Source organism: Schistocerca americana, chromosome 4, assembly GCF_021461395.2.
Source record: "Schistocerca americana isolate TAMUIC-IGC-003095 chromosome 4, iqSchAmer2.1, whole genome shotgun sequence".
NCBI classification, from domain to species: Eukaryota; Metazoa; Arthropoda; class Insecta; order Orthoptera; family Acrididae; genus Schistocerca; species Schistocerca americana.
This window is the reverse complement of record NC_060122.1, coordinates 839,528,009-839,639,510: the sequence shown is the minus strand read 5'-3', so window position 1 is coordinate 839,639,510 and position 111,502 is coordinate 839,528,009. Positions and strand designations below refer to the sequence as shown.

The 111,502-nt window shown below is 43.6% G+C and overlaps 1 protein-coding gene across 1 annotated transcript; it reads left to right on the top strand.

Annotated features, from left to right (window-relative positions):
• Positions 1 to 22,618: 22,618 nt before the first annotated feature.
• LOC124613850 (CLIP domain-containing serine protease 14D-like) lies at positions 22,619 to 48,896 on the top strand. Its single transcript, XM_047142575.1, has 7 exons — positions 22,619 to 22,712; positions 29,609 to 29,893; positions 36,609 to 36,697; positions 39,328 to 39,443; positions 43,874 to 44,127; positions 48,249 to 48,400; positions 48,586 to 48,896. Exons 1-7 carry the CDS (start codon positions 22,619 to 22,621, stop codon positions 48,742 to 48,744), a joined length of 1,149 nt encoding a protein of 382 aa, XP_046998531.1. The 3' UTR covers positions 48,745 to 48,896.
• The last annotated feature ends 62,606 nt before the right edge of the window (positions 48,897 to 111,502 follow it).

The following is a 111,502-nucleotide window of genomic DNA, read 5'->3' as shown; positions in this document are numbered from 1 at the left end:
TTATGTGTTCAGATGTGCTAACAAAACTAACGGGGTTCCATTTAAAAAAACGTAGGTTTGTGTTAAAAACATACTTCCATGCATTTTTTTATGGTTTGTATTAACCAATTACACTAGCCCCTCTCCTCACGTTCGGTCTGTGGAATCGATTCGTCAGTATTTGATGTGATTTACGAAATATATCCAGCGGTAACGTTAGGTGACTCACCCTGTATAAAGCCGTGGTGTGGACGGCTAAGGGAACGGTTGATCAAATTCGCTCTCCCGACTAGCCACTGGGCTAGTAATGCACCACTTTAAGTTATTGAATAAATCCTTGCTGCCTTTGCTGATGGCCGATGAAGCTCTCAATTTAAATGTGCAATCAGCACACAGGTAAGTAATCATAATAAAAGTATCACGTGGCTAAGTCAAATATTTTGGGCGAGAGAATTAATTTAATTACACAGCACGCAGTAGACGAGCTCTGAACTTGCTCTTTGGAGATACGCTATAGCTATAGTTTAATATTTGTTCTGTTAAAACTTCTCACATCTTTATGATTACAGCGGATCTCCCTTCTACTTAAATTTAAACATCCTAGCTTTATTTATTCGCCTACTTAATCTATCTTGCTTCCTTAATTTGTAAGACAAAACCAGAAAATCATGAATTTCAACTAAAATTTTAATTTGTGAGATCCGGAATACTGATTCTACTAAATTATTATGAAAAAGGAATCTAAATATAAATTTTTAAGTTTCTAGCTCTTTTCTGTTGCGCCAATGATGTTTACAGAAAAACGTCCAAATTTCGAAAATGGTTAAAGTTATTGAACTGATATTCAACACATATTGATTTAGTATTACTCCTGATATGCTAGAAACGTTTCAGGTTATTCACTTGATTTTTAAAGTATTGTGCAACATTTATGACGTCAGAGCTAGTTACAGCGGACTAGGTTGGCACACAATGGAAAGGCTGATGTGAATTTTATAAGGCGTGAGTGTGCTGCTTCCCTACACTGTGACTGCAGCTCAGCTTGGTACGTACTAAATTTTACTATTGTTAATTGTTCAGAATCATTTAATTCAAGTTCAAAGTTAAATCTCTTATTTCTAAATTGCGTAGATTCAAGTAGCTTTTAAAATGACTGTTGAGGTAGCCCAAGACTAACCTTATTATTGAATTTCGTAGTGCTTCAGAAACAAAGTTCACTATTAATTTCAGTCACTAAATTAACTTTCAGTTTTCTGGTTTTATTAATTCTTTTGCTAAATTAAGTCAGAGTGCAGCGAAATTTATTACTTCTGACAAACATTCAGTTTTCGCACAACACGTGTCAACCTTCAGTTGCCACTCTTTTAGTGCTAATTATATGTGTATTAATCTTTCATTTTCAGTTATTATAGTAGTTGTCCATGGGACTGGCGACCGTAATTTTCCCCAAATCTCAAATATCTAATTAACGCCAATTAATTGTTAATGTAGCGACCGCACATTTACTTTCTTTATTAATTTTACTCTTTTCTTAAAATTAATTTCCACCAATTTCATTTGCATTTTTCCTTTCATTTAGATGTAACCCTTTCCTCCCTCTTTACCTACAAATTAATTTCGGTGACGATTGTTTTTCCCAAATTTCCATTAGGTTCACGCGGTTTAATTTTTCACTGTCATTAAGGTCGATAAGTGAGGGGGAGGTTACACGTTACTTGTTTGGTGTGAACGTTTTAGTTCCCGTACGTTTGCCTCGTTTTTGTCACTGTTAAAATGCTAACCATTGAAGAACGTGTGTTTTTATTCGAACAATTGTTCAAAGCTGGCAGTAAATGTACAGTTTCAGTTCGTCAAACATTTAATTCAGTTTTCCCGGAGACAACACTCCAGCATCAGGATACTGTGCTAGATTTGATTAACAAATTTCGAAGTGCGGGTTCAGTGACAGATGTACCGAAAAGTGGACGTCCTAGCCTTTTGTCTGAGGATAAACTACTCGATATTTCCGATAAAATGTCCATGAGTCCGAACAAGTTAGTAAGAAAACTCGCCCAGGAAATCGATGTTAGTGTCGGAACGGCCCACACAGCTGTAAGGAAAAAGTTAGAACTTCTCCCATACAAAGTGACAGTCGTGCACGAACTGAAAAATACTGATCACGGCAAGAGACTGCATTATTGTCAATGGTTCAAAAATTTCGCTCAACAAAATGGAAAGGATATTCTTAATGAAGCGTTTTTCACTGATGAGGCGTGGTTTCATTTATCCGGGTACGTGAACTCGCAAAATTCCCGTAGGTGGAGTAATGCAAATCCATTGTGTATTCATGAGGAACCACTCCATTCTGTGAAAATAGGAGTTTGGATTGCAATTTCTAGACGTCAGATTGTGGGTCCCATATTTTTCAACGATACAATAAACGCACAACGATACTGCAGTGATATTCTGTACCCATTCATAGGAGAACTTGTGTTAAGAGAAATACTGAACGGTTGTTTTCAACAAGATGGTGCAACCGCGCATACTGCTCGCCTTTAAATGTCACTGCTTGCTGATGTTTTTGGTGATCGCATCATTTCACGGGGACTTTGGCCCCCACGATCGCCTGACCTAACACCACCTGACTTTTTCTTGTGGGGTGCAGCGAAGCAACTGTATCTAAAAAACCGTCCAAAATCCATCGATGAATTGAAAACTGCAATATCCACTTTCACTGCTTCTGTTACAGATGAAAAGTTGCAGCTTGTGTTTGGAAACATGATTAGACGAATTGAATTGTGTATTCAACAACAGGGGGGACACTTTCAACATTTAATGTGAAAATTTGTAAGTAAAAATGATTATTCAATAGACTAATAACTTGTATTTCATTGAGTTTCATTTCGGTACATTCACTGCGGCACACGGCACGGGCGGCAAACAAACATACGGCACCGCGGAGAGACTTTTTGAACTCCCCGCACTTACATTGACGACGCAACAGGAACGTTACGCCAGACCTTGCAGCATATACAGGGTATCCTAAGAGGAACGACCAGTATTCACAGTTATGAGAGGAACGAATCAAGAAAAGTCTATTAACCGTGGGCTCCAAAATGCTTAGCTTAAGAGCTGTCAGCACTTGCTGCCCTTGGCTACTGTGAAAAACATCACCTACTGAACAAGGGCTCATAGCTCATAAGGTATACATTTTAGAGCCTACGGTTACCAGAAAATTTTTCTTGGCAGGATCCATATTACCTCCACCTAAAATATGGAAAGCAATGACTTGCGGGACAAGAGAATTGTTTCACAGTAACGAAGATGAAGTGCTCATGGCTCTTAAGGTATACATTTGAGAGCCGTCTTCACCATTGTTGCTGTGAATGATCTATCCTATTATATCCCCGAATGTACCATTCTTCCTGGAACACTCTTTATATACGACAGCGGGTAGATTATTTTTGCCTATGAGTGCATCTTATCTGGTTCTGAGAGACACAACATTATATAGACCTGCGACACTGCAACTTATATCGAGGTGACAACAGTGGTGGGGCAGTGATATGCATCTACACAGATAGCTGCAGTATCGCTACGTAGTGTATAAAACGCCACTGCGTTGGCAGAACTGTGACTTGTACCCAAGTGATTCGTGTGAAAAAGTTTCCGAGGTGATTACAGGGCCACGACGGAGATTAACAGGCTTTGAATGCGGAACGGTACTTGGAGACAGACATACGTGACATTCAGTTTTGGAAATCGTTATGGAATTCAATATTCCGAGGTTCAGAGTATAAAGAGTGTGGCGTGAATAACAAACTTAAGGCATCACCTCTGACAGCGGACAGTGCAGTGGTCAACGACCTTCACTTCACGACCGAAAGCAGCGGCATTTGCGTAGAGTTGTCAGTGCTAACAGACAAGCAACACTGCATGAAATAACCGCAGAAATGAATGTGCGGCTTACGTAGAAGGCATTTGTTAGGGCTGTGTGGAGAAATTTGTCGATAATGAGCTATCACAGCGGACGAACGATGCAACTGCCTTTGCCGAAATCACGACGTCCATAGGTTGGACCACAGACAACTCGAAAACCGCGACCTGGTCAGATGAGTCTCCATTTCAGTTGACAAGAGCTCGTGCCAGGGTTCGGGTGTGGCACAGACCTCACGTAGCCGTGGAACCGAGACGTCAACAAGTCACTGTACACGATCCATAATGGTGTGGGCCTTGTTTACATGGAATGTACAGGATTCTCTGGTCCAGCTGAACCGATTGTTTAGCGGAGAGGTTATGTTCGGCTCCTGGGAGACCATTTTCAGTCATTCGTGGACTTCATGCTCTCAAAAAATTATGGATTTTTTATGGATGACAAAGCGCCATGTCACAGGGCCACAATTGTTTGAGTTTGGTTTGAAAAACATTTTGACCAGTTCGAGCGTAGGATCTGGCCACCCGGATCATCCGACATTAATCCCGTCATACATTTGTGGGAGATCACCGAGAGGTGAGTTCGTGCACAAAATGCTGCACCGGAAACACCTTCGCAAACTACTGATGGCTGTAGGAGCAGTATTGCTCAATATTTCTGCCGAGGACTTCTGACCACGTGAGTCAGTGCCACGTCAAGTTGCTGTATCACATCACGATATTAGAAGGTATCCAATGACTTTTCACACCTCAATCTGCCGGCCGGTGTGGCTGAGCGGTTCTAGGCGCTTCAGTCCGTAACCGCGCGACTGCTACGGTCACAGGTTCGAATCCTGCCTCGGGCATGGATGTGTGTGATGTCCTTAGGTTAGTTTAAGAAGTTCTAAGTTCTAGGGGACTGATGACCTCAGATGTTAAGTCCCATAGTACTCAGAGCCATTTTTGGACACCTGAATCTACAGACACGCCACAATTCACATTCGGCATTAATACGATGGAACAAAATAATATTGTAAAACCTGTAAAATCTCGTAATCTTGTGGTTGGATTAAATGATCTGAATTACGTTTTTCCAGCTGGCGTCCCCATTTTGTAAAGTACTTACGTTTTAACACATCCCAATATAATACTTGTGATGCACTGTGTCTTTCATTATGTATATCTTATAGCCATTTGCTCGTTCTACTAGTTCACCAAGTTTGGGTAGCCCTTGGGGGAACCTGCAAAATGCATACGCTATGAATTTTTTACTATTTTTAATATAAAAACTTTCAAAACCATATTTCTGCAAGAAGAGATAGCATCTAATCTTTGATGAATCAGATTACAAGCCATCAGAAAACTCGAAGTCTTGTGATCACAGAAAATTTTTATATAATGGTCATAGATGTAATGACTCAATTTATGAAACGACCACACAGCAGCATTTGTCTCTAATTCTGTTGCCGAGTCAGCTCTTTCACACTCACACAACACTCTCCTCGTAAGGTTAATGTTACGTATTTCAGTATTCCCTTCATTTTTGCTTATTTGAAAGAGGCATAAACTGAGTCCTGAGCAGCATGCACCTGACGCAGTACAAAGATTCTTGACCATGACTGGAAGACACTAACTCTTTCTTTACGTTATCAAAAGCTTCTTGGTATTTTCTGACCATAGCCAATGAGAATTTTGTTCAGTAAATTTACTAGTTCCTAATTGTTCATCAGATGATTAGGAACATATTTCCTGTAAATGACATGAGACTGTACGATCCATTTAATTTTCTTTTTGTAGTAGGAGTAGGAAAGATTTTTACCGCACTTACTTTGTCCTGGTCAGGTGCAATACTGGTAGAACACATGACATAGTCTAAAAATTTTATTTGTTCTTTGGTAAAGTTTGATTTGCCAAGGTTGGTAGTGGCACCTAATTCTCAAAATTTCACAAATACTCTATTCAACAAAAAATATGCTCTTCCCGTGTTGGCGTTGCAATCAATAAATCGTCAATATATACTGCGTCTAACAAATCAGAGCCTAAAACAGTCTCAAGGACTGAAATACACCAGAACTAATGTTTAATCCAAAAGGTAGTACTTCGAACTGATACAAACGTCCGGAAAAATAAACGTTATATACCTTCATATTTCTTACGATAACGCAGCCTGCGGAAACGACAATTTCAGATCAATCGTGGGTAAATATTTTACTTCTTGGAATCTCTTAAGTTGTTCTCCGAGCTCTTCTGGTCTGGTACTAATTGTTATTATGATCTTATTTATGTTGCGAGTGTCCAGAACCAAACATAAACATCCAGGTGTTTTAGTGACTGCTAACAATGGACTGCTGGACGGTGATATCCGAGTGTCTATGTTCCAAACTATTATTTTACATATTTCCTGTTTGACTGCCTCTTTCGTCACCCAAGGAATGGAATACGTCTGTCGAGTACAAGTCTCATGGCGAACGACATTCGTAATGTATATATTACCTTAGATGATTAGGAAAATATATTTACAAATAACAATAATAATTCAGATAATTCAGTTTTGCGCTATTGGCTTGGATATTAAGATTCTTGTTCCTGAGCTTACGTCAGCTGACACGAGCTGCCATTTCCATACTCGAAAATGCCACTGTGTCCACAGCACCTTCCTGGTTGTTATTTTTAATTTCAGATACTGGCAAAATTTGCCTTCGTGTGCCTTAGTGCATATAAAACTCAAAATGATTTCTTTCCCACCAACAACTAAATGAGACATTCCACTCCGAAGGTCGACTTCTGCATTCCTCCTTCTTCGATGCTGCATACAGAGTATACAGAACGCAGACAAGTCCTTAACTATGGCGAAGGTGTATTCTGTAGCTCCACTTTGAAACAATACCTCAATCTGTGAATGAGTGCTAACTCTTCGTGTTCGTGCAGCGGTGGCTCCTTAGACAACACAGTTTAGCACAAGCAAAGTTGGAATCTCCTTTATTTCACATTTCTTACTGAAAAAATGTGAGAGAAGAGCATTTAATTTCGCCCCTGTGTCAACAGCTACGGTGGTTGGTATACCTGCTTCCTCAGATAAGTCGCCTGCATTCGCGACGCCACATTATGATACTTCAGTACCGGAATCTGCCATTTCTTTAGTCGGCTCGGCTGTACAGTCGCCATCGACTACAATTTGCTTTCGTGTGTAGGTACCGATCTCCATTTTTTCCGGTTTCCCCAGTTTGTCATGTTATTAAAAATTTCTCACTGAATTTCAGTATTATTTTCGAACTTAAAACAGACTAATCAATGAATCCAGGACACAGTTAAAAGTAAATGTGCCGCAACAATATTCCGTAATCTAATACGACACCAGGGTGACTCATTTAAATACAGAAGAATGGTTGGCGGCCCATCTTGATGACGAGCAGCTTTACAGCGGCCACGATGGACAACTTAATTTTAACAATGCTTTGTGTAAGTTAGTATTACTTTAACTTCAAAAAATCAGCCACACAGTGTCTACTCGAATTTTGAGAAGCTGTCTAACTTCCTTAGGCGGGCTAGCTGCACCGGCTTTCCCAAACCTTTTCTTTGCAGTTCGTTGTCGTGTTGGCAGTAAATTTCCGTTTCAGCCACGTGTCCATCTGACATCCGGATTCACATCTGGACAACAACATCTCTACATCAGATTTGTGATCTCGCAGCGTGGATACATCAAAATGAAAATGCAACATAATTATACACGCAAATGTTGCACCGCGCCCCACGAGGTTTTACCATTTACCAGCCGTAGTAATTTAACGCCACCACCAATTTTGTGGGGCCTGTATCCGACAGATCATACGTAATTTGCGCTTGTTCAGAATAATGGCGAGTCACTGTTAAATGATCCACAAACAATCTCATGTATGCGCTTTGTTTATAGCAGAATGAAATCAATCAATGGCTAAACGCAACTGCATTCGGCACGTTGTGCCTCTTTGCCATGATCTGCTGCGCTCGCGGTTCTATCTAGCTTTTCTGAAACAAATATTACAAAATCGTTATTCATGCACAACTAAATAACCGCGGAGAGAACTTGGAACTATAAGTGATAACAAGAGCGCAAATCGTTTTTCACATATTTTTTTAGATTTAAAATTTGTATGTACCACAGAGACACCTACACAAAATACGTCTGCTTAGTTCGATGGAAACGAGAGAAGTGGGGAGATTCAGTTCGCTGAAAGGAGTTCTGCCCTTCTCTTATTCTAAAAGATATGAAAGTACCGTTCTTCCGATTCGTTTCAGCTACGTGCTATATTCTCTGATATCGTTGATCTGAATTGACAGTTCATACATGTTTTATTGCATTTTTATAGGCAACTTGAAATGTTTCTTTAATAAAAGAGCGCACATTGCGCAAGCAAAATACTTTGAAATAATTCGTTTATAAAAAGAGAAGACATTCTTCAACTAATGCTTCAGTATTTAAAAACCCGTGCCTATTTTTCAATGTAAACACCGAAAACAGCAACCACTGAATTTTGAAAGACTTGTTTATTCCATAAATCGGTTTTCGAAACTTTTCAGGCTCATTTTCGGATGGTGCACTGCAGGATACGTGACTACTTCAATGCGTAATGCTGGGCGCTGACTCTGTGACAAGAAGATGGGACAAAGTGGTTCAAATGGCTCTGAGCACTATGGGACTTAACTGCGGTGGTCATCAGTCGTCTAGACCTTAGAACTAATTAAACCTAACTAACCTAAAGACATCACACACATCCATGACCGAGGCAGGATTCGAACCTGCGGCCGTAGCGGTCGCGCGGTTCCACTCTGAAGCGCCTAGAACCGCTCGGCCACATCGGCCGGCCAAGATGGGACATGCTTTAATTTATCGCCATATGACATTTACTCATGGCGATGCATTAAAGTATACTCCATCTTCTTGTCACAGAGTCAACATCCAGCATTACGCATTGAAGTAGTCACATATCCTGCTGTGCACCATCCGAAAATGAGCCTGAAAAGTTTCGAAAACCGATTTATGGAATAAACAAGTCTTTCAAAATTCAGTGGTTGCTGTTTTCTGTATTTGTATTAGACAATAAACTGTTCTTAATGCAGGAGTGGATGATAAAAATGAATACATACCGCAATGTACTGAATGTATGTTCCTAGATCCCGTAAACTGACTTCCAGATTAAGAAAAAGCAGAGGTCTAAGCGTATGTGACGCCGGACGCATACAACTCACTATAAATCCTGCACGCTGAATGACTATAAAATGATTGTGGGAATATGTACACCACGCGATTGAATTGACCTGTATATTGCCTGATGACCACCCTGGAAAAGCAATTGGAAAGACCTCACCCAGAATTTTCAACGCTGCAGACGAGCAGAGCGCCTCGCACGGATGCCACGACTCGGGATGCAACTCAGGATGGCCGCTCGGACCGACAGGTCCAGACAGCAGACAGCAGACAGCAGACAGCGCGCCTCGTTGGCTGGCGGCCCCAGCAGGGCGCCAGAGGTGCAGACACGCTGCTGCAGTGGCGCCACGAAGAGGTAACCCGGACTTGGCACGACTAATCAAAGCTGACGATTTGATATTTTACTGATTATTGCAGACATTATTTCGCTGTTTTAAATAGTAAGAAAATTCGGCGCAAACGAGAAAGCGCATAGAGGTATGTTCTGCCTGTGCGACTAAATGAAAGCCAGCTTGTTTATTGCCATACGCGTTTCTCTTCTTTTATTTGTGAAGCATCCTCAGTGTCCTGTAAGACATATTTCCTTCTATTCGTGTAATAAAGGTGGCATACCTTACCTTGAAACTAAGGGAGGTAGTGAGCTTGGAGTATATATATATATATTATAAATGTATACATTTATGTGTCTGTACTCTGTATTAAAAATAATTGTTCAGACTTTGTTCTCAGAGGGAAAGTACATGAACACAACAACATAGCAAAGGATAATTTAGACACGCCACGCCACAGATTAGCAAGAACTGGAAACTTCCATAAAGAAAAAACACTCAAAATGTTCAATAAACAGTCAGTTCATGTTCAGTCTATCGATATAATTTTTTTTTAAATTCAGTGGTACAGCTGGCTGTCAGCTCAACCATTTTATGACATTAAAGAATTCTTTGATATGCCTGAGGAGGGTATTAGCATTTAAATTTTTTCTATAGTTAAACATTTTATTGTGTGCTGTGGTTACGTCGTGTGTAATTACATAGTGTACACAATACACTACGTACAGGGTATACTATACTATACTATATTATATTATAGTATAGTATAGGTTACTGCATTAACTTTTAAAAACTATCCTGGTGTAATTTGGTACACTGCCATGCTTAAAACGTATACTATAATGTACTGACTTTATTTTATTATTATTTATGTACTTGTACATCCTGTATGACGAAGCCAATATCATTGTAAAATGACCCATGCTGAATAAAATTACTGATTCTTGATTCTATGTAGTGGCTGTATTATGTTGTACTTACAATATCTTACTTTCTCATATTTTTCCCTTGTTTTTCAGATTACACTCAACTTTTGTAGCGCAAATTTCATTAGATGAAATTATCATTTCTTACGATTTCCAGTGTTGTTCACCGGAAATCGGCCATCTGGAGCATGGGGACTAATGAACACATCTCCAGGACTGCACACATGGGTAAAGAGCACTAGAAATCGTAAGTAATACCAACGATAATTTCGCCTCACGAAATTTGTGGTACAAAGTTGAGTCTAATCTGAAAAACAAGACACATGACAAAATGTAACATAGTAACATGTTCTAACTACTACATATACGCTTATTATATGTGTAGGAAGAGACGTGTATTCAGTGCCACTGAAGATGCTTCACGAATAAACGAATCGGAAAGCGTATGGTAATAAACAAACTGTCTTTTATTTAGTTGCACCGAAGGAACATGCGTCAATGCATTTTGAAGCAACTAAGGAACGACGGAAAACAGAAAAAATGACGATGATAAAGAAAGTGCAATTTGACAACTTGAGTGTGCACAGAACTGATACCCTATGTAAAGATGAACGATAAATTAAATGTGAAACTCACTACAAGTGGAAGTACCTAATGCTTAAAGTAGTCGGTGATGATGATCCACTGAGACGACATACTGTAAACAAATGGAAGTATAAAACGATATTTCTCGCTTTACACAGTGTTCGTTGGCGTGCGGGTGCGAGATCGTATACGCCGCGGTGGGGAAATGGCTTCGTGGAAGAGAAAGATAAATTCACTGATTTCCGGAGAAATCCGGCACGAGGGGAAGGAAGTCGCCCGGCGTCACGTGCGAGGCGCCGCCGCCTCACGTGTACGTGTGTGCAGCAGCGGGGGGAAGCCCTGAGCACTGCCCTCTCTCCGGCTTCTGGGCCAACGCAGCGCAGTTTGCGACACCTAAACTGCTCACCGCGGCCGCAGCGGACGGCGGGCCCTCGAGTGTGAAACAGCCACGAGCGCTCCAAAACACTCACTCTTCCGCTGATGCATTGCGGAACTACGCACGAAGTACAACCAAGCAACACAAAACTTAAAAATCCCCTTCATGTCGCGGTCATCGGAAACGGCTCATTATAAAGGTAGCAATGAGACTCTTGTCGTGTCTACTGTAGCAGATAAGAACGAGAAAAGTCCTAAATCATTCGGAGGAATCGAAACTTCGCACAACTCAGCAACTAACTGTAACATGGTAGTAATTTCCCAATTGCGTGAAGAATTTAGAGACAGTATTTCCGATTATACTGCAGTGAAAAATTCATTTCACTACCAGTCAATGATAATTACTCGCATAGGACAGGGCGGAAGCATCTGATTTGTTAAGCAGGGCCGGCCGGGGTGGCCGAGCGGTTCTAGGCGCTACAGTCTGGAACCGCGCGACCGCTGCGGTCACAGGTTCGAATCCTGCCTCGGGCATGGATGTGTGTGATGTCCTTAGGTTAGTTAGGTTTAAGTAGTTCTAAGTTCTAGGGGACTGATGACCTTAGAAGTTAAGTCCGATAGTGCTCAGAGCCTTTTGAACCATTTTTCTGTTAAGCAGGTTTACGTTTAATCCAATATGTGTTCCCAAACCTATTCAATGACACACACACTCCAACAGTCACCTCTCAAATAATAATAGCAAATGTACTGCCGAAAAATGTGGAATGCAAAATAGTTCAGGCAGTAACTCCGCCTCTCTTACAAGGGAACCTCCCCATCGCACCCCCCTCAAATTTAGTTATAAGTTGGCACAGTGGATAGGCCTTGAGAAACTGAACACAGATCAATCGAGAAAACAGGAAGAAGCTGTGTGGAAATATGAAAAAAATAAGCAAAATATACAAACTGAGTAGTCCATGTGCAAGATATGTAACATCAAGTATAATCTGAGGTCAGGAGCGCCGTGGTCCCGTGGTTAGCGTGAACAGCTGCGGAGCAAGAGGTCCTTGGTTCAAGTCTTCCTTCGAGTGAAAAGTTTACTTTTTTTATTTTCGCAAAGTTATGATCTGTCCGTTCGTTCATTGATGTCTCTGTTCACTGTAAAAAGTTTAATGTCTGTGTTTTGCGACCGCTCCGCAAAACCGTGTGATTAGTAGATGAAAGGACGTGCCTCTCCAATGGGAACCTAAAACATATTGCCCACGAAATACATCTCACGTATTTAATGCACTCTCGTCCAAAGTAGCGAACAGTCAACTGCCAGCCAGGGAGCCTCGTTAGCAAGAATACTCTCTCTTCCGTGCGCTGTAGTCGACTGACGTCTAGTGTTTCGATGTTCGTTAAAGTGTAGCGTCCCCATACTACGGCGCAGTTACCTCGCATCGGACGGACGGACAGATAATAATTGTCTGAAAATAAAAAATTAAAATTTTTCCCTCGAAGGAAGGTTTGAACCGAGAACCTCTCGTTTCGCAGCTGTTCATGCTAACCACGGGACCACGGCGCTCCTCAACTCACAAGGGGAGGCCGCCAATTGTAAAATTCAGATTCGATTCGTACTGCGCATAATAAAAGCTCATGGCCAGAGTTGTAATGTGGCAAAGCACCAAGATGCACTTCTCAGCCGTTGTCGAGAAAATCGACAGTTAAAAGAAATCGTTGCGGTGAAATACTCTCTACGATTAAAAGTTTTCTACAGCGTCGTGGCGCAGCGGTAAGCGCTCGGGTTCGTTATCCGAAGGTCGCCGGATCGAATCTCGCGCCATGCAACATTTTTTTATTGTTAGTTTTTTGTAATTCAAATATATATAAACTATTAATGAATTGCTTATGCATGTTGGTGAAGGCGGATCGCTCTGCAATTGTACCGCCTCCATTTTTGCGTTTGTTTAACAGGGTGTACCAAAGCTCTCACGCCCACACTGATTTTCGACGATGTTATAAGTTGCGCTAGGGACCACATCTACCTTCTTTCGAAGTTAGCAGGCAACTACGCTGTTATGCGGCGGCTCGTTTCGGCCCATTCAACATCTGTCCTTCAAGTGTAACGAGCGAGTAACGGAGTTTATATTTCATACCTGCCACAGCAAATTTGTGTTCGTGGGGTTTCTATTCTAATTCGAACGTTTGACTTACGCTATACGTATTCGTTTCGGAATATCGTTTCTACGTCTTCCGTTAACTATACGTGGTTAACATTATGAAGACAATTAATAACATTTGTGAAATACAACTTTGTTTGCGGAAAACATAATGATGTTCGAAGTCGACAGTTTTTCCACGACAAACGACTTTCAACAACTTATTATATGCATAATTGTTGCAACTGATTACCGGGAATTTATATATATATATATATATTTGAACTACAAAAAACAAATACTAAAAAAAAAAATTTAAAGAAATCTTGTACGGCGCGAGATTCGATCCGGCGACCTTCGGATTACGAACCCGAGCGCTTACCGCTGCGCCACGACGCTGTAGAAAATTATAACTCGTAGAGAGTATTTCACCGCAACGGTTTCTTTTAACAGTCGATTTTCTCGACAACGGCTGAGAAGTGCATCTTGGTGCTTTGCCACATTACAACTCTGGTCATGAGCTTTTATTATGCGCAGTATGAATTGAATCTGAATTTCACAATTGGCGGCCTTCCCTGTCAGTTTATACTTGTTGTTGCTTATCTTACACATGGACTACTCACTGTACATTTTGCTTGTTATTTTCATAGTTCCACACAACTTCTTCCTGTTTTCTCGATTGATCTGTGTTCAGTTTTTCAAGGCCTATCCACTGTGCCAACTTATAACTAAATCTGAGGGGGGTGCGATGGGGAGGTTCCCTTGTTAGTAAGGCAGCTCGAAATGATTGTAGGTTATTTTAATTAAAAATTTAGCTTTTATGATGTGCGGTACTTCGTGAAAACTGCAGTTTCGCAAGAAAACTGTACGTAGCAAAAGAGAAAGAAAGTAATTAAAAAGTAACTCATTGTTTCCGTCTAGCTGGGTACGTAAAGAAATCCACCACTGATGACAAACAGTTGGAGAAAGCGTCTGCCGTAAAATATCTAGGCGTAACTATCCAGAGCGATCTTAAGTGGAATGATCACGTAAAACATATAGTAGGGAAAGCAGATACCAGACTCAAATTGATCGGAGGAATCTTAAGGAAATGTAACTCATCCACGAAAGAAGTTGCTTATAAGGCTATTGTTTGCCAGATTCTTGAGTATTGTTCATCTATCTGGGATCCCTATCAGGTAGGACTGATAGAGGAAATACAGAAGATCCAAAAAAAGAGCGTTGCATTTCGTCACGGGATCTTTTAGCTTAAGGAGATGTTAAACAAACTCCACTGGCCGACGTTACAGGAGAGGCGTTGCGCGTCACGGAGAGATTTACTATTGAAATTTCGAGAGAGCACTTTTCTGGAGGAGTCGGACAATATATTACTTCCCCCCAGATACATCTTCCATATTGACCACGAGGAGAAAATTCGAGAAATCAGAGCCAATACAGAGGCTTACCGACAATCATTTTTCCCACGAACTATTTGCGAGTGGAGCAGGCTTGGAGGGATCAGATAGTGGTACCGAAAGTACCCTCATCCACACACCATTAGGTAGCTTGCGGAGTCTGATTTAGATGTAGATGTGAACAAGCCACGGAATCAGCTGAAAAAATGCGCTATTGCGCAACGCAGGTTGCTCCAGGTTCTGTGCAGATGTGGCGCAACCATAATGTGATGCAGGGCAATGGCAACACACCTACACAATGTGAAGCTTCTGTAGAATCCGTAGCATATTTATGGAATATGCTAAGTGCCGTATCTCATTTGAATACTTAACAAACACAGAGTACTGATCCCCTGCTAGCTCGTAGCTACTTCCTGCTTTTCGGATATTACACGTCCCTTGCATTCCTTCCTGCAGAAGGAAAGAAATTAACTTTCAGATTTTCTATTGTTTATTTCTGAAGGTAAACTGGATAAAAAGTACATTATACAGATTTATCATAATGGCAGTAACCATAACTGGAAGAAAGTGTCCTGCCGTGAAGATGCGAAAGCCAAGACGGCCACAGGCGGCATCCCCTCTGTAATGTTCTTGGCTCACATGGTTCGATGTTTGACTTTTCTAACCGTTCAAGTAATGTTATGTAACACACAGATTCGAAGGACTTTGTATGTTAGTTATTACGACACTTTGACTCTCATTGCTTGGTGTTCGTATACTCCTGTCACGTCGCTTTGGCCGCCTGTGATTAGAGATTTCGCGAAACATGAATGCAGATAACGTCTTCACTTTCTCAAACGCAAAATAATTACTTCTCATGCACATTACTCATTTTTTGTCAGTTACGATCATAATTCTAAAGCACAAGAATTCTAGGAAATAATTCTGCATTATTTGTAAAGCATATAAAGTTTGTGTGGCATACTTTGCAGAAATTAGCCGCGCGGTCTAGGCGCTGCAGTCATGGACTGTGCGGCTGATCCTGGCGGAGGTTCGAGTCCTCCCTCGGGCATGGGTGTGTGTGTTTGTCCTTAGGATAATTTAGGTTAAGTAGTGTGTAAGCTTAGGGACTGATGACCTTAGCAGTTAAGTCCCATAAGATTTCACACACATTTGAACAACATTTGAACTTTGCAGAATGAAATATGCGAGAATGCATTTGTGCTTGACGCGAGCATTGATCGGTAAGAGTGAGAAGACTAACCCGATGCCGACGGTACTCTTTCGGCCCTGAAACAGCCGGCCGGAGTGCCCGAGTGGTTCTAGGCGCTTCAGTCTGGAACCGCGCAACAGCTACGGTCGCAGGTTCGAATCCTGCCTCGGGCATGGATGTGTGTGGTGTCCTTACGTTAGTTAGGTTTAAGTAGTTCTAAGTTCTAGGGGACTGATGACCTCAGATGTTAAGTCGCATAGTGCTCACAGCGATTTTGGCCCTGAAACAAGGAAATGAAGTAAGAGCCAGGCACTTACCGCTATAGAGGAAGATGTGGAATGACGACAGCATTGGACATTACGACTGAAATGCTAATGCCCTGTTGAGACACGCGGTATCTGCATTAAAGAGTTTTACCTTGTGAGGGAAGCGTTACTTGCACCGTTTTCTATGAACAGTAGTGTCGTCCTTTGAATTCAGAGGACGCTAATAAGTTACACTATTTAAACTTTCTTTGTTTTTGGTGCCTTCAGTGGCTCTTTCGGAAGTTGTGTTACAATATATCTGTAGGAAATTGCGTAAGTACCAGCCGTGTGCTTTTAAAATACGAATTATGGTTCAAATGGTTCAAATGGCTCTGAGCACTATGGGACTTAACATCTGTGGTCATCAGTCCCCTAGAACTTAGAACTACTTAAACCTAACTAACCTAAGGACATCACACACATCCATGCCCGAGGCAGGATTCGAACCTGCGACCGTAGCAGTCGCGCGGTTCCGGACTGAGCGCCTAGAACTACGAATTATGAACACCTGTTAAATAAGACGGAGCGTTGTCTACTGCAGTCACCACACTACTTTATTTCAGTTATATGTAAGGTCAGATGCGTACTACGTCGACGTCAGTCAGAAAAATGATTTCATATCACATAGTGTAGGGCAGAAACAGAATAGGTACTGGCAAGTATCGAGTTGCCTATAGTCCGGTCTAATATCGTTCTGAATGCTTGTTTTTCATCTGCTTAGACCATGTGATTTTACTGTTTATCAGGTCAACATAACGCTTGCTCACAGGCGTTTTAATATATCAGTGGGTGTTTTCTCCATCATTTATACTTTCCGCGCTTTCTCCGAATCGTTGACAGCGAACGCTGGGGTAGTGCATTGCACAGCTCCACAGCCGATTTCTTGCCACACTCTCATTCCCCACGTATGGTGCTCTGTGTGTAACAACATATACGTTAACGAACCATCACAACATAACTGAACCTCTTGGCTGTTGTTGGACAAGCAGGGAAGTGTTAGTCGTGGACTTATTCAAATAATGGCAGCAGGGGCAGTAAGCGAATTTGAAAGGCCACGGAAAATCTGTCAGCGTTCATTTATCGCAAGGGTAGTTTTTGAAAGTTCATTGTGATATATGTGGACCATACTATAGAGATATGCCTGAAATGTATAAACGGAGAAAACAGCCAAGATAATATTACATAACAGCTATGTGATTCCGTCACAGCAATGTAACAGAGAAAACTGAGAAATGTATTTGACGTACTGATTTAATGAACTGTATATTATAGCATCTTCTTCTGCTTTCCTAATAGGAATGTAATATTGACTTCCAAAACAGTAACATTATACTGGGTGCTTCCGTAAGAGCGTGCAAAAATTTAACAGGACATATAGGATGGTCCAATGAACAATTTGAGGTAGGGAACCTGGGTCGGAGAAGCCAGCTTAAGCAGATAATAGAAATAAAATCAAGTTACTGCGTACGTCTTTTTGCATTAGTTAACTGCAAATACCATCCTCGACACAATGAACGTACTATTTGCACTGCATCCACATCTACATCTACATCTACATGACTACTCTGCAATTCACATTTAAGTGCTTGGCAGAGGGTTCGTCGAACCACAATCATACTATCTCTCTACCATTCCACTCCCGAACAGCGCGCGGGAAAAACGAACACCTAAACCTTTCTGTTCGAGCTCTGATTTCTCTTATTTTATTTTGATGATCATTCCTACCTATGTAGGTTGGGCTCAACAAAATATTTTCGCATTCGGAAGAGAAAGTTGGTGACTGAAATTTCGTAAATAGATCTCGCCGCGACGAGAAACGTCTTTGTTGTAATGACTTCCATCCCAATTCACGTATCATATCTGCCACACTCTCTCCTCTACTACGTGATAATACAAAACGAGCTGCCCTTTTTTGCACCCTTTCGATGTACTCCGTCAATCCCACCTGGTAAGGATCCCACACCGCGCAGCAATATTCTAACAGAGGACGAACGAGTGTAGTGCAAGCTGTCTCTTTAGTGGACTTGTTGCATCTTCTAAGTGTCCTGCAACCTTTGGCTCGGTTTCCCCACAATATTATCTATGTGGTCTTTCCAACTGAAATTGTTCGTAAATTTAACACCCAGGTACTTAGTTGAATTGACAGCCTTGAGAATTGTACTATTTATCGAGTAATCGAATTCCAACGGATTTCTTTTGGAACTCATGTGGATCACCTCACACTTTTCGTTATTTAGCGTCAACTGCCACCTGCCACACCATACAGCAATCTTTTCTAAATCGCTTTGCAACTGCTACTGGTGTTCGGATGACCTGACTAGACGGTAAATTACAGCATTATCTGCGAACAACCTAAGAGAACTGCTCAGATTGTCACCCAGGTCATTTATATAGATCAGGAACAGCAGAGGTCCCAGGACGCTTCCCTGGGGAACACCTGATATCAGTTCAGTTTTACTCGATGATTTGCCGTCTATTACTACGAACTGCGACCTTCCTGACAGGAAATCACGAATCCAGTCGCACAACTGAGACGATACCCCATAGGCCCGCAGCTTGATTAGAAGTCGCTTGTGAGGAACGGTGTCAAAAGCTTTCCGGAAATCTAGAAATACGAAATCAACTTGAGATCCCCTGTCGATAGCGGCCATTACTTCGTGCGTGGCACAAGAACGATGTTTTCTGAAACCATGCTGATTACGTATCAACAGATCGTTCCCTTCGAGGTGATTCATAATGTTTGAATACAGTATATGCTCCAAAACCCTACTGCAAACCGACGTCAATGATATAGGTCTGTAGTTAGATGGATTACTCCTACTACCCTTCTTAAACACTGGTGCGACCTGCGCAATTTTCCAATCTGTAGGTACAGATCTATCGGTGAGCGAGCGGTTGTATATGAGTGCTAAGTAGGGAGCTATTGTATCAGAGTAATCTGATAGGAACCTAATCGGTATACAATCTGGACCTGAAGACTTGCCCGTATCAAGCGATTTGAGTTGCTTCGCAACCCCTAAGGTATCCACTTCTAAGAAACTCATGCTAGCAGCTGTTCGTGTTTCAAATTCTGGAATATTCCATTCATCTTCCCTGGTGAAGAAATTTCGGAAAACTGCGTTCAATAACTCCGCTTTAGCGGCACAGTCGTCGGTAACAGTACCATCGGCACTGCGCAGCGAAGGTATTGACTCCGTCTTGCCGCTTGTATACTTTACATACGACCAGAATTTCTTCGGATTTCCTACCAAATTTCGAGACAATGTTTCGTTGTGGAACCTATTAAAGGCATCTTGCATTGAAGTCCGTGCCAAATTTCGCGCGTCTGTAAATTTTAGCCAATCTTCGGGATTTCGCGTTCTTCTGAACCTCGCATGCTTTTTCCGTTGCCTCTGCAACAGCGTTCGGACCTATTTTGTGTACCATGGGGGATCAGTTCCATCTCTTACCAATTTATGAGGTATGAATCTCTCAATTGCTGTTGCTACTATATCTTTGAATTTGAGCCACACATCGTGTACATTTGCATAGTCAGTTCGGAAGGAATGGAGATTGTCTCTTAGGAAGGCTTCTAGTGACACTTTATCCGCTTTTTTAAATAAAATTATTTTGCGTTTGTTTCTGGTGGATTTGGAAGAAACGGTATTGAGCCTAGCTACAACGACCTTGTGATCACTAATCCCTGTATCGGTGATGATGCTCTCTATCAGCTCTGGATTGTTTGTGGCTAAGAGGTCAAGTGTGTTTTCGCAACCATTTACAATTCGCGTGGGTTCGTGGACTAACTGCTCGAAATAATTTTCAGAGAAAGCATTTAGGACAATCTCGGAAGATGTTTTCTGCCTACCACCGGTTTTGAACAAGTATTTTTGCCAACATATCGAGGGAAGGTTGAAGTCCCCACCAACTATAACCGTATGAGTGGGGTATTTATTTGTTACGAGACTCAAATTTTCTCTGAAACTGTTCCGCAGCTATATCATCGGAGTCTGGGGGTCGGTAGAAGGAGCCAATTATTAACTTAGTTCGGCTGTTAAGTATAACCTCCACCCATACCAATTCGCACGGAGTATCTACTTCGACTTCACTACAAGATAAACCACTACTGACAGACACAAACACTCCACCACCAATTCTGCCCAATCTATCTTTCCTGAACACCGTCTGAGACTTCGTAAAAATTTCTGCAGAACTTATTTCAGGCTTTAGCCAGCTTTCTGTACCTATAACGATTTCAGCTTCTGTGCTTTCTATTAGCGCTTGAAGCTCAGGGACTTTCCCAGATCAGGCGACCTCGCAGGCCATGGAATAGGACGAGGAAATACTGTACCGTTCCTGCTCCACCGTATTCTGTGAATAGTACTGAGCAATGAATGGGTCTGTCATCGACTCATACCACGTTCCCTCATGTGACAGTGTGAATACTACACAGTAGAGCCACTTTATGGACAAGTAAAGCGAACACAACCTGCATCATAACTTCCTGGTAAGCAGCGTCGTCGCCGGCCGGTATGGCCGAGCAGTTCTAGGCGCTTCAGTCTGGACCGCTACGGTCGCAGGTTCGAATCCTGCCTCGGGCATGGATGTGTGTGATGTCCTTAGGTTAGTTAGGTTTAAGTAGTTCTAAGTTCTAGGGGACTGATGACCTCAGATGTTAAGTCCCATAGCGCTCAGAGCCATTTTTTGAATCAGCCTCGTCCTCCTTCTTTCGTTGCTGGAAATGAAGAATGTTCACGTAAATAAACAGTACAATACCTGTAAACTTGTACCCATGTTAGTTGTAAATAAGCTGGAAAACAATAATGCTAGACAAAGCGGTAGACAAGTTTACTTCCACATCTCCTAAGCTGGCTTCTCCGTCCCCAGGTTCTCTATCTCAAATTGTTCAGTGGACCATCCTATATGTGCTGTTACATTTTTGCACGCTCTTGCGAAAACACCCCGTACCTAGCGCCTCAAAATCTGTTAGTAGATAGCAACATCGTAAAGTGGTCTACAGAACCGCGGATAGAATTAAGGGGGGTAGGACGTCAAACGGGCCGAGTTGGAGCAGTAGAGGCACCACAGGACATTTTAATTTGCACTGTCTATACTTTTACAAGTAAATTCATAAAACTTTGTCAGCATGACCAGGAAGGATTCAGCATTCACACTTGTAGCAGTGGAAGTTCAAAAACATAACAAAATAATTTTTTTTACATGTGAAATTTCATAATTTTTTCACTTACTTTTGGCTGCATTTGTTGCTATAGGTACACTTTTCTTCATAAGTAAGAGACTGTTCGATGAATTTTGCACAGCATACCAACCATACTTACAGGTGTCCGAAACTCTAGAATCTATTTAATTTATGAAAATATGAATGAGCTGCTACATTTTAAACTTTATATTTAGAAAAAAATCAAATTTTGCAGTTAATTATCTCAATTTTTACCACAGTTTTTAGTAGATTTGGAAAATTCTAGAGTTTCATACACCTGTAAGTATGGTTTGTATTCTGTGCAAAATTCATCATAGAATCTCTCTTACTTGTGAAGAGAAATGTACCTTTAGCAACAAATGCAACCAATAGTAAGCGAAAAAATGATGAAATTTCACATGTAAAAAAATTTGTTTTGTTATGTATTTGAACTTCCAATGCTATGAGTGTGAATCCCGAATCCTTCCTGGTCATGCTGACAAAGTTTTATGAATTTACTTGTAAAAGTATAGACAGTAGAAAATAAATAGTCCTGTGGCTCCTCTCCTGCTCCAAGTTGGCCCGCTTGACGTCCTACCCCCACCTTAAATAATTAAATTAGAACTGTGGACATTTGGCTCAGGTCATTCTGCATTTCAGTCTTAATTGCTCGATAAGAAAGTCGGTTGGACACGGGAGATTTGTCTACGGTGTTTAGCATCGATTTCTTATGGTCCATAGATAGACGTCACCTTCAGGTGCGAGACACGTCCTACGAAGTACAAAAAATTCCACTGTGCATAACCTGGACACGGTTCCAGCGTCTTAATCAGTGTGCCAGGGGTACATCACGTGTTCTTTTCTTTTTTCCGTTTATTGGTTTCCTACAGGAAGACCAATGTAATTCCTGAGAGGCGACAACGACCTGTTGGGAAAGGAAACCGCAAGGTGGTCGGTCGTCTCGAGGGGAGCCACCGGCGCGGCGTCAGCCCGCCAGGGACCCACTGCGCGGTCCCCCCCTCCCCCCCGCCAAGCTGCCGCCGCCGTCTTTCCGCCTTCCTGGTAGTCGCGGCCGCCACCGCAGGCAGGCAGCAGCGTCGGCCGCTATATAAGCGGTCCCCGGCCGCTGACTGCTGACTGCACGGACCCACACACAGGATGGCGTCCGACGGAGCTTCTGCCACGGCCGCCCGCTGTCTGCTGCTGCTGCTGCTCCTGGGCTTCGCATCAGCTTCTCCGTTCCTGCTCAAAGGTGAGTCCATGGTTTCCATTCTGGCCAGCTGATGGTACGACCGGGACGCACTCGCGCTACAAGTGAATGCTTGTCAATTACCTGCAATTCGTAGCGTGACACGTGACAACAGCAGCTATTTTCAGTCCGAGGCTGTCTTTCGTTGAAAGCAATGACATCTCTTCTGCTGCTCTGTTATGCCTAACGCTCTGAGGAATTTCTTTGAGGGTTTACTCCCTTAGCTTTTAACGATCCCTCTTGCCCACAGCACGCTGGTTGCTCTCTTCACTAGACCTTAGAAAAGAGAGGCTGCCACCTCCGCCAACAGTGCCGTGCTAGAGGTATTCCTCACGCCGAAACTACCGTTAAAGGGGCCTGATTTTGGTGCATGGAAGGTATTTTATTTCCATCCAACCCTCCAGACAAGTTCGGCCCGCCACCTGAGACGCGACCGATAGGACACCAACCATGCATGCCCCCCCCCCCCCCCCCCCTCGCACCAGCCACCTCGAGAGAAATCCTGACGATGATGATGATGATGCGTAACATCAGCAGCTTTCTGATCTCTAATATGCTGTTGGAGAATACTGCATCATATACAGGTGTTACAAAAAGGTACGGCCAAACTTTCAGGCAACATTCCTCACACACAAATAAAGAAAAGATGTTATGTGGACATGTGTCCGGAAACGCTTAATTTCCATGTTAGAGCTCATTTTAGTTTCGTTCTTCCACCTAAGCTCAATGGAGCACGTTATCATGATTTCATACGGGATACTCTACCTGTGCTGCTAGAGTACGACACAACATGTGGATCATGCACGATGGAGCTCCTGCACATTTCAGTTGAAGTGTTCGTATGCTTCTCAACAACAGATTCGGTGACCGATGGATTGGTAGAGGCGGACCAATTCCATGGCCTCCACGTTCTCCTGACCTCAACCCTCTTGACTTTCATTTATGGGGGCATTTGAAAGCTCTTGTCTACGCAACCCCGGTACCAAATGTAGAGACTCTTCGTGCTCGTATTGTGGACGGCTCTGATACAATACGCCATTCTCCAGAGGTGCATCAGCGCATCAGGGATTCCACGCGACGGAGGGTGGATGCATGTATCCTCGCTAACGGAGGACATTTTGAACATTTCCTGTAACAAAGTGTTTTAAGTCACGCTGGTACGTTCTGTTACTGTGTGTTTCCATTCCGTGATTAATGCGATTTGAAGAGAAGTAATAAAATGGGCTCTGACATGGAAAGTAAGCGTTTCCGGACACGTGTCCACATAACATATTTTCTTTCTTTGTGTGTGAGGAATGTTTCCTGAAAGTTTGGCCGTACCTTTTTGTAACACCCTGTATAAGTGACTTACAAACTTGTTACTCTTATGACAATGATGACGAACGGAAGTTATTTGGCGACAACGTTAAGTTTTGCCAACAACTATGGGTTCAAATCAATGTCCAAATACTTCAAGACAGCAAAAACTTCGTCAGGCTTTTCTGCCCACCCATGAATACTCTCACACCCCTCTCCTCTCCTCTCCTCTCCTCTCCTCTCCTCTCCTCTCCTCTCCTCTCCTCTCCTCCCTCCTCCCACCTATTTAACGTATGCAGACAAAATAATACACAAATAATAAGGACCGTAGAACTTTGGACAATCGGTCCCTTAGAGATTACGGCATTGTGTTAATCCAGACTCAGTAAGTAAAATTTTTCTGTGTTAATATGTAAAACTACTACGTTTCGATCACTGTTGCAAGTGACATTCTGCAGGGTGTTTATGTTTACTCGTGAATTAGAAACCTTTGGCTCTTATATACCTGTAGACGTGGCTGTTATCTAATTCTGATAGGCTGTTAAGGATGCAACTTGTAACATCCCTCTTCTCCATCCTTAACGGTCTATCAGAATTAGGTAACAACCACGTCTGCAGGTATATAAGAAGCAGTGAACAAAAGGCTCTGAAGAAGGTCATTTGCAACAGTGGCCGAGACGTCGGTAGTTTTGCATACTGACAATGCCGTCACAAATCCAGGAAAATTTTATTGACTGTGACAAAGGCTGCGGAATCCTACGTTTATATTTACCCAGACTAGTTTTTCATGTAATGAAATAGATCCTCTATTGTGTAGTAAGACACCACTGACCATACAGATATAGTTTCTTCGTCTCCGATATACTTGAGTCTACTGCTACATCATCTCAGAAAACACTTAGTACGATAAATTACTGAAATAAGCAACGTCTCAGCCGTGTTGCAGTAGCCTTTCTCAGGGCACAGAGTAATTAGCCTCTGTCCCAAGGAAAGTCTCCGCAGCACGGCTGAGACGTTGCTTATTTCAGTGATTCCGCGTACTAATTGTTTTATGAGGTGACACGGCTGTACACTCGGGTTGATTTTAATGCGACTGGCAACAGACGCGGAAATCAACGTATCTGTACAGTCTGTTTACATTTGTGTTACTATACAGTGTGATGGAAAACAGGTTGCTAATAACGTCAGGATAGGGCGCGTCTAGTAGAGCAAACTTTTACGAATAAGCTCTGTTCAGAAGTCCAGCGTGGTGGAGCTGCGGCCATAAGAAACGGCGAATAGCGGTGATCGCTCGGCACTTTTTCCAAGGTAAGCGGGGTGTGTCCGGACGTGTCCCAGCGGTGAGGTTTTGTCCGACGGAGCTGCCAGCGAGCTATGTTGCGACATCTGCCAGCGAGCTATGTTGCGACATCGGGGTGCTTTCAACGTAGCTGCCTTAATAGTCCAGCGTCTGCTCAGTTGGAATCACAGGCTTCAGTAGAGTAATCGGTAGTGCGCTCTTTCGTACAGCAGGTATCAGCTGAAGAGATCGGCATTAAACGCACACACTTTCTGACTCTGGTCAATGCTTCGCTGCCATTTTGTGATCGTAGCTCCGTAATGGTTCACTCCTGACTTTGGGTCCTCTCGGCTCCAGGCCCCTGGCCTTGTTACCAGGTTGTTGCGCTTTACCTAGTTTCGTGTGTGTGTACGCGCACGTGTGTGTGTGTGTGTGTGTGTGTGTGTGTGTGTGTGTGTGTGGATACGGGAAGATTTCAGATAGATTACAACATGGTCAGACAGAGATTTCGAAATCAGACCCAGGAGCAGATACAGAGATCACAATGTAGTAGTGACGAAGAGTTGGCTGAAGTTCAAGACATTAGTCAGGAAGAATCAATACGCAAAGAATTGGGATACGGAAGTATTAAGAAATGACGAGATACGGTTGAAGTTCTCGAAGGCTGTAGATACAGCAATAAAGAATCGTCCAGTTGGCAGTACAGTTGAAGAGGAATGGATATTTCTAAAACGGGCAATCACAGAAGTTTGAAAGAAAAACATAGGTACACAGAAGGTAACTGCAAAAAAAGCCTTGGGTGACAGAAGAAATGCCGTGCGGGACTAGCCGAGCGGTCTAGGGCGCTGCAGTCATGGACTGTGCAGCTGGTCCCGGCGGAGGTTCGAATCGTCCCTCGCGCATGGGTGTGTGTGTTTGTCCTTAGGATAATTTAGGTTAAGTAGTGTGTAAGCTTAGGGACTGATGACCTTAGCAGTTAAGTCACATAAGATTTAACACACATTTGAACATTTTTTTTTGAACAGAAGAAATACTTTAGCCGATCGACGAAAGAAGGAACTAAAAAAACGTTCAGGGAAATTCAGGAATACAAAAATACAAGTTACAGAGAAATGAAATAAATGGAAAGTGAAACTAAGACGAAATGGCTGCATGAAAAATGTGAAGAAATCGAAAAAGAAATGATTCTCGGAAGGGCGGAATCAGCATTCAGAAAAGTCAAAACAACCTTCGGTGAAATTAAAAGCAAGATTGGTAGCATTAACAGTGAAACAGAAGTTCCGTTGTTAAATGAAGAGGAGAGAGCGCATAGATGGAAAGAGTACATTGAAGGACTCTTTGAGGGGAAAGATTTGTCTTATGTGATAGAAGAAGAAACAGAAGCCGATTTAGAAGAGAAGGGGATCCAGTATTGGAATCAGAATTTAAGAGACCTTTGGAGGACTTAAGATCAAATAAGGCAGAAGGGATCGACAACACTCCATTAGAATTTCTAAAATTATTGGGGGACGTGGAAACAAAACGACTGTTCAAATTGGTGTCCAGAATGTATGAAGGCAATATACCGCCTCACTTTCGGAAGTATATCATCCACGCAATTCCGAAGACTGAAAGAGCTGATAAGTACGAGAATTATCGCAGAATCAGCTTAACAGTTCATGCATCAAAGTTGCTGACAACAATAATATACAGAAGAATGGAAAAGAAAATTGAGGATGTGCTAGATCATAATCAGTTTGGCTCTATAAAAGATAAAGGCACCAGAGAGACAATTCTGACGTTGCGGTTGATAATCAAAGTAAGACTAAAGAAGAATCAAGACACGTTCATAGGATTTTTTCGACCTAGAAAAAGCGTTCGACAAAGTAAGGTGGTGCAAGATGTTCGAAATTCTGAGAAAAACAGGGGTTAGCTATAGGGAGAGACCAGTAATATACAATATGAACAAGAACCAAGAGGGAATAATAAGAACGAAGTGCTCGGATTAAAAATGGTGTAAGATTGGGATATAGTCTTTCGCCCCTACTGTTCAATTTGTACAACGAAGAAGCAATAACGGAAATAAAAGAAAGGTTCAGGAGTGGAAATAAAATTCAAGGTTAAAGGGTATCAATGATACGATTTACTGATGTCATTCTATACTGAGTGAAAGTGAAGAAGAATTACATGATACGCTGAATGGAACGGACAGTGTAATGAGTACAGAATATGGATTGAGAGTAAATCGAAGAAAGACGAAAGTAATGAGAATTGGCAGAAATGAGAACAGCGAGAAAGCTAGCATCAGGATTGATGGTCATGAAGTAGATGAAGTTAAGGAATTCTGCTACCTAGGCAGCAAAATAACCAATACAGACGGGGCAAGGAGATCATCAAAAGCAGAGTAGCGCTGGAAAAATGGGCATTTCTGGCCGAGAGAAGTCTACTAGTATCAAACTGGTGGAGTGATAAGGTAAGGAATGAGGAGGTTCTGGGCAGAATTGGAAAAGAAAGGAATATGTGGAAAACACTGACAAGGAGAAGGGACAGGATGATAGGACATCTGTTAAGACATCAGGGACTGACTTGCATGGTACTAGAGGGAGCTGTAGAGGGCAAAAACTGTAGAGGAAGACACAGATTGGAATACATCCAGCATATTATTGATGACGTAGGTTGCAAGTGCTACTCTGAGATGAAGAGGCTGGCAAAGGAGAGAAATTCGTGGTGGGCCGCATCAAACCAGTCAGAAGACTGATGACTCAGAAAAAAAAAGAACTACGTAATCGGGTAGGGGGGGGGGGGGGGGGGGAAGGCTGGTAGCCCATAGCTCTACTAAAGGTGTTGGGTTTTGTTGGAACAAGATACTGGGGGGGGGGGAGGGGGGAGAGGGGGCGGTGATTGGAGGAGGGATCCGTACTCGATGCCAACGTTGTAGAGCGATAGAGGCAGCATGTCCCAGGAGTCGGGTTGTGGGCCTGCATTCGTAAGTAATGTGATCGGAGATGCGTGAGATGTTCAGTTCGGCGTGAAAGTCGGCATTCAGCTCCCATCTTGGAGCTCCAAAGAAGAGGGGAGGGCAACTGATTTGAATGACTTGGAGTGGCCGAAGATTGGCTGGGCTGGTAGTTCGCCACGTGGAGCAGCCATACAGAATTGTAGATAAAACTGTCGCTCTGCATAGCCAAAGCTTCGAACTGGGAACTGCTCAACAACGGGTACAATTGGTGTAGGAAGTATAATAATTGAATTCTCTTGTTGAGGATGTGACGTTTGAAAGTGAGTTTGCTATCCGACGTCACCCCCAAGAATTTTACTTCGTTCAGCCATGCCTGTTCTTGATGGCGAAGAGTGGTCCTGTCCGGCATGTCGGGGCGTTTGGGGGAGGAGAGGATAGCCGTAGTGTTGTGGGCGTCGATACGAATGTCATTATCTGATGCCCACAGTTTCGCCAGTGTGGGTTGACGTTGCAGTCTCGCCACAGCTGCATTCATCCGCCGGCTATCGTGTCATCCGCAAACTGAGCTAGGACGGCCTGGGGCAGGATGGGTAAGTTTGGGGATACCAGGGAGCCCTGTGGGAGACCTTCCTGTAGGCGTCTGACGCTGGAGCGTTGCCCATCGATGTGAACCATTGTCTGTCGGTGTTGGAGAAAACTGCTCATCGTATGGAGACAATAGGCAGGCAAGGTTTGCAGTTTCATCGAGAGCTTGTCAGTCCAAACAAGGACGTCAGCTTTTTCTGTGTCTAAAAATATGGCCGCTGCAGAATTAGAAACGTTCATATTACAGGCGATGTACTCTGTCACTGGCAGTAGTTGGCGTTCAGCCGAAAGCGTAGGCTGGAGCGCAGGCTGACCTGGCGTAATGATGTCCCGACCGTGGATAAATGGTCTCATGCTGCGCAAAATGAGGTTCAAAAATGTTCAAATGTGTGTGAAATCTTATGGGACTTAAGTGCTAAGGTCATCAGTTCCTAAGCTTACACACTGCTTAACCTAAATTATCCCAAGGGCAAACACACACACCCATGCCCGAGGGAGGACTCGAACCGTCTCCGGGACCAGCCGCACAGCCGCGACTGCAGCCCCTTAGACCGCTCGGCTAACCCCGCGCGGCCAAAGTGAGGTGTTACAGCAAGTAGTCTGACAGGACGGTAGTTAGCAGGTGGACTACTGTCAGGTTTCGGGACAGGGGTGATTCGCGCGACCTTCCATGCACACAGAAAGTGGCCCTGTACCTCGTGTGGTAGTAGAACGCCTGTACGTGGACACTGGGAGCCGAGCTCCCCCCTGCGCTGGCACGCCGCATTGTCTCCTGCAAGGCGCCGGCCCGTGTGTCTGCAGAGGGCGACTCCTGCCGGGACGGCCCGTCGGCGGGCAGGTGCCTGCGCGTGCGCCACTGCGGGCCGGCGCTGCAGGCCATCCGGCGGGGGCGGCCGCCGCCCCCGCGCTGCGGCTTTGCCGGCCTCGAGGAGGTCGTCTGCTGCGCCGACGTCGCAGGCCGCGAGGGCGACGCCGCCGACCTCGCCGGCGACGGCGGCCGCCGCGACGCCGACGCCGGCGCCAGCAACGACATCGCGGCGGACGACGGCGCCGGCGCGGCCGCCACCGACCGGCCCAGCACAGCAGGTAAACCCCTCTCTCTCTCCCTACCCCTCTGTCTTCTAGCCAACGGGTACACAGTATGTCACCACTTCCTTTCTATGACAGCAAACATTCCATTCACTACTGTTTGGGTGCGTAGACTGGAAACTGCTTCCGTAGCGATAGTTCATTACTATTTCTTTTTCACCTTATCACTTACTAGCTAAGTAACCAGTGTTTCCCGGTATGTATTTATTCCAATCTCCTCTACGTGCATCTCCCCCTTCCAACTTACTTTCTCCGTCTTCTCCCGCCTCCTGTTAATCCATCTCCTGCCTCCTCTCTCAGTTCACCTGCTCCTGCCCCCTCTGACCACCTCTTCCTTCTTCTCTGTTCGCCACCTCCTCCTGTTCCCTGTAACTCAATTTCCCTCTCCCCCTTCCATTCCCTCCTCACCCCTCCAGCTGATCCAACCTCTCTTTCTCCATCTCCACCTGCCCCCTCTCTTTCCCCATCTCCTCCTCTCCCTCTCTCAGTCCATCTCCTCCTCCATAGTTCTCTGTCCGTCTGCTCCTCTTTCCTTTCTATGTAAGTCTCCTTTCCTCCCCTGTCTCTATCCATCTCCTCCTCTTTCCCTTCTCTGCACATCTCCTTCTTCGCTCCCCCCCACACTCTGTCCACCTCTTCCTCCTTCCTCTCTCTCTCCATCTTTTCGTCTTTCCCTTTTCGTCCATCTCCTTCACTCCTCTTTCTCAGTCAGTCTCCTCCTCTTCCCTTGCTATCTATTTCCCCTACAGCCGCCTCTGTCTACCTCCTCCTCTCCCATATCTGTGTCCAACTATTACTACCGCTTCTCCCTCCGTATTATTACCATGACTCCAACAAGAAGTTTCTGCTTGCGGGCTTTCAAAAATGAAAATGGTATGATGTGGTGGGGCCCTAAGACTCAGAATTAAAATACTAAAAGTTTTGGCAGGTTTTGTTGTCTAGGGGCTGGGATACGTAGTTGCCGCATTACAAGCCAAATACTGCTGAGTCTACAGTATACAATATGAATATAAACATGAACAGAATGGTCAAAGTTTCCTATCAGTCGGCATTTGCGAATTTTGAACGTAATATAGACACTTCTAAACGAAAGATTGCAATTAAATAAATTCTGTATGTACTATTTTAATGACTTTAAATGATGAGTACGATAGCAGAAGTACCTTTAAGAATGCCCTTCGTTACTGTAAAACTCTTATTGGTGTCGATGGTCCAGCAATTAAATAAAATACAAGTTCAATAACAGGGAAACAATAGAATCCTACTTGACGTAAATAGTTATGAGCAACAACATAGTTCGCAAGATATTCACTTCTAAACGCGTACTACGCCTTCACTGCAGACGCCACATAAATCTCACAAGTCAGCACTACGAAATATTTCTATCTCCCGTGACCACACGCAGACTGCTCCACTCTCCAAGTCTTTCCCACGACTCTGCCTCCGTCGCGCCGTACTGTCCAGGACTCTCTCCCGTCCTCTCCAGTACTGCCCAGCACTCTTCCACTTCCATACAGTCTCTCCATGTGTCCTTTCTGAAACTATCACTGTGATTGGCTACAGTGCTCCCGCTCTGTCTCCAAGCCAACGCACACTCACAAACATAATGAAACACATTCGAGATACTGGATTTACATTTAAATAACTTGAAATTAAACAAATATGCCTACGGCTTGGCCATAAACACGCTGTAACACACATTATTAAATACATAAACAAATCAAATAAATATATATCAAAGGAATAGGAACAAAAGGTAGGCCAGTAGCTAATATCTCTGTGCTTTCTAAAACACAGTAAATACTTAACCAATTTCTTCATGAATAGGTTATATCGGATATAAACAAAGACACAGACGATTAAATATATTTATAAGCATGCTGCACCCGCTTTTTCGTGTCACTATGGAGTACCTATCGCCTGACGCGATTACTAGTAATGGCCACTTTGACCTCCAATAACTCATGTACTATTCAATTTACATGCCTGTAATTCATATCAATTGAGGTTTACACTAATAGGTTTCTAAAAACAAATGGGATGAAGCGTTTAGATTTTGGAAATTCTTTGCTGCGTGTTACTTGTATAATTTGTCGTCAGATACTAAACTTTAAACTAATATTGAAAATCTGATTATACCATCAGAATCTTCGTGCAAATAATGGTAATGTACATGTTTCTTTTTGGGGTATCATGGTTCATATGGCTACTATTAATTTCTATACGAACTGTGAAACGTTTGCCATTAAGGCTTCACAAAGTCTGCCACTTTTGGCACTCCCAGCACACATATCTCCTGCATCGACACAGCGTCACCACGGAATTGCCAGCCACGTGGTCCGGCCATTGTGTGGCAGCACGCGGTTGCTAACGAACGGCAGATTGCCGAGTGGCCGAACGGTGGCCGCCAACTCTGAACTTAGAATACTTTCAGGGTGCCACATACTTCTTATACCAATGTATTCCATTTCAGTTAGTACGTAATATGTGTGCCAAGTTTGTCTGAAAACGATGCAGGAATTTATGAAGAGTTTCTTACCTGTAGCATTCCCCCCGAATGTATATGTCACAAATATTTGACGCATATTTAACATATTTAACACATATTTGTACAATAGTTCACATGTATCATTAGCGAATTTCGCCCTACAGTTTCGTTCTCACGCTGCCCAGTTCTGATAACTATGTCTCGCACGATGGTGTACAGTAATTTTGCCTTTGTGTGTTCATACTCTTCGCGAAATAAGTCGGGAATAGAGTTAGTTGCAAAGACGTATTCTTTTAATAGTCATGCATGATGCGGAACTTTTCCACTCATCTGAGTGTGAGTGTCCTTATACCGCCTCAACAATGTGTCATAGACTGATGTAATTTTTTATGTACATTGAGCGGCGTACGTAGATACTGTCTGCGAAATTGGTTACTAATGAAGGTGGTAGCAAATCCATGTAGTCTTCCGTGATGCGGTAGCTTTTCACGGGTCTCACTGTTTATGAGGTCTTATCTCCTGAAAAATGTGTCGCATCACTAAATGAATATGGACATACGTTCAGTGTTATATGTCAAATTCTCTGTAAAATATGTCGGACATATATAGTTAGTAGTAAGGAAACAAGAAATTGAAACGTCATCCCTAATGCGACAGTTCTGCTTCATGAACAGCAAAAATGTAGTTGCCGATTAACTGTCTTCCTGTCATTGTGTTGTGAGGGTTGTCAGCGAGAAAAAGTTTCGCAAAGGTTTGGAGTTATACGTAGAGCTTTCTGCAAGACACAAATTCCTCTCAGTCTCAACTACTGGATGAATAAATTCTCGACATTTGCGAGTCGTTGTCTACACTTTTCTCACCCCCAGCCCCTCACCTTTGATACGTGATTCTTACACCATATAAATTTATCTCAAGCACTAAGTGATAAGTGCACCAAGTCTGGTTTAAATTGGTCCAGGAGATGTGGAACACACGTGAATGTACAAATCAGAATCATCTACCACAAGATCATTATAATATAATCGATCACTAGTATTAAAAGAAAGATTAAAAAAGGGACGAGTATCTTTCTAACTAACAAAGGCAACAAAGAAATGATCAAACCTTCATGACCATCCAACACGAAACATTCAGAAGTAGATGCAGAAACTTACGTAGATACAAAGAGTGGTATAGTTGTGACCAGATCATTTTCTGCCACGGTTATCCCGAGAGGGATAACGGGATGTTAACAGAATGCCACTGCCGTAAATTGTCATCACTTTACTTCCGATCCGTGGCAAAACGAGAAAAAATACTCCAAATGAATTAGTGCGCAAAACTGAAGGATGAAAATAACTTCCACATAATGTGTCATTGACAAGTAAGATAGCTCGATGGCTCTTAGACAGTACATAGAAGCAACTGCCTTGGTATATATCAGAAGCTAACTGAAAGGAAGGCCCAATGGGACGAATAGAAATCACACTTTTTTTCAAAGACAATAATTAACTTGACTTCGTGAGATTTATGAAGGTCCCCTGGACATTACGAAAGGGAGAAGATGGTCCTTGGTGCAGTGTGTGATCACCACGGGCGGCAGTGCGTGCCCCCATGCTGGGCACAGCGATGACAAGGAGGTCAAAAATGTCTGTATGGTCGCTGGTGCACGTGGCCGCGCTGCGACACCTCCCCCCAACGCATCTCACACGTGGTCGCTGGGTTTTAAGTCGGCGGGAACGGGCAGGTGAGTCCATTCGCCAAACAGCCTCTCGTTCCAAGAGCTAATTCATCTGCACTGTCCTATGCGGTCCTGCATTGTCATAGAAATGAAGACAGGGCCGAATGCACCCCTGGAAAGCCGCACCTCGAGAACGAGTACAGTGTTACAACAACGTTGACCGGTTAGTGTGTCGTCTTCTAAGACTGATAGCAGTACGCCAATGCAGCATTATGCTTCCCCACTCCGTAACACCTGTGCCACCAAAATGATAATCTTCGACAATATTGCTGGCTGCATTACGTGTTCCGATCTCTCGCCATACGAGGGTAAGCAGCAGTACATTGACGAATACGATCGTTTTCACAGTCAGAGTGGTATGGAGTCGTAATCCTGTATGGGCGTACCGACACCCAGACCTTTGAACACGGTGACAAGGTTATTGTGCCACTGTACTGTTCAGCCCTGTCTTTATTTTAATCGATTGAAATGCGCGAAGTGTATGTTATCCCACGATGAGTTTATCCTTGATGGTGCACTCCTTCATAACGAACAGACGAAAAAGAAAAAAAAGAGAAACGGGAATAGTATTATGCTTCATCAGGTGTTAGTTTTCCATTAGGACTGTAGTGGCGTGGCAAGACAGCCAAGCCACTTGGAGGTAGCCCAAAAGCCACGTGTTAAGCTCACGCAGATTGGCGTGAGGTCTGGAACAAGGTAAAGTAATTATCCTATAAAGAAAAGAACGTAGTTCTTGGAATACTTAACTTTAATCCACAATTGGAGAACATGGCTCTTGTTAGACATTATTACAATCTGAATATAAACTGGTAATGGCGCCTTGCTAGGTCGTAGTAAATGACGTAGCTGAAGGCTAAGCTAACTATCGTCTCGGCAAATGAGAGCGTATTTGTCAGTGAACCATTCCTAGCAAAGTCGGCTGTACAACTGGGGCGAGTGCTAGAACGTCTCTCTAGACCTGCCGTGTGGTGGCGCTCGGTCTGCAATCACTGACAGTGGCGACACGCGGGTCCGACGTATACTAACGGACCGCGGCCGATTTAAAGGCTACCACCTAGCAAGTGTGGTGTCTGGTGGTGACACCACAAGGACAAGCCCCATCTCTAAAACTGGCCATCTGGCCATTTCGAACTTGGCGAGAGCGGTAGTTATCTCTGCTGTCCATTTGGTGTCGAGGAGCAACGACTGTTAGTGTCTGCAGTGGGCCACTGGCAAACATCGGTTTACGACATTCAGCACCCGCCAGCTGCCTTATACACTTAATCTGAAGTATTGAACTGTGATTCATTAGAGATACACAGAACGTAAATTATTTACAAATATATCGAACCAGTATGGACTCAGATGCCTATCTTCAGCGACCGTTCTTAAATTCAATGTTACTGCAATGGATTATATAACCTACATGAGCAAGGTCAAACCAAATTGTGTTAGCGTGAACATGCCATAGATATATCGAAACCGCAGATATATATCCAATGATAGAGAATATACAATTCAACTACATGTTCTTACAGTAGTTATATGTAAGATATGTAATACATGAATTAACTGCTGAAAACTTGTTGAACCTCAATGCACAAGTAGAAGAATGTGACAACATCTACCTAAGGCTGTACGTACTCTGCATATACATATTAAGGCTGGTATTATTTGTTCTTATTGCGTACAGCCAAATGAACGAACACAATGTTCATACCATAAAAAATAAAAATTGTTAAAAATATTGCTCTTTGTTATCAATGAGGGGCAGTGGTCTGGATTACTCGCGAATAAATAAGTTTTTCGCAACTTTCGTCGACTTCTGAATAGCAGTGATGCTCTTCAAACTTATACTAACTGCACAGCGTGAGATGCACAAAACGTTTAACATTAAATCCTGTCATTGAGAGAACGGTCCTCGATACACTACGCGCAGCCACACAAAACTATACCAGTAAGAATAAGAATTATCACAAACGTATGTTTTACTTCATGTATGTGAACTGAATAAATACCCACGGTGATGAAGCCCTTTATATTCGATTTAAATGGACACCGGGTACTTACTCAATAAAATTTGAAACAGAATTAAATAAATTTTTCCCAAGACTCGATACTATTTTCGATATTCTTTCCCTTCAGGTTCATATTTTTATTATTATATTCGTGAAACTTGCTGAAGGATATGACGTTTCGTGCAAAGGTATTCTCCATAGCATGTCGTTTTGAAAATCTTAAATCTGTTATGTAGCCCACTGAATGTCAACTGACGCGAATATGAATGCTATAGATGTGGTTAACGATATAACCCCTACCTGCTGTGGCTGCACGAGCCAAACGTAATGTGAGGAACATTACAAGCGACACCTGTATGTCACATACACATAACATACCCTACATTAGCCATCACTATATCAAGATCAGCACAGGACAGTCCTACAAAATGTAAGTGCGTGCTACGTAAAATACTACTGTCTTGTTCCAGTAGGTGTTCACTAAGGTTTTCTCTGTCTCGTTTACAGCCTGTGGTATCTACAAAAACCAGTGGAGCGGCCCAGACGACTACATCTTGGGCGGAAAAATGGCCGGTGTTGGAGAGTTTCCACACATGGTAAGTCTTCTAGGAGTAGAGATGCAAATTAGTGGTTCTGAAATATAGTGTGAGAGGAGAAAAAAGTTTAAATCTTCCACCACGATCATATTATGAACCTGCATGGTGTATTAGGTTTTACTGGATATTCGTAGCTCGCAATGAGACAGCAAGCGTACACTGTCATTTATCTTCCAGCATCGTGTAGATGACTGTGACAAGCGCTTATTGGTTGTAGTGTTGTTACACACGATTGAAACGCCCGCTAAACCCGCTGGGCAGAACAGGTAATAGGATTGTGGAAAGGGCCAACGGTTGAGGTCAGTTTCTGCTTCTAACTGTCATTTATTGTAATTTAATAACCTTTACAACCAAAGCGGCACATAGGCGAATCCTAACCGAATGCAACTCTTTCACGGCGAAAGGCCTCCAACAAGAAATCTTAACAAGATAAAAATCCAGTTGAGATAGCAATAAAATAATTTAAAGAAGAGACATATGCAAGATGCAATACCAATGGCTGAGGGCCATAATTAAACTTCAAAATTTTAAAATATGTTACCATAATCTTTAAAGGCAAAAGGCCGCCTTGTTTAAGCTTGAAAGATAAATTTAAATATTAATTTTGCAAAATTTTAAGAAAACAAACAAATCACCATAAGCCTAAAATTTAAAATAGCTGACAACAGATAATTAAACACCTGTGGTCCTCAGAAGGCCTCCAGGGAGGTCGGTCTACTCTCGTTCACATAGATGAGACAGGTGGTGAGCCCAGCTAACACTTGATCCGTTGGAACCCAACCAGCGGACAGCCACGGACCAACTGACACAACGACTTGCTTCTGGTCAATCAGTATATGAGGACTCAAACCGGCTATGTTACAGACCTGATAATCCACAATGGAGTATGTATTAGCTGTCAAAATTACACAGCATGTTGCACAGCGACAACAGGTGAGAAAAGGACGCTGCCTGAAATTACGTTAGTGGCCAGGGCAGGTAACCGGAACACTAACGGCCACAAGACAGAAAATTCCACTGGTGCGCTCAAATCGTAATCGACCAAAATAGTTAATTGCACCGCATGGCGGCTAAATCTCAGCAGTAGAACTGCTCGGTGTTGCTCACCGGTAAACCTCCCCAACAGCAAACCACCGAAGCGAACCACTACAACATGAATAGACGTGGCTTGGGTAGTTGAAACTACTACTCAACTTTGACGTCCTGGGTCGGTGAACCACGAAGCTCGTAGCGATCGGACAGCTCCACACACGCTCCGATACTACGTGTGGGCTGTCAGCAGCCCAAACCGACTGCACGGGGCGGAGATAACTTCCCTCGTCCGCAACAACCGACCGACTCCCTCCAGACCCCCTTGCCGGAAACTACACGCACCAAACCAAAGATGGTACGTGGCGCAAATATTGATACACATCACTGCTGCCACACGTAGAAGGAAGAAGGACCACAACGTAACCGCGACAAGGGCGGGAAACCAAACACAGATAGACAGTGAAGTTCACGAAAACGAATAGTTGGCTCAACCATCACCGAAATTACACGAGGCCTGCAGAAACAAGTGAAAACCAGGAGGCCGCCGATCCAACGTCCTTATCCGATGGACACATCAGCATCAAGTCATCCGCCCTAGCTGTAAGGGATGCCGCAAGGAAGTTTGGGGTCTTACTCAGGATGTTGATGCATGGTGTGGTGATAAGGAATAGAATGCCACCACTTGCCGTCCACTAAAAATGTGGACGAAAATGTACATCAGCAGGCTCGAGCGAGCTGCCTGAGAACCGGCCGCGACAGAGCCAGTGCACGGGGCCGAACGAGGTGGTTCAGAGGTTTCAACACTGGACGAAAAGATTAAGTTTAAACTGTCGGCGAGGCTACCAGGTTCTCCGCACAGCTAGATGATTGCTTCAGCAACAGCACGGAAGGTTCCCTTCTCCCATTTTGTCCGTTCCCAGCTAGTGCTGTTTCCAGTTTCCTCGATGATGGAACGTTACACTCTAACCTTCCTACATGCTTTTCGCTATTTATTGGCATTTTGACTCCTGTTGTGAAGCCGCACGTTGTAGCCGCTCGGTCTGCAGCGACCAGCCACGCGGTTCGCGTGGCTGCCCCCGTCGGAGGTTCGAGTACTCCCTCGGGCATGGATGTGTGTGTCTTGTCCTTAGCGTTAGGTAGTTTAAGTTAGATTAAGTAGAGTGTAAGCCTAGGGACTGATGACCTCAGCAGTTTGGTCCCATAGGAACTTACCACACGCTCTCGGGCGTGGGTGTGTGTGTTTGTCCTTAGGATAATTTAGGTTAAGTAGCGTGTAAGCTTAGGGACTGATGACCTTAGTAGTTAAGTCCCATAGGATTTCACACACATTTGAACTTTTTTTTAACTTACCACAAATTTCCTAATTTTTACCTCTTCTGAGAGAGAAACTTGTATTCCTATAGGCCAGTCACGAATAGGAAAAGCTGGCCGACGAAGATAATGACTGGAAGAGAACTGTGCAGTTGCACCTACAATTTTGCAGACATTTTGCTTCAGCTATAGATGTGTGTAGTGTGGTAACTGACACGAGGTCATTTCGTCCACGCCTCTTGTGTAGCTGGTGGATCAGACTCTTTGACGGCTGCGTCGTGTTGCAGGCGGCGCTGGGCTACAACCTACCGGATACGGAGGGCCTCAGCTGGCTGTGCGGAGGGACCCTCATCAGCGACCAGTTCGTCCTCACCGCGGCCCACTGCTGCGCCAACAGGATCACGTGAGTAGCCTTCTCCGTACATCTATCAAAAAATGTAGAAGACTGAATTGCACATGGGTTCAAATCTCGACTCTTAAAAATTTTCGCTTACAAGTGCAGCACAAACCGTTTTCTCCGTGAATATTGTTCCTCTGATATATATCCGATTTTCGAAAAAAAATTTCACATGACTATACCACTTATATTATTTATACCGTCTCTAAATAAGTTGTCCACTGAAAGTACTTTTCAGGTGCTGCTTAGAATTTTGAACTTTAGTAATGAATCAAACAGAGGCATTTCCAAATCGCACTTCATTTCCTGGAGCAAAGCAAGTATAAGAAACTGCTTACGCAAATGAATTTGACTAAACTTAACATATTCTCACTGAAACTGCAAGGTCGTCCACGAATATGTGCATATTATATGATTATACAATTACTGCTTCTCTGTCTTAGCAAATATTCTTCGAATTACACTGCGCACGGAGCTATTGAAATATATCTGTGGATAACCAAATACGATTTTCAAGAAGAAACCACGATGGTTGTGTGCCACAGCAAAGAAGCGTCCGCCGTTGCGTGTATATTAAACAGAAAACGGATGCAAAACTTTTGTAGAAGAGTACAGAAACTACACGTTGGTTTGTGAGCAACTACAAGATATGTGTGGTGAAGGACAAATGTGTACCTGCGTTCAATCGAGACACCAGCCTCAAAATAGCCGAGGCACGGTTTAGGAGCGCATTGGCACCTATCGTTGAAGACATCTGCAGTAGTACATCTCAGTTCACAGGCGCGTAACAGAGCGTTCCTTCAGCGTCGCCCTGTAACAAGAACCAGGCGAATAATTCCGAATCCATCCGGAAATTCTCACTCTGGTAGCCACTCTCTCCGTTAAATTACTCCAGAATTATACACAAATTTCCTCACGAACGATACTGTCTCCAGCTACTCTTCTACCTGTAACAGCATCAAAAAATTTTCTAATCAGTACTGTAAATCTCTCTTAGATATGCACTATGTGCTGCATATGTATATCAATCGAGAATGAACGTATCCATTCAGAAATTACTGTAAATGGCATGGGAGATCGTATTTCTTTTTCTATTGTTCTCAGATACAGCGTGCCAAAATTGAAAGTTTCTGTCTCCATGTGAGGTTTTAATTTTTCGTCACGTTTCCATGTGAGCAATTCGTGAGACATCGAAGATCGTGCGTAGATCCCGCCTAGGAAACCAGTTTCTAATTTTCTAAATGCTAGATTTCCGCGTAACACTTGGCATCCTTCTTCTTTGAACAGGTGAGATATTTCAGAATTCCGCGTCACTCTCCTGTGTAGCTTTCTTTCTATGTGTCTTCTCTGTAGGTAAGATGGTACAACACTTGTGACCACTTAATTGAGCATTGACCGTTCGCTTATTTCGCAAGCGATCATCTTATACGTACTGTTGTTCCCGGTATAGTAGCCTATCAACAATCTCATCTACAACAGAGCCTGTTCGATCGCTCCACTTCATACCCGTGTTTATTGTAAAAGACAGGTGTTTTCAGGCCATGACTATTTTCAACCGGGACTCGTTTACCTATCGCCAAAACCAACATTTCATCAAACGAACAACTTTACATTTGACTGAAATAAGAGTTACCTGTATTGCCTTGGGATGATACATTGCTATTATCTTATCGGATATTACATGTTATATAGTATTCGCGAGAAGTCTGAGACTTTAGCTAACCGGATTCGATTTCTGTGAATAAGTAACATGGACAGTACTGGAAGCAATACACTTCCTTAGCATAGAAGAAATTATTTCATGGTCTGTCGATGTCTCTGCATCCGTGTCCGCAGCTCGTGGTCGTGCGGTAGCGTTCTCGCTTCCCACGCCCGGGTTCCCGGGTTCGATTCCCAGCGGGGTCAGGGATTTTCTCTGCCTCGTGATGACTGGGTGTTGTGTGATGTCCTTAGGTTAGCTAGGTTTAAGTAGTTCTAAGTTCTAGGGGACTGATGACCACAGATGTTAAGTCCCATAGTGCTCAGAGGCATTTGAACCATTTTTTTCTTTGCATCCGGCTTTCTGTCTGTAATTTCTCTATCCAAACCTGGCTACACATCACGCATTGTTTTACTTGCTCGAGAACTTTTCTGGACCCTACGTAACTACATCACGGTTCTCCGAAAGTCATGGGTAAAGGACACGTTTTTGTTTTTATGTCATCCGGAAACTTGATATTGTTGCCACTGGATTACTATATAGGGAAGAATTTTCGAATAGGTCAAAGAAAACTGGTCATATATACTTCAAAACTTGACAGTAGCACTTTGAGTGTATGATTCTCCTTCTTGGTAGAAAAATATAATTATAAATGAAAAACACCATACCTACTGCGTGTGTTCTACAGGATTAAGTTATTCAGGTTAACCGGTTTTCGGCTTGCAAGGTCATCATCGTCGAAGAACTTACACTGTATGCAAATAACGCTGGAAGAGATGTTACACATCTAGACTGAGGCACGAACACAAAGTAATGTTGTCTTTGACATGCACTGGTAATGCAATTAAAAACATAAAAAGGTGAACAGTAAATAAATTTAAAAGGAGCAAACCAGGAGAAACACTATCACTAAATTCGATAAACAGTGGCTTTATAATAATTTCAATTAAATTAACAATTCCAATAAAATAAAATTAGTACTCGACAAGAGTACCTGTCAAGAGTAGAAGTCAGCAATGATAATGAACTGAGGCTGGTGGACTTGGCTTGTGGAAAGGAGATGATGAAAAAGGGTCCATAGAATGACAGGAAAGACATCAAGAAGTGCAGTTCGGGTTCGCAGATGGAGTTTCAAGAAACCAGATAGACCCTGTAACTGTATATAAACGGCACACGTCAGACAATATGGAAGTTAGCAGCGGTAGATGAGCAGACGAAGACACCAATTATTACTTAACGCGCATCAGATGTAGGCAAAAGATAGATCTGACAAGAAACGAAAAAGAGTAGGGGAAAAGCGAAACAATGTAGAAAGTCTACGACTTGAAGAAAAGTGGGAAGAAAAGAGAAAGGAATTAGCAGAGAGTTTGGACGCAAGAAAGGACATAGGGGAGGAGAGGTATGTGAAAAGTAAGTGGGAGATACTGAGAACAGTTAGCAATGAGAGGTATTATAGCCTATATGAAAAACACAAAGAAAAACAGTGAAAGATAGAACTGACAGTTGTAAGAACAAAATAAATGGAGTAAATAGGCAATCACAATTAAGTAATTAAATGAAATAAATTAAAGAACATAGAGAGGAACAGTCAGTGTGCAAAGCGCTGGAAAAAGGATGGGAATTAAGTGGAGGTTATAAAAGAAGAACTACTGAGCTGTGTTTGGTCATCAGGACTGTGGGCCAGATGTTTATTGATGTCCAGAACTTCCAACAGGCAAAGTCTTTTGCCTTTGTTTGCCAAGTGGGGAACATGGGACTGTGTCTGGTAGCTGTGGTACTCACTCAGTACGTGCTCAGCAAATGTGGAATCAGAATTTGCAACCCCTAACTGCATTCGTGTTCAGCCAACCTAGTTGCCATATCTGTGCCTGATTGACCACCATAAAACTTATCACAGTCAGGGCAAGCAATACTGTATAACACATCACTGGCTGTTAAATGGGTCATATCTTTGCTAGTGAAAATACACTGGGGTGTGGTCCTCCTCACACAGTAGGAAATACTGTAATAGCAGAACTTCAGCGGTTTTGCTACACTCTGTGGTACCTGTGCTAGGTATAGGATTGTACACCACATTCTGCAGACAGGGGAAGGAGCAGCAGAGGGAGCATAGAAGAGAGATATAATTTTCAGTTTCTGTTTCCTATGTAAGATGTGGTCGATCTAGGCATGATTGTAGCCAGCGGTCGAGGAAATAATTTCTATTATGCTTATGATGGAAGCTGATGGAATGGATTAAAATTTGCGTCATGGCCAGGATTTGAAACCCAGTCTACTGCTTACTTGACAGGTATAATAGCCCTTACACCACCACACCTGCATGAACTAACCTTGTCCAACGCCATCCCTAACACAAACTTCAGTTCACATCTTCACCTTATTTTCTGCTGTTAGCTACAGTGCTACGGTGGTGTAATGGCTGGCGTACCTGCCTCATAAGCAAGAAGACCTGCATTCAAATTCCGGCCATGGCACAAATTTTAATTCAGTTCTTAAGCTTCCATTACTATAGTAGATAAAGATGAGGCTCAAATGTCTCGAGGAAAATTTAATTATATCAATTTTTAATACATCTAGCCCTGATTTGAAATCTTATTCGGACATGGGAATAGATATAAGACGGTGCACCGTTGAGTGGAACGCTGCACGTTTGTGTGTTACTGGAGGTTGCCAGCAAGAAGGTACTCCGGTACTCGGAAGTGAAGCGACCGTTGCAGAGTGTGGCTGCGTGTTACAGGGGCAGACCGGTGAGCGTGCGGCTCGGGACGCTGAGTCCCAGCTCGGGGGCGGCCGGCGACTCCGACTACGGCGTCTCGCGGCTCATCCTGCACCCCGGCTACAGCAGGCGCCAGCGCTACCACGACATTGCGCTGCTGGAGCTGGACAGGAGGGTGGACCTGGGCGGCGCCGTCTTCCCCGCCTGCCTGGACACGAGCCCCGCACACGGCGCCGACTTCCTCGCCACAGGCTGGGGGGCCACGAACGCTGCCGGTAGGGGCTCTGCTGCTGCTTGCCGTGCTGCGTCTGCTTCAGCCAGCTGTTCGTTGGCATAGTTAGCGATTTTCCCATCGATTTTCAAAGTCGCCTATCGTGTGCCTCTAGCACGCTGAGGGAGACGTCCTAATAGCGTGTCGGACCTTCATTTCCTCGCGTAGTTCAGTAGCTCCACGTGGCATGGACACAACAATGCGTTGGAAGTCCCCTGCAGCAATATTGAACCATGCTGCCTTTGTATACATCCATAATCTGCGAAGGTGTTTCCGTTATGGGATTTTATGCATGAATTGACCTCTCGATAGTGTCCCCAAAATGTTCGATGGGATTCATGTCAGGTAATCTGGATGGCCAAATTATTCGCGCAATCTGTCCAGAGTGTTCTTCAAACAAATCGCCAGCAATTCAGGCTCGGTGACATTGCACATTGTCGTCCATAAATATTCCATGATTCTTTCGGAAGATGAAGTCCATGAATAACTGAAAATGGTCTCCAAGTATGTGAATATAACCAGAAACCAGTGCACTCCACGTAAACACAGCCCTCACCATTATGGAGCCACCATCCACTTGCACAGTGCCTGGTTGACAACTTGGGTCCATGACCATATCGGGTCTGTGCCACACTCGAAGCCTACCATCAGCTCTTAGAAACTGACATTGGGATTCATTTGACCAGGACACCGTTTGCCAGTCGTCTAGCGTCCAATCTACATGGTCACGAACCCGAGAGAAGTGCTGCAGGCGATGTTGTGCTGTTAGAAAATGCACTCGCATCGGTCGTCTGCTGCTATAACCCATTAACGTAAATATCGCTACATTGTCGTAATGGATATGTTCATGATATGACCCACATTAATTTCTCCAGTTACTTCATCAAGTGTTGCTTGTCTGTTGGCACCGACAACTCTACATAAATGCCGCTGCTCTCGATCGCTAAGCGAAGACCGTCGGCCACTGCGTTAATATCGGGTAATCCCACATGTTTGGTGTTTTCGCCACACTCTTGATACTGTGGATCTCGGAATACTGAATTCCCTAACGATTTCAGAAATGGATATCCCATGAGTCTAGCTCCAACTATCACTCCGCGTTCAAAGTCTGGTAACTCTCGTCGTTTGGCCACAATCACGTCGAAAACCTTTCCACATGAATCACCTGAGCACAACTGACAACTCCACCAGTCCACTACCCTTTTATGCCTTGTGTTCGCCACACTACCGCCATCTATGTAATTATATGTGTATATCCCTATCCTACGACTTTTTTCACCTCTGTGTATCAACTTCAACCTGACGGTTACCATTTTTCTCATTTAACCCAATATTTTCAGATCTTGACTTGGTTCATTTGGTATACCCCACACGTAATGACCAAAATATTTGTCCTTGTGATCCCGTCGGTTCATAAATATCCTGTCGAAACCAGGTGTGATGACGTCAACAGTGACACTGTATCGTTTTACATGCAGACTGTCCTCATCGTTCTCTATTTGATTACAGACGATGCACGAGCTCGGACGTCCGCCCCGGTAGCTGAGTGGTCAGCGCGACAGACTGTCAATCCAAAGGGCCCGGGTTCGATTCCCGGCTGGGTCGGAGATTTTCTCCACTCAGGGACTGGGTGTTGTGTTGTCCTAATCATCATCATTTCATCCCCATCGACGCGCAAGTCGCCGAAGTGGCGTCAAATCGAAAGACTTGCACCAGGCGAACGGTCTACCCGACGGGAAGCCTTCGTCACACGACATTTCATTACAAGCTCGGACAAGGGAGGAACTGGGAAAGTAATTGGGACATTTCCTTTCCAGAAGATCGATTTCATCATTTGCGATTGAGGGAAACCGCGGAAAACAAATCTGTTTGGTCGTACAGAGATATCAAGCACAGTCCTCTCGAGAGCTCGTCCCAGAAAGTAGTTGAACCGCTGCGCTCAGCGCTCATGGATGTGATTTGTCCAGATTCTAAACGTCCTCAGCGAGTATTATCACAGTGATTCTAAGAGTAAGATATTTCCACGCTATTTATTTGTCATAAATTCCTACGAATCTTGTAAGACAGGACACAAAGTCTTTATTCTTAATTCTTACAACTGCAAAGACTTCTTTGTCTCTTTGTGCCTAGAACGCCATTGCATTTCACCGTTGCATTACTCCAATTATGGAAACATATGAGTTACTGTTGCAACACCTCGACGGCTATATATACACGGTAAACATATCTCTCGCGACAGTCTTCCTCGCCGTTACTCTTGCGCAGCGTAATGCAGTTTGTGTAACATCAGGTACCATAACTGATGACGTATCGTTCAAGCAGAAATTACGAGTAGAATATAATGTGGTCCCAGGCTCTCTTAAAGGAAATTTGTTTGGCGTGAATGTGTTCTGAAGGTTTTATTTGCTGTAGAAAGTTATGTAACCCACCACAATGTGAACAGGTTTGTGCCATTGTTCAACCACAGGAGGAAACTTGACATTGGTCACATTTTCAAACGGCAGGGCCATTTCAACTCTGTTTTGGATCCCTACAACTGTACTGCTGCGGTCAAGTGAACTGTGTCACAACCTGTTCACAACGGAGAACACTGGAGTGCCATCAACTCTAAACAAATAGCTTTCATGAGCCTTGCTTTTCTTCTTTCACTCTGGCAAGTACTGCTCCAGCACTTCTGCAGATATTCGAAGATTTTTTGTTTTACATGCAGATACGCTCGTTTCCACGATCCTTCCCAAGCGAAACCACACTGACCAATGACGTCAAAAAAAAAAAAAAATCACAACACCGATAAGGAACATGCGAGTTAAACGACAGTTATGTTTCTGCATGCGAGAGATGACCTCTAGTCGCGTAAGAGTGGTACTAATAGCGGCAGTATGAGGACGCAAATCAGGTTTGCTTTAAATATACGCTGTAACGGTCTTGAGTGTGAGTTACCCGTGAAACTGGACGTGGTAAGCTGACGTTAGTCAAGAATGCCTTGAAGATGACAAAGACGCCTTTATCAACACCTCGCTGAGTTTGAACGAGGTCGTGTAATGGGGATACTAGATGTTGGATCTTTCTTGTGCGATAACGTAGAAAGGCACTGTACGTGGCTGGTGGCAGCGGTGGTCACGAGAATGTACAGTCCAAGAAGACTCGACTCCGGACGGCCAGGTGGCACTGCCGAGAGGGAGTACGATCATGTTCAGCATATAGTTCTGGTGGATCGTACTCCACCTGTAGCAGTAATTTGAGCTGTAGTTGGCACCACAGGGACAGGCTGAAGGAGTGTTGTGTTTCCTGATGAAAGCTGGTTCTGTCTTGGTGGCAGTGATGTCCTGGTGCTGGTTAGAAGAAGGTCGGTTGAGGATCTGGAACGAAACTGTCGCCTTGCTAGACACACTGGACGTATACCTGATGACCGCAGAAAGGACTCTAGCGGATATCCGACCCAAATTTCTACGTCAGTAAGGTGATTCGACCTACCGTGCTGCCATTCATGAACAGTATTCCCAGGGGTGTTTTCCAACAGGATAACGCTCGCTTGCATACCACAGTTCCAAGCCTACATGATCTACAGAGTGTTCACATGTTGCCTTCGCCTGCTCGATCACAGGATTTGTCTCCAGTCGAGCACATGTGGGATATCATCAGACGACAACTCCACCATCATCTACAAAATAAATTAAGCGAACAAGTGCAACGAGCATCAAACTCCATCCCACAAACTGACATGCGGCACCTGTAAAACGCAAAGCAAGCACGTTTGCATGCTTGGATTCAACAGTTTAGCGGTTACACCGGTTATTAATGTACCAGCATTTCACATTTGCAGTGGCTTATCTAGCGCTTACATTAACCTGTGATCTTGCAATGTTAATCACTTAAATATATTACCTAAACAAATTTATTCGAGAAATACCATTACTCTCCGTTACTTATTTTTCGATGTTGCGATTTTTTGTGTCACCGTATTATTAACGGCTGCTTTTCATCGATATTGAAATAGAGCAAATGTCAAAACTTTTGAAAAGCTGCTGCTGTCATATCTCATTATATATGTATAAAATTCAAATTACAACTTCAGTTTTAGGAAAGTGAAGATTCGTGCGTCTGTATCTTGACTCTCATTTTCAGGAACGCGAGCCAGCTCGGTGCTTATGAAGACTACAATATCTCCATTCCCACTATCAGACTGCCAAAACGCTTACAAGGATAGATTCCCAAGAGGACTGAATTCGTCGGTAATTTGTGCCGGAGATCCGCAAGGAAAAACGGATACCTGCGTTGTAAGTGTTAAAAATAGAATTTTTGCATCAAACATAATTACTTACCTATGCTCAGTAGTTCTATTTATTTACAAATTTCATAGACATATCCAATTACAGCTTAAGTCATAAAGTCAAAACACTACAGATAAGGAGCTACTCCAACCCATTTGTTGGCAATACAGTAATGTCTCTTCTTGTTTCAGGGCGACTCCGGCGGTCCTCTGGTGAGGGGAAACAAAGCCCCCTACACTGTGGTCGGAATCACCAGCTTAGGGCCAAAGCCGTGTGGCGGCTCAGTGCCCAGTATCTACACGCGCGTCTCCAGCTACGTGGGGTGGCTGGAAAAACTCGTCTGGCCCTAAAGGCGAACGGCTGACAGCACAGCTATCTCAGGGATACTTAACAACTATCTTTATGGCAATTAGCACACAACTGTAACCAAAAACGTACTGTGATTAATGTGAGTCTCGTAGTGGACGCATCACTGATCAATGAACAGCATGCGACAAATGAAGTTCACACACTCACACGCGTACACACACACACACACACACACACACACACACACACACACACACACACACACACACACGCACACGCAAGCGCACTCATCCCCAACTACAAAATATATTAAAACTCAAGCAGCAATTATTATTAACGAAATAGCTATGTAACATAGCTACATGGTTTTCGTGTAAACTGAAGCTAGTCATTTTTGTAAAAGGACTGTAATTTATTATCCAAGAGCTGTGATATTTATTTATAAGTAATGTTACTCTCTGGAAACCAGTATAAAGGAAAGGAGAAAAATATTAATCTATTAGTTCTTTGTGTCATTAAAATCCCCCACGGTGACTGTGATCACAAAGTCACTCTTGGAGTAACTCTCAAGTAACACTGTATTTTATTTCCTGTCTCTGTGTACAGTACTTATTTATTATAAACATTATAATAAAATATTTTATACAATGATTGCGATTCTTTTTTATGATAACGTAAACCCGTGAGTGAGACGTCGGAGGAATACAAGTGGACGTCACACTAGCTTTCCTGAATGTCAGTGCCCTAAACTGTACGGCTGTTTGTCTATCTTACTGTGGAATCTCCCGTCACACCTTTTCTACGGCTCTGAGCACTATGGGACTTAACATCTGTGGTCATCAGTCCCCTAGAACTTAGAACTACTTAAATCTAACTAACCTAAGGACATCACACACATCCATGCCCAAGGCAGGATTCGAACCTGCGACCGTAGCAGTCACGCGGTTCCGGACTGAGCTCCTAGAACCGCTAGACCACCGCGGCCGGCAACCTTTTCTACGAGTATGTGGTTCTACAAAGCAACTATGATTCGTAGAGGACTGTGGAAAGCGTAGCCGTATCGTCCACTTACTTCTCTCTCGCCATGCTCAGCTACATAAATTACAACACGCTACACATACACTCATCTACACTAAAAAGCTTCACTTAATAGGCAGTATGCACATTCGGCTAAAACCTGCTCGTACAACTTCTGTGTTGAACGGTAGCTTGCGAGGCAATGAAATGCGAGGGTTTGAAACGAAGCACAAGCAACATTTTTCAGCTCTCGGTCTTGCACATCGGTTAACGTTAATGTTCATTTCAGCAAGATGTTCGCATCCATTTAGGCAAACATGTCCTCATGTACGCCTAGAAGCAAATCAGAGTGACATCAACGCTTTGAATACACAGAGCGAAAACACAAAGTACTGCGATACGTAGAATATGCAAACGGAAATAACTCCAGGAACGGAAATGGCTCTTCATCCAAGTGCAAACGTGCAAGAAGAAAGAAATATTTTATTGGTTGCTAAACAAGTTCGCACTATCTCCTGTCATGTGTTGTATTTTCAAGACTGCAAATAAATCTTAACTTGAGTTGATGCTAAAAGAAGATACTTTCACCGTGCAACCATGGCTACGAAAAGGTTTGTCTCCCGTATCACATGGATGTAATTCGGTGGGCATGTCGGATGGTGAGACTACCAATTTAGTGTCATACAAGAAAGGGTAGTTCTGGAAAGTAAAATAAACACAAACTGATCCCCAAAATCTCTTAACCGTTTTATCTCAAATTTTAAATTATGACCCAGAAATCATTCACAAGAACATATATAATAAATTTTTTTAAACAAGAATGTACAGGTTTTCTGTTAAAACTGACTACAAGAGATAGAACACTCTGGTGTAAAAATGTGTAGTTGCGCTTTCTTTGTCGCAGGCAGTTTTAATTAACTACGATAGCGGAGCACTTAAACTATTAGACAACGTGGTGACCAACACAAAAGTTCTACTGTCACCTCCGTATGCATGTTAGTTTTGAACCAGGCGTCACAGGATGCAGGCTGTGATGTTATCCATGCGTCTGGGTAAGACTACTCATTAACATGGTCCATCAGGAGATAGAAGTGGTCGAAAACGATCGAAGGGTAGCGGTTGTAAGAGCAGAGGAAAAAAAGTGCCAAGGCCAGCGCCAAGGGAAAAAACCTCTGCGGCAGTAGGACGGGTAGTAAGGGCAGTAGCGGTTTGCTAGCTGCGACAGAGCACGCAAGGTGAGGGGGGTTAGCGTGAGGTATCGTACAACGTTACCTATGTACTGCGTGGTCGTAGCTGGGTCAGTCCGGTGCCGCGGCTGGGCTCCCTCGTTGTCTCCTGGGCCGGCCGCAGTGGCTTACTCCCTGTAACATAAAAGTTCGGCGCGGCAGCGCGGCGACGCCTGGGCGATGAAGACTGCCCTGGCGGTTTTCTTCTTTGCACCTTTCACCTGCGGTGCTGCTGGGGCAGCCGCTGGGATAGGCGCGCGAACGTCCTTCTGCGAGGTCGCAGGAGTGTTCGCAGGTACGACTGCACTGAGGCCTTGGGCGAAGACTGCTCGCAGTTGCCTCAAGGCCTCTTCCTTCTCTGCAGCCACGACGGCTGCGAAGGCAGCCCTCTCCGCCGCCATGACGGCTTTGAGGGCTGCTGTGGCCTCCTTCACGGCGATGCCGAGTTCGAGGTCACATCTCTTCGCGGGAGGGCGAGCTGCGTCCTGGCTGCCCGTTTCCGAGCGGCCGTCCCCGCCCCTGGCAGGTGGATCAGCTGCTGCGCCGTCCCTCAGCTGCACCGGGCTGTTCTCCGCCCTACGCCGTTTCCGACGTCGTCTTCTCTTCTGCTGCTGCGTCGGTGCGGCCGGGCCGCTTCGCCGCCCCCGGCACGGCTGCGGCTACAGAAAGCCGCGCAACCGCGCCAACTGGCGACGTGCGGGCCGCCACACCGGACACAAGTCGGCAGAGCGTTGCTGCCGCGGTCGCAGGCGCGGCTGTCGTGCTCACCTGAGCACTTGACGCACCGCGCCGCGTTGCGCCAATACTTCGCAACATGGCCCTCGCCCTGGCACCTGAAGCACTGGGGCTGAGGATCCATGGCGGTCGGGAGAGCCTCCGTCGTAACCGGGAAGCCCAGCAACTTCCGCAAGTCGAGGATGTCGCTCCCGCCGTCGACCGTTTGCACGTTCACGGCATAGAGCGGCGCCCTCTTCCTGTTGGTCCGGTTGTGCAACCTTGCGGCTGCATTACCAAACCCGGCTCGCAGCAGCCCTTCCCGGACCGCTGCCTCGTCACAGCACCAAGGCAACCCCCTGATGAGTGCTTTAGTCGTCTTCATCCTTCCTACGGAAGGTGCCTTCTCGCGCGCCGGTGGCGCGTCGACGATGTGGTCGGCCACTGCGACCTTGATCGCCCTGTGGTCGGCCACGTTTGCGGCTCGAACGCAGATCAGCGAGTCTGTATCGACAGACTCGTAGACCACGTCGTTCCGAGCGCAGTTCGTCATGGTGTCGAACAGCGCTGTCCACCCGCCTCTGCACTTGACGTACAAAGGGGGGACAGGCCGCGACTCGTCTTCTCTGGAGTTCCTTGCACGGTCGGCAGACTCAGTGAGTTGCACAACCGAAGGACCCTTCGTAGCGGCAGGTTTCCTCTGCGCACCCTTCTTCCCCATGCTGCGAGGCGCGGAACACGACAATTTGCACGCGTTGTCAAAACAACGCACGACAATTTGCTATCCGCGGCGCCCACAGCACAGAAAACCTCTTCACGAGCTCTCAACGGCCGAGTAAGCGAAGCGCGCAACGGCAGCGATGCGCTCGCCTCGCCAGCTCAGGCCGCTCTCACTATTAGACAAATTGATCCTCCCATATACAGGGTGTAAATTTTAAGTTGACAAACCAGATTAATTGGAAAAATAAGCTTCACACGAAAAAATGTGTAGAATCCAAAGTTGATTACTTTCGAGGGCGAATCTGCTGGTGCTAAAATTAGTCCGCCAGCCCAGCTCCGTGTGGGTGGGTTGGTAGGGGGCGAGGGGGGAGGCAACTTTAAAATTTCAAATGGGAACTCCCATTTTTTATTGCAGAATCAGATTCTACATAAAAAACTATGTACATTTTGACTTAAACATTTCTTTTGGTTCTTGGTAGTTGGCGCTGTAATTCAAGAAAATCCATGTTCTCATTTTTGCGTCGAAAATGGTTATGGATAAAGAAAAAATACTTATTTACTTCGTAAAGTTTGATTCGCTAAAACTAAAACTCTCCCTCTCTCCTCATAGGGTGGGGTTTGAGAGAGAGGAATTAGAGTTTTACAAATCTTGACCCAAATTTTGCACGCAAAAATTAGAACAAGGACATGGAAGAATCTGATTCTGCAATAAAAAACCGGGATCCCATTTGAAATTTTAAAGTTGCCTCCCACCCCACCCACAGGGGGCTGAGGTGGTGGGCTAATTTTAGCACCAGCAGATGTCCCCCTCGACAGTAATCAACTTCGGATTCTACACATTTTTCGTGTGAAGCTTATTTTTCGAGTTAATCTGGTTTGTCAACTTAAAATTTACACCCTGTGTATTGTTTTCCATTACACATTTCTTTGAACATAGAATGTGTACACAACAGTTTCCTGTTTTGTTTTCTTCCCTGCAGGCGATTTTCGCAGACAGTATGAAAATTGAATTTATAGCCTCTCCACTTATGATTAGGGCCTACTACGGAATCTGAATTTGCAGTATCAGTAAACGTGGCTCAAGGTCAGAGAGATGGAGGGGGGTGGGGGAGGCGAAGCGGAGATGGACAGAGGGGTGGGAGGAAATGGACAGAGCGGAAAGGAGGAGATAGACAGAGAGAGGGGACCAGAGGAAGTGGAGAGCAAGGGGGAGGAGGAGGAGATCGACAGAGTGGGAAGAAGAAGATTACGGTGTATATCCGAATTCCCATTCATGTTACAAATCTGTGCTTTTATTTCTTTCCTATTTAACCAGATTGAGCCACAGCATTTCGTGGTCAGGTACAGCTAGTTCTTGTTAAAAACATACAAATGCAAGCCAGTTTTCTCACAAAGAATGGGATTTAACCAGCTCACAATTTTTGGCTAAAGTGCGACAAGCCACTTGCTTGCTATAGGTCAAGTAAATGTATATCAGACAGATGTAGAAAAAGAAGTGAAACATCGATTTATCGTTCAGTCCATAGAGAGATAGATAATCGGAGAAACAGAGATGAATCTTGGGAATTGAGAACCACAAATGAATGGACCTAGTTATGAGGTGCTAATCAGCATGAGCACTCAGACAGGTGCAGCGCAACAAAGCCTGCTGCTCCAACATCGGTGGAACTGTACTGCTGGCTGCTCGTGATGCAAATACGTATTGTACCTCTTAATCACGGATAAAGTCACCACGAGCATTCTATAGCTAAAGGTTTTGACTGAAGGTGATTGAATCTACACACGCTTGCTTCCAAGTTGATGGCAGCCTAAACACATGTCGTGAAATAGCAACAACTACTACACTATTGCAAGTCATGAAATGAAACTGACTAATAACTGCAAAGCACTGGAGTGAGGGAGGGCCTCTGAATGGTTCTTTGACCTCGCACACAACACAGCAGTGTGCCTCAGTAATAGGATGAAGCAGGAACGAGCACATTTTGTTAGTGCAGGTTGCATACATTCAGAGGGCAAACTTGATTGATTAATGGCCCCCTCCCCTTAAGCTATTGTTCTGTTAAGTGGTTTATGCCCCTCGGGAATAATCTGTCCTTTTGAGAAACTCCCTCCCCACACTTTCCCATCCTCATACCCCTCCTCCTCCCTCTCCACCTCTGCATCCCACTGGGAACTCCCCTAGCCAACAAAAGCACACCTAAGTAACTAAATAAATGAATTATTGACCCCTGCCCCTCTTGTAAATCCCCCCAGGGACATTTCTATCGAAACACCACGAGATAGCTCACTGTTAGAAGAAATTTAATCACTATGTGCAATTCATGTTGACAGATGATACAAATGGACTGTAATGTATTGGGAAAACATAATTCATTTTCTTATTATAACTGCACAACCAATTAAAGGTTCTCTTTTTCGAATAGTCTCCATTGCGCCACATGTTCCAAAACTGGTTCAAAGATATGTACAACCTTTCTCTGCTTGGTGCCAGAGCCCTGGGGCTTGGTGATGCTTCAAACAGCTAGGTGTCGACACATGCAGAAAGAAGGCCACAGCTCAGATGTTCATGTGAGCTATGAGGTGACTTAATGATATCATCGTGCCACCAGATGTGTTGTGTGATGTCCTTAGGTTAGTTAGGTTTAAGTAGTTCTAAGTTCTAGGGGACTGCTGACCTCAGAAGTTAAGTCCAATAGTGCACAGAGCCATTTGAACCATTTTTTTTTTTTATTTTTTTTTTTTTTTTTTGCCACCAGATTTCGTCAGATTTCTGCCCAACGCCGCTGTGTCACACAAGGGGAAGGTTGTTGCACCCCCTCTCACACACATTTCACCCCTTCTTTTGACACCTCTGCGATGGACGTCAGGACTGTGATGGCCAGCATTGCAGTCAAGAGGATTTATTATGGGTGGCCAGGAAAACATTTCATCAGGTAAACTGCCTCTCAGAATCGACACAAAAAGGTCTCAGGAGAGGGCATCAGCGGCGTCAATCATACCAGCCCTTCCCACTGACTGTCAAAAACGACAGTTTGCAATGCAAAGAGCAATAGGACGGAATACGTGACAACGTTAGATACTGTTGATTCCCCTCCAGACTATTCAGCCCTATTCTAGGTACATCGTGGGACTGCAATCCCATTGAATGTGGTCTGACTCCTCCGCAATGCAGAGTAACTTTTTGCTGTGGTACACGTGGTGGTACTAGTTACCTTTCAAAACCATTCTCCAAAATTTGAACATAATCGGAAGCAGTAAAAGATGTTTATACGTTTTCAGCCCTGATGTTTCCTGCTTCAGGCCTTCCTGTGGCCAGATCGCATGGGGTGCAACATTAACATGTTCGTCAATAAAACCGCAAAGGGTCTGTCAGTCTGGCAACATCCTCAGTGCCACACACACACACACACACCTTCCTTGAGCACATTAAAGATGTACCTGTCAGAAATTTCCACAGTCATTCAGCCTCGCAGCTGGTCTAGCGCGTGATGATCAGGCAACCCCTTCGACACCCCTTAGGTGGGGTTTTCCTATCTTCAGGGGCTAGGCCAGCCTTGAAGCTGAATGGCTGTCGAAGTTTCTGACAGGTACATCTTTAATGTGTTCAAGAAAGGTGTGTGTGTGGCACTGAGGATTTGGTGAGCTGTAGAGTATAGGAAGAAATCTGCAATAAAGTACTGAAAACCATTTAGACGCTGTATGACATAGCATAAAGTGGCATAAAGTCAGATTTGGGTAACAACCCGAAATGAACATCATAATGATAAGATTTGGCAATCTGCTTCAGTTGTAGTTCATTAGCACGACTAGTTTCACAGACTATTGGTCTACCCTCGGACACTACACATCATATGGTTTGCCAGTATAAGTTTCTGACTAAGGGCTGGCTAATTCCTTGCAGTACGTTTAGCCTACCGAAATGTGACCTAAGGACGCGGGGAACTGTGAGAGAAGCACCTCTCTCGCGAGTAAATAGGAAACTCAGTGCTGATAATACTACGTTTATTGTACCCACCGTTCCTTAACATTACTTCTAGTAATAGAGTCTACCATCTCCCTGCTTTAGGCAACATTACTGTCAGAATCCAGCACATTTTACTTGGATTAGTACAAACTGTAGTATTTAGTAAGTAAACAAGCCATTTCACATTTTGCTCACATATACTTTCAATTACGGAAAAACAATGAAAGGTTATTGATTTGAGGTGGAAAATCTCTGTAACTTCAACTCTTTTTACATCACATAATGCCAAAATATGAAATAAAGCTACCATCTGTTTAAGGCGTCCACAAGGTCAACACACACATGTTTATGCACTTAGCTACACTGATAGCAGAAAATCTTCTGAAGAGGCAGCTTCCGATCGTCGCCAATTCCACGCCTTAATCTTCGGACCTTGGCGGGTAAGTGTTGTACAAGGTGTTCCACGTATGACGCACGCACACTGCCCGGAATTGTGTGTGTTCCAGTACTGGGGAGGCAGCTTCTGATTGCACGCGCCCATACGATAGGTTGCAGGGCGTGGTGCCTAGACCCAAGGGTATGGAGAATTTTTAATGATTTGGAACACGAATGGCGAATTGTAACTAGCCATAAAAGTTACAGTTCCGACACTGTTAATTAATTTTCTTGAAAGAAAACGTCTGATTACAATATACTTTTCTCGTTTCCCTTGTTGGGGGGCGGGGGGGAGGGCGGAAATCCCCCTTGCCCCCGAGCATGTGCGCCCTTCTATGGTGCACCTTTCTGATAGGATCGGTCAAACTAAAACGAGCTAGTAGCGAGCTTCAAAAGAAGACCGAGAATGTCTTACGCCATTATCAGTTAGATGATGTTGATAAATAAACCGTTCAGTATATATTTAGATCGAAGCTACATACGCTTTCCACTATAAAGCAATATAAAATGTCCTCATCCACAAAAGATGTTCAGCACTTCGAACTCGATGATAAAGTAAGCACTGTAACGGGGGGATGGCTACCTTTAAATGAGCCTCAAAAGCTAGGTGATATCAAATCACTAGTGTAAATTCATTGCGTCCAGAGATTAAACTAGGTTAGAACAAATATCAGATTAGATTAGATTAGAGCAAAGATGTGGGGAAGCGTGCCAGACGTCGGACTACTGTTGCAACGTATTTGGGGGTCAACAATCGAATAAGAACAGGAAGATGGTGACTCATGGGTACAAAAATCGGAGAAACAGAGAACGATGGCAGCGCTTGGCACAGAGACTAACTATCAGAAATGACGGCTGTTCTCGGGTACAGTGATCGAACTAGCATAGCTAGGTGGCAGCACTGGGGTGCAGAGACACAACTAGCAGAGCAAGATGGCGGGTTTTGGGTACACAGTTCGAACTATGAGAATGAAGATGGCGGGTTTTGGGTACACAGTTCGAACTATGAGGATGAAGATGGTGGCTTTCAGGTAAATACTGACTGGTATTTTCATTTTTTACTGTAGAAAACTACTGCGCTGTGATTTGGAAAGAAAAATGTGTGTGTGTGTGTGTGTGTGTGTGTGTGTGTGTGTGTGATGCGCATGCGCATGCATCACAGTCATGCTGCAGCTCTCCTCGGCGCAGTCCTGCCCCTACATGTAGGCTACCCAGGCGCGCAGTGTCATGAGAATGGTGCAAAGGACGGTACAGCGGCAAGCTCATAAATCACGATCCCCCATATATCCTTACTACTTGTAACATACCCTGAAATCAAAACAAAATAAGCAAGGTTGTTCTAAAGTTACTTGTTGCGCTAGTCAGAATACTGTTACTGAGTAGTTAGTTGCTCCTTATAAGCAACTAGATATCGCTCCGGCCCGCATCTCGTGGTCGTGCGGTAGCGTTCTCGCTTCCCACGCCCGGGTTCCCGGGTTCGATTCCCGGCGGGGTCAGGGATTTTCTCTGCCTCGTGATGACTGGGTGTTGTGTGATGTCCTTAGGTTAGTTAGGTTTAAGTAGTTCTAAGTTCTAGGGGACTGATGGCCATAGATGTTAAGTCCCATAGTGCTCAGAGCCATTTAAACCATTTGAACCATATCGCTCCGAGTGTTGCAATCAAAAGCTGCTGCGTGCCAATGTGTTGAGCGAACTACCGACAGTGTGGCACCAGAGACACTAAAGATAGCTCAAGTACTATCCTCTCCCACGTACACCGTTTCCTCTCTAGAAAATATGATAACCATCACTACTCATCAAGTGGACTGTGAGCGACGAGTCAGTGGTAGATCTCGAGGTCCTGTTCAGGGGAGCACGGACCAGAAAGGACTCAGGGACCAGTCTGTCTATCCAACAGGTCTGACGTGCTGCCTACAACTGAAACTGAAACTGACCCAGTTAATCCCACGAATCGTAGGTCATACGCACGATAACAGTCACAGCAGCCTGCTTAATAGCGTATTGATCCACACTGGAAACGCAACAACGAAGACATTCTGCACGGCGTGGATTCGGTAGGTCCTCAGTAGATTTCTGGAGGTATGTCCCCCTCGACAGTAATCAGCTTTTGATTCTACACATTTTTTCGTGTGAAGCTTATTTTTCGAGTTAATCTGGTTTGTCAACTTAAAATTTACACCCTGTGTATTGTTTTCCATTACACATTTCTTTGAACATAGAATGTGTACACAACAGTTTCCTGTTTTGTTTTCTTCCTTGCAGGCGATTTTCGCAGACAGTATGAACATTGAATTTATAGCCTCTCCACTTATGATTAGGGCCTACTACGGAATCTGAATTTGCAGTATCAGTAAACGTGGCTCAAGTTCAGAGAGATGGAGGGGGGTGGGGGAGGCGAAGCGGATGTGGACAGAGGGGTGGGAGGAAATGGACAGAGCGGAAAGGAGGAGATGGACAGAGAGAGGGGACCAGAGGAAATGGTGAGCAAGGGGGAGGAGAAGAGGAGGAGATGGACAGAGTGGGAAGAAGAAGATTACGGTGTATATCCAAATTCCCATTCATGTTGCAAATCTGTGCTTTTATTTCTTTCCTATTTAACCAGATTGAGCCACAGCATTTCGTGGTCAGGTACAGCTAGTTCTTGTTAAAAACATACAAATGCAAGCCAGATTTCTCACAAAGAATGGGATTTAACCAGCTCACAATTTTTGGCTAAAGTGCGACAAGCCACTTGCTTGCTATAGGTCAAGTAAATGTATATCAGACAGATGTAGAAAAAGAAGTGAAACATCGATTTATCGTTCACTCCATAGAGAGATTGATAATCGGAGAAACAGAGATGAATCTTGGGAATTGAGGACCACAAATGAATGGACTTAGTTATGAGGTGCTAATCAGCATGAGCACTCAGACAGGTGCAGCGCAACAAAGCCTGCTGCTCCAACATCGGTGGAACTGTACTGCTGGCTGCTTGTGATGCAAATACGTATTGTACCTCTTAATCACGGATAAAGTCACCACGAGCATTCTATAGCTAAAGGTTTTTTACTGAAGGTGATTGAATCTACACACGCTTGCTTCCAAGATGATGGCAGCCTAAACACATGTCGTGAAATAGCAACAACTACTACACTATTGCAAGTCATGAAATGAAACTGACTAATAACTGCAAAGCACTGGAGTGAGGGAGGGCCTCTGAATGGTTCTTTGACCTCGCACACAACACAGCAGTGTGCCTCAGTAATAGGATGGAGGAGGAACGAGCACATTAGTGCGGGTTGCATACATTCAGAGAGCAAACTTGATTGAATAATGGCCCCCTCCCCTTAAGCTATTGTTCTGTTAAGTGGTTTATGCCCCTCGGGAATAATCTGTCCTTTTGAGAAACTCCCTCCCCACACTTTCCCATCCTCATACCCCTCCTCCTCCCTCTCCACCTCTGCATCCCACTGGGAACTCCCCTAGCCAACAAAAGCACACCTAAGTAACTAAATAAATGAATTATTGACCCCTGCCCCTCTTGTAAATCCCCCCAGGGACATTTCTATCGAAACACCACGAGATAGCTCACTGTTAGAAGAAATTTATCCACTATGTGCAATTCATGTTGACAGATGATACAAATGGACTGTAATGTATTGGGAAAACATAATTCATTTTCTTATTATAACTGCACAACCAATTAAAGGTTCTCTTTTTCGAATAGTCTCCATTGCGCCACATGTTCCAAAACTGGTTCAAAGATATGTACAACCTTTCTCTGCTTGGTGCCAGAGCCCTGGGGCTCGGTGATGCTTCAAACAGCTAGGTGTCGACACATGCAGAAAGAAGGCCACAGCTCAGATGTTCATGTGAGCTATGAGGTGACTTAATGATATCATCGTGCCACCAGATGTGTTGTGTGATGTCCTTAGGTTAGTTAGGTTTAAGTAGTTCTAAGTTCTAGGGAACTGCTGACCTCAGAAGTTAAGTCCCATAGTGCTCAGAGCCATTTGAAGCTTTTTCTTTTTTTTTTTTTTCTACCAGGTTTCGTCAGATTTCTGCCCAACGCCGCTGTGTCACACAAGGGGAAGGTTGTTGCACCCCCTCTCACACACCTTTCACCCCTTCTTTTGACACCTCTACGATGGACGTCAGGACTTTGATGGCCAGCATTGCAGTCAAGAGGATTTATTATGGGTGGCCAGGAAAACATTTCATCAGGTACACTACCTCTCAGAATCGACACAAAAAGGTCTCAGGAGAGGGCATCAGCGGCGTCAATCATACCAGCCCTTCCCGTGGGCCGTCAAAAACGACAGTTTGCAATGCAAAGAGCAATAGGACGGAATACGTGACAACGTTAGATACTGTTGATTCCCCTCCAGACTATTCAGCCCTATTCTAGGTACATCGTGGGGCTGCAATCCCATTGAATGTGTTCTGACTCCTCCGCAGTGCAGAGTAACTTTTTGCTGTGGTACACGTGGTGGTACTAGTTACCTTTCAAAACCATTCTCCAAAATTTGAACATAATCGGAAGCAGTAAAAGATGTTTATACGTTTTCAGCCCTGATGTTTCCTGCTTCAGGCCTTCCTGTGGCCTGATCACATGGGGGTGCAACATTAACATGTTCGTCAATAAAACCGCAAAGGGTCTGTCAGTCTGGCAACATCCTCAGTGCCACACACACACACACACACCTTCCTTGAGCACATTAAAGATGTACCTGTCAGAAATTTCCACATTCATTCAGCCTCGCAGCTGGTCTAGGGCGTGATGATCAGGCAACCCCTTCGACACTCCTTAGATGGGGTTTTCCTATCGTCAGGGGCTAGGCCAGCCGTGAGGCTGAATGGCTGTCGAAGTTTCTGACAGGTACATCTTTAATGTGTTCAAGAAAGGTGTGTGTGTGGCACTGAGGATTTGGTGAGCTGTAGAGTATAGGAAGAAATCTGCAATAAAGTACTGAAAACCATTTAGACGCTGTATGACATAGCATAAAGTGGCATAAAGTCAGATTTGGGTAACAACCCGAAATGAACATCATAATGATAAGATTTGGCAATCTGCTTCAGTTGTAGTTCATTAGCACGACTAGTTTCACAGACTATTGGTCTACCCTCAGACACTACACATCATATGGTTTGCCAATATACGTTTGTGACTAAGGGTGGGCCAATTCCTTGCAGTACGTTTAGCCTACGGAAATGTGACCTAAGGACGCGGGGAACTGTGAGAGAAGCACCTCTCTCGCGAGTAAATAGGAAACTCAGTGCTGATAATACTTCGTTTATTGTACCCACCGTTCCTTAACATTACTTCCAGTAATAGAGTCTGCCCTCTCCCTGCTTTAGGCAACATTACTGTCAGAATCCAGCACATTTTACTTGGATTAGTACAAACTGTAGTATTTAGTAAGTAAACAAGCCATTTCACATTTTGCTCACATATACTTTCAATTACGGAAAAACAATGAAAGGTTATTGATTTGAGGCGGAAAATCTCTGTAACTTCAACTCTTTTTACATCACATAATGCCAAAATATGAAATAAAGCTACCATCTGTTTAAGGCGTCCACAAGGTCAACACACACATGTTTATGCACTTAGCTACACTGATAGCAGAAAATCTTCTGAAGAGGCAGCTTCCGATCGTCGCCAATTCCACGCCTTAATCTTCGGACCTTGGCGGGTAAGTGTTGTACAAGGTGTTCCACGTATGACGCACGCACACTGCCCGGAATTGTGTGTGTTCCAGTACTGGGGAGGCACCTTCTGATTGCACGCGCCCATACGATAGGTTGCAGGGCGTGGTGCCTAGGCCCAAGGGTATGGAGAACTGTTAATGATTTGGAACACGAATGGCGAATTGTAACTAGCCATAAAAGTTACAGTTCCGACACTGTTAATTAATTTTCTTGAAAGAAAACATCTGAATACAATATACTTTTCTCGTTTCCCTTGTTGGGGGGGGGGGGGGAGGGTGAGGGCGGAAATCCCCCTTGCCCCCGAGCATGTGCGCCCTTCTATGGTGCACCTTTCTGATAGGATCGGTCAAACTAAAACGAGCTAGTAGCGAGCTTCAAAAGAAGACCGAGAATGTCTTACGCCATTAGCAGTTAGATGATGTTGATAAATAAACCGTTCAGTACATATTTCAATCGAAGCTACATACGCTTTCCACTATAAAGCAATATAAAATGTCCTCATCCGCAGAAGAAGTTCAGCACTTCGAACTCGATGATAAAGTAAGCACTGTAACGGGGGGATGGCTACCTTTAAATGAGCCTCAAAAGCTAGGTGATATCAAATCACTAGTGTAAATTCATTGCGTCCATAGATTAAACTAGATTAGAACAAATATTAGATTAGATTAGATTAGAGCAAAGATGTGGGGAAGCGTGCCAGACGTCGAACTACTGTTGCAACGTATTTGGGGGTCAACAATCGAATAAGAACAGGAAGATGGTGGCTCATGGGTACAAAAGTCGGACAAGCAGAGAACGATGGCAGCGCTTGGCACGGAGACTAACTATGAGAAATGACGTCTGTTCTCGGGTACAGCGATCGAACTAGCATAGCAAGGTGGCAGCACTGGGGGGCAGAGACACAACTAGCAGAGCAAGATGGCGGGTTTTGGGTACACAGTTCGAACTATGAGGATGAAGATGGTGGCTCTCAGGTAAATACTGAATGGAGTTTTCATTTTTTACTGTAGAAAACTAATGCGCTGTGATTTGGAAAGAAAAATGTGTGTGTGTGTGTGTGTGTGTGTGTGTGTGTGTGTGTGTGATGCGCATGCGCATGCATCAACAGTCACGCTGCAGCTCTCCTCGCCGCAGTCCTGCCCCTACATGTAGGCTACCCAGGCGCCCAGTGTCATGAGAATGGTGCAAAGGACGGTACAGCGGCAAGCTCATAACTCACGACCCCATATATCCTTACTACTTGTAACATACCCTGAAATCAAAATAAAATAAGCAAGGTTGTTCTAAAGTTACTTGTTGCGCTAGTCAGAATACTGTTACTGAGTAGTTAGTTGCTCCTTATAAGCAACTAGATATCGCTCCGGCCCGCATCTCGTGGTCGTGCGGTAGCGTTCTCGCTTCCCACGCCCGGGTTCCCGGGTTCGATTCCCGGCGGGGTCAGGGATTTTCTCTGCCTCGTGATGACTGGGTGTTGTGTGATGTCCTTAGGTTAGTTAGGTTTAAGTAGTTCTAAGTTCTAGGGGACTGATGGCCATAGATGTTAAGTCCCATAGTGCTCAGAGCCATTTAAACCATTTGAACCATATCGCTCCGAGTGTTGCAATCAAAAGCTGCTGCGTGCCAATGTGTTGAGCGAACTACCGACAGTGTGGCACCAGAGACACTAAAGATAGCTCAAGTACCATCCTCTCCCACGTACACCGTTTTCTCTCTAGAAAATATGATAACCATCATTACTCATCAAGTGGACTGTGAGCGACGAGTCAGTGGTAGATCTCGAGGTCCTGTTCAGGGGAGCACGGACCAGAAAGGACTCAGGGACCAGTCTGTCTATCCAACCTAGGTCTGACGTGCTGCCTACAACTGAAACTGAAACTGACCCAGTTAATCCCACGAATCGTAGGTCATACGCACGATAACAGTTACAGCAGCCTGCTCAATAGCGTATTGATCCACACTGGAAACGCAACAACGAAGACATTCTGCACGGCGTGGATTCGGTAGGTCCTCAGTAGATTTCTGGAGGTATGTGGCACAAGACGCTTTGGTCACGCAATTCTCGTGGTTTGCGGGTGCGGATTCGCATCTGATACTGCCCCAAATGTATTCCATGGGTTCATATGAGGCAAATTTGTTGTCCAAGACGTAAACGTGAGATCACTGTCATGCTCCTTACACCGCTGAATCACTATTCTGACCTTCTGACACCGATTCTCCTGGAAGATGGCATAGTCGTCGGGGAAGACATCAAGCATGGAGGGATGTTAATGATCTTGAAGCGAATTCGAGGCTGTCCACAGGTGTCTTGGAGCCTTCGATTACTACCTAGACCCCATGGAAACAATGATACGTCACTTAACTAGCCATTTATTGTATCATATTTATCATTGTAAGCCGACCTGAGTGGCCGAGCGGTTCTAGGCGCTACAGTCACGAACTGCGCGACCGCTACGGTCGCAGGTTCGAATCCTGCCTCGGGCATGGATGTGTGTGATGTCCTTAGGTTAGTTAGGTTTAAGTAGTTCTAAGTTATAGGGGAATGATGACCTCAGAAGTTAAGTCCCATAGTGCTCAGAGCCATTTTAAACATTTTTTTATCTTTGTATGTACAATACTGTATCAATATTTCAACACGAATGTGAGCATACCAATACGATTTGAAATTTTGCTCACATGTGGAACTGATTCGTGTTTACATCAGACAGATAGCATGTCAGACCTGTCTGTGATTTTTTGTTGTCACAGATGTACTAATGGACAGTTAGGTACTGAAAGTGTGAAGTGTGTTCAGGTGTAATAAACAAAATAAATAAAATGCGTACAAAGTTAGTTAGCTACGTTTTCAAGAACATCATATTCATAACTTCAAAACGTAAAGGGGGAACCAGAATTTACAAAGAGGATATTTTACTCATTGCTAATACTTGGTATGAAGTTCATGAAAGTACTTTGTTTGTGCCGAAAATACCTGAAAACACTGGAAGGTCTCAGGTAGATTACGTAATGAAAAGACAGAGGTTTCGACACCAGATGTTAAACCGCAAAACCTATCCAGGGGCGGGTATGGACTCTGGCTACAATTTATTGCTTATGAACTACATATGAAAAGTAAAGAATCTGTGTAACGCTATGGAATTAAGAAAATGCAATCTGGATAAATGGAAGGAACCATAGTTGGTTAGAGTTTCAAAGGGAGCATTAGGCAACAAATGAGTGAAATATGTGAAAGGAATACAACAGAAGACGCATGAATACTTTTGAAAGATGAAATAGTGAATATGCTGAGGGTGAAATATGCAAAAAAAAAAAAGACAGGGCCCAGTATAAGTCATTAAAGGACATAGAGGATCTGTATTTAATTGACAAAAAGAGGAAATATAAAAATTCAGTAAATTTAAATAGGCGAAATGGAATATAGACGTATAGAACATGAGACTAACAGAGAACGGCTGAGCAAGAATGGCTACAAGCATGCAGGACTAGGGGAAAGATAAACGCCACGTACAGAAAAATTAAAGAAGCTTTTGGGGAAAACAGAAACAGCAGTATGAGTACCAATAAAGAAGGGGAAAATGGAACGTGGGAGGAATATATAGAACGGCTATACAACGGAAGAGAACTTAAAGCGACATTATAAAAAAGGAAGAGCAAGTAAGTGAAGATGAGACAGGATATATATTTTAAGAGCAATTTGACAGAGCATAGATAGATCTAAGTCGAAATAAGGCCAATGGTGTAGGCGACATTCTCTCGGAACTATTGATATCTATGGAACAACTACGGATGACAGGACTATTCCACCTGGATCAAATGGTCCAAATGGCTCTGAGCACTACGGGACTTAACATCTGAGGTCATCAGTCCCCTAAAACTTAGAACTACTTAAACCTAACTAACCTAAGGACATCACACACATCCATGCCCGAGGCAGAATTCGACCCTGCGACCGTAGCGGTCGCGCGGTTCCTGACTGAAGCGCCTAGAACCGATTCCACCTGGTCTGCAAGATATATCGGATTGGCGAAATACTCTCAGACGTCAAGAAAAATATGATAATTTCAACTGCAGAGAAGATAGTGACTGAACGGTGAGAATAATACTGATCTATCAGTTTAATAAGTTGTCATTGCGAAATACTGACACGAATCATTTACAGAAGAACGGGAAAACTGTTAGAAGCTCACCTCGGAGAAGATCCGTTTGTTTTCTGGAGGAACACACGAGGCAATGGTGAAGCTACACCTCATTGTAGAAGATACGTTGAAGAAAGGTAAACCTACGTTTACAGTATTTGTAGACTTGTTGGAAGCTTTTGACAATGTTGACTGGGACGCGCTTTGATTTTATGCCCAGGTCATCGAGAACTCGTACAGAAACGATACTGTAGTTATAGGAGTCGAAGAACATGAAAGGGAATCAGTATTTGCGAAGGAAGTGAGACAGTGTTGTAGCCTGTCCCTGATGCTGTCGTCGGCGCAGTGCCCTCTATGACAAGCGATGGGTGCCTGGGGCAAGCAGACAGCGGCGCTTGACTCGGGGAGTTACTCATCGGAACATCGCCTGTTTGTGGGCCGTCGACGTGGAGTACGGTAGTACGGCGTCGCAGCATGCAGTGTTAAATGTTTTCCTTTTGGGATCACAGCGTTGTCCGGCAGTAGTGAACGGCGGATTCCACTTATTTCTTTGAAACTAACCGTCTAAAGGAATTCTTTTTATTACGCCTGTGGTAGGGATAATGCAAAAGCGGGCATTACGTGTTGAAAGAAGATTTTTTTAAATATTGTAGTTGACGTGACTTATAAATTATGTCGGTGAGATTTCTTAAAGGGGCTCCGGAGCGCCCTATACTTGCAATGTTAAAATAACGCTTATAAATTACATCTTTCCTCACAAAGTATTTGAGGTAGGAAGTTGAACTTTTTACAGATTATTTATTGGAATATGGGCTACAACTTAACACAGGGATTTTACAAAATTTTAGTTCAGTTATTAAAGATGATTTTTTTTTTCAATTGTAATGAAAATTCACAACATTTTTTGCAATTTTTTATTTATACTCGTATATTCAAAAATATACAGTTTTTTGGAAAAAGGCTGTGTTAAATTATGCAGAAGTTACTGTGTAACATTTACTGAAAGTTTGAAACAAATATGTTTCGAAGATCCTTAGAAGACATGTAATTAGTATGAGAAAGTAAAAGTTTTGGGAATCGAGCGACAAAGATTGGATTAACTTTTTAGTGCATTCCAAGTCCATAGGATGGATTATCTTCATCCTCTGCAAACTCTTCCTCCATCTTCCTCTTGTTCCTCCTCCTGTTTACTCTTGCTTGAATTTCTAGACTCTTTACAGCCCTGTCTGCAGCCCGAAGGCGTTCCTTGTCTAAAGCAAGCATCGCTCGTTGTTGTGTTCGTAGATTTTGCTACCATTTTCTTCAGTTGCAGTTACTGCAACACTGTTCCAAAAGGTGGTCATGTATGAACACTTATCACATTTCAGTTGTACTTCACTAGCAAGTCCTACGTGCTTTATTATGGAGAGTTCCAGACCAACTTCACTACAATGAATACATCTTACACAGTTTGAAAAAATTCCTTCGACAACCGACATATCAAATATTTCATTCACATCCGATTCGCCCATAAAACATTCATAGTTTTCACTCATTGAACCAAGCTTCTTCTGTGAAGTATTTTCTTTCCCACTTTGACTGCTATGGGCAGGTGTACTTGAGAGGTTAGGTTCACTCACTTGGTTATCGTCTTTATTGTTTACAGTAATAACACATACCTTTGGCTTTCCAACATTTCTCCTTTTCTTAAAAGCCTTCAGAGGATTTCTAATAACTTTACTTTTACTCATTATTATACTTCAACAAAACAGAGACTCAAGAAACAGAATTAATTACGAATATTTTCGAGATAACGACAGAGTAAATAAACATGAAACAATCGACAATCACACCAGCGATATATATTGAACCATCACAGGTTAGCCACAGCACATACTTTATCTCACATCACTAAAATGTACCTGATGAACACGGACGTTAATAATAACACCATTTGGCAGCAGTTTAACAGCGCCACAGTGGGTCACGCCCATGTAGAACACATTTCAAAAAAAATTTAAAAATAGTTGTAGTCTCCGGAATTGAATAAATTATATATCTATTAAAAGGTAATAGTCTGCAGATTCAGAAAACGCAGAAAAGTAAAAATTGAACTTTTCATGATTTTGAGCCTTTCCGGAGCCCCTTAATGTCGTTGTAGCAGTTGGTCGGATTTGTCCAGACCCGCCTTCTAAGGTGATACTGGGTGATACGTAAAGATGCATTTTTTGCATTGTGACTCTGACTGAGGCCTTTAGTTTCACTGTGTCCGCTAGTGTTCACTTTTGATGTGGAATCGGGAACGGTAGCGCAAGGTGGTCTGACTGTATTACCGAAAGCCAACGTTGGGAACTATGTAAACCGCTGGACAATCTGCATGGACGCAACAGAACAAGCACTGCCGGATGCTGCGTCTTTCGTGCAGCACAGATCACCGCGGAACGAGGTTAGTGTTGTTTGAGACTGAAGCGAAGTGGTGTCTCGAAGTGTGGCCCTTCTAGCTGTTACGTCGTTGTCGGGCATTTGTTGCTGCACGTCTGGTTTTCCGAAGTTACGGAAAGTTGTGGTTTGTTCATTTTCTCTATGTTGTTCACTGCACTAAGGACCGGCATGTTGCTTTACACCCTTACATGAGAATGTGGTTACACACACCTTCCCGATGTGTGTTTTCTATGCAAGGGACTATACAATTTCGCTAAAGAATTGAAGCGTTTGCGTCTGGCCACATTTGGCCGATGCAGTGAAAGTTTTCCCTATCAAAACATTGGTTAAGGTGTTATATGCTGTAAGGATTATAGGGATTACATGTTAAGGGAGTGATGATGTGTCCCGTGTGATTCTAAGTAAAATAGGGGCGTTAAGCCGTGGTATGCCAGCGTTCTTTTTCATTGCTGGTCACTGGGTATTCGAACCACCACGGTAATTTAAGTTGTCGTGTTTACTTTTTTTGGTTTAAGATACTTTAAACCAGAAGTAAGGCTGTTAAGCAAGACTTCTTTAGCATAACTTTATCGTAAACTGCATTCATCCACCGAATAGCGCTGTGCTATTTGTTTGGGTTGTGGTGTTTCGGCAGTAGCAAGTTAAACCGCAATGCTGCATGATAAATGGTGCGGTGAGCATTAGAAATTGTGTTGCACCTACGTGGTTTGTAGTGATTGATGTCCAGTGTGTGCGTGTGCGTGCGTGCGTGTGTGTGTGTGTGTGTGTGTGTATGTGTGTGTGTGTGTGTGTGTGTGTATCACCGTTCTATTTCGTTTACGTGTATTGTGAGTGATTCTTATCCACGGCGCCAAAGTAATTAAACTCAGATTTTACTTCTGATCAGTTTATTGTTTTATCGGATAAGACTATTATTAATGAACGGATATACACTTTAAAAATGGTAATTTCAATCAATCTGTCGGGATAAATGATTAAATTTTTTTGTATCTAAGTTGCTGAGAGCTTAAAGGAAATGAAATTACTTTTGTTATTTGAATTCAATTTTAACCACCCGCAGTACATTCATAGTCTCTCTATCGCTGTTGGAGTAACTACTGTTCATTGTGGTTTAAAGGCTCTGGGAACATTGTTGGTGGTCCATTGCCTTATGCGAGGCTTAGTTGCAGTTTGAGATCGGTGCTTCTGACTGGAGAAACCGTGATGCCCAAAGATCTGAGACCACAAGTAAATGTGGGCAGAATCAGCATGCTACCCAAGTTTTCAGCATCAGAATCTTGCTGTAAAGCGTCTCTAACGTCAGGGTAACGTTCTGCACGTCTCTGGGTGCGGATGAACACTACCATTTAGTTACAATTTTTGCATTCACGTGTGCTATAAATTCGCTAAAAAGACCTTGAAATCGGTGTAAGTAGATATGTTCGCTCTTATGTAATTGGATTAAAAAGCTGTAGAGCTGCATTGCGGAAGCTGTTTTGTTAAAATTCGGAACATCAGTGCCAGAATCAACATTATGCACAGCAAAATTGTAGCCGTCTTCACCTCGACAAACATTAAACGGTACTGCAACGAATCATAAGAGTGATGAGTTTCATTGATTCTCTGAAGACGATCATTATGAGTACGTAACACATTATCACATTGTATGAAGGCTTTCACGACCGGATGACATATCTTCTGGTAAACCTTGCGGGATATAAGGTCGTGGTCCATGAAACTCTTCAGCTCCTAACGTTTCGTCCAGAGCTGCGCTGGACATCTTCAGAGGGGTGTTTCTCCTCCGATGAGTCTTGCCGGAGGAGAAACACCCCTCTGAAGATGTCCAGCGCAGCTCTGGACGAAACGTTAGGAGCTGAAGAGTTTCATGGACCACGACCTTATATCCCGCAAGGTTTACCAGAAGACATTATCACATTGCCCTTCAAATAACGGGACAGCGACTTCTTTTGTAGTTCGTGCATTATAGCGACCCGCGTCAGATCCTTTTTGTCTTTTTCCCAGCTTTGACTACAAATCTTAATTATTGCACTCATTATTCTGGAAATGATTCAAGTGCTGTTTAAAGCTGTTGACATACGGGTTCACAGTGTAGCATATCTTGCAGGCTTCTGTCCAAACCTGAGTTTAAATTAAGAATATGTTGTTGCCCAGTATTTGGCTGATCCTGGTAAATGGCTACAAAATAAATTTGTAAAAGTCTTGGGACATCTGTCGGCAACAAAGAACCAATTAAATGTACACTTGGCCCTGTAGTTTAAAAGTAGGCATAAACGTTCCTTCAGTGATCCGATTCGCTCCAAAAGAAATCATTTGGAAAGCGCTGTTGTAGGCTCTTCAGTTCTGCAATAAGTGTTTCGGTAATTGATGTTCTTCATTTAATAACTCTTTCAACGGCTCTGGTGGGTCTTGAATTCTTTCTAGGTAAATTTTGTCAGATGAGCAACAAATCCCCCGGTTCTCCGTGCCACTTCTAAGTATAGCAATGCGCGCGTATTGCGTTGAGCCAAGTTGAGAATAATAGACATATTTTATTACTGAATCGTAGGAAAATTCATTTTTTTCTAGCCACGGCAGCTCCTCAGTGCGGCTGGTCTTCCTCTAACTGCATCATTCGTGTCTCACAGTATTGTTTGCAGCACCTCCTGTAAACGATTCCTTTCTTGTTCCAAGTGATGGGCGGCTGCCAGCCGCCTATGAAGATAACGGTTCCTAGCACCAGACGAACGGAGCTCGTGCTGCTCATCTGTCTCCAATAGCCGCGAAATGTCATGACGGCTGCAGCCACAAGATAAACGTGCTTCTCTTTCGTGGTGCATTTCAAGAGAACGTGAAATTTCTTGACGGATGTGGCCATGGGCGAGCGCAGTTTCCGTTCGGAATTCGTCTCTACAGATCGGGAAATCTCGTAGCGCCTACGATGAGAGAATAATCAAATTTCACGTTCTTCTGCGTTTGCGCCCTGCGGGCTGTAGCGAGACGAGATCGGCCTGCACTCAAGCGAAGTTCGTGTTTTACGTCATTGTCTACAGACCGTGACACTGCGGCGTCTATAAGCATCCAAAGTGATTCGCGTTCACAAGAATTCTCTTGTGATCGAGGCGACGCTATTCTAGAACGCTGCACTGCTAAAGGATCTTCACCAACCGGTTCACTTTGTTATCTTCTCAATCACGATCGTTTGGCTTGAGGAGGAACAGAAAAAAGTAAGACCGTTTTCGCGAAGGCATTATTACTTATAGACAAACTTATCAATGTTAATAGTTTCACCAATTGAAGAATGAATTCAAAAATGAAAGAAGTTAAATGAACGAAGACACTAGTACGAAATCACAAAGACTATATCACTTCACTTACTTCGATAAGACACCATGAGAACCTCTGAAGAAACATACCAAAGTGATTTTTAGTGTGAACTCGACAAACTTGCCAACAATAATGTGTTTTAGTGTCAAATCGACAACTTAACAACGGTAATAGTAGTGTAGCTGGGCAAACTTATCAACGATAGTAGTTATACCGATTCATGAATGATTCCAAGAATGTCTTTGGGTAACGGGATTTAACTGTTAACGCTATTATTATTATGATAAAATGTTCCAAAATAATACTTCTTACGCTTTCTGTCATTTCTGTCCTGGTTTTTTTAGTTTAGTTTTATAAAACGTCTGCTGTCTCGATGTTCTTCTTCCAATATAACGAAATTATCCTTACACGAATCTGAGTTGATCCACACTAAAAAATTTGCCAGTTACTCAGTTTCATTGCCAACTCACGCTTCACCAAAAATCTGATCATGACCAAAATGTTCTCAGGAAAAAGCACCAAAAGCTTCTTATCACAGTTTCCCTTTTCTGCTGTGGATTCCGATTTCCCTGTACTGACCCATTTAAAGAAGACACATTGTCTGTATAGATAACTAGGCTTCTGGGTGGCATGTGAAGACGAAACAGGTACCAGCATTTAAGTTGGATCTCCGACAATACAACTGTGGAAACCGCATCCAATTCTGGGCAGTAGTTTTTGCATGATGTGCGTACAAACATACTATCAGACAGGCAAGCAAAGAATTAAACAAAAATTCTAAAAGTAATTATTTTGCCTTCCATTGCTGTCATAGAAAATCCTCATATTTATTTCTTAAATATGACTTATTTACAGATATTGACCAGGAACCATTTTCTTATATGTATGGATAATGTCGCAGTGATTCCAACGTAGCCGGCCGCGGTGGCCGTGCGGTTCTAGGCGCTCCAGTCCGGATCCGCGCTGCTGCTACGGTCGCAGGTTCGAATCCTGCCTCGGGCATGGGTGTGTGTGATGTCCTTAGGTTCGTTAGGTTTAAGTAGTTCTAAGTTCTAGGGGACTAATGACCACAGCAGTTGAGTCCCATAGTGCTCAGAGCCATTTTGAACCATTTTTTTGATTCCAACGTAAATAACTGATTCTTTAACCATATGATTATCACTATTATCACCTCTTGCCTGGTGAAGGTAGGGCTTTCACGTAAGACATTCAGCTATCGTTGTTCTGAGCTAAGTTCTTTACTATATTTATGTTTTTATTCTTTTCTCTACTAATTTCATTGTAACACTGCTCCTCACTTTCTCCTATATATTACATACGATCTTGTACATATGCTCGTTTGTGGCATCCGGTTTTCTAAATTTGTAACCTAACAGTCTCCTTATCCTCTACTTTGTTTGGTCTGAATGATATTTGCGTAGTGGAGCATTTACATCTACCTCACTCTGCTAGCTAAAGCTAACGCTGAAATATGACAATCGTCTTAACTTCCTCCCATATAGCGGTGAACCCCGTTTTATCAGAACATTAGAGCTGAAAACAGATGTCTAGCATGCAACTGAACTGAAAGCTGCGGGTGACAGACACTGACCGCAATATCTGTGGTCGCAGTTTCCGCAGGACGCTCTGGTAACGGAAGACAGACGCCGTGTTCTCGGAGAGCCAGTGCGGCTTCCTGTTTCCTCGTCGCCTCCGCGTTGTGGCTGCTGTGCCGTGTAGTAAGCGACTGGTGCCATTCATATGGCATAGAACGTGAAGTTTTATATTCTGTCAAAAAAAGCAGAAAGATGACCCTACTAGAAATCGACAAACACATGACACATGAGTGCCAGCCTAGTATAAAATGATCAGACCCCTTTTCCATTGATCATTGGTGTCAATGCAGTGCTGCAATCTTATTGTCATGGACTGAGTGGTATTCCTTATCACTTCGGCACTTACCGAAGCACATGCTATGATAATTCTCTCTCGTATATCGTGGAATTAGTAAATATCCGCTGAATACGGCGTATCCATCTCACGTGCCATTTGCAGCTAAACACCATTCGATGGTTTCGCAATACAACACTAATAGGAATCGTAAGTTTAGTATTGTCGAATCAAACGAATGTGAATGATGTATTCCTTCGAAGAATAGGTCGATATGCTTCTCATTTACGGAGAATGCCAACGAAATTCAGTGAGAGCTAGAGACTTATACGCGGAAAGATATCCTCAACGTACTCACCCTACACGTCGTACATTTAAATATGTGTATGATAAATTGAGAACAACTGGATCTTTAACGGATCGGAAACATATCTGACAAAGGAAAGTTACTAACGAGAAAACGGAAGTTGGTACTCTTGCCACTGTGGTTCGAGATTCCTGTGTTAGGTCGCGTCAAATCGGAAGGTAATCTGGCATGAACCAGAGTAGTGTTGTTCGCTATAAATATCACCCTGGCAATATCAGTCTCCACCAAGAGTTAACTGGTACAGATTGTATGCGTCGCACTGAATTCTGCAGATGGGCTCAACTTCAGATTCAGAGGGATGACATAATTATTAACACTACACTACACAGAACGACAAATTTGAAGTGAAAGTGTGTAAATTGCATTATTTTGAGTTTGTTATGTTTATTTCAGTATAAAATGTTACAAAATCATCATCTTCATGAATATTTTTTTAAAAAACAATCTACATTTTTGTACAACTAAATATGCATTCGAGTTCAGAGATTCAGCATATCAAATTTTAAGTGACTAATTACTTGAATTATGTTATGTGGTATGCTTTAATAAAATTTTAGTGCCATTCTGGAAGTACAAAAGTAAAATCTTAAGAAAAAAATGAATGAAAATACTTTGTAAGTCTACTTTTTACCAGAAACCTGTAAAGCACAAAAGAAAATATATAAATTAACTGGTCACATATGTATATAAATGATTGAAAATGTTAAATGTCTATATGTACAAATGCCTATATGGACAAATGTTAATTTGCGTGATATGCACTACACAGAACGACAAATTTCAAGTGAAAGTGTGTAAATTGCATTATTTTGAGTTTGTTATGTTTATTTCAGTATGAAATGATACAAAATCATCATCTTCATGAATATATTTTTTTAAAAAAGCAATCTACATTTTTGTACAATTAACTCAGTAATTAAATATGCATTCATGTTCAAAGATTCAGCATATCAAATTTTAAGTGACTAGTTGCGTGAATTCTGTTGTGTGGTATGCTTTGATAAAATTTCAGTGCCATTCTGGAAGTACAAAAGTAAAGTATTAAGAAAAAATGAAGATAATATTACATGAATGAAAATACTTTGTAAGTGTACTTTTTACCAGAACTATGTAAAGCACAAAAGAAAATATATAAATTAACTGGTCACAGATGTATATAAAGGATTGCAAATGTTAAATGTCTATATGTACAGTATATACAATTACATGGTTTGTTCAGGGATAAATTCAGAAGATGACCGTTTTCGCTTGGCTTGACATTTATACACATACTCGGGAACATCCCTTATGACAGTGCAGCAGTAATCTGCTAAAATAGTTGGGCTCCACTTCCCGGCATACCTCTTCTCAAATGTGACAATATCTTGATGAAATCGCTCGCCATATTCATCACTTACAGCACCACAATCTTTGGAGAAGAAGTCAAGATGTCTATGTCAGAAACGCATTTTCAATGACATGTTGCAACCAAGTTTTTCAGAAGATGATAACATGTTATCTACAATCTCCCTGTAATTTTATTGCTCGTTTGCTCCATAAGAACTGTAAACAGACTATCTTAAAACATTCCCATGCATGCTTCTCATCACCTTGTATGAGTCCATCAGAAGTATGATCTCCAAAGAGCTCTCGAATCTGTGGGCCTACAAAGATGCCCTACTTTACTTTGGCATCACTTAAGTAAGGGAATTTTTGCCTTAAGCACTTAAACATGTCACAATCTTTGTTCATTCCCTGAACAAAGTTCTCCATGAGATCCAACTTGATGTGCAAGGGTGGGAGCAGAATCACTTAACTCATTTTGAGACAGTTTTTGTGGATCATCAGTTGATGATATATTTGGAAGAAACTACGAATCTTGTGATGTACATGGTTCAGGACATTTAGAATCTCCATCGGAAGTAATCTCGCTCTCTGTCGGTGGTTCAGTTATGGCAGTCGTTCCCCACGTAGAACTGGACGTATGGCAGCTGGAATGTTAGGCTAGATCACTGTCCGCTTCTTCTTCTCAGATATTCCCTTCTTGATCGGAGGAACCATACAAATGTAGCAGTCACTGACACGGTTAGTTGGCTCACGCCAGATCATGGGCAATCGTTAGATTAGACACGGAGGAGATGTGTAGTGCCCGGCTCGTTCGCCAGACTTGACTCATCTGTTTTTTTTTTTTTTTTTTTTTTTTTTTTTTTTTTTTTTTTTTTTTTTTTTTAGGGATTCGTAAAAGACATTGTTTATAGAGACGTTCCAGCTACACCTGAAGATATGCAAGAGAGACTTGTCAGAGCATGTGCTTCGATAAGTGCCGAAATGATAAGGAATACCACTTAATCCATGATAAGAAGATTGCAGCACTGCATTGATACTGATAATCATCATATCGAACACCTCCTCTAAATGGACGTTCATGCCACCTTTGTGATCTTCGTTGGCCATCAAAGACCTTACTGTTACACTTCATTGGATTCGTCTCGATAGCCGGTATCAGAAAATAAGTACCAAACTATAGCACCCCATTTAAAAAAAAAAAAAAAAAAAAGAACAAAGTTGACCTTCTTATCTCTGAAGCGACCTCACCTAACAACAAACAACCAACATCATATTATGGCCCCCGTTGTCCCATGCAACTTTTATCCCACAAACTTTTCAGCTCCTCTCATACTTTCTGAGTTATTCTACGTGGCAATAATTAGTGATTCACCCTGTATATTAAGAACAATATGGGACCCAAGACTGAACTCCGTGGGACACCATTCTTGACAACTCCCCAGTTAGAGCACTCTGCTGATTTCTGCAGACTATCTGTACTGTTCATTTCAACCTTCTGCATTTTTTCCAGTTAAGTATGAATTAAATCATTTTTGCACTGTCCCACACATACCACAATACTGAAGCTTATCTAGAATAATTCCATGATTCACACAATCAAAAGCCTTTAAGAGATCACAAAACATCCCAGTGGATGATTATCAGTTATTCAATGCAGTTAATATTTGATCAGTGATAGCATATATAGGATTTTCTGTTGAAAACCAAACTGACATTTTGTTAGTACTTCATTTTTACAAATATGTGATGCTGCTCTTGAATACATTACTTTTTCAAGAATCTTGGATAAAGCCGTCAGAAATGAGATTGGGCAGTAGCATCAGATCTATCCCATTTTTTATGCAATGGTTCAACAACAGTGTATTTCAGTCTACTGGAAAAATGCCATGTGTCAGTGAACTACTACATATGTGGGTGAGAACCCAACTTATTTGTTGGGAACAAGCTTTTAGTACTCTGTTAGAAATGCCATCAGTTCCATGTGAACTTTTACTTTTGAGTGAATTTATTATTTTCCTAATTTCAGTAGGAGAGGTGGATTGAATTTCAATTTCATCAAATCGCATAGGTACTGCCTCTTCCATATACTGCCTTGCATTTTCTAATGAATAGCTGGTTCCTATTTTCCCTACAACACTTAAAAATTATTATTAAAAATGTTTTCTACTTCTGACTTCTTGTTTCAAACTTTTCATTGTGTTTTATGGAAATAAAGTCTTCCTGTGCTCTCGGTTGCCCTGTTTCCCTTTTAACAGTATTACAGATTGTTTTAATTTTATTATCTGATGTGCTAATCTCAGACATAATACACATACTTCTGGACTTTTTAATAACTTTTCTTAATACAGTGCAGTAGTTTTTATAATGTTTCACTTTTTCGGAATCATTACTCCTCCTAGCTATAAAATACATTTCCCTTTTCTGTTACATTTTTATCCCTTTAGTAAGCCATGGCTGCTTACATGGTTCCTTACAATTATATTTCACTGTTTTCTTGTCATCTGAAGATGGTGTAAGAAGTCGAAAACCCGTTCGTGACGAACTAAATATAATTTTACAGTTTGTTCCTTTTTAATATTATTATCATGTTCTGCTAAGCACCAATGGAAAATTCACTTAATGTTAAATGGGTTCAGTTAGAGTAACCTGTCTAGGCACGTAGTAAATAGTGTACTTTGTTAACTTCTCTGATTCTTTATCGAAGTCTCAGTCTCTTCTTCTTCTTCTTCTTCTTCTTCTTCTTCTTTGGATAATACTTCGCCAAATTGTAAGTCCAAACCTACATATGAGCGACTATCGTGATGTGAGAAATCTTAATCTGACTCTGGAGAACTAGATTTTTGATATGCTTTCTTTCTTTTTTTTGGCATTGATATATTGAATTCCAGCTTACTCTGTTTTCTTTCTGTAGCACCCAAATTTCTTTCTTTGGCATGTCTTTCCATCTCAGTAGCAATTTTTTCTTTTCCAATGCATTTTTCTTCCATTCGTTCTTTATTGCGTGTCGACGTCAGAAATTCGCATTTCAATGCTTTGCCATAAAGTTCCCCCTAAATCATTATTTTAGGCAGCGTAATTATATCTTCAGATGAGATATTCTCACATAGTATCTGTTTAATGTATCTTTGGCGGGGATTATCATTGAAGAATTGTCGTCAAATTGCTGTAGCTGGATGGATTTACCCCAAAACATCCGCGTGGATTTGCCCCATTTCACCATTTTCTGACAAATACGACATTGTCGAATTTGGGGACCAACTCCATGTAATCAATTTTTCACCTCTAGAGTGATCTGCCGGTACGAATTTTCGTGGAACAATAAGTTAAATAAGAAAACCTGCCATCTGATAGTCAACTCCTGAATCGATGGCAGTCAGTTAAGAAACTCAGTGCTGTTCTTTACTCAACTGTAGGCTCTAGCCCTACCAACCAAACACAGTGGTTACGGTTACTACAAGCCACACCACAAGTTGGGAAACGGGGCCAAATTTCTAATAGTTTACTGTCGAGATTTTCACAAACGTTTTATTCGTATCTTACAGAAACTAGCAGTACGGCAATAAACAGCCTTTTAAACACGCCGCTAACGGCTATTAAGTAATTTATAGCAATACAACAATTGAAATTTTTTTAAAAAAAGCACAAAAGCTATCAATACGCCAATAAACAACCTTTTAAAACACGCCGCTAACGGCAATAAAGTAGTTTACAGCAATACAACAGTTTAAATTTTTTTAAAGAGACACAGAAGCTAGCAGTACGGCAATAAACTACCTTTTAAAACACGCCGCTAACGCCAATCACAGTAATTTATAGCAATACAACAATTTAAAAAATTTAAAGAACATTAGTAAGCAGGCTACTAAAGTAAATACAGAACTTTGTTAATAAGGTACGGTGGGGTAGTGAAGCTACCAACACGGCCATTAAAAAAATTAAACAGGTCTCAGAAAACACACGATTAATGGCAATAAAAGGAATTTACAAACTTGTTGGGATTAAAAAAAAATTTAAACAAAAGTGTCCTGGAATATCATTAGAACACAACAGATATGACAGACCCGTGTAAGGCGGCCACAAATCACCCACTCAGGGGTGCTCAGGCTAGACAGAATACTGACCAATTTAAATACGCCCGTAAACACAATTGCCACTCTCAGGCTGGTCACCGCACCGACTTTTAGCCAGCGAAAACTTGTTATAAGATGGCTTAACTTGCTGACAGAATCAGAGCTAACCTCGTGCAAGGAAACATTACACCACACAGTCCTGAATGAGCGACTACACGATCAACCAACAAGAAGCATGAATTTACTCATAACCCACGACAGAATAGCGAAACAATTAAACTGCCAAAACTACACCTCCCATTGGACAGTAACGGGAGGAGGAGGAGGAGGAGGAGGAGGAGGAAAGATCACTGTCTTCAATTACACCGGTGCCGGGGACAGGAAACCCGAACGCCGGAGGCCACAAGGCAGAAGGGGCGCTGGTTACACAAAATTATTACTTAATGATTAAACATTCCACGAACTTAACCTGCAATTATGCTCGAACAGGCAGTACACGACCTCCGATGGCAAGGATACACACATCTGACCGCGTACGCGTCCCCAGCGTACCCAACACGCCACAGTCACGCGACACCACGCTCTGTCACCGGAGTTCACGTCTTCTCTGCAACGTTGGCGGGTAGTGACCGCTCCTTCATGTTAGGTGTCTCCTTTTAAACTCCAGTGTTGAAACGGAGGATTTAAAGAAGCTTGTTAACGTCCCACCAAGGTGAAATGAACAGCAACTACTCGTGGGGCGATTCTGTATACAACCAACACGCGGGGAGTTCTTCCGTCGACTCGACCCGCTCGTTACACACAACCGACATACATCACGTGGCGACTCGGTACAACCGACCAAGCCTGCTTCGCGCTGGAGAGCCACACTGCCCTCTCGTGACCAACCCCTCTACTTCTGCGCCACCACACGAGGTTACAACCGATCAAAGATCTCACTTCCTCCATAGCAGTTTCCCGGAAGCAAAAACGCAGATATCGATAGCAGAGGGAAAAGACAACCAAGCAGTCACTTAATGACAGACAACATATCAAACAAACATGTCAGGGGAAGAAAAGGAAAACTAATGCAATCTAAACACAAGGTGTAGCACGAGCCGATACACGGTTCACACTCGCTAAGAAACAGTTTCACCCCCGCAGGCGGCTGAACTATAGATCACTTAATACTAACACCCACTTCATGTAGCTGATTTATCGGTAGAGCACTATAAACTAACACCTGTTTCACGTAGCTGGTATATCGGGTGATAGGAGAGTCATGTGATATGATTTTGGCGCGATATGTTACGATCTCCAGTAATTATTGTAATTCTTTCTTTGTTAGGACAGACAGATTGTTATCCCTCACACTTCTCTCCAATACTAAATTGGTAATCCCTTCAAGTCTCAGAATGTGTCCTATCAACCGATCGTTTCTTTTAGTCAAATTGTGCCACAAATTTCTCTTCTCCCCGACTCTGCACGGTACTTCCTCATTAGGTACGTGATCTACCCACGTAATCTTTAACATTACTCTACAGCGCCACGTTTCAAAAGCTTCCACTCTCTTCGTGTGTAAACTGTTTGTCGTCTATGTTTCATTACCATACATGACTATACTCCAGACAAATACTTTCAGAAAACACAACATTTAAGTCTATATTAGATTCTTCTACAGAATTTTTCTTCTACACAAATGCTTTTCTTGCCATTGCCAGTCTTCATTTTACATCCTCTCTACTTCAAGCGTTATATATTATTTTACTGCCCAAATAGCAAAACCTATCTACTGCTTTGTCTCGTTTCCTAATATAATTTCTTCAGCATCTCCTGATTTAATTCGACTACATTCCATTATCCTTGTCTTGCTTTGTCGGTATTCATCTTATATCCCCTCTCAAGACACTGTCCATTCCATTCAACTGCTCTTCGAAGTCCTTTGCTGTTTCTGACACAATCACAATGTCATCGGCAAATATCAAATTTTTTATATTTTCTCCCTGGACTTTAATTCCTATTCCAAAATTTTCTTTAGTTTCCTTTGCTACTTTGTCAGTGTACAGGTTGAACGACATCGGGGATAGGTTACAATCCTGTCTCACTCCCTTCTTAACCATTGCTTCCCTTTCACACCCTGTGGCTCCTATAACTGCCGTCTGGTTTCTAAACAAGATGTAAATAGCCTTCTCTCCCTGTATTTTCCCCTGCTCCCTTCAGATTTCAAAGAGAGTACTTCAGTCAACATTTTCAAAACCTCTGGAAGTCTACAAATGCTATAAACCTAGGTTTGCCTTTTCTTTACCTACCTTCTAAGATAAGTTGTAGGTCAGTACTGCCTAGCAAGTTCGTACAGGCCTCCGAAATCCAAGCTGATCTTCTCGAGGTCAGCTTCTACCAGTTTTTCCAATCTCCTGTAAGGAATGCATGTCAGTATTACGCAACCATGACTTATTGAACTGATGGTTCGGTAATTTTCGCACCTGTCAGCAGCTGCTTTCTTTGGACTTGGAATTATTAGTCTTCTAGAAGCCTGCACACCATATACGATAAAGAAGCACTACAAAACACCCGTCGGCTCCAGCGATCTGAAAATGGCATACATGTCTTCTCCTTGAGTCAGAGTAACTGCCGCGCATCCTCGGAACGGCGATCGTAGCGCTGCCGCGGATAGAAATAGAAACGGAACTTACTTTGTGGACGACCCTCGTAGAAAAGTTTTGTCGTGTCTGGCTCTCCAAAGGCTACCAGTAATTTTAAGGAAATGTCGACTGCTTCAGGGACATTGTTTCGACTCTCGCAGTTTCATTTTCATCTACATCCTCTCCCATTTTTGTAATATAGCCCTCAAGTTCATCTCCCTTGTACAGATTCTCTACACACTCATTCCAACTTTAAGCTTTCCCTTCTTTTGTTAGTACTGGTTTGCTATCTGACCTCTTGATGTTCATTCAGCTGCTTCTCTTTTCTCCAAAAATTTCATTAATTGTTCTCTAAGCAGTACCTATTTTCCGCCACTGAAATATGCTTCTAAATCCTTACATTTGTCCTCTAGCCATTCCTCCTTAGTCTTTTTGCACTTCGTTTCAGTCTCATTATTTAGAGATCTGTATCCCCTTTCACCTGCTTCGTTTGCTGCATTTTTGTATTTCTCCTTTCATCAGTTAAATTCAGTACCTCCTGCTTTATCCAAAGATTTCTATCAGGCTCTGTCTTTTTACCTATTTCATACTCCACTTGTAACACGCCCGGGGGTACAAATGAGTGGGGGAACTGGGCCTCGCTTTGAGTTTCTTGACCGTGCGCCCAGTCCACACCACGTAGCCGATAATCCCGCGGCGGTCGTACTGTTCCTCTCCACACTGCTGCTGGCTTGCCTGAAATTATGTACCTAAATATGCAAGCGGGTTAGGGGAGCCACTCAGCGTCAAACACAACACTACCCTAGGTCTGGTATGAACAACTATATTCTGAGACGATAAGAAGAATAGCGGGTTGCACTGTTAACACTCTAAGTCGTAAGTTTTAATGCCAACTTCTAGATGATTCTCTGTCCCCAAAATCACTTAGGCGAGCGTACGCGTAAGAGAACACGGCGCGAATGATTGTTGATGATGCGGAAGCCGAATAATCGAATGAAAGTTCTTACACCCACCACGCATACACAGATATTTATTACCAGTCCTCCTTGGGCCGGCCGGAAATGGCCGAGCGGTTCTAGGCGCTACAGTCTGGAACCGCGCGACCGCTACGGTCGCAGGTTCGAATCCTGCATCGGGCATGGATGTGTGTGATATCCTTAGGTTAGTTAGGTTTACGTAGTTCCAAGTTCTAGGGGACTGATGACCTCAGAAGTTACGTTCCATAGTGCTCAGAGCCATTTGAACCAGTCTTCCTTGACGTTAGAATGATAGAACACTGTTCATAGAGTTAATTTTTCAGTTCTCAGTTCTCACATGTACAACCATGCGCGTAATCGTCGCGTCGCGGCTGATTGTTGACGATGCGGAACGCAATGACCGAACGCACGTTCTGACGCTCGCTACAAGACAATGGCACTTGAATGCTCTCTTTCGGGTAAACTATATTCCTGATCGACATTAGTTCATTCTGAGAGGCCGACCGCTACGGCCGCAGGTTCGAATCCTGCCTCGGGCATGGATGTGTGTGATGTCCTTAGGTTAGTTAGGTTTAAGTAGTTCTAAGTTCTAGGGGACTGATGACCTCAGAAGTCCCATAGTGCTCAGAACCATTTGAATCATTTTTTGAGAGGCCGAACACGGCGCAGATGATTGATGTGCGGTGCGACATGCAGCTAGAGGAAACACAAATACGTTTCGGCGGCACTGCTCATTTCTTCATTACTTCTTGACGCACTTTCCTCTGAATCACTTCCATATTTCATCACTTTACTGTAACAGCACTTGTAGCAACACTTCAACTTCCGTACTAACAATGCCTCTCACATGCAGAGGTACCCACAACACAACATAACAGTTCCGTGTCCCGTGCTCGGCTCTTCAAACGTGCTGCCCGCAAAGATACTCCGCAGCCAAGCCAGCGATATGACAGTACGCTTACACACTCTCCACTATTTTGTCTTTTAAAGCTACCAATTCGGCTTCTACTGTATTCCTTTCCCCTTTTCTAGTCAACCGTTGCCTAATGCTCCCTCTCAGACTCTCAACAACCTCTAGTTCTTTCAACTCATCCAGGTCCCATCTCCTCAACTTTTTACCTTTTTTTGCAATTTCTTCAGTTTTAATCTGCAGTTCATAACCAACAAATTATGCTCGGAGTCCACATCTGCCACTGGAAACGTCTTACATTTGAAAATCTGATTCCAAAGTCTCTGCGTTCGATTATGTAATCAATCTAAAACCTTTCGGTGTCTCCAGGTCTCTTCCATCTATACAGCTTTCTTTCATGATTCTCAAACCATGTGTTAGCGATGATTAAGTTATGGTCTGTACAAGGCGGCTTTCTCTTTTATTTCTTTCCCCCACTACATATTCACCTTCTATTTTCGCTTCTCTTACTTTTCCTGCTGTGGAATTACAGTTCCACATACAAATAAATTTGTCTCCCTTAACTATCTGAATAATTACTTTTATCTCATCATACATTTCTTCAATCTCTTCATCTTCTGGAAGCTAGTTGGCTTATACACTCGCTCTACTGTGTTAGATGTGGCGTTCGTATCTGTCTTGGCTATGACAATGCGTTCACTACGCTGTTCATAGTGGCTCTTTTTTTTATTTTTTTATTTGGACTTTGAGTGTGTACTCAATTTATCCATCGGCAACACATAGTGACAATGTACACATAATTGAATTAACAAATATAGAAATGCATATTTACAAGAATAAGAAGCTTAACTGTTACAGGTTTGTACATAATGTTTTAAAAATTGAATTGAATTGGATTGGAAAATAATTAAAAGTGCCTTGGCTTACAATTCACACCAATTCTGAAATATGTTCATCAGCAAGACATATTTATAATTTACGTACACGATTGAAAGGTACAGATTGTGACCAGTACTCTTGATGAAGTTAACTATCACTTTATATAGACGAACGTCTTTAGTAGACAAAAGAGAAGAAGCTGATTGAGGAAGTTGGTAGCCCATATTCAGCAATGTCTTCAGAAAGACCAAACGTTCACGGTCAAATCTGGGGCACATAAATAAGATGTGGTTGACATCAGCTTCCGACTCAGGATCACACTCACATGCTGGTGAATAGTGGCTTACCAGCGTTCCTATTTTTATATTCATTATTGAAGCCACTCCGGATTTACCCCTATATGACTTTGTATTCACCTGTCCATAAGTGCTGTTCACCCTGCCTCAGAACTTCACTAATTCTCACTACATCTAACTTCTACTATCCATTCCCCTTTTTAAATTTTCTAACCTATCTGCTCGACTAAGGTATCTATCGTACGACGCTCCGATCCGTTTCAGTGGTGCCACAAAAAAATAACTCGAAGACTTTGCACGACTAACCGAAGCTGACGAGTGACTGTCTTTGCTGAATATTGCAAAGCTTATTTATCGATTTTAAAAAGAGAAAAAAGTGTGTAAAAACGGAAGTGCAATTTAATAAGCAACTTTGAACCTTTACCGGTTCAAGCGTGCTGAACATAACTGGACGAGATGTGCAAAATCGCGACTGAGTCAAGGGTTTGAGTGGTACGTGAGCTGTAAATTTTTTTGGCGGTTCAGGTTGAAACACTTACTTAAATTTTTGACTCTATGTTTCCAAGTGACTGAACGGTATGATACGAGAGATGAGATTTACGTTCCCACTAATTTGAAACCGAACAACGAGAAAGGATAAAGACGACAATAAATAGCTACTCTGGGTGAAGCTCCTACTTAAAATGTCGGCACCATACACTACTTTTTTTGTACTTGGCTTGTTGAACCGTGGCGGGACTGGTGCCAGGGCTGTCTTTGGTTAGGCGCTATTGATTCTGTCTGGCAGAAGTTTGGAGCCTGGGCTGGCTCAGGATATAGCGGGCAGTACGGAGTGAAAAGGAACAAGGTTGGGCACGGCACGCGGAAGTGCGCGTATTAGCGAGACGTTGGGTAGACGACAGCGAGCACGGTGTGCCTGAGTACGGGCGGCAGTTGGCGCTTGACCGTACTGGGGTCAGTGACAGCGGGCCGGCGCTGTGGCTTCTTGCCAACCTCGTGAAGCTACGCGTGTGCTCGCTTACGCGAAGGAACACGCTGTTACTATCGCACTAAGCAACGTCTGGCGTCTTCGCCACATCGATCCAGCAGCTGGCATCAAGTTAAGTAATTCAAGTCCTACCAACGATTAGTGAAATATAATGATGATTGCTGCCGAGGCAGCAAAGTGTTGCAAGGACCGTTATGTGATATTTCATGCCTCTTATTAAGTGTGTGCTTCGCTCCTCAATAGTATTGTTCTTACGTCAGCTGGCAAGTGTCTAAAACATTGATACGTGTGCGCAGCCTTACCGAGCGATCTATATTCCGTGTATAAAGATTGCCGTGTGGTACCTTACAGGCCCACATAAGGTGCTCCATGTGATGCTTGGGCTTTAATGGGCCACTTCCGTTCGCATCATTCATGCATGTGGTTCTGCTTAAAGGAATGAAATCAGTTTTATTATGGTAATTTTTATCGAAGTAGTTTTCTGTATAAGGTTGAGTATTCAGGTGAAGGAAGGGTTGTTTGGTTCCACGTCGTCGCTTCTGATTTATGTTTCACAGATCGGAAGCAGTGGGCCACCGAAGTGCAGAGCCCCCACTTTTAAATTACTAGCGGGCGTACGTGCGGTGGACTTTGCCTGAGCTCGCATGTGCTGTTTGGTTCCAATTTCGGTGTTCTGAACAGGGTGGAAGTAAAAACGGAGTCCACATCTTAATTCGAAGATAAGTACTTAGTCGTCTCCACCGTTCGTGGCCAAGTCGCGGCCTCACAGTCTCGGACCATAGTTATCGTACAAACAGCAGTTCCCTAAACCTTGTGGTGGCTCTGCAAGGTTGCCCGAGTTAAATGTTTTAAATATTTGTCTTTTCTAAAATTGCGGTGCAATTCAGCCTTAGTGGCGTATGTCAATTTTGATGGGGAAATAACCGGGTTATTATTTCCAGAATGAGATTTTCACTCTGCAGCGGAGTGTGCGCTGATATGAAACTTCCTGGCAGATTAAAACTGTGTGCCCGACCGGCAGGGTTCGCAGGAGAGCTTCTGTAAAGTTTGGAAGGTAGGAGACGAGATACTGGCAGAAGTAAAACTGTGAGGATGGGGCGTGAGTCGTGCTTGAGTAGCTCAGTTGGTAGAGCATTTGCCCGCGAAAGGCAAAGGTCACGAGTTCGAGTCTCGGTCCGGCACACAGTTGTAATCTGCCAGGAAGTTTCATGGGTTATTATTGATCAAATTGTGTATAACTTCTAAAGTTGATTGGTAATATCTCGCTCGGGAGGGGCGGTTTTCAATCTATGTGGAAATAATAATTGATTTCCTGGTTATATGATGTAAAGTTTATTTTAAATGACTTACTTGAGCCGAGTGTTTTTTTTTTTTAATATTTGCAAACAGATTAATTCGCTTCTGGTTTCATGTAACAAGCAGTTTGTAAAAATGGCCGTAGTGGCGGGTTTTTAAATGTTTTTAAAGAGATTAATTCATTTGTGGTTTTACATTACAAGCAGTTTGTAAAGTTTGCCTGAGTGCCGTTTCTTAAAGAAGTTATTACCTGATTTATGATTGTAATTCTCTTAATGATTTATCTATGATGCAAATAAATATGTTGAAATGAAATGTTCACTGTATGGGTCAAGTCGTTCCACTCCCTTTATATTAAAGGTTGAGGAAATTGCAGTTCAAAAAGAAATAACGTACCACTCGTATCGTAATTTGGCTTGTGAGTGGTGGTGTGTGTCCACTGAGTGGAACCGACCGCCGCTGTGCAGTCTGCAGTGGCGGAGAGGCCAGACTGCAGCGCCCGTGTCTGCCTGGAACTCATTTGAGAGCGCTGGTGTTCTGCGTGATGATCAGCACGCCGGGAGTCACGTGTTCTTCACTGGCCGCTGGTCTGGTGCTGCCAACTGTCGTGCTGCAGCCTAACTGAGCGGCGCCTTGCATGACAGACGGCAGCCACCCTCCTTCTCTCGCTGCAGGCACTGCCTGCTGTGTTCCGCTGAGGGCAGCGTTCGTGCCTACGGCTCCTATGCCAGTCCAGACACAACACAGGACCATTTCCGCTTTCTGAAGAATTGCAGTTTTTCAGGAAACGCAAAGACTTTTCAGGGATTTGCATATGGATGAAAACTTTCCAAACTTCACATGTAACTCACTGATTCCAAAACAGCTATTGATACATCCATAAATCAAAAGAACAATCTATGTACATATATTTTAAAAAGACCACGAAAACCTCAAATTATTTCAAAGCTTGCTTTATGCTTAAGACATTCGTGTGCAATTTTCTTTCCTATCACCCATTTACCAAGGAAACACAATAAAGACGTATATTACGTATGATTTTTGAAAATATTATTGATATATAATGCAGTAAATAAACCGGCACAAACACTTCAAAATTCTGAGTCAATCTAATTAATATCTTTATAATCCAGTCTCAGTCTGTTTCCCTGAGATCTCTATTTTCCGTCACATCGCGTACATTTGCACTATCCACAGCACTATACCCCTTGAATATATTTTCACGAAACTCCGTGGTCTAACCGCTTTTTCAACGAACTTCAATTTGTCATATCTTGATGCTCTTCTTTACTGACATGATTTGCTGTCTTAATTTTTTAGGCTGCATCTTTGGCTCTGAAGAATTTCTGTCCTTTCTTGAGGATCTCTACTAAACCTGACTCCCCACAATATGTATACCTAACAGAAATCTGAAAGCTGCAGCTCTAGTGCTTTTTCTATTGGATAAATCAGGCTTTGACAATACTGCAATCAAAGGCAATCAAAGTTTAAAATACTGCTAGAATTCTGTTTGAGATTATACAATACCAGACATTTTACAATATTTTGACGTCGTTCTGGTTTCTGAGGATGTCATGATACTGCTTATGTGATGTAACTTCTTTTCTCTCTCTGTACTTTTTTTCACGTTTCCGAACACCCGAACAGGAAAAAACTTTGTAGCTCTCCATTGGGTGGTATAGGAATACTCGCGAAAACTTTGGACTTCTCCAGAAATCTTGATAAAGTTGCCATTAAAATACTGTTCTTTTCTTCTGAAGTTTATGAATCAGAGAAAAGTCCTAGAGTTCTACACTCCTGGAAATTGAAATAAGAACACCGTGAATTCATTGTCCCAGGAAGGGGAAACTTTATTGACACATTCCTGGGGTCAGATACATCACATGATCACACTGACAGAACCACAGGCACATAGACACAGGCAACAGAGCATGCACAATGTCGGCACTAGTACAGTGTATATCCACCTTTCGCAGCAATGCAGGCTGCTATTCTCCCATGGAGACGATCGTAGAGATGCTGGATGTAGTCCTGTGGAACGGCTTGCCATGCCATTTCCACCTGGCGCCTCAGTTGGACCAGCGTTCGTGCTGGACGTGCAGACCGCGTGAGACGACGCTTCATCCAGTCCCAAACATGCTCAATGGGGGACAGATCCGGAGATCTTGCTGGCCAGGGTAGTTGACTTACACCTTCTAGAGCACGTTGGGTGGCACGGGATACATGCGGACGTGCATTGTCCTGTTGGAACAGCAAGTTCCCTTGCCGGTCTAGGAATGGTAGAACGATGGGTTCGATGACGGTTTGGATGTACCGTGCACTATTCAGTGTCCCCTCGACGATCACCAGTGGTGTACGGCCAGTGTAGGAGATCGCTCCCCACACCATGATGCCGGGTGTTGGCCCTGTGTGCCTCGGTCGTATGCAGTCCTGATTGTGGCGCTCACCTGCACGGCGCCAAACACGCATACGACCATCATTGGCACCAAGGCAGAAGCGACTCTCATCGCTGAAGACGACACGTCTCCATTCGTCCCTCCATTCACGCCTGTCGCGACACCACTGGAGGCAGGCTGCACGATGTTGGGGCGTGAGCGGAAGACGGCCTAACGGTGTGCGGGACCGTAGCCCAGCTTCATGGAGACGGTTGCGAATGGTCCTCGCCGATACCCCAGGAGCAACAGTGTCCCTAATTTGCTGGGAAGTGGCGGTGCGGTCCCCTACGGCACTGCGTAGGATCCTACGGTCTTGGCGTGCATCCGTGCGTCGCTGCGGTCCGGTCCCAGGTCGACGGGCACGTGCACCTTCCGCCGACCACTGGCGACAACATCGATGTACTGTGGAGACCTCACGCCCCACGTGTTGAGCAATTCGGCGGTACGTCCACCCGGCCTCCCGCATGCCCACTATACGCCCTCGCTCAAAGTCCGTCAACTGCACATACGGTTCACGTCCACGCTGTCGCGGCATGCTACCAGTGTTGAAGACTGCGATGGAGCTCCGTATGCCACGGCAAACTGGCTGACACTGACGGCGGCGGTGCACAAATGCTGCGCAGCTAGCGCCATTCGACGGCCAACACCGCGGTTCCTGGTGTGTCCGCTGTGCCGTGCGTGTGATCATTGCTTGTACAGCCCTCTCGCAGTGTCCGGAGCAAGTATGGTGGGTCTGACACACCGGTGTCAATGTGTTCTTTTTTCTATTTCCAGGAGTGTATTTTGGACCCCTTCCCTTCGTCTGTTTTCCAGGCGTTGGAGGTAGTCCTTTACGCCTGAGGCAACTTCATTAGCTCCAAGACCTCGTTGTGTTACCTTACCTGCTGCGTGAAAAAGTTGTTTTTTTTTATCCATTGGCGTTCCGCTTGTCATGACACACAAATTGTGCAGCCACGACTAACCCAGAAAAAATGCTTCTCCTATTGAAACTTAGGAATTGGTTGGTTTTGCTGAGTCTGAACTATCATATCAATGCTAGTCTCATTCAGACTGAAAAAAATGGTGGCTCTTAATTCATGTTGTGTGTATTCAGTTCTAGCCGTGTCTCTTAGGATCACACTGTTTTTAGAACCCTTGATTTTTAGCATAAGTTCTTTGCAAGTGGAGCATGTATCAGAGTGAGGATTCCGGAAACTCACATCGAATTTATTGCAGAAAATTTGCTTGTATTTTGAGAGTGAGCATTCATACTACCCTTCCGAGGTTGTCTCTTGGCATAGCTGAATTAAATTTTATTTAGGTTCAAAATGACTCTGAGCGCTATGGGACTTAACTTCTAAGGTCATCAGTCCTCTAGAACTTAGAACTACTTAAACCTAACTAACCTGAGGACATCACACTTATCCATGCCCGAGGCAGGATTCGAACCTGCGACCGTAGCGGTCTCGCGGTTCCACTATATAGCGCCTAGAACCGCTCGGCCACACCGGCTGGCTTTTATTTAGGTTAAGATCTGTTAGCAGATATGCCCGTATACACTTCTCACGACTTAATCTTTCTGCCTGCACTTATACACTCCTGGAAATGGAAAAAAGAACACATTGACACCGGTGTGTCAGACCCACCATACTTGCTCCGGACACTGCGAGAGGGCTGTACAAGCAATGATCACACGCACGGCGCAGCGGACACACCAGGAACCGCGGTGTTGGCCGTCGAATGGCGCTAGCTGCGCAGCATTTGTGCACCGCCGCCGTCAGTGTCAGCCAGTTTTCCGTGGCATACGGAGCTCCATCGCAGTCTTTAACACTGGTAGCATGCCGCGACAGCGTGGACGTGAACCGTATGTGCAGTTGACGGACTTTGAGCGAGGGCGTATAGTGGGCATGCGGGAGGCCGGGTGGACGTACCGCCGAATTGCTCAACACGTGGGGCGTGAGGTCTCCACAGTACATCGATGTTGTCGCCAGTGGTCGGCGGAAGGTGCACGTGCCCGTCGACCTGGGACCGGACCGCAGCGACGCACGGATGCACGCCAAGACCGTAGGATCCTACGCAGTGCCGTAGGGGACCGCACCGCCACTTCCCAGCAAATTAGGGACACTGTTGCTCCTGGGGTATCGGCGAGGACCATTCGCAACCGTCTCCATGAAGCTGGGCTACGGTCCCGCACACCGTTAGGCCGTCTTCCGCTCACGCCCCAACATCGTGCAGCCTGCCTCCAGTGGTGTCGCGACAGGCGTGAATGGAGGGACGAATGGAGACGTGTCGTCTTCAGCGATGAGAGTCGCTTCTGCCTTGGTGCCAATGATGGTCGTATGCGTGTTTGGCGCCGTGCAGGTGAGCGCCACAATCAGGACTGCATACGACCGAGGCACACAGGGCCAACACCCGGCATCATGGTGTGGGGAGCGATCTCCTACACTGGCCGTACACCACTGGTGATCGTCGAGGGGACACTGAATAGTGCACGGTACATCCAAACCGCCATCGAACCCATCGTTCTACCATTCCTAGACCGGCAAGGGAACTTGCTGTTCCAACAGGACAATGCACGTCCGCATGTATCCCGTGCCACCCAACGTGCTCTAGAAGGTGTAAGTCAACTACCCTGGCCAGCAAGATCTCCGGATCTGTCCCCCATTGAGCATGTTTGGGACTGGATGAAGCGTCGTCTCACGCGGTCTGCACGTCCAGCACGAACGCTGGTCTAACTGAGGCGCCAGGTGGAAATGGCATGGCAAGCCGTTCCACAGGACTACATCCAGCATCTCTACGATCGTCTCCATGGGAGAATAGCAGCCTGCATTGCTGCGAAAGGTGGATATACACTGTACTAGTGCCGACATTGTGCATGCTCTGTTGCCTGTGTCTACGTGCCTGTGGTTCTGTCAGTGTGATCATGTGATGTATCTGACCCCAGGAATGTGTCAATAAAGTTTCCCCTTGCTGGGACAATGAATTCACGGTGTTCTTATTTCAATTTCCTGGAGTGTATTTCTTTATGTAATTTATAACTTCTAGCGTAGTTTCCATTTGCTATGTTGTTATTCGAATATTTGCTAGGCGTCACACTACATTGCTTACTCAGAAATTAGACTGTTTTCATCGTGGAGGTATGGCGCCTAATTTTAGCCTTGTTCGTAGAACGGATCTATGGCGCACTACAAGGTCTTCATTGCGACGGCTACCGCCATTGAATGGCGAGTTTCTACTAACTGCGTCTCTGTTAACTAAGCTATAGCTACAAGTCGCCACCTTACTGCTTCACAATGGTGTGCCTACACAAGACGATGAACTGTTATCATCCGTTCATTTTTTAGGGAAACCTTGTCGAATAACAGCTTCTTCAACGGCGTCATCGATATTTAGTGGCTAATACTTCGCACACCTGGCATTTTAAGCTGCTCTGTCGGTTAATTCTCTGAAAATCAGCTACGCGTAGTAAGTAAAAGTGACCCACTTTTTATGGGAAAGGTTTAACCGAATACCGTCAGCAACCACTCAAGTTTGGGAACCGCAGTGTTTGGATAGCGAAAAGCGATAAGCTACTGGGCTGTGCGAGGGGCTCCAGCTTTTGCAACACACATACAACTCACAGCCAAAAGACGAATAGGGATTTTGTATATTTGGATGACATTACCTTAAACAAATCAGGATAAATACGAGAAGAACTCACGCACCGAGCGTTCCGTGCATAATTAATTACGTATATAGATAGTTCATCAACCCAGGCAGTCGATAATGTCGACTGTTTTTGCCTGTTGTCGATATCGAAAATGGTGAGCTGTCAAAATAAGTGACTGTATGTTTTGGCTGTATGTTTTGACTCCAGTGACGCAGAAACGTAAATATTTTACAGCGCAAAGGGACCGTAGACCTTAGTATGTGACATAAATTTCAACTTTCTACGTCTTCTCATTCATGAGAAAAGGGTATCTTAACAGACGGGTGGGCATATAACACACGCACACATACACACACACACACACACACACACACACACACACACACACACAGTCAGATAAAAAATGAGATCTTTTTTCGTTTAAGATAATTTGAGAGAAACAGTTTTCGGATTTTACACTGGTTGCACTGTGAAGCCTACCTTTTTCTTAAATTTCATGAGTTTAAGTCTACGGCAAGTACCCTGTGTGTATGACGACTGAGTTTTTGAATATTAAGTGACATAAAGGACGATATCTTTTGAGTACTTTGACGTAGAAGCTTACATTTGTTGTATTGCCAAGCGTCTTTATACTTTAGTATGTGACGTAAATTTCGATTAGATACATCTACCGGTTCCTGAGACAGAGGGGTCTTAACATACGCACAACAGAGACAGTCGGATAACAAGGGACAATTTTTTTCGTGTGATATAATTACAAATAAACGATTTTCGAATTTTTCCTTTAGCTGTACCGTGAAATCTCGTTTCTTGCCGAATTTCACGATTGTACGTCGACGAAAAGTATCGGATAAGTTTTGATGAGTGAGATTTCGAGTGTCAAACTCTGTTTCCGAAATGGCCGTACCTTTTGATTGTACTGACTTACAAGTTTGGGATTTTTACACTGCCAAGAGACCATAGACCTCAGTAAATTTCAACTTAATACGTCCACCCCTGACTGACAAAAAGAGCTTTTAACAGTGGGACGGACAACAAAGTAATCATATAATGATTCAGTTTTTACCGACAGTGGTGCAGAACCCCTAAAACCGACTGAGATAAACGTCTCAACTCTTCTTCGATTGGAGAGAACATGAGACGGGTGACGGCAGCGGAAGAGATGGTAACAATGTCTTTACAAGAACTTTATACCACTCGGCTGGAAGCTGCAGCAACTGTTGTTGCCACTGATGCTGTAGGAATAGTAGAAGTAGTAGTAGCAGTAGTAGTAGTTGCTGTTGTTGTTGCCGCTTCAATTCCTCATCATTCTGTTGTTGCTGCTGTTGCAGTAATACCACTTGTTGCTAAAGTAACTTCAAGAATTCTGGAACCACGCTATCTTGTTTTCGGACACAGGGTTTGAGTGCTTCTCGCCACATTCGTATCCCAGGAATAAACATTGTCCGTTACTTGCGCCAAACGAGAACCCTGCATAGCAGTACTCGGGTTCAGTTTCACCATCAGTGGAACGCGATTCCCACAGAGTGGTGCTCGGTTCGTGTCCACAATCAGTAAATACCGATAGACTTGCCGGGAAACGTAAAGCACACTTTGAGGGTATGTACAACACCAGTCTGGTAGTGGGAGCTAGTGGCTTCGCGGAAGACGTTGCGAGTGCCACGAAGGCAGCAGAGTCCGTCAGCAGAGTACGAGACGTCCAAACGGAAATTCAATATCAAATCCAAGTACATAGTGAGGTTTCCGACAGTGCATTAGAATGGTTGGTTCTGAACAGCTTCATATAGCTGAGTGATGCCTGAGACCAACGTTGCGGCGAACTTTATATTCTACTTCACACTGAAGTTTTGCCTAGCATAGTCGATGTACTAGCGGCCTCTAACGCTGCGTGTGACCTCTGTCGGGCTCTGCCTTCTCAGCGATATTCCATATGCTGGTCATATGCATATATTCACCGGGCGGTAGATCAAACATCTCTGCGTCTTCGTCATTGTATGATGAGGATACAATAGTATTCTTCGTCGTTGTAAGATGAGGGTACGATAGTACTACCGAGGAGGCAATTCCAGTACTCAGCTGAACTCATTTATGGAAACAGCGGAAAATCTACGCCGTCAAGATGGAAGGATATCATTTACATCAAAAGTCCGATTATTACTATGTTTTAACCCAATGCACTTCACGCGATATATCTGTAGTCGGCAGACACTATCCGCATTAATTCAGATTGAAGAAACTGTACTAAACATCCAGCTACTGCTGCTGTCATAAACGTGTACTTGCAATCAAAAGGTTTCCAGCTCAAATTCGTTAAGCTGCGGAAAGTCAGTCTGTGACACCTGGTAAAGTGAATTGTCCAACAATGCGTGCTTCAGTTCCATCATTGTCCCCGTTGTCGAAACACCTTTGATGTAGGTTCATTGTCCGATTGAAGACGCTTCTAATTTCCATCTCACGGACAGCTGCCTACTCACATATCTTTCTTAGATTTTATGTAGAAAATCACCAATTGTTTAACCCTTTGAAAATAATCGAGGACAACGATGTACCTTGTGGATACCAAAAAACTGTGGCCATAACTTCATTCGCATTAAGTTTTCTAACAGATGAAGCTGGAACTTGATAGGTCTGGAAAGCAACAGCCAACCAATTGTAGAATTAAAGGTCTGTCAATTCTTTACCATGGTTTCGACATATATAAATTTGTCTTTTTCGGAAGAGAAATGGACTCGTAGAATCACATGATGCAAAAACGGATGTTGGGGCCATAAGGTTATTGTCTGGTACATGAGAGTTACCTCGTGTCACTAGCCATATATGTTCCATACTAAATGTCAGTTCTGTTATGTGTGTTTTATTTCAAACGTTTTACGACCTTCAATTATGGATTTTTAACTGTTGACATTTATGGTTGACATGTACATTGTACCCGACAAAAGCATTTTGACTCCAACATCCGTTTCTGTCAGTATGTGATTCTATGAGTTCATTTCCCTTCATAAGAAGACAAATTCGTATCAAGTTTCTACGTTCACTGTCTCTGAAGCACATAAGTGTTTTAAAAAATCCAGATGAAATTGGCTCCATTTTTCACGTTATAGGGTCAATGGCTTTCCCTCACTACTGTGGCCGTTGTTCGTCTGTGGTGTGAAGCAGTAGACCCAGTTCTCATCCACAGTAACAAATCGGCAAATAAGTGCCGTTGTGAGTTTTTTGACGGTTCGGATATTGCTGATAAGTTCGTGTCTGCACTTCCTTCGAAGCAGCGTCCATAAATGTGGTACTGATCTTACATTAAGCTTTCTTATGGTTAAGTACTCTTGTAAAATGAACCAAACTCTTTCTTCACTTTCACCACTGTTTTAAGTCAATCAAAACACAGTGCGGAGTTCCTCGAATACAGGGCAATTAAGATGCGTACAAAACATTGCTTCAGAAAACAAACGTACACCAGGAGAAAGTTTGTCGACTATAAGGCTATGGGACGTGTTGTCACATTCACAATTGGTAGAAAGGATAGCTCATTGAGGACTGTATGGAGGGAGTCAGCAAAATGTCTGCAAATCGCCGTCCTTCCTGATGATGACCCAAACTCAGACACGGAGTTAGGTGTACAACTCAGATACTAATTAGATAAGAGTACGACAATCACATGTTGATGTTACCTATTGCTCAGGAAGAAATTGCTGTCGCAATTTCTAAGTTCAAAACTGGATAGTCGTATGTGAAAGACAGGCCGAGCGTAGCAGGTGAGCTGTAAATGACTTCCTCCACCGTTCCGAAATAGGCTATTAGCGATGAGGCTGCAGCACGCCATTTCCTTCCCGCTCCCGGCTCCGGTTTTCCGGTTTCCGGGAAGGGGGACTGTTCTCCAGCCTGGAGGATCCAGTCTTCCTTTCATCATGTTAAGTGGTATTCTGAACTGAGCACGCTCTTTCCCGAAGGTGATTGGTTTTCGTACGATGGCCTCGATTTCTTAACACCTTTTAGAAACGAAATTTCTGGGAGGGTTGGCAGGAAACAGCACCTTATCACATATACTAGAGTCTTGGTAAGAAATGGCCAACTGAAAGACCTACCTCCTGCCCTGGAAGCTGATTGGCCAAAAACTGCAAGTATTCAACTAACTCCTTGAAGTGGTTTTGTAGTTTGAAAAATCTCGAGTTAGGCGGCAGTGCTCGAGACGCTACCACGGAAGTTGTGGGCGAAGCTGAGTCTTTAAAAGTGTTGCGTTTAAGATCTGGAGTGTGGGTGATCCCCAGTGATCGGTAACGTTATTCTTCAACTATGGAAACTGAGAGAGTTAGCAAGTGCATTTACTGTACATGGGCGTGAAGTGCTCAGCTGTTTGCCGCTTTTTGGTGAGAAAGTGAGGGATCTAATGAGCGAGCATTTGCTGGGTTGGTAAAGGCCTCACTTCACAACGTGGAGACTTCACCTTGCTCTAGGCGCTCTTGGCAAGGCCTTGTGGCAGACAATAGATTCCACTTGCTCCAGTGGATACTTGGGGTATTTTGTGTGTCCTTCTCCCTTTTGACTTTACTCCCTGACATTGCGCTGTCAGTGCAGGAGATGCTAGAATCCGGTTGGTAACGATGTACTGAATGCTTGCGGTGCTCGTGTTCCAATCCAGTGCTTGGATTTGGGAGTCTTTTGACACTAGTGGGACTGTCTAACATTCTGCGTGGTGTCTGTTTGTTCTATATCGTGTCTCCCTACCACTTTCGCGCAACGACGCTCTGAGCGTGTTTTTTAGGGAATTGACTAGTTTGAACCTGGGACCTGTTGCTGGTAAGGAGACGCCAGGCCACACATCACATGTAGAATTCAGAAGAGTTCAGTGAGACTAGCGATGATATAACCAAATACTTAATGATTTCAGCGTCAGCTCCACTGCACTCCCTGTAAAAGAATCTTAATACTAACTAAATTTAGTGGAAGTGGTTCAAGGCTTTCCTATTTTTAGTTAGCTGGTAAAATAACGCCGAAAAAGGAGTTAAGTTTACCATTGGAAATTTTATTCTACTCACAAAACATTGTTTATAAATTGCACTATTGATAAAAGGAAATGTTTTAATACAGGATGGTAAAAACCAACTGCGTTCAACAAAAATGTGAGCGAATATTCCCTGAATGGGTTTCCAAGTTCTACAATGGATCGAAGGATGACCTATGCCATATCACATCTATAATCTAGGTTTAAATTAAGTTTCACCAAAGAGAAAACTATCAAAATGGTCTACAGTGACCCTCAATTATCTTTAATTACTTATCTAACTTCTCGTAAATTACAATGGCTGATGTGGCTTCTCAATAACTATATAACAGAAAAATCATCGCGTTTCAGATTTCTACTTCAAGTGGCAAATGTGAACACCATGAGCTTTAATTGACGATCGACACTAGTATTACGCAAAAAGGGGATGTAACAGATGAGACTTCTGCAGTTCTGAGTGAAGCTTTATGCGCTGTTATGCGGCATCGCGTGCGTTCATTACCTTGTCGGTGTTCGTCAGGGGGCGGCGGGCAGCACAGCTCCGCTCACCTCGCCGTCTCGGAAGCAACTCTGTCCTAACTTCTCCTTACTACAATTTACCGAAGTTAGTTTTAAAAAAAAGTATCTGGCTGTGTTTTCATCTGATCAATCAGGGTCTCAATGTTAACCTTAAGCTCCGCCTACAAAAATTCTGTCTGTCCAATGAGAAACGTCATACTTTTCGTGGTGGGGCAATGTTTTTAAAGTTTGCAACGTAACAGAGACGCGAAAAAGTCTCACGCTAAAACTTGCAGCTGGTGTGGCCCTTTTAGTGTTATCGTAGGATCTATACTGTTCTCCTGGAGGGCTCTACCTTTTAACATGGGGTGGGGGGGGGGGGTGGTCCTGTCGGTTACTTTTAGTGGTGGGGCAATGTTTTTAACGTTTGCAACGTAACAGAGACGCGAAAAAGTCTCACGCTAAAACTTGCGGCTGGTGTGGCCCTTTTTGTGTTATCGTAAGATCTATACCGTTCTTCTGGAGGGCTCTAGCTTTTAACATTGGCTGGGGGGTGGTCATGACGTAACAGAGACGCGAAAAAGTCTCACGCTAAAACTTGCAGGTGGTGTGGTCCTAGCGGTTAGCTGCCGACGTGGGTGTCCGTCCGTCCCTTATCGTAGGGCCTTACAGCTTAACACGGTTCTGCTCTCGGCTTCTGTTCTCGTTTCTCCCCTCGGAACTGCGTCTGTCTCACGGTGGGATGGTATGACATACATTTAGGCATTCTTGTGTAAGTCTGTGGTATTCCATTTGCTCACTAGTTACTCGTATTACTTTGGTTAATTTAATGTCACGATTTATTCGGAGCTATGTGACATACTACTGGATTTGCTTATCATGTCAGGGTTTTCATGGAAGGTGTTGGATTTGCCTGACACCTTACAACTGTAACACGGCGTTTGAGTGTGTGAGTAACACTCGGCTTGGTGTGGCTCGGTGACGCAGTGGTGCAGTGGCAGACTACAAATCCAAAGGTCTCGGGATCGCTCACCGATCAGTTTATCACCTCTTTCACCTCTGGCAAAGTTTGACGAGGTGAAGAATGCAGAGTTTCTCCGTGGTTTGGGATCCACGTTCAGGTGTTCGTAGCCCCCTACAGTGGACGGAGGAGCGCGACGGCACATCATCTCCAACAGCACCGTGACTAGCAAAGCACTGTGATGTCCGAAACAGTCTCCGGACTGGTGACTGCTTTACTTTCTATATGAATCGTGACAGTTTTAACCGCTGGTTAAATCGAGGCCGGAGACGCTTAATTAGGCTAACGGCGAGTGTGTGATAGTACGGAGAACGAATCCTGATCCACCCGTAAGCGTTTCGGAGGGCGTCTACGGAGCTGCACGCGGCCCCTGGCGGCTCCAGCGAGAAGGACGGCCCGGCGCTACGAAAGCTGCCGACTCGAGAGGCGAAGAGGAACGCTTCACTGTGGGTATTACTACAGTCAGAAGAGACTGTTCCGCTGTCTAAAGTCACCAAGCCTCGGCGTCTTCCAGTTAATTGGTCAGTAAGCTCCACAAATCCGCTGCCTAACCTAGTGTGGTAAACAACGTAACTTTGTCAAGAAAAAACTCCTAAAAATTGAATACATTGGGTATGTACCTACCGACAGGAAGAAGATGCTGTGATGTGCAAATGATTTTCAGAGTATTCACACAAGGTTGGCGCCGGTGGCGACACCTACAACGTGCTGACATGAGGAAACTTTCCAACCGATTTCTCATACACAACAGCAGTAGACCGGCGTTGTCTGGTGAAACGATGTTGTGATGCCTCGTGTCAGGAGGAGAAATGCGTACCATCACGTTTCCGACTTTGGTGAAGGTCGGATTCTAGCCTATCGCGATTGCGGTTTATCGTATCGCGAAATGGCTGCTCGCGTTGGTCGAGATCCAATGACTGGTAGCATAACATGGAATCGGTGGGTTCAGGAGGGTAATACGGAACGCCGAACTGGATCCCAGCGGCCACGTATCACTAGCAGTCGAGATGACAGGCATCTTATCCGCATGGCTGTAACGGGTCGTTCAGCCACCTCTCGATCCCTGAGTCAACAGATCGGGACGTTGCAATACAACAACCATCTGCACGAACAGTTAGACGACGTTTCCAGCAGCATGGACTATGAGCTCGGAGACCATGGCTGCGGTTACCCTTGACGCTGCATCACAGACAGGAGCACATGCGATGCTGTACTCGACGACGACCCTGGGTGCACGAATGGCAAAACGTCATTTTTTCGGATGAATCCAGGTTCTGTTTACAGCATCATGATGGTCGCATCCGTGTTTGGCGACATCGCGGTGAACGCACATTGGAAGCGTGTATTCGTCATCGCCATATTGGCGTATCACCCGGCATGATGGTATGGGGTGCCATTGGTTACACGTCTCGGTCACCTCTTGTTCGCATTGACGGCAATTGAACAGTGGACGTTTCATCTCAGATGTGTTACGACACGTGGCTCTACCCATCATTCGATCCCTGCGAAACCCTACATTTAAACAGGATAATGCAGGACCGCATGTTGCAGGTCCTGTATGGGTCTTTCTGGATACAGATAATGTTCGACTGCTGCCCTGGCCAGCACATTCTCCAGATCTCTCACCAATTGAAAACGTCTGGTCAATGGTGGCCGAGCAACTGGTTCGTCACAAAACGCCAGTCACTACTCTTGATGAACTGTGCTATCGTGTTGAAGCTGCGTGGGAAGCTGTACCTGTACACGCCATCCAAGCTCTGTTTGACTTAATGCCCGGGCGTATCAAGGCCGTCATTATGGCCTCAGCTGGTTGTTCTGGGTACTGATTTCTCAGGATCTATGCACCAAAATTGCGTGAAAATGTAATCACATGTCAGTTCTAGTATAATACATTTGTCCAATGAATACCCGTTTATCATCTACATTTCTTCTTGGTGTAGCAATTTTAATGGCCAGTAGTGTAGATTGCATTTTGTTAGCTGTTAATCTGCAATAAGTTTGTTTTACACCTCTGAACTACCATCAATAGCTAAACAGCTTCCAGAATAAAATTGTCACTCTGCAGCGACGTGAGCGCTAATATGAAACTTCCCAGCAGATTAAAGGTGTGTGCCGTACAGAGAAGAACTCGGGACCTTTGTCTTTTACGGGCAAGTGCTCTACCGACTGAGTTACCCAAGCACGACACACGACCCGTCCTCACAGCTTCATTTCTGCCCGGACCTCGTCTCCTGCCTTCCAAACTTTTTGCGCAAAATCCTTTCTTCTGAGAGTGCCAGTTCTGCAAGGTTCGCAGGAGGGCAGTTTCTGTCACGCTTCTGTGAAGTTTGGAAGGCGGACGACGAGCTACTGACAGAACTGTGAGAACGACTAGTGAGTGGTGCTTGGGTAGCTCAGTCGGGACAGCACTTGCCCGCGAAAGGGAAAAGAGAGTCTCGGTCCGTCTCACAGTTTTAATCTGCCACGAAGTTACAGCTAAACAGCTCTCTGAAAAATTAGTGCTGCATTTTTAAGTAGGAAGCTGATAAGAACTGCCTCCAAGACCGCCGAGAACGACATGTACATAAATCCAGGGCGAAGTTCGGGGTATAAGAGTTCTAGTCATTTATTCTTATGCCACTCACTCACAGTTAGTATCCATACGGAACCAACGACTTCCCGATTAGACATAACGACAAAATCAGTTTACCATCAGTCAAATATTCACTCAGTATTCGATGACCAGTTACGCTCGCCACAAAAAATATAGCAATTTTTCCTTTACCAAAAAAAAAGTCGTAAAAATGATCCAAATCGGATATTAATGATGTCCGATTTGTACACTTCTCTGTGTTACTGCTCCTAAACGAAATGCATTATTGAACGTTTTAACGAAATTTTAGGACCCACGTGACGCGTCCTTCTGTATGACAACTAGGTCCCAACTTCTAGATAATTTAGTTCACGCAGTCGATCTCCAGTCTTCAGAATGCGAGACGGGCTCTCTTCTCTAGTGTGGTGATGAGAAATTCTAACCTAACAATCTTAAATCTGTCCTAGTGTGGTGATGAGAAACTCTAACCTAACAATCTTAAATCTGTCCTAGTGTGGTGATGAGAAATTCTAACCTAACAATCTTAAATCTGTCCTAGTGTGGTGATGAGAAATTCTAACGTAACAATCATAAATCTGTCCTAGTGTGGTGATGAGAAATTCTAAAGTAACAACCATGAATCAGTCCCAGCGTGAAAGCTAACGTATTTCCGTGTTTCAGTGTTCACTATTCATTAGGAAATCTATACAAAACATGGGCATCTAATGACAGTGAGGCAAACTGAACAAAGGTACGCTGTGTAAGTTACAGACAGATAATGTGGAATACAAATATTAAATAACATCGCGCCCTTAATATTCAGAAGTTACTTGTAGATACGAAATTAGTCCCGATTATAGCGCACAGACGAATTTCCAATAGTGCATGTTATTCACAATGAGAAGATAGGGTTTGAAAAATTAAGTTTAGGATTAGTTCTCTAATGTTGTATCCCATTTTCTACCGAAAATACATACCCAACTCACAAAAATACAGGCATATTTGGTAAATGCGTGTAACTCACATACTCTGAGTTAAGAGAGAACTTTTTGGAAAAGTTTACTCATACGTACATTGTAGGCTACATAGCACTTTGTTAACATAGATGTGAATTTGGAATGACTGCAATGTTTTGTTATATGAGCCAAATAAGGAAAACCAGACTCACTTCGCAGTCGGATATGGAGCTAAGTTGTCGGCTGATCGTAAGTGTCTGGAATTACTACCCAAGGCACAACCTAGCTAAAAATCTTTCTTTCGAATAATTTTATCGGTTGCTCGTTATATACATTCAGTTTTTGAAAAATAACCGCCCCTGTCCATTTCCATACAAATATTCAACACAGCAGAGTAATGTACACCTTCCACTCTGCGGTCTACGTACGAAATGTCCCTTTCAGATTTGAAGCTGTAATTCAGAACTAGAAACTAACTCTTACAGGTAACTAATTGCGTTTCTCTCTGTAATCTGAATTTTCTAACACTAATGCAGGCCTCATTTCAAAACTTAACAGAAAGCAGCTGTAATAACCGTTGCAGTAAATCACAACTTCAGGAATGGCAAAACGAATCACTAACAGATCCTGCATCTATTTCAGAGAGACAACGGGTTGGAGAATGGATTAAAGAAAAGTAGGTATATGATAATGTGCGAGGTGCCGGGGCTAGCAGTGTATTTAACACTAAATTCTAGAATCTACACATGTAAATGATGCTCTAAGCCCCCCCTATTCCAACTCCGACTTTTGCTGTTGCACAAGGATTAAAAAATATACGCGAACTGACTGTAATCAACCCTGCAAGTGGAGTAGAAAAGAGTTTGGCACCTGCAATAATTTAATTTGATAAATAAGTTAAATAAAGGAAGGTTTCATTAACGTAGTGAGAAATGATGGGTTGCTCTACCGATTAACAGAATGAAAGTTCTGTCCAAAATAACAATATGATTTATTAAGACTAAACACAAAATAATAAACAAAAACACATGAAACATTTATAATACATCAAATTGGCTCAAATTAGATACACAAACAAACGCTGTGAGGGTGAAGTTGTCCCTAAACTAGATTGTGAGGTTTATGACGAAGTGGTATGTGGAGCCAATTCCTTGCCACTCAAATCTTAAGAGAGACACACAGCTAACCCAACATTAATTGCTGCTACTCAAGACAGAACAAAGTTAGAAAAAGATGAACAGGCGCACTCTGCTGGGTTCTGATTATCACCTAGGAAAATCCCTATCTGCCGGTGCTGCGGACATACATTACCAAACTGTCTTCTTAACTGCCAGAACACGATCTGGTGTACCGGAGGCGAGGGCTGGTTGCTTCGACGTCCTCGACCGAAAGGGGAGAGCCGACTCATAGAGCACCCATACATGCCGAACACCGAACATTCCCGCCCCCACGACAGTGGCCGTGGTAAACGTTCCAATCAGCAACTCGAAAACCGGCGGAAAATTCCACTCCATTGCCGGACCACTACCATTCCACCAATGGAGATTCTTGGCGCCAATTTCTGCGCTGATTTTGCTACGTCACGGAGCTATGCCCTGAGCAAGCCAATCACAGTTACTATTTTGCAGAAAGCGCGGGAATTTTCCCGCCACAACTGCCTGGGTACACAAGTCATTCCCACGCCTCGCTGGTAGCCCGCCAGAAAGTGTTTTCGCTAAGTTTCTGCGAAGTAACGGAACCTCTAGCCCAGCCGCTACTTCAGGCCCCTCCGGGCGTGTCTTTTGAGAATGTCGGCGTCTGGAAAGCATTCACTCGACTGCCTCATACCCGTCGGCTTAACTCTCTCGAGTTCAGCCGAGCCCGCCTGTCACCGGACCACCCGGGTGACGAGAGATGCTGCGTGGGAAGTCCGCATGGGAAGGAATAGCAACTTTTCACCGCATGCAATTAGAGACGAAAATCGTAAGATAGAAATATGAGAGTGGGCTCATGCCACCTATCATAGCCCCTACGCCATTTTAGATTGCAATTGGTGAGTGGTTGGCTCACTTAGGAGCAAGGTAGTGAGTCAATCGCCCAAGAACAATCTTACAAACTGACTCCACATGCCGCACTCTATAAAAAAAACCACTGCAACCGAAAAATGCAGCTCATAGAGGGAGGATTATTTATGATGTAGCCAACTTCACCTTCTTAATATGGAACACTAACACTCACATCACACATCCATACCCAGGGAGCCCCTTCCAAACACTGATTCACACAGACATTCACGCTCTAAATATGGCCCGGGCATGTGAGCCAAATATGAAGCAGTTTATTCTTTACAATCAGAGTTGGAGTGCTCCGCAATTAAATGCCCAAGATTTTACAACAATTTGAATCATGAAACTAACGTGAACTCACTCACACATGATACTATTTAAGTTAACAATCTCTTTGTGAGCTTTCAGAATCTAGTTACAACCTCCGATTCATTCTGTCTCCCTGCAGCAAGAATAACCTTTACAAAATGGTCCCTGAACTGATGGTCCATTCACAATGACAGTGGTGGTATTTGCTTCAGTTTATGGGGACTTCAGGCACACTGTTTGCATACACACAACAATAAATACCAAATACAAAAAACAACATGGTGTGGAGAACAATACAGTAATTTGTAATAAGAATTACAGTGTAAAACACAAACACATACAAGGTATAACATACATTACAAAAACAACACTAGAGAAAGAAATTTAAGAAAAAAAAACAAGGTTCATGGTGTGTCATGTTGTGCTTCCACATTGCACAATGTTCACGACTGTGCTGAGAATGAGGCACTAAATCACATTGTTAGAAATATTCGAAGCACTTCACAAATTCCACAGTACTGACATCACGTAGGGCTAAACTTCAGGTGTTGTTGCTACGTTGTTGCAACGGCAATGGGGTGTGCTGGAGCATCTGCAGTACTCTGTTGAGATTGCAGAAAGACCCACGCATATGATCACGGCAGTATGGTAGGAAGACACAGTGATAGGCTCTCCTCACGTCGATTAATTGTCTCTGAGGTCTACTTGTTGGGATACATCACTAATCTAGGTCTCTTCTCTCGCTGGACAGTACTTTATGTTTCCCAATATTGCAGTTCGACGAGGGGTAATGGCACGTGGAGTGACTCCACAAGTGTGTGAGGACATCCATACAGGATCGAACTAGGAGCGACGATTGCTACAACTGCTCTCAAATAGAGAGGAGAAGTTAGAAATGAGACCATTCATTTGTTAGAGTGTGTGGCACGATACTGCTTTGTGTATGCAGATCGGCCAATGCTAGTGAGTTGTAAAAACCCAAACAGGTGAGTATATAGCGTCCCTTTCTGTGCTGAGGCACATGAGACGCAGGTTCTGACACGATATGTGATCTTCTTCGTGTACTCACGACAACGTGGTCTGCCGCAGGGAATCCCTCCAAACAGCTGCCGCGTCCGGAGAGATAGCAGGCTGTCGCGTGTGGGTCGCATGTCAGTGTCAACGGCCAGCCTCACTTTCGCTTGTGGCCCGGCGAGGGCTGTCTGCCGCCTAATCCCTCAGGTATACAGCCCGGTGACTGTCAGCTTGTAGGACCGGATGCTCTCGCGCCCTTCACGTCAGGTGGCGCGCTGACGCTCTCTTCTTGCAGGTAGCCGATGACCTCTTGATTTTGCTCCGGCTGGTCTCTGCATTGCCATGATCCCCATCATCTGCACAGTTCTTACAAAAATCTTATGCCTAACTTTTCCCCATGACCTTCTATGTTATAATAAATTTACATAACGATACATTGATGGTCTGTCATTTCAGACACTCTAACTTTAATTTTATAGTTATTTATCTGTAGCTATCATTATAATCGTGGTGTATGTAATCTAGACATGGAAATAATTTAACTTGATATTTGTGTAGAGACCGGTCTCACTGCTGTACATGGTGTGTGACACTACACTGGATGAACAGCTAAATGTGCGGGCCCGCACTAATATTACTATTAATTATATAGATCGACAGTAGACATGCTCAAGAATTAACTACCATTTGCCAACGATCTACATTCTATGTCTTTTGAATAAATTATGTTATTATGCAGATCGAAGTTTTACTGAGCTTATAAAGAACAAGCAACTATTCTACGTTCGCTCGCCGGTCGTCCCTCCATCTTGGGTCTGTGATTTGATGACCTGAAAAATAACATCCCAACAGGCGCGCACCAAACACTTGTGGTAGAAAACCCCCACAATATTAATCTAGTTATTGTTAAATGCTACAGTTTAACTTATCCTAGTATATCGTACCCTTTTTATTTATTTATTTATTTATTATTTTTTTTGTTTACGTTATACAATACTCTTACATAATTCCTGTTACGTTGAGATGTCTCGCTGCTCGCCGCTATTGACGACAGTGATGTGCGCGCCATACGACATGGCCTCCGAGTTCTCACTACGCCTCACTGAAACTCCAGAGACTGGGTTAGCCATGGCTATACAAGGCAATAAATTTATAGTTGCAACTTCTTTTTCTATGTTATGCAGTATTCGCGATCAAAGCACGCCTTTCCAGAGGTAATGTAATATGACCAAGCCAGGACTGGATCCTGTTGAGGATTCAGTCGCCCAACACACGCCAGCTACACAGTATGTCACGAATATCCAAGTATAAGTCCCTGGTTATTCATCTGTGACAGCCCCGAGCAGCACGCTAAATCCCCAACCAGCACATTGGCATGGTAGGCTCTATGCCCGCATTTCTCTCGTCTAGGGCACCATTGGAGACAAACGCTCACAGGTTCACCCCGACTTGCAAGACAACGATGCTGGCGCAGCTCTGCAAAAAAAACTATACTGCCCATATTCATCCTCGAAATCACGCAATATACTACAATCTTGCAATGCACTGACGCGTGCCAGCAAGCATTGGTATGAACGTCTCACGAACTGGTTGTGGCCGCTATGGAGCGTATCACGACTTCTCAGAACGTTTCTAAGAGCACGTTCTTGTATGCGCCCGTTTGTGCGACATCTCGTCACTCATCTTTATCCCTTAACATGGACACCAGATAGGAAAGGACAAAAACATTGCTCATGGAAAGGTAGTGCCTCTTATCGCAACGACAGAGGAGATCCCGAACATAGACAAAAAAGTTAACAGCAGTAAATTCTTATGCGAGAAAACGCAGCGTGTTAATACTTTAACAATCTTAATCTATTAATGCAACGATTATTGTTCCCCGAAGAAAGGTTCATATATTTGCCTATTCTACTATGTACACCACTTACACTACTACTATAGCAAGGTTCATGTATTTGCCCATTCTACTATGTACACCACTTACACTACTACTATTCCACGAACTCCTTTATGTGAGAGATGTGGTGGAGTCCTATGGACTTCTTCCCTTTCGGCGTCTCCAATTCATAAGCATTGTGGTGAGCTGCTCTCCTTATACGGTACGGGCCGTTGTAAACAGAATAGAATTTTTGGCATTTCATTTTTTGTTTGTTCGAAAGTCGTAAAGACTTAACGAGCACCTTTTGTCCGCCTTGGAAGTGTCGTAGACGAGCTCCCCAGTCGGCACGTCTCTTCCTGACCTCTGCTGCAGCCCGTATCCTCTTGAGAGCCAAATCCACTATGGCTTGGTGCTGCGTTCGCGCCCTTGGTGGGAATTTTACGACCTCGGTTATCAAGTCCTTAGGAATCCGGTTTTTCAGTACTGTAATGGGTGCCAATTTTGTTATCCCATGGGGTGCCTCATTGATCAGCTCCTGGAAGTCTTTAAGGAAAACGTCCCATGTCGTGTGCTGTTTGTTACAGTACAACCGGCACAAGTTTCCGAGTTCCTTAATAACCCGTTCTGCAACATTCGAGCTCGGATGGTGTGAAGATATAAAAATGGGATCAATTTTACATCCACGCAACGTCTCCTTCTATGTTTTTGACTTAAACTGTGGCCCATTATCAGAAATAATTTTACTCACATGACTAGCCTGTGGTAGGAAATCCCGGATTAGGGCTCGTGATACAGTTCGTCCTGTCGCCCTCTTCAGTGGCGTAAAGGTAACGTATTTGGACGTTAGTTCAACAAACACTAATACGTAAGTATATCCTCTTCTTGTTCTTGGCAAAGGTCCCATTAAATCTGTTGCTGCTAATTGTCTTAATTTGGTCGGTACGATTGGGTATAATGGTGCCTGCATGCTCACAGTGGTGTGCTTAGCCTTTTGGCAGTCTTTACACACCGACAGTACCCTCCGTATTCGACGCTCCATGTTTCGAAAGTAACACATGGTCCTTAGCTTGAGATTGCACTTGCGTGGTCCGAATTGTCCATAGCTGAGGTGAGTATGCCATATAACCTTGTTTATTAGGTGTTCAGGGATGCATACCCCCCATTCAGTGTCATTGGCATAATTTCGGTGGAAAATTATGCCTTTCCGCAAGAGGTAGAACTGCCTGACGGTGGCGTGTCTTCTGTCTATCCATTTCTGTTTCAGTAACACTAGGGCAGGGTCCTTGTCTTGCTCCTTCTTGATGTCCTGCATACTACAGGTAATAAAATTTTCAAAGGCTACTTTCTGCATATAGAAAAGGTAGTAGTGATTTTCCTCCAGATCTTCTTCCATGTTGTGATCAAATCCGATCGGTGACCGTGATAAGGCGTCTGCAATAATGTTCTGACTGCCGGGGATATATTCTATCGAAAAGTTGTACTGCTGCAGATATGATGCCCACCTAATGAGCCGCCTGTGATTAAGCTTTGCAGTCATCAAGAACTCGAGTGCCTTGTGGTCTGTGTAGACCCTCGTCTTGCGACCAAACAGAAGGTATCTGAATTTTTTAAACGCCCATACAATAGCCAGCGCCTCTAACTTGGTTACTGAGTAATTCCTCTCACTCTTGGCTAGTACTCTGCTACCAAACGCAATTGTCTTCCACACCCTGTTTCCTTCATGTACATAGTCTTGGAACACCATGACACCCAGACCTGAGTATGAACTGTCCGTTACTATGCAAAGCTCTTCTGCTAAATTAGGGTGTGATAGGATGGGTGCTTGTAATAATGGGAATTTTAATGCTTTCCATTCGGATTCGGCCGCCTCATCCCATTCCCAAGGAATCTTCTTTCCTGTAAGTTGATGCAACCTAGGACTGCTCTGAGTTTTGACATGCATAAAGCGGTTGTAAAAATTTATGATCCCCAAGAACCACCTTAACTGCTTCTTTGTCGTAGGAATGGGAAATTTTTCAATCGCTTCGATCTTTTCGGGATTTGGCGCAATGCCCTCACCCGTGATGATATGTCCTAGAAATTTGACAGAGGACGTCCCAAAATTCGATTTTTCGGTATTGATAGTCACTCCGTATTCCTTGAATGTCGCAAGGAGTTCACCGAGGACCGCATTGTACTCTCCCCAAGATTTCTCCGCGATCAGCAAATCGTCCACATAGCTGG

Excerpts from the sequence above, each read along its gene's own strand:
- LOC124613850 (XM_047142575.1), top strand. The coding sequence starts at position 22,619 with ATGGCGTCCGACGGAGCTTCTGCCACGGCCGCCCGCTGTCTGCTGCTG. Across the intron at positions 22,713-29,608 it reads TTCTCCGTTCCTGCTCAAAG|AGGGCGACTCCTGCCGGGAC; the intron begins GTGAGTCCATGG and ends GTGTGTCTGCAG. Across the intron at positions 39,444-43,873 it reads TGCTGCGCCAACAGGATCAC|GGGCAGACCGGTGAGCGTGC; the intron begins GTGAGTAGCCTT and ends TGCGTGTTACAG.